This window comes from Phaseolus vulgaris, chromosome 3 (genome assembly GCF_000499845.2).
Source record: "Phaseolus vulgaris cultivar G19833 chromosome 3, P. vulgaris v2.0, whole genome shotgun sequence".
Classification (NCBI taxonomy): Eukaryota; Viridiplantae; Streptophyta; class Magnoliopsida; order Fabales; family Fabaceae; genus Phaseolus; species Phaseolus vulgaris.
In genome coordinates, this window is record NC_023757.2 from 52,047,344 (window position 1) to 52,175,486 (window position 128,143).

The window sequence follows — 128,143 nt, forward strand, 5'->3', positions numbered from 1 at the left end:
AACAACACTACTATACCATTGAATGCACCACATGAAGGAGCCAATACCAACACGCCACGTAATCCACGCTCAAAAATGTGTCAACTCCTAAGACCTCGAGTTCAGCGAAGCTGCGTGTCAGAACACTCCACTCACACCTTACCCTAAATCCCAGACGATGTCTCCCCCACCTAAACCCAACTCTCAAACGACATCTCTTCCACTTAACCTTAATACTCCATTGGCCCCTCCCATACTTAAACCTAATAACCAACCCAATATCATCACGACCGACGTAAACAACATACATCCATTTTCCCAATGTCACCCAACCATCTAAACCTAATACTCCAACGACCCCTCCTACACTTAAACTTAATAATTAGCCCATGTAAACAATACACCCCTTTTTCCTCCAACGTCACCCCCACCAACTAAACCTAGTACTCAAATCGCCCAACTCACACTCACACATGCGACCCAATTACCCAATATAACCCCTTTCCCCACCAATTAAACCACGCTAAACAAATCCACGACCCAACAAGTCTAGAGATCCAATTAACTCTAAGACTCCACTTTGAAGACAAAGTGTCTTTCGAGACGGATAGTATTGTTACACCGTAATCCAACATAAGACCCAAAACACAACCTAACTAGATGAAAAACCTTGTAGTGGGATAGACTCAAAGACATTTTAGTGTTTTGTCATGTTTTATTTTCCTTTTATTAATGTTTACTGTTATGTGATGATTTTGTCTTTTAAGTTTATAAGGCCCAACGACCTACTTATACCTTTTAAAGGAAACTATCAGTTATGAGAAAAACAAAGAAGAATTTAGTAATAATAGTCTTAGTATTAATTGTAGCAAAAGCCTAACATGCAACAAAGTCAACAACAAAACAACGAGATCACCTTTCACCAAGTGAGTACCTACAATACATCACTCAAGTATGGTACAAAGTCTATAATGAAGTTAACTCCAAGCCAATCAAACAAATGGAAAAACAACTGCATAATACCCTCACATATCACGTGATCCAACGCCACAGCCACCCTCAAATTTGTCTTCACCAACAAAACTCACCCCTGAAACAAACACGGCATAAATAATTACTTGTCAAAATAATTTTTATGAGGTCATGGAAGCTATTATTTTATGTAATAAAATATTTATTCTAAACTAGGGAAAATACATACACTTCCATGCGTGTATATTCACATTTTTATTTCATTAAAAGATATATATATATATATATATATAATTTTATTATTTTTGAGTAATTAATTAAAAATATAGAAAAACAATACAATTTAATATCTATGTGTATATATACACACACATAATTTTATAAAAACAATTTTATAAAAGTTATGTGCTGTTATTTGTAAAAAAAATAGAAATTATAATTATTTTGAAACAAAGAGAAGTTATTCAATTATTTATTTTATTAAATAAATAACTAAATTATTTTTTATTTGTTAAAGAATAAAATTGTTCAATTAAAAATGACACCAAAAGAAGTTAATGATGACTCTTTATATAATGATATAGATGACAAGTAATTACGTTGAGGAGTTTTCTTACAGTATGTTCAGTATAAAAATACCACTTTTCAGTAAACATGTAACTATAAAGTTGTTATTGAATTAATTCACTTATTATTTTAGATGAATAAGATAGACTTCAATACTTTTTTCTCAGAAAAATAACATTTTGATCAAGCAATAAATTTTCATTAATTTTTGAGAGTTTATTATAGTGACAAAAGTTAATGTAATGACTACATAATTGTAAGTAATTCAGTAAATGGTTCTGACTAAATAAACTCTATCACAAGGAAACAAAAAGCTAACTGTAGAAAACTGAAACAGATATGCCTTTCATGAGAAAAATAAAGAATGCCACCCACCACCAGAATGCCATCCACCACTTTCTCCCCAACCAACTCCTTTGTTAGAGCCATTTCCATCCCGTCCACCACCTCTAGTGCCATCTACACTCTGGTTATCACGTCGAGCTCTTGCTTTTTCAACTAACAAGGTATAACCTCCAATCTCAGTTTGATCCAGTTCTAGAGCTCTCTTCACACTGTCAAGATCCTTGAAATCTAGGACAGCAAACCTGCAAATTTTGATATTTGACTTGAGACTAGAACGCTATACACACTAATTCTTGCACTAATTATGTTTAAGAGATTTCATGAGTTCTACTCAAGGTTTATACAAGGGGATAACAGGAGAAATTTAAAAAAAGAGGTCATAACTCTTAAAATCCCACATCCATTAGAAATATGATTAAAATTATAATAATAAGTGTAAACTTCTCTTTACTGAAGATTGAATTAGGTTTAAAGTTTCCTTTCTAAGATGGTACCAGAGTATACCAGAGTCTATCCTAACAAGGTTTGTTGAGTCTATCCTAACAAGACTTGTTGAGTCTATCAAATCCTCTTTCTTTTCCCACACTCGATGATAAGACCAAAATTATAATATATAAGTGAATACAAACCTCTCCTTATTAGTTCAGATTTACAAGATTGAATTAGACTTAAAGTCTACTTTCTAATAATTCCTAAAGGAAATTTTTTGATACCATTGCCTTCTGTCTCTATGACCTGGCCTTCTACTCAGTGGGAAGTTTTATGCTCTAGGTGCCAAATGAGAGGGAGAGAGAGAAAAAAGTATTCAACAAAGAGCTAATTCTATTTGTGTAAATAAGATAGTTAAAAAAGTAAAGTAACAAATAAAAATAAAATAAGTATCACACTCTATGTGTGGAGATTACTGTATAATCTCTAGATAACTTCCAACAGTTGTGTAAACAAAGTGATTTTTATCCAGTTGATGAATGATGTTGAGATAAAAATTATTTCCAGCAAGCAGCATCCTAAACAAACAAGCAAATGAACCTTTTCCTATTCTATTTGTCTAAATTCATTGATTTCACTCTAGAGGTTGTGCTTAATTGTTGTGCGTATAAGCTGTTTATGAGCCAGAGTCTCAATCTTAATAAAAATGTTGCTCAAATAACTACTGCATTGAATATAACCATAGGGAAGTCTTGGTATATGCAAAAGCAGAAAAAATTAATGATAAGAAACGGACATAAATAAAAAAACATTAAAAGGAAGAAAAATAAGGATTATTCCTTAAGTGGTGATTGGTAAAAGCAGAAATGGCATTTGGAATAAATCAAAAAAATCATTTTGCTTTTGCAAGCTCGCAATAAAGTCTAGTATCTTTCATATTTTCACTAAACCACCATAGATTCTCTACTTATTTCATTAAGCAACATATGGACTGCTGAAAGATTTATGTGAATAAACGGAGAATTAATCTTTACAAATTAACAAAATCAAATTGCATACTACTGATATAGATACGAAAAGGCTCATAGGTAAATGCAGTGGCATGTCAAAACATTTAACAGTATATTATAACCTAACTTGCATCAGAACAAGAACACATACCCCTTAAATGCACCAGAATCATAAAATTTTGGAATTGATATCCTCGTAATCTCTCCACAAGAACCAAAATGCTCTTCCAGGTTAGCTTTTATCTGAAAGAAAAAAGTAGGCATTAAATACAGCTAAATACTCGTGTTAAACCAAGCAAAGAGTCAATAGAAAGAGATTCATACAATGAGTGCAGGAAGTGGTGTAAACAATAAAAAATGATAAGAGAAAAAAAGCTACCTCTTCTTCCATGAGGGAACAATCAAAACCCTTGACATATACTGCTAGAGATTGGAATGAGTTGCTCCAGTGGCTAAAATTATTAACATGGAAACATCAAAGGGAGATAATACAAGATAAAAGAAATCTAAAAATACAAGAGATTAAAGACTCATCTCTATTTGTTTTAAAAATACATTTTTAATTAATTTTTTTAAGATAGAACATAACTCATGAAAAAAAGATGAGTAAAAAACTATAATATGAAAGTGCTTTTTTTCCAAAGCTTATCCAAACACCCTGGACAAACGAGTATATAAATACATTACAAGGGACAGTAAACCATGCAAATGCACAGTGAAAAAATGTAAAATGTTCTCCAGTTCAAAATGGCCATGTTGAAATACACATTAGAACAATTAGGCAGGAATTTGTCCAAACACTAACTAATTTACTCAAGAGTCATGCACTTGCATGATTTTATTATGCATGTGTAGATATGTAGATTACCTTTTACTGTAGCTATAACTTTTTTCTCGAGCTAATTCAACTCTGATGGGACGTCCAAACAATTCTGTATGATCCAACACAAGAGCCTGTGATATAAAAGTAAATTGATTGTCAGCTCAATGTCTTCGATAAACATAAACAAACAGATGATGATGAGGCACAGCCAAACAGGCATAAGAAAGCCTAGAAATATAAATTCAAAACTAATTGGTATGCAAAGACAAAGGTTCAAACAATGAATGTAGCCAACAGCACCTAGTTAGTTGAGACTTGGTGGTTCTCGTTTCAGGAATGATAAAGGGGATGGCTTTATAGTAAATGACCATTGACCATGTTAAGAAGCAGTATAGAAGTTGCACCCTATGAGCTGGCTAGAACAATCTACAATGCATGAGTTAAAAATGTTTGGATGAGATTGTTAGAAAAACTGCTTATTTCCTATTGTAAAACCATCTTTGGTTGCATACCGATTATAACCATTCTGTTCAAAGTAATCAGTAGGTGTCCTAATCCTAGCTGAGAGATATAGTGTACTTTGTGTACTTTATTTCTCTACTTGATCTAATCCTCTCTTACCTTCATATATAAAGTACGTAAGTAAAAAACTATAGCCCTGTCAAATTTTCCCACCCGAATTATTGTGAACATACATGACTTGTTGTTATAAAATAAAATTCTTTTCACATGACTTTTAAAACATGGACATTGAAATCGCAGGTCTGCAGTTTTGGAATGCTTTGTTTGTTGTTACTGTAGAAGCATGAAATGGTTTAGATGGAATACTAATGCTATGGCCATTTTAATTAAAGAAGATAATAAATTCTCAATCTGTTCTACTTATTTAATTATTGATATAACTTTAACTCATAAACATCTCCAAATTTACTTCCATGAATTCAAACTCTCATTTAGAAGTGTTCTCTAAACTCACAATTTAGAAGATTTTTTTTCAAATTAAAAGAAATGAATGTGAAAAAAAAATATGTTTTTAATATTTAAAGATATGTCTTTAGAATTAATTCATTTTAAATTTTCTTCAATATTAGTTGTTAACAAATATAAAATTATGCACTTTCATGGCTATGAACATTAATCAGGAGGTAAAAGTATACTATTTTATGTTAAATGCAAACAATAAAAACCTCATGAGTTGACATAGTAGTTTGACATCACAGGTTCACACGATGTAAGGATGATCCATGTCGCAGGAATCGTATGATTGATCCGCTCCATGCACAAAAACTCGACGGACCAGCAACAATCCCACCACCCTAAGTGGGATTTGTATATGGCCTAGTGAGCTAAAAGAATGTATTAAAATTATAAAATAATAATATTATATTTTTAATAATGATATACATATATTAAATGATAAATTATGATAAAAATTTATACTAAAGTGAAACAAAATAATTAAATGATTGAATTTTTAAGACTATGACCAAGTACAGCACAATAGTAATGTTAGTAAATAACAAAAGTAATAGTTTAGTTGTATGTTACTCTTGTATGTATACAATTTATTAGCAAGTTAACACAAATAAAAAAATGTATGGTCGAAACTTATTTCTTGTAGGTGTTTACTTGCCAAGATAAGTTTTTACATATGAATAACTGTCTATCATAATTTCAAGAGTCAAATTTCAATACGGTTAAAAATTTTATATGTGTGTTGATGATATAATTAACCAAAAACTAATGATGGATATTAGGAAGTGAGTTTAAGTCTAACTCATTCTTACAAAACCGGCTTATAAGATGAGGATAGCCTCACTTATATAGTGTAGATTGACTTTATCTTTAGGCGACATGGGATCTTCAACATACACCTCTCACGTCAAGGCATGAACATCTTGTGCGTGAGACTAAATATTTGTGAGTGGTCCAATAGTGACCTGATAACGGGTGGCACAAGAGGCTCATCAAACCTTGCTAGGATAGTCTCTGAAACCATATTGAGAAGTGAGTTTAAGCCTAACTCATGCTCACAAAACCGACTTGTAAGATGAGGATTGCCCCTACTTATATATTGTAAATTAGCCTTATCTTTAGACAGTGTGAGATCTCCAACAACGGAAGATTCAAGCCATGCAGGCCAGTTCTAAGATTCTCTTGTTTTTTCCAAGTGTTTATTGGGATAAAGGTGGCAAGAGATAAAAATTAATTCAAATCATGCAATGCAACATAACACGCCCAAGGTAACCAAGCATAGGACAATGAGGCAGAGGAGTAACAGGAAAAATCAAGTCATAGAAAACATAATACAAGCATTGAGTGCTATTAAAAATCCCGCATCGACTAGAGATAAGGACATTTCATAGTATTATAAGTACGTGCAAACCTCACCTTAGAAGCTAGTTTTAAAAGGTTGAGTTACGCTTAAAGTCCACTTTTTAATAAGTGTCATAAATATAAAGGGCGCACACCTTAATCCAAATTGATTTGGTAGAGGGGTGGAGGGTAGACTTGATTACATTGCATAGTTAAGTGCCAATATTTTCCCATTTGGCACAAACAACCACTTATGTAGAAGTTGAGGAAGAAGTGAGATAATCTTGATATCTAAAGCTTGAGTGGGATAGTTGGAACCATTTAATTTCTCAGAAGCAAGTGTGAAATTTGAAAAATAGTTGTTGGGTCAAAAGAACCATTGAAAGACAGTTAGCCCAAGAAAAGACCAAACAGAAAATAAGGTATTGGAAATATCACTCAGAGAATGGGGTTGGGATTGCCTGAGTGTGCGAAGTTGACATCCAAAGGATGAATGGAACAATCCAATAACACAACACCATGTGGTATTGTTTGTATGTTATAAAAATTGTTCGTGAGAAAGTATTTGGACATGTTGAGTGGCAAAAAAATGTCACCAAAAAGAAAGGGTGACAACCAAAGATTGGAGCAAAAAACTAGATATGTACTAAGTTGAAAAAATTGTGGTTGTTGACAACAGGTCCTCAAGGTAGATCACGATTTTCAAGAGGTCACATTCAGGCACTAGATACCATGTTTAGAAAGAGAAAACAAAAATATTGGACACAAGTTTATATTGGTTACGTACTTAATTATACATATATAAAAAAATATTATGCTTCCTCAAATCATATATTATAAGCTTATAAACTAGCATTTTGATTATTAAAATACATTATATAACAAAAATGTAGCAAGTTGTGTCCTAAAGAGATTTTGAAAAAGATAATGGCAATAAAACAACATGAATCTTAATACATGTTTACAAAACTGATTTAAGAGGAACTTCTTTTCCATAGTATTCTCTTGCACCTCCCATCTATTATATCATGATATTCACACATTAAACTATATATGTGTGTGTGTGAGTTTGTATGAGTGGGTGTGAGTGCATAGATTTATGATGTCAATCCATCATTGTATTCCAAAGATAAGGTTATACACTTCATGAAGCAATCGTGAACTGATACCATGACCATCATCAAAATTGCACAATTTAACAAAACCAACAACAATCAAGACTGGAACACAACTAAGTACAAGGTATCAATTTACTTTAGCAATCAAATACAATAAATTTCATTGAAAATACTATATTGATAAACAATATTCAATAAATCAAATCGCAAAGAAAGTATATGGCTTTGTTGCTTCCAGAAGTACAACTATCATTCAATTACCTTTAGCAGTTCTAAATGATTTGCAACACAAGGTCTTAAAGCTTACCTTTTGTGCTGCTTCAGCCGTTGAAAACTCAACATGTAAAAAGCCTTTAGGCCTCCCTTCATGATCTGTATGTGGATGAACATAAACAATACCTCCACATTCTTTGAAAAGATTTTCCCTGAACAATCTTGAAATTAGAAAAAATGTACAGAACATAATTGATGAGCACCTTTATTAAAAATATACATACACATCAGCCTGTTCCACTCCACATGACAAGTTTCCAACATATATCGTATTTGATGAAGCATTTTGTTCTTTCAAAGTAGGTAGCATTTTAGGCTGCAAAATTCCAGGAAATAACACGTATATAAATGATTCAAAAATTTACATTACATTGGAAATTATGGTGCATACAACTGTATTGCCATTATCTAATGTATATTAGGTAAAACAGTGAGTTGTATACAATGTATTTTCTCCATCTCATTTATTCAAGTGGGACAAAGTGTATTCGAAGATTAGAGAGTAAACCAAAAACTAAGTACAAGGTTCTATGGGCCCTATGAGATCACAGAGAAGCTCAAAGACATACTTATAGCCTGTGATTACCAGAAGGAAGCCAACTCTACCTTGTTTTTCTATTCACTTTGCTCAAGAAATAACTAACTGCAACCACCCAGCCACTACCTTTGGTTCTTAGCAGATGATTAGGTACTTCAAGTCATCCCTTAAGAGATCTTAACTGTCAGGAAAATCAGTTTGGAATCAAAGAGGTCTTGGTGTGATGGCAACGACTACCACCATTTGAAGATCTCAGGGTAACAGTAGCTGAGTTGCAGGAGAGTTTCCTAATCGCCGCATTGAGGATAAGGTGTTAGTTGAACTAGGCAGAGATGATACAGGCCCATTATTTCTAAAGTATGTGTGAAAAGGGCCAAAATGTGTGATGCACCTGATCATGGCCAAAAACGCTAAAATGGGGGGATGAGTAGGGAAGAACACATAATCATAGAATAGTAGTACAACTGGAGAGAGTGTAGGAGCTGGGAGGCTGGAGCTTAGTGGAAAGTGAACCTTGGAGTTTAGACTTCTCCAAGTGCCTAAGGAGAGTTTCTTTTATTTCTTCTTCCTTGATTATATCTAAACAGTGCTATATTTCATGATCTGCTCCTTAATGCACAAAAAAATAATACAAATATTTTAAGTAATATTTCTCTCTTTAATTGATACCTAACACAATTTTACTCATATTTACTCAAAAGCTGCCTCATTTACATCCTTAACTTCTTTCACACAAGCCTATACACACACTCCAACAAGTCATATAACAGATAAACTTTCACCTAGCTTAAGTAAATGCATTTTGAAATGCTCACACTTTCATGAGGACTTTCGTGGGCTTTTTTCTCAATTTCTTCCTCACAGTCCTCTGAATACTCTGTAGTCTTCATGGGCTGAAATCTTTCATGCTTTTGGAAAGAGTTGCTACAACAAATAACATTATTAACAAAGAAATGGTGAGAAGAGGCAAGGAAAGAAAATTATATCATGACTGATTTTTTTTTACAAAGCTTATCCAAGCACCCTAAATAGAGAATTATTTGCATAACATGACAGAATTCCTGCAAACTCAGGAAAATTGGTTAAAAACAGCAATAGGAGGCATGCCTTTGAACGGTTTTATTATATACGAAGATTACCTTCTATTCCAGGTATGTTCACCCTTTCCTCGAGCTATTTCAACTCCAATGCAACGCCTCAACAACTCTGTATTATCCAACTCAAGAGCCTAACAATACAAAGGCAAAACCATTCGCATCTCAATGTCTTCACCCAGAATAGGTTTTCAACAAACTTAAGAGCACAAATTATGATGATGATGCACAACATAGACAAGCCTAGAAATACCAATCACAGCCCTCCATCACTTAAAAACTAATTGCTACACAAAGACATAGGCTCAAATCATGCATGTAATCAACAGAACCTGAAAAGTACAATCTGAGATAGCTTTTTTTCTATTCTCGAATCCTTGGATGCCTTTTAGCTGGTCTACTCCAGACAGTTACAACTGTCTAGATAGGTCTCTAGGCTTTTATATATTTGTTTGATGTATAACAAGACAATGCAGTGCTAATTTACAGATATTCAATAAAATTGCTTTTTCCCCCTCTCACTCTAATGGTCTGGTTGGTATTATAGAAAGGTGCAGGAAAGATTGAAGGAAAGAAAAACAGGAAAACTGTTCCCTTCCCTTGTTTGCAACACACCAAAAAAGTGAAGGAAAAGAAAGTACGGGCCGCACACTAAAACAAATAATCCCCTCCATATTGGGAAGAAAGGGATCAGATCTTGGGAGAAGAGTTTGAAGTTTGTGATTATTGTATGGAGTGCATTTGAGTTGCATACTGCAAAGGAGGGAGAACAGTTTAATTTTACGATGTTATACTTACAATATTTTTTATATACAAAATATAAATGATAAAAAAGAAAGGATTTGGCCAGTTAATAAATATAAATATTTTATATTATATTCCTCAGACACAGACAAGAGGAAAATATTTAATATTTTAAGAATATTGAACTAAAACAATAACGAAATTCTTTTTTCTTTAGAATTTATCTTCGATATATGTATATGAATAAAACAATGGTGAATAATATGATTTTTGGTGATAATATTATAATATTTAATAACGAAATATAATTAAAATATTATTTATCAACCTTTTATTATTTGAAAGTTTTTTTATTCAACATTTTTTATTTCATTTTCATTTTGTTTATTCTCATTCATAAATTTAAATAAAGAGAAATAACTTCTTTTATTTTACACTGTTTTATTTTATTTTATTCTACTCTGTAAAAAACCTTTCATATAAAAAGGTATTTTCTACAATTAAATTTTATGAAAAGATTCATTGTCATCTCTTTATTAATTAGGGGTGTTTCGCTCATATATCCATTTCCTTTCATATCAAACAACCTAAAATTTACTTAACTTTTACTTTTATTCTTCACCTTCACATTCCTCTCTACGCCAAACATACCCTAACACAGATACAACTATCTCAGAAATACTGTTGGCAGTGCTAACTAGTACAGACAACACATGGTCAAAAATCTTACTTTTAGTGCAGCTTCTGCTGTTGCAAACTCAATATGTCCGAAGCCTTTTAACCTCCCCTCATTATCTCTATGTAGCCGAACATCAATGATTTCTCCACACTCTTTGAAAAAAAATTCCCTGAACAATTTTGACATTGTATCATACATACAGAAAAGAATCAATAATCAATTACATGAAAAATAACACTTACACATCAGCCTGTTCCACTCTGTATGACAAGTTTTTGACATATATTGTCTTTGATGAAGCATTTTCTTCTTTCATAGTAGCCAACCAGCTAGACTGCAAATTCCAGGAAATAACATAATGCATAAATGTTTTGATCATTTAAACTATAGAGGGTGAGCATATTGTTCAATAACAGCATTCTTTTCAATGGAAGCAGCACCAAGCATCCGCATCCTTAGTCATTTCAAACAAGTCAACTATATACCTCCAATAACTCATAACAAATAAACATTCAACAATCATAAGCAATTTAATCCTGAAATGCATACACTTTTCCAAGGATCTTTTAAGACTTTTCCCTCAGTATCTTCCTCACAGTACTCTGAACTCCCGGTCCTTTTGAAGGGCTCGATTCTTTCGCACTTATTGAATGAATTGCTCCAGTTGCTAAAACTGTTAACAAGGAAATAGCAAGTGGAATGAATTGGTACAAGATATCTTATTACAGAAATGAACAAATACAAGTGATTTAAGGCTCATTTTAAAATAATGCTTGTATGATTAAAAATCTATTATAACTAGATAAACTTTCTGAAGAAAAAATGCCTCAGTCTATTTCATATAAGCTAAAAAAAGCAGCTTACGATGGAACAATATTTTAAAAAAAAAGATAACTATATATCATGAAAACACTTATTTTCATGGTTTATCCAAGCAGCATTAACAAAAATAATACATACATGACTAGACACAGTAACCCATTCAAATGCATGAGAAAAAACAAAAAATGTGCCCCAATTCCAAATGTTATGAAGAAATTTAGGCTAATGGTCTTAAGTGGGAAATTTTGTCAACAAACGACAACTGCACAATTTCATTATAAATGTACATTACCTTCTATTGGAAGCATATTCACCCTTTTCTTGAGCTAAAACAACACTAATCCATCGTCCAAACCATTTTGTATTATCCAACTCAAGAGCCTATGTTTATAAAAGAAAAATTCATTTCAGCTCAATGTCTTTGCATAGAACAAGGGTTCAGCAAACATAGACAACATATGATGAAATATAGCAAAACAGGCAATATATAAGAAAGCCTAGAAATATCAATGTCTGTCTAATAGGCCATGCTTGAAATGTAGCAGTAAGTTAATTTCCCATTAGTCTGTTCTATGTTATGGTTTAACTGTTAATGTTTTATAAGATGTGTGACAGACCTGTTGAAGAAATTGGAGAGTCAAATTATTACATAGAATTTGTACCAGACCAAGGAGAGTCGTATTCAAATCCTGGGAGATACAAATGGCTAGTTGGTAAGCTAAATCACCTTGTGTATGGTTTGGGCATTTTCGGACTATCATTCAGTTGATTGGAATGATACGAAGAGATTCTGATCATTCTCTACTCTATCGTCATTCTTCCCAAGGATGTATTTGTCTCACTGTTTATGTGGACGATATTGTTATCACACATAGTAATAAGAAGGGTATTGAATAACTAAAACAATATCTTGCTCAAACGTTCCAAAATAAAGATATGGGACACTTGAGGTTTTTCTTTGGTATAGAAGTGACACAATCCAAGGATGGTTTTGTGATGTCTCAGAAAATATGCTCGCACAATTCTAGAAGAAACAGGGAGACACACCAATGGATCGAAGTGTCAAACTTGTATTTGACCAAAGAGAACCTTATTATGATGCTGGGAGGGAGATACAGAAGGTTAGTTGGTATCTCACTGTGACTCGTCCTTGCAGTAAGTGTAGTAAGTCAATTTTTAAACTCAATTCAATGTTGTCGTACAGATCCTAAAGTGTATTAAGAAGACCCCGAGAAAAGAACTTACTTATGAAGAAGATAAGGGCAATACTGAAATTGTTGGGTACTCTGACACTGATTGAGAAGGATCACGAAACAATAGATGTTTCACTTCAGGATATTGTATTCTAGTTGGAGGTAATTTGATATCATGGAAAAGTAAGAACCAAAATTTTGTTTCAAGTTCAAGTGCAGAAACAAAATACATGACAATGACATTAGTCACTTGGGAGCTCATATGGGTAAAACAACTCCTCAGAGAACTTCGATTTAAAGAAAGTTGCCAAATGAAATGCACCTTGTATGTGACAACCACGCAGCATTAACATTGCCTCTACTCCCGTTTTTCATGAGAGAACAAAACAAATTCAGGTGGATTGTCATTTCATAAGAGAAAAACTAGATCATCACTAGATTTGTCAACTCTAATGAACAATCGGCTAACATATTCACCAAGTATCTAAGAGGACCAAAAATTGATTATATTTGCAATAATTTAGGCACATACAACCTATATGCTCCAACTTGAGAGAGAGTGATATAATTATAAAAATAAGGAATTGATCTTGTATAATCAAGAATATTGTTCCAATTATAGGAATAAGGAATTGATCCTATAATCAGAGATATCTAGATTATATATGTATTATTAGAAACATTTTTATTTATTTCCATATAATATCTTTTGTTATTAGAGGATATCAAATCTCCTTTATATATTGTATTAATTCCTTTTTCTCAATATAAATAAAGCACCCGTATTGTCTCAGAAACAAACAGTTTCAGCTTAATGTTTCTGTCTTCCCTAGAATCTAACATTTAGAAATATCACCAACAATAAAGCCCCAACCGCAAATAAGTACAAGTTAGCAACTTGCGTCAGGAATTAAATTAAAAAAAAAATATATAAAAATACAATGATTGAGAAAAATATTTCAACAAACCAAATTGTTAAAACTTCACCATTGAAATTTGTTTGGAATTGTTGCTTCCAAAGGTACAACTACTTTGAAATGATTTGGCAGTTCTAAAATTATTTGCACAGGCTACACAAGGTCACAAAGCTTACTTTTTGTGCAGCTTCTGTAGTTGCAAACTGAACATACCCAAAACCTCTAGACCTCCCTTCATGATCTGTTTGTAGACGGATATCAACAATTTCTCCACACTCTTTGAAAAGTATTTCGCTGAACAATTTTGCAATTAGAAAAACAATACAGAAAATAACCAATAACCACCAGAACAAAAAATAACACATACATATCATCGCTCTCCACACTGTAAGACAAATTTCTAGCACATATTGTCTTTGATGTAGCATTTTGTTGTTTCCAAGTATCTAGCACTTTGGGCTGAAAAATTTCAGGAAATACATTATATAACAAATTTGATAGGTTACATTGCAGGGAGCGCGGATATTGTTTAGTTACTGCTTTCTTTCTGGTGAAGGCACTACCAAAATGTCTATATCATTAACCTCATTCACACAATACAACCATATTCAACATCACGTTGAAATTATGATGTTTTCAGAATGGATGGAGAAACTGTAAAGAAAAAAGACTTTGAATAATATTGACAGATACATTGTGTTGTATTATAAGATATGTCATTATAAAACCTAAAACACTCACCTCTATTTGCTAATAATCATAACTAAATAAGGAAACAAATCGTTAAATATTAGAAAACATGGAAATTATGAAACTGCATAAACTAATTCCAAGATAATTTCTAAAATACTCTAAAAATTTCTACTATACTCTAAAATATTATAAAAATATTGATTATATGAGGTATCAAACAAGTCAAGTAACAAGTAAAGTTTGGGAAGGCTTTGCTATATGCATTATGTTATGAAATACTTCTGGTTGAGAATCAAAATAAGATTTATTATTATAGCCATGTAATCCTTATTTTAGTGCAGACAAAATACGTTATATTCATGCATAACAAATGTAATAAAGTTTAATAAAATCATATTTGCTGTGTATTCAAAAACATGATATTTAGTCCAATATCTTTGTGTCTGCACATTGGACCCACTATACCTGGAAAAAAAATCTTTGGTGAACCAAGAACATCTCTGATCAACCTATATGATCATTGCCCCTCTTCTGGTGACCATTTTCCCTTTTACAGATGATTTTACCAAAACTTTTTTGCCCACCATTGCTCTTGCGATCTTTTTGGTAAAAACAAAAACATTTTTCATGGCTTCCAAGAGCACTCAAGACCCACCAAAAACTGAACCATATTCTTTTCAAATTTCCCTCTATCCACTAAGGAGAGTATGGTTCCAACTACCCCCACTTGGGCTTCTAATATCACCCAATGGATTTGGTGCCAATTCCACTGATTCAGTGTGTTAAATTGGAGAAGATTGACGCTCAACCCTCTACCAGACGATTACACCAATTTTCGCCCTCATGTTACCTTAAAATTGATTAGACCATGGATTGTTGTTTTTAAAACATGACAAAGATGTATTAGTGAAGTATTTGGCTACAATGACTCAAATTGGTGTGGTTAAAAAATTGACTAAAAGAGTACAATAGGGTATGCATTTACGATGTGTAGAACAACTATTCATGGTGTTCAAAGAAGGAGTCAATGGTGACATTGTCTTCAAGTAATGCTGAATACATTGCAGCCTTAGTGGGTTGAGAACTTGATGTCAAAAATGGAAGACAATATTCTATGAAGATGCTAGTAGACAACAAGTATCTATAAGCTTGGATCTTGTGGCTCATGTAAGGAGCAACCATATTGAGACAAGATTTCACTTCCTAATAGATCAAATCAACAAAGTGAAACAAGAGTTCCAATACTACAATAATAATGAATAGGTGGTTGATATCTAGTTCAGCAATGATATTCTTCCTACAACTAGTCCTAAAGGTATGTGTTTCCCTTATCATGTTCTTTATGCATATAATATTTTCATTGCAGGGCTAACAGAAATAGTTTAACTTCCTTTATGCATTTTCTACATGAGTATAGTTTGGTTTCGGAGCAATAGCTCGGTGTTGATAAAAGTTACTTCTTCACTAACTCTGGTTCTAATTTCTTTAATAGGCAGATTCAGAGTATTTTGGGTTTCCAAAGTGGGGAGATACCTTTCACCTATCTTGGTGTTCCAACTTTTAAAGCTGCTAAGGCAAAGTTTCTTAGACCCATTGTAGCCAAGATTAAACGAAAACTTGTTTCCTAGAAAGGCAAGATGTTGAGCATGATGGGTAGTGTGCAATTGGCGATTGTAATTGTAGCTAGTATTGCTTATAGCTTTCAAAATGTATAGATGGCCTCTTTCTATTCTTAAAGAGATGAAAATATCGTAATATCTAGTCTAGTGATATTGCTAAACAACAACTTGTTACTTTAAAGAGGAACTTTGTGTGTCTTCCAAAATCTAAAGGGGGGCTTGGTTTGGTTAATATTTGGGAAGAAAACTCTATTTACATGCTTAGGCTTGCTTGGGATTTTATATATTATTCTATGAATTGATCGTATCTTATAGAGATAGATTTCTTAGTAAGAGTTTTCACAAATTTGTTATATACAAATCTTCTATTTGGCTTGGGATTAAAAATTGTTTTGACACTAATCGGGATAATTATTGGTGGTCAGAATGTAAACTTTTGAAATGATGCTTAGCTTGTGGACAAACCTCTTTCTAAGCTCCTATAGATTCTTTCTAATGTTTCTCTTTTATAAAAGTCCAAGGTTGTCAATGCTTGGAATGGTATTAGTTGGTCTATTCCTCCTTCTTTGCTTCATACTACGATTTTTCGACATATCCACAATATGATGATTTCTTATGTCGAAATACATGTTTTTTGGACTATAGATGATTCTGGTTTAGTTGGTGATCCAATTATTGAACTTCCCTTGCCAAGACCATTGGGATGTAGTGATTCGGATATTGAAATACAATCAGGGAGTGTTTAAAGAAAAGGTCTTTAGGAAGATAGAGGACATGCTCGATTAGTTGGATACTCAAATGTTGACGGGGATGGTTCACATAGTGATGGTGGTGATTCACTTCTGGGTATTGTATGTTAATTGGAGAAAATTTAATATCTTGGAAAAGTAAGTACTAAAATGTTGTAGAAAGATTAGGTGTTGAAGCATAGTATAAGATTGTGGCTTTAGTAACTTGTGAACTCATATGGCCAAAACAACTGCTTAAAGAACTCAAGTTTGAAAAAGGCTACACCAATGACTTTGATCTATGATAATCGAGCAACCTTACATATTGCCTCCAATCCAATATTTCATAAGAGAACCAAACATTGAGTTTGAATGTCATTTCATCAAAAAGAAGATTGAGTGAGAAATGTTGGCACAAGTTTGGTCAACACAAGTGACCAAGTGACAGACGTCTTAACCAAATCTATTAGGGGGGCAAGAATTGGGTACACTTGTACCAAGCTTGGTGTGCATATGATTTATATGCTCCAACTTGAGGGGGAATTTTCGAGAATTAGAAGAAACAAAATATCCTCCATTTAAGCCTAATAATTGTAATGAATCTATAAACTCATTCATTGTGTATTCAAATACACTGTATTTGGTAATATGTCTTTGTATTCTCTATTTTAACACTTACAATTTTCTGAACAGCTTTGGAGTCTTTTTCCTCAGTTTCTTGTTCACAATCCTCTGAAATCTTTGAGCATCTCACCGGCTGAATTCTTTCACTACCTTGATATTTGTTGCTAAAATAATTAACATGGAAACTGCAAAGGGAAGAGAGCATAAATGCAAAATGAGACATCATAAGACATTATAGGCTCCTTTGTTTGTGATTTAAAAGTAGTATATTTTTAATTAAAAACATTTTGAATTTTTTTTCTAATAATTATATCACCTTATGATAAACAAATCTTTTCAAGTTTCTTTCTCATGAAGTTGAAAAGGTAGCAGATGAAACAAAGTTAAAAAAATGTCATGAGCATGCCTTGTTTTTTTAAAGATTGTCCAAGCACCTTGAACAAGTATGTTCATAGTAGACATAGCAACATATGCAAATGCAGCAGGAATAAACAGAAATGTTCTCCAATTCAAATTGACATGTTTTGTAAGAAATTTAGATCAATGCTATTGGATAGGAAAGTTGTCATGAGGACAGCAACAATAGGCAAGTTCTCGGTCAGTTTTATTATATGTATAAATTACCTTCTATTGGGGGTGCATTTACGCCTTGCTGGAGCTACACCAATTCTGATGCGACACCTCAACAATTCTGTATTATTTAACTTAAGTGCCTATGATTACAAAAGCAAAAATTGACTCTTAGGTGAATCAATGTATTCACTCAGAAACAAGGGTTCAACAAACATAAAAGCAGAAATGATGACAATGCATTGCAACAAAGGCCATGCATACATATATATGTATGTGTATGTGTGTACACATAAACCCACACACACATACATGTACAAGAAATCTTCTATATGATAATGACAATCAGACAACTTGGATCTTTACCATTGAACATAATGATGCAAGAAAATGAAAAAAAAATTTGAAGAAAATTGAGAAATTGTAACAGAAACTTAATAATGATTGTGATACAACTTAATATATATATATATATATATATATGTTACAACTGAAGAATTTACAGAAGTTCATATATAGGAGAGGAAGCTTCTGTCAGATGCGTACCAACAACTACCTAATAGAAGTAATAAGAGACTTGCACTGCAAGCTTTAAGTTACAGATCAAGGCACACAAATGCCAATATCTGATCTCAATCAAACATTTACTATTAGAGGTGCTATACATTCTTAAAAACTGATGGGAGGAACTTCTTTCCACTGCATAGTCATAAACCTACCGTCCACAATACAATTCTATTCACACATTAACCAAATATAGCACAATTATGATGTCGATCAATCATTAGATTTCAATGACAAGGCCAATCTATCACTGTATTCACACATTAACGAAAATACATCTTGAAGACAACCCCAATCCGAAACCATGTCTGCCAAAATTGCAGGTTTTAGCAATATCAACCACAGCAGTACATCGTGGCAATTTGCTTGAGGATTCAAATTCATTGAAAACACTAGCAATGAGACAAATATTTCAATAAATCAAATTGATCTTTTTTTATCCCTGAAAAGTAGAAGTAACTGTTACTTGCAAAGGTACAACCATCTGTCAAAACCTTCCAGCAGTTATAAAATTATTTGCACAGACCACACAAGGTGACAGCTTACTTTTAGCACTGCTTCTTCTGTTGCAAACTCAACATGACCAAAGCCTCTAAACCTCCCTTCATAATCCGTATGTAGACGAACATCAACAATCTCTCCACAATCTTTGAAAAGAATTTCCCTGAAAAATTAAAAATTAGAAAAATAAAACAAAAAATAATTGACATGCACCTATGATAAATAATACATACAGATCAGCTCGTTCCACACTATATGATAAGTTTTTAGTATATATTGTCTTTGATCCAGCATTTCGTTCTTTCAGAGTAGCTAGCATTTCAGGCTGCAAAATTCCAGGAAATAACATTGTTAGGACTGATTTCATATTGTTCACTTATGGCGGCGCACCAACCATTCTCCGCGTCCTTAACATCTTTCACACTACTGCAATAATTCATAACCTTTAAAATTTTAGCAGGTCTATGGAAATGCATTACGAAATTATACATTTACTTGACCAGTTTTAGAGGCGTTTTCCTCAATTTCTTCCTCACTGTTCTCTGAACTTTTCACAGGCTGCAATGAACAGAAAGGTGCTTAAGTATTAACTTTTGCAAAATAAACAATTGCATGTACAATGTCCAAGATTCTCACATTTGTAGCCATATGTGGCTTGTCAATAAAATCAGAGTTATTGTCATCATGGTTGCTGTCATATGAACTATGACTAGAAGAATCATTTTCAGCATTTTTTGAGTCACATTCTTGAGCATTTGATGTGGTGTCCATCTTCAGAACAGAAAATTTGATTGATAAACAATTAAAAGATATGAACATATAACAAAACGCAATTACAAATATAGTGGGTAAAAGTTGATTGACTGAACAGTTTATATACCAAAACTTCCATCTTTTTCTCTTGTGTTTCTTCATGTCTTTCTTCAGAGTTATCACCCTCATCGATATTGATATTCTCCTGAAACTAACACGTGATAGAACTTTTTCAAACTCAACATAATCAGTCCATACTCTTCTACTACATATAGTCATTCTAGTTATATATTGCAAAACAAGGCATCAAATAGATCAGCTGTTATCCTGTAAGGAATCCCCACTACCAATGACCTATTCTTGGTAATATTACATTTGATCAGTCTTCATTTCAATATTAATACCTTACAAACAAAATTAAATCTATTATTCTCTAATGATGAATTACAAATGAACTAAGTTTGCTAGTGAGTATGGGCCCATAAGCCCATTAGCGTATTTTGTACAAATCTATATCTACCTACTCTTAATTTTCACAAAGTGAATAATAATTCAGTTTCACCGCTGATTGGAATGGAATTTATTTATTTTTGCAGCACTAATTGCATTGAATAATAGGTTTTGTTCATTTGCACATAAACTGTTGGTTATAAAACCCAGATGTTCATTTGTGGCTTTTGTTACTTGTTTGATATGAAATTAAACACAGCTACCATCATGTTAGACTATTTTTAGTCATCAAATTCTCATCTCCAGCCTATCTCTCATCAATTCAAACCATATTCTTCTTGCTTATCATTGAAATTGAGAAATAGGTACATGGAATTGATGCACCCTGCAACAATCTCCACCTCAGCAATTGTCCTACTAGGAATCAAATTCTTGAATTGTGACTCAGCCCACTTGGCCTACACCATAGGACAATTGTGCAACCTCCAACAATCTCCCCCTCATTCCACTAGGAATCGAACTTGTGACCTTGACTCTAATAACAATTGTTGGATAGAGCGTTTACCACTAGGCCAAAAGCTATAGCTTATAGTCAGAGCACAACTCTTTCTACCTAAGAGCATAATAGCCTAAGTGCCACAATTTGATTGTAACTTGACCCACCTGGCCTACGCCACGGGACAATCGATGCATCCTACAACAAAATAAGGAGTAACGTAACATCAATTACGTAGTTTCGTGAAACCAATTGAGCATGCGGGAGAACAATTTTTTTATTAGGCTTGGGTTTTAACCCAAAACTCATTGACGTAAGAAGTGTTATGTATGACATGGAACCCAAAACCTTAGATCGCAATAAAACACAAAAACACAACAATTCCACCATTTTCACGATCTTGGACGATGATCCCACTCTAGCAATCTTGCATGGGCTATAAATTGGACATGGTGAGTGGAATCATGAAATTGTGTGATTCCACATTTTATATCGCAATTTTGACTACATTGATCCACACATCACCTCCTAGTCACCAAAGCAACATTGTGTCACCTCCATTATTTCACCAGTCTCTCAAGTCCTTATTTCAACCTTACTTTCAATCATCTACTGTTGGTTGAAGTGCATCCCCTTGTGAACACCTTGTGGGTTTCCACTTTTACCCTTTACTCCAAAAATGTCTTTTGGACCTACCTTATCTTTTTTTGGGACTTCCACGATCACTTAAGAAAAGTTTAATGGCAAAAATGACCTATCTAGGATTGCATGTGTTTAATTTTGGTTTCTTAGAATCTTAACCAAGATTTTCATGATCATTTGGAAAAGGCTAGCAGGGGAATGTCATCAAAAACTGTTCTGTAATGGAAGAAGTTGAATTTTCAACATTGCTCTATTGTGATAATTTGTGAAACCCTATATAATGGGAACTCTCAAAACATGTAAATCTATTTGGAAGAAGACTCGGAGTATTTTTGCAAACATACACAACATCTTTATGATTCTACCCATAAACTGACATCTCTTAAACAACCAGGTCATGACATGACAAATGATAAGATAATCTTTGGATCTCCTAACATATTTTTTGCTATTTACAACAGTGAATAACATGTCCTGCATGTGCTATGCGCTACAGTGGTGGCAACAATGTGCTTCTGTTAGGACTTAAGATAGAAAGGAAGGCAGAGGTATTTAGGTGGCAACATTGTTCCTAACAACTTCTGCCATGTATTCTCTGTTAATGCTGTTTCTGGGTAGTTGGAGATTGTATTTCTAACCATTGAAAATTGGTAACAGCATCTATATATACCATAAACTATACCAGCATCTTTATATAGGTTCTGAATAACATTTCGGATATCACTCTCACTCCCTCCAAATTTCATCTTAAATTTTCTGTCATATCATCATGGATGGCATTGATTGACAAATAATTCCTCACTCATTAGAAAACATATAAGTAGTATTTAATAGGTACTCATTAAAAACATACATTTGTATGTAATGCATGCACGAAGTTGTTATAAAGTTGTCAAATTTTTTAAGTCATTCAATTGTAGTAAAAAGTTCATACATTTCGAAGCTATGCATGAACTAAATTGAAATTTCTTGAGCTATGCAAATATGATATACCTCATTCTTGAACTCCTCAGCAACCTCATCTCTCTTCTGTCTTTTTGGACTTCCTTGCTTCTCTTGTTCATCCCTGTCCTCACTCCTGCCTATATAAACTTCACATTTTAAGAGATTGAAATTTATAAAACAAGCAAAGAAAGTGGAAACATATATATAAAAAAGAAAGGAACACTGAAAAAAAAAATACCTTTTGGGGGAAGTGAAAATGCAGCAGTACCAACCTACAATCCAAGGAAAAGGGGTTTAGTCGAATTACAAATGGGCCAAAGAGAAAGAATTCACAATAAAGCATGCATGCATACATGGAGTGTGGGATTAGATTCATTGTCCATTTCTGTTTGACTTCAGAAAGGAAAGTGTTGAAGATGATAAGAACTGGTTTTCAGGATTGGGTAAGCAACTAGGGTTTTGGCCTTCAATCGGAACTGTTTCCTATTGATTCTGCATTCTGCTAATATACTGCTATTTGGATATATGCAGCGGTTTTTATAGTTTCGAACATCTTTTGTCTAATTGTTCTGAAATTTGATGACGCACGAGTACTTATCACCGCACGTGTTGAATAATTTTAATTGAAAAAATAATAATTTACTTTTAGCTGATATTTTTTATAAATATTAATTTTTATATGATTTTACTTAAATATTTCGTCACTCAATCTTTTAAAACTAAATTTTTTAATTTAATGGTGGTTATATGTACATATTCTCATAGTGTGTGTGTATATGTACATATATAACATTTTTTTTTATAAATTAAAATTTGAATATTAATTTAAATCTTGATTATTTTTCTATATGATGAAACTTAATAATAAATAACCGGAGATTACTCATACTTTTACCATATGTAGGAAAAAAAATAATTAAATTTAATTAAAGATACAGAGTTTAAAGAAGTAATGACAAAAACAATAATAATAAATAATGGGAATCACCAAATTAAAATCATCTTTACATATGATAGAAACATCATTTAGAAAAGGTTAATTAATTTTATAAATATGCCTAAGGTAGGATATAAGAATAAAACATAAACAGATCAACATTGTAAGAGAAAAATAAAAGAATAATATTTAAGAAAAATAAAGACAAAAATAAAATAAATTATAATTTTTCTCTAGGCAAAGAATATAATATACTAAATGATAATAAAATATATATAATTATGTTTACACTTTTATTTAAAATTACATATAAATTTTGAAATTTACTTTTAAGTTTTTTAAACCTACGGAAATTATATTTTTGTTATAGAGCTACTTTTATATTATAAAGTATAATATTTGTAACTTAAATAATTATTAATTATTAATTAATTTTGAAATTAGTAAATAGTATAATCTTAAATTATGTGTTACAATAATTTATAAACTTTTAATATGAGTTTTTATAAATTAATTTTATTATTCAAATATTTTAAAAATATATTTAAATAACAAATTTTTATATTTTAATTATCATTGTAATTTAAATTTATATATTTAGAACAAAAATTAGAGGTATGTACAACAACCAAGTGCATAACTCATATAGAAATATTTGACTCATAAGTATTTAGGTCTAAAGAACCTAACTTTTATAGGTCAATGTAATTTTACTAGACAAAATTGGGTGATCATAGATTAAATTTGTAAAGATCCAATTCAAATTCATATTTTTTTATGAAAACAACTTGAATTTTTAAAAAAACAAATATTTGGATTGAATGTTAAAACTAAACTCATATTTTTATAAAGGTAATTTATACTTCTATAAATTTAAATTCAAATATTTAAATCAAATTTTAATTTCAATTTTATATTTCATAAAATAATTATAATTTTTATAAATTTAATTTTAAATTTTAATCTATGTTTTCTACCGTATAAACATGCGTGCATAACTAATTAAAGTGAGTTAGTAATTTAAATAAAAGTAAGTTAGCAACAATACTTACATTAATTATTAAATACATGTTCATTTAAAAAATTAAAAAATAAACTTATATATCAAATTGAGAGTTATGCTATTTGGTTTAACATTAAATGTCGTCCAACAGACTTTTTCCTATTCCAATAAAAATAATTATTACATTTAGATGTTATATAATTAATATAAAATTATTAATAATCAATGCTTATTTACTCGACTAGCAATATTATCTTGTTACTTTATTCATGGCATAGAAAGCCAAATAGAGTAATAAATATAAAAGTTGTAGTAGAAATGTATCTTTTAATTACGAAAGAATAGGTCTTTTTTTTTCATATAAGGTTTTGTAAATTATTAATAATGTATGTAATATTTTAAATAGTAAATTTATTTTATCATCACATAATTTAAATTGGATTTATTACAAGATATTTAATTCTTCATGTGAACTATTATTTCTTTTTTTACTTTTAATAAATTAACTCATAAGAAAATTATTAAATAAAACTAATTTTAGAATGTAGTTATTATATTGATTAAATTATAAACTATTTTATAAATTAAAAAATTATTAAATTTATTATAAGACATTTAATTCTTCATTTGAACTATTAAAATTGTTCGGTCCGGTTGACCTGGGACGTCTTCGTGCGCGACCTCAACCGTCAGCTAGGGACTCCTTCTCACGGGTTACCTGTGGATTCCTGCAAAGAAGGACAAAGGGGCGCCCTAGCGGCCGTTTGCACTCCGACGCTCAAGTCAGCCAGCAAGAAACACCAAAAACTCTACACCTCCGTATTGGAGCACCGTGTGTGGCACTTTGAAGGTGGTCAAAGGAAAAACTCTCTCTCTCTCTCGTGTCTATTTCTCCTTCTGGCCAAAATCTTCCTCTAGTCCCTTGCGCGTAACCTCAAGGCTCGAGCAAACAACTAGAGTGTTTCTGGAAAATTTGCCCAAAAGTTCGAACCCCGTTCCCAACATTCGAGGCGCTATTTAAACTACTCCAGCATTCAAAGCGCCTTAAAGCGCATTTAATTATAAAACGTAGCGTATTTAAGACGTTTAAACCGTTTGGGAGCATTTATAGTACCTTAAATGCTTGAAACGGAAACTGTATTAAATAACTTTAATTACCTTGTACCTGACAAAACGGCGTTTCGATTCTGACTTGGTTGTTGTACACGTGGAGGGCCTCACAGTGCCGTGACCCACACTGAGGGTATTTCCTCGTGTGGGCCCTCCTATCTGGGAGTGCATCTGCGCAAGAGTGACCCTTCGGGTGCCAACTCATGCCCCCAAACCTCCAGTCACTCACTTTGAGAGCGTATCTACCTTCCTCTCGTACCCTGCACCCGGCTACCCTGGGCGTGACCCTCCTCATGAGTCGTATCTATCCCAAGGGCGTTTCTGGGGCGGCAGGGGCACTTCACGAGTCAGGTTGCTCTACACTGGCGCTATTACTTATGGCCTTGAAGCCACCTTTCTCTTCTCTTCATTACTGCCCCGGATTATCGAGATTTGAGGCCTTCCCATGGCGTCGCTCCCTCCATGGTCTTCCCTACCCATGGGTATCGAGGAGCGATATTGTGATTGCCCTGCTTTTGTGACAGTTGGCCTTGGCGACGCCCTACCTTGGCGACGTCTTATCTTGGCGACACTCCCTCTTGGCGACGCCTTACGTTGACTTTGACCTCGACGTTGACTTTGACATTGACTTTGTCAACGCCCGGGTACGGGACGATACAAAAATTATGTTTTTTTTTTACTTTCAATAAAATAACTCATAAAAAATTATTAAATAAAACTAATTTTAGATACGAGTAGTTATTATATTGACTAAATTATAAATTATTTTATAAATTAAAAAATTATTAAATTTATTATAATAAATTTTCTTCATTTGAACTATTAAAAATATATTTTTTTTTTTACTTTAAATAAATTAACTCATAAGAAAAATCATTAAATATAACTAATTTTAGACACCAGAATAAGTAGTTACTATATTAAATAAATTAGAAACTATTTTATAAATTACAAAATTATTGGTGTCTAAATAGTTTTTATTATTAATATAAATTTATAAAATAGTTTTTAAATGGTTATTTAACCATTATTTACCAAAGTTTTGGGTACTAACTACTTTATATTCTAAATTAATTTTTATTAGTCTTTTTAAGACTAATTTAAAATTTAAAATATTAATAACTAAACCCTTGGTAGCTAATTTAAATATCAGTTTAAAAACTATTTTATAATTTTTTATTAATAATGGAAATCACTTTAGTCAATATAGTGACTAATTATTTTTTGTCCTTAAAAATAATTGTAATTTAATGTTTTTCTTGTAGTGTTAATCGAATTTCATATACTAATGCAATAGCCAATAAGAAAGTTATGAATGTGATTATTATGTCATACAACAGATGTGGATTATATCTCGTGCAACATTATTTTTTATTGGAACAAATATTAAAAAACTTAAATATTCTTAAAAAATAGATTGAATGTTTCATTGGGCATACACACAATTAAAAAGATTCGTTATAGGCAAGATATTTTCTATACTATTAAAAAATATTGTTAGTTAGGGTTTAAAATTATGTTTGGTATTTAGGCATTGGATTTTCATATTGCTACTTTAGTTTTTTATTAATAATTGTGGTTAGTCCAATTATGTTTTAATGTTTTTTACATTGAAATGTTCACATAGTTTAATTGGACAAGTTTTCAGAATCATAAGTCAGAATTAACCGTGAAACTTCTTCTATTAACAAATCTTATATGTTTATATTTACAATTAAAAATAGAAAGACACAAAACTAACAAATTACTTTAAAAAAATTAACACATATTACATCGGTTAAAAATCATAATTAATCTAAAAATACATGTATTATATTGTCCCGATATAATACATGTAAAAAAAAAAAATTCTTTTGCACCAACATCCCTTTGAGACCATAACTAATGCAATTTGTTTCTTCATATTTGTTTGGATTCATCTCCTTTACACTTAATTACACTAAATGTTACATTAGTTAGTATTTTTAGTTGATGTAATTTATAATTCACGTAAATGTCTTACTTTTTTTTTTATCGATAACATCTATGTACCTTGATTGATATAATATTTAACAAATAATCGATGTAAAATATTTTTTTAATCATAATGTTTTTGTGTAGTAATTGGTATTTAGTACACGTTACATGTTAAAATAATAGCTCGTTGTAAATATTATTCATTTTGAGATATTTTGTGTTTTAAATCCTTTCTTGAATTTTGTGTGATGGTTTTATTATGTGAATCAATATGGTCTAAGGGGTACAGTTATATAACTTGGGATTGGGACCTTACAAATGTAATGTTTTTTTTAACTTGACATGATAATATCTATTAATATTATTAAAGAATAATTTATGTTAATATATATATATATATATATATATATATATTTAGAATATTAAAAAACTGTGAAAAGAATAAATAAGATGGAATCTAAAATAAGATAAAGTTAGATATATTTTAAATAATTTATATAAAAATTAAATAATTAATTAGTTTATGATTTATGCCAAGGGGTACCTTGAACTAAATATATGAACTTTTTAATTATGTTATTACAAATGCTTAAGCTTTTAAACCTTTAAAACCATGTCATATTTATTAAAATTCTATTTGTGGTTATGAGTAAAGTATAATTTTTAGAAATGTTTTAATGATATTAATGTATTTATTGATTTATATTTATATTAATGTCAATTATATTATTATATTTATTAAAAAATTACCTTGATATATTAGAAGACACGGTGAGGACTAGGATAAGATTTTAGTTTTATTAAAAAATTTCCTTGATATTATTAATGTATAATTTTAGTTTTAGAAGGATGAGATTATAATATTGTTAGGACTAGGATAAAATTTTAACAACTGTCTAACTAATTTTAATATTATTACACCATGCCAAAGTAGATGATGTGAAAAAACAGAAAATAAAAACACCATTACAATTTGTTCATTATTATTAATTCTGAAAAATATAAATGTTTTCTTAAAGCTTGTATACGTTTGTAGATTTGATTGTGATAAAACCAAAATCGATAAAGTTTTTTTTTTTTTACATGGCATGTCAATTCCATAATACTACTTAATGTAATTGAATTGAATTAGATTCATACTACTATTTAATGTAATTGAATGGAATTAGGTTAAAATTAACCACACAAAAAAATTGACTGGGTTGATTAGCAAGTTATGCAACTTGCTTACACCCACATCTAAAATTTTGAACCTAACAACTTTAGTTGACAAATTTTTCACAAACACCATTAAGGTAAAAGTTTCATATTGTCCATAAAGTATTTTATTACAAAATGAACAAGTTCGTGTCTCTCAATGATATTATGAATAAATAACATTAGATTTATGCATAAATGTGTCCAAATTAAGGGGAGGAGAAATTACAATAGAGATAATTTTTTTTATCAAAAACAAAATTAAAAGGAGTACTTGGAGTGTTCCAAATCCATATGAAAAAAAAAACCAGTAAGATTATCAAACAAAAGAATTTGCATAAAGACATTACAAAACAATAGATTGTCTGCAATAAAATAGAAATTAAATAATTGTTCCTTGCAAATCACAATCTTATGTAATCTTATGTAGTCATCAAATGTGCATATTCCAATTTTAGAATCCTTTAGATTATAGAGTTGATTGTGTATTACATTAAAAATTTCGATTCATCTATTACCGTTGTTCCAAACCTGACATATGATTTTGTAGTTAAAAATAATATGATTGATTGACTCAATGTGAGATGTGCACAAGGACCACTTCGTATCAGCCTATATAATGACACAAATTATCTTTTGTTGATATTTTCCATCAAGTAAAAAAATAACATTAGTTAGAGACTTAATATTTTATAAATCTCTAAAATAAAGAGAATAATCTTAAAATAATATATACATATCCTCATCAATAAAGTACATCACTCATCATGTGTGGCCATGATAGCACAATGGTAAAAAGTGTAGTACTTTTGTAACACAAATCCTCAAACATTTGCTCAATTTACAAGAAAACGTTTGTGTAACTAATTAAAAGTACCCCTCCAATGAGTTTAGCACAAAATAGGAGTAGCTAAAGATTCTTTAATTTATTTCAAATTATAAAAAAAATAAAAAAATTCTTTAATTTATAATAATAACCCATCCACCCATTTCAAGTTATATATAGTACAAAATTCGCCTTAATATGTGTTACTAAGACCACTCTTTTATAATTCGCTTCTTATAAAAAAAATCTGATAAATGAAATAAAAATAATAAAAATAAATAAGAAATAAAGTAGAAATTTAAAATATGTAGATGGAGAAAAATAAAAATATAAAAAAGTAACTGAAAAATAAAAATTTACCCACTCTATTGTCATCTTAGTTTTCACTAATTTTTTTTTTCTAAATTAGTTTTATTATTGTTAAATAGAATACCTTAGTCGATGTGAGATCTCCAACCCACCCCTCACGTCGAGAGTGACAGCAGTTCGTGCGTGGGATAACATATTATGGGTGGTCCGATAACGACCCGATAGCGGGTGCCCTGATAAACTCAACAAATAATTGCTAGGATAGGCTCAAAATGACTCTGATACCATATTACAAAGTGGACTTTAAGTCTAACTCAACCTCATAAAACCAACTCATGAGGTTAAGGTTTGCACTCACTTGTATACAATGAATTGTTCTCATCTCTAGTCGATGTGGGATTCCAACCAATTTAGAAACCAAAATTTGTTTATTCTCTAAAATAATTTTTAATTTAATCACTATAATAATTAATTATTTTTTGTCTCTAAAATTAATTTTTATTTTATAATTTTCTTGTAATGTGTGCGACATGTTAATAAAAATAAAAACAAGACTTAGTATTACACAATGCAATAAAGTTTTGACAAAGTTACCTATAATACTTGAAATAGTCATTGGACGTACAATTAATAATGCCAAATTAATCATTATTGCGGACTTTGTTGCACCTCGAGAAACAATGAAGGGCATAGAATTACCATGTCTTGTAGAACAATTAGTCAACTTTTAGTAATTAGTCAACTAAAACAATTAATTTAGTTTAGGTTTAGTTGATTTAAGAAAATTAGGGAAATGGAAAGACAATATTGAGATTAGGTACAGAAACCAAATGATTTTCCCATGATTTGCAATTTCCTAGGAAATGCCAAATTATCTTCAAATGATGAGAATAATTTTCTTTTAGCTTTTCTTTTATAAGATATCACCTTATTATTGTCTTGTTTGAACCTTTACTATATTCGTATTCTTTTTGTCACTTTATTCCAATTTTTTAGCCTTTTCCCAATGTTCATATTTTCTTGATAAAGTATAAAGTGTGTTTGTGACTGTGCCCAGATTAAATATATGAAAAAAAATTATATTTAAGAACCACTTATAATAATATAACAATATTTTGAATTAAAAATAAAACAAAAATAAATAAAATATTAATTTATTGAAGTATGAAACATATCATCACTTTCACAACTCCATTGGAAAAAATATTAAAATATTGATAATGTAAAGTCCTGTGATGCAATTATCAAGAATCATTTCATACTTTAAGATATCTAAAGCTCTCTTTTCTGCACATTCTTTTGTCAGATTGCAAATATACAATAATAAATTAGATTTAATATAGTTACTGAGAAATTAATAAATGTTGATTTGAATATGACAAAGAGCTTTGATTGGAAGGACATGCTTTTGTTTCCCACACCCTCTTCTTTGTTGCTTTCTGGCTTTCTTGTCTCCTTGTCTTTCTTTAGCTCCTTTTACTTTTTTTAATCCTTTCTTTTCTATTCTTTTCAGCTTTCTTTTTCTGTGATTTTCTTTGCAGGTACCATATTCTTATTCCTGCTATCTATAGCTCTTGTGATTCTACACACATAATTTCACAATGAATGCCTCAAAGTGATCGACCTAAGGTGAACTCCAAATCCAAATTTGGCTTCTTGGCACTTGTTTCTGGAGTGTTTGAAGATGAGTTTCCATCTGATATTTCATTGCTTTGGCCCTTTGGATCCATTCCCTTCCATAGAACAAAAAATGAAGATCAGAACTATAATATGCATGTTTGGCTTGGATAATTACAGAACAACATCAACTAGGGTTCACTTAGAGTCTCTTAGAATTATAATAGATTTGACCCAACTATTTTGCATACATAGTGGTGGTAGCTAGCATAGGAATAAGAAGATTTTTAAAAGTGTTAGGATAAATAATATTAAAATTTTTACCATGGTGCAAGTGAAGGTATGGTTATGGGTGAATCCTAAAGTTTGCAAGGTAAGTTTTTCATATTTTGACCGGTGTTAAATCTTTAGTATGTATGAGATATGTTAGAAAATGTTAGGAGTTTATGTTGAATTGTGTGATTGTTTACGTTTGTCAGCTATCCTTTGTTTTATGTGCTATAGTCTGTGTAAGAATTTTGGAAGATTAATTTTGGTTGGCTTTCTATAAGGTTGAGGTATCCCTAAAATACCTCAAATTCATTTATTCGTTTATTGTCGATAAAAAAAATTATGTAACAATTAATTTGAGTCAAATGGGGTAGGTTTAGGTTTCTATGGTGTTTTTAAATAAAGATATATTGCCATTAATTAAAGCTTAAGTTTTCTTTTCCATATCACAAATCAATTTATTACCCTTGTAATTAGCATCTATGAAAAAGATAGGTCTACCAGGTTGAATATGTGAGCAACAAACAAAGCAACTTTTTGAAAAGCCTCTAATTATTCCTTTCCTTGTCTCCATAATGTACATGGCCAAATGAAAAAGATAGAATATGTGTTCTCTTTTATTCTCAACATACTATTCCATGCATTCCAAGCTCAACAACATGCATGTGTTAGTACAAAACACTAGTTAATCCAAACCAAAAGGACACATTTGGAGAGAGATAAAGGGGTGTTAAGAGTAACATTACACAAACCTCAACAGAAGGCACGTTCCCAATAGAATCAACCTTTGGCTTGCCATGCAACCAAGCTTCCCTGCTGCAACAAACAAACACATGGAAAGAATATTTCCCATTACTGAATGGCATGAAGAAGAAAAGCATTCTGAGGAAAGAAAGCAATCTTTTAGTATCTTATTTATAGCTATTCTGCTCTCTGAAATAAAGTTGAAGCCACCCCATGTGATAGCATCTCTCTCTCAAAGGGCAAAATCACTTTGTTTGGCACCAACATTTCTAAGTATGGTCTACCAAGGGAGTGGCTTTAGGACTAAGTTTCCTATAGTTGTAGGACCCCATCAACCCCACCAAATCATAAGGAAAGAGATATCTCTCTTTCTGAGGTGGATTTGTGCAATCATGAAAATCCAATGTCTTGAGTGTGGGATTGTTTTCACCAACTTGCTAGCAGAGAGTGTATTATTACCCCATCATGGAGTCTTGGAGATCATGCTTTGAGAACAGACACAAACAAAAGCAAACTGAAATGATTTATACCTTTTCTGATTTTTCGCGCCTTAGTTTGTTTGTATGAATGGCCAAAGCTAAGAGAGAGAATCAAAGTGAAAGAGAGATTCTCGTCTGAATAAGACGTGCATGATACATGAATTGCGGTGACTACCTTACAATTAATTGTTTTACACACCACGGCAAATACAAATTAATATATTATATAATTATAAATTATATAAACTGATAATAAAGATTTATGTTTCAGGTTTTTTTAGTAAAAAAATGTTTTTCATGACTGGTTCAAAATGATTTGTTCCTTATTTTTATAATTATAATAAAAATTTGTACAATAAATTTGAATTTTAAAAAATTAATATAATTTTTTAAAAATTATGTTAGAACCGTGTTATAATTTTCAGAAATTCAACAAATATTTTTTGAATTGAACATTTCATATATATGTGTTTTACAAGTGTTGGTGTTTAATACGTGTGTCCGACACGGACACGTCATTTAAGAAAGTTGTCCGAACCTTACTACCAACCAAATAAATGCAAAGAACAAAAATATTACTTAAAATTTTGGTCATGATAATAGAAGTCCCCAATTGTAGAGTTTTTTTTCTCCCTAATATTCAAAATAACATGTTATGCGCTGTGTTTGGAGGAATAGGTAATACTAAATTATGAATATCTTTGGAAAAACATTTTTACAAATACTTGAGAAAAAAACACTTTAGAAAAACTATATATCACATATTCATTATAAGTTCACATTGTGTTACGTATTAGTTAACTAATTATGAAACTTACTTTTTATTAAATTTTCCGATTTTTAACTTGCATCACAAAGAAGACCAGCAAAATTTATGGATTGACATTCAATTCAAGTGACTTTTAAATGAATAAACAAACATAAATTACTGTTTGTATTCACAATTTTAGCTGCAAAATCTTGGTTTTATACAACTTGGCATTTGGTAACCTGAACGTATTTTGAATCCAAAAACCGTCTATTTGCATATAAGCATACGATCTACAACCTAATTTTAGAGATAAAAAATAACTAGTTTGATATATTTACAAAATTATATACTTTTTTAAAAATTAAAAAACTATTGATATCTAATTAGATACAAAAGTTTTAGATTCATATTTTTCTTATAGAATTTGTCGTATATTTGCATAGAGAAAAAAGTTTGCAGGTAAATATGCTGCATTTTGTCCAAAATCTGAATCTAAATCTTGTAAGTGTTATATAGAAGGGTTGAACCATCCTTAAGTAGTTCCTGTTATTCAATCTCCATTGCTGATAAAAAAAAGTGTTATATAAAAGGATAAAGCTGAGAAGAAAAAGTTCTGAAAACTCGAAGGGTTTGTGATATAGAAGTTTCTAAGTATTTGAACACATTATTCATGGTAATTATCATAACGCCATTACCTTGAAGAGTTGTCCCAAAGGCCACCATTTTCATTATCTTCATTAACACTTGTTCTTGCCTGCTTAATCCTTGGAGACTCTTCAGAAGTATCTCCAGAAGACCCATTATCATAAGCATCACATTGCCCTAATTAATTCATTTAAGTTTAAAGAACAAAATCAAAACAAAATTAGGAAGAACAAGTTTAGTGTAAAATTTCTGAGTCTTCAAACTAAATAAAGTTCAGTATATGGTCACTAACCTGATGATGCTGCAGCTCTATCAGTAGTTTTCACTGTTCGGTACATCTGGTTTTGAATTTTTGAATCATTAGCACAAGAAACAAGCTACTATGTAATTTATTTACTGCATGCATGCATGCATGTTTAGGAAATGTTTTTGCATTAATTCATATTTTAAAACAGAAAATATATAAAACAAAACTTATACAACATAGTATAAGTCATGTTTATTTAATTTTCTAATTACTACTACAAGAAAATCATTAAATAAAAATCAATTTTAGAAACAAAAATTAACTAGTTGCTATATTGACTAAACTAGATACCATTTTAGAGACTAATTTTTTTATTTATTTTTAAATTAATTTTTATTATTGATAAATAATTTATAAATTGGTATCTAATTAGCTACTAAGATTTTAATTACAAATTATTTAGATTCTAAATTTAGTAACAAAAACATGTATAACTAATTAGATATCAATTTAAAAACTATTTATCAATAAAAACTAATTTAAAAATCAATATTTTTTTTAGTCTGTAAAATAATATTTAATTTCGTCAATATAACAACTAATTATTTTTTATCTCTAAAATTACATTTTCTTGGAATGATAAATCACATAAAAAAACATTAATTTATAGGCACCGGAAAACCTTCCTGCATGATATCAGACTTTGTATATCTCATTGAAGAAATGAGAGATAAGAAGGTAAAAATGTATGACTTAAAAGAAAGAAAGAAAAATCAGAGATAAGAATAATGAAAACCTGTGTCAGAATATCAAACTTGTTTCAATAATGAATCTGATATACAGTAACCACAAGTTCTAGTATAGAAGAACAGAAGCATTGAAACCTACAAGGTGTGATATGTGTAAAGCATACAGAAATTTGGTTTCTAACTATAGATAAAGCAAGATTATATATAATCTTTAATGGGTATTTTGCTTTTTGAAAAGATTAATCTCGTGACTTTTATCTGTGAGATATCTTATTTGAAAGAGAAAAAAAGAAGAACTGAGTTGAGGTACATGGTAAGTTGGGAAGGGAATGCATGGAAACATGTGACTAACCATGGTTAAAAGTGGTGTGGTTAAAAAAGCAACTGAGGAAGGGATGATTGAGAAATGATGGTGTTTTGTACTTGCTGTTATTTTTTTTCCCATTTTTTGTTTGGCAGTTTATATAATAATACTGATAAGTTTGTATATAGCTATGGACTGAAGTCTCGGATTCGCTGCAACTCATTTTGAATTGCAGGGTTTTGTCTTACTCGTTTATAGAAACCTCTCTCTGACTCTCTTTTTCTCTCTCTCAACATCCATGGTTCATTCTTCTAAGCAAAAAGCTGTTTATTAGTAGCTTGCAGAAGCAGAGGCAACAGATCAAATAGTAAATGATATCTGCAAGGAAACCATTGGAATTTGCAACATATATTGTAGGCTTTTATGTATGCAAGTAATAATTACCAAACTCAACTAATTTAAACCCCAATAATCCAACTTTAACTAAAAGATTAACAGTAAAAAGAAGTCAAGATTAATTAAGATTAATGATGAAAGTATAGTGCAATGACCCAGTTTGAGATTACCTGCAGGTGAGACTTAACATGTGCTAAAGTGAGATCCTTTACATCCATTAGCTCAAGAACTGATTTGGGTGTAGCCCCTATGGTCAATTAGAAAGAAAAAAAATGCAATTTTTAGAAGAAATGAAGATCCATTTGTTTCTTTCTTTTGTCTATTTCCAGAATAAAAACAAAGTGAAAAGCAAAGTTGGAGGTAAAGAGGAGAGGAAAAAAAAGAGAAAGTGATTAAGGGAAATGATGAAAGCATGATTACTTTCATGGCCACCCAAAAGTTGAACGACATGGACGAAGCGAGCATGGAGTGTGGTGGTCCAACGCATCCTGGGAGCCCTCATGTGACGCTTGGGAGGAAAGCGTGAGAGGAACCTTGAGTTGATGAGAGGTTGGGAAAGGAAAGGGTTTGAAGGTGTTGGTGTGTTGGATGGAGCATGTGGATGAGGAAATGAGAGAGAAGGGTTTTGGTACACAGGGATTCCTCTTATGGGTCTCAGAAAACCTAGGTCTTGCTGAAAGAAATGGTTTTGTTGGATGGGGTTGTTGCCATTATTATTGTTAATGTTGTTTTGGAAGTGGTGGATAAGGTTGGTGTTGGTGTTGGGGATGTTGGTGTTTGAAGAAGAAGGCCTTGGATTGGAGAGGGAGAGGTCTGTTTTGACTAAGGATGTGTTTGTTTTGACTAAGGATGTGGTTGTTTTGGATTCCAAAGCTCTCTTCCAGAACCCCAAATCCATCTCCTCTTCTGTGCTTCTCTTCCAATTACTTGATGTGGATTTACTGTTTGGAGGAGTGATTTGCAAGGACAAATCTGGCTGTGCTGGGAATAGCTCCATGCCTGTCTATATATCTATCTATGTATCTATCTATCTATATTTGTACTGTGGTAAATACTTCTTCTTCTTCTTCTCCTTCTCTTCTTGTGTTTCTTCTTTTCTTCTTCTTCTTCTTCTAAGTTCTTGTTTCCCTAGCTCAATTTCCTTTTGTTGTGCAATATTGCACAACTAAGAAAATTTCCAAGGATGAGAGAGACATGAATTGGAGGGTGTTTGTGGGTGGTGATTTGCAGGAGAAAGGTAAGGAAATGGATATTTGTGAAGGTGTTTGAGTAGAGATTTGAGATTTAAAAGAGAAATGTAAAGAGAGAAAGAGAGAGAGGAAATGAATGAGAAGGTATGGGAAGTGAATTGTTGTTTGTGTTGTGTGAAGTATGTGAGAAAATGACACTTGAGGGAGAGAGATTGAGTGTGTGTACGTGGGGGTAGGGTAAGAAAGGAAGAAAAGGGTGACAAAAGGAAACCAGAGAAAACAAAATAAGTTTATAACTTTTATTTCTTTTTTATAAATATTGGATTTTAAAAACATCAAAAAGTCAAGAATTTACCATATCTTCTTTTATGTCTCCAACACATACTTCCATGAAAGTTAACTCAATAACTCTTAAATTTAAACACACATAATTTGCTTAAAGATTTTAGGAGTTTTTTTTTTTTAAATATTAATTTTACAACTATCAACAATAAAAAAATATATAAAAAAAAACTATGAGTGATCCAACTCTTATAAAAAAAATCAAAACTATCTTACATTACAAAACCTTTCAAACTATTGGATACCATATCTCCCCAAACTAACCCGGACAGAAACAAGTTAAATCGAGAATATACAAACTAAATGATCAAGATACTAATCAAAATCATAGAAGTAGAGAAAATTTAAAAGTAATTCAAGACAAAACCTTCAACTGAATTGAAGAGAAAATCTCTCAGTAATCCAACACTCCACATTTAAAAATAATCTTATTCATGTGACACTAACTACTTAATTATAATCTTTTAAAAATCTTTTAAAGAAAGTATCTTTATATTAGTCCTTATATTTATAATTTCATGATACATTTTTGTGTACAATTTATGTATATAATATATTTAAAGTGTTTATTTATTTTTAAGAGAAAACACAAATAAAAAATTCAAATTATACGGTGACTAAACTATTTTAAGATACAGTCCCAATTTTCAATATAATATATATTTAAAGATAAAAACTGATTTGTCCTGAAGTCATATGTAATTAATTATGTGAACTTGGCATTGTATTATTGTTGTATTGTGAATTTTAAAATAATTATTTCTAAATATGTATTATTAATTGATGTAGGATATTTTTATCTTTGACCATGATTTACCTACACCAATACAAATGACATAAATTACTTTTAAGAAAATTGTAATGATTTCTATCTTAAATTGGCTGAGATAACATCATTACAATCAATTATTGAGATATTGTCCGTTTTTAATGTTGATGTTTTTGTTACGGTTTTATTTTTAAAAGATGTCTCATAGAATTGGAAAAAAAAATAATATATAATCTATTATTAACCTTGACTAACTATATTCTCATCATACCAGAAGAAAAATATTCTAAAAAATGTCAAAAATCTATCCAACATATTTCAAAATGTTACTAAATATCACACACTTGATAAAAATATTTATCTGGAAAAATGTTTCCAAGAAATGTGATTCCTGAAATATGCAATACCTAATTTTTGACAAATCACTTCATGCATTCTTTTATGTTCTTGTCACTTTCTCTATTATAATGAACTAACAAATCAAAGGTTCATGACTATGATACATACAAATAAAAAGTCAAATGTACCCTCTGTCTTGTGTACAACAAAATCAGAATAATTATTTCTAAAAGGTTAAAATTGTCTTTCCCTTATATTTTACTTGCCCCGAACTAGGGGTAGAAAAATAGACGAAAAACAAGTTGAAACAATATTTTAAATATGATGATTAATTTTTATTTTTTTTTAAGAAATGAATGTCTTATTGGTGGGTTGGGAAATCTATGGAAAATTTAATTTTGAGGTCACCCTTTAAAATTAACGAGAAGAATTTATATTTATTTATAATTCTTACTGCCATTATTGTAAAATGCGGATAATAAGATGTCTTTAACTTCTCATAATTAATCTTATTCTACTTTTTATTATGATTGTCCCTAGTTTATTATTATTGTCCTTGCATATATATATATATATATATATATATATATATATATATGATATTAAAATATATATTGTCCTTGCATAAATCAGACATTTATGATATGAAAATCAACAAATAAATATAGAATGGAACATCACTATTTTTTTTATGATGATATGAATAATATTAAATTAAAAATATAGTAGATTAAGTATGTTAATTAACTTATATTTTGAACGATTTCGTGTAAATAATATTTGAAATCACAATATGCAGTTGTTTTTGCTCTTCAGTTATTTCTGTTTTCAAACTACTAGATAAGTTAATATATATAAAATGAGGAAAATTTCATCGTTACTTGAAAGAATTGAATTTAAAATATTATAAAATAACTCATTATAACATAAAATGATGAAAAGAATACCAATTCATAATTTCTATATTATACTAACTTTGTTTTCAATTTTATTTTCTAAAATTATAAAGTGAATGTCATAATTATGGTATTCAATCAAGATTATCATAATTCTATTAGAGGGCAACAAAATATGGGATATTTAATTGAGATTTTTAAAAATTGGAAAATAATAATCTATTATTCAAAATTATACAAGCTTCAAGACATTATTGTTGATAGAATTTTCATGGATTTTTCACGAATTTTTATATGTATGTGCGAATAATATTATTTTATGAAACAATATCATCGTTTAATGACCCACTAGCACTATTTCTATAATTTTTGGCAATTGATATTTAATGACTAATTTTAGTAACATAAAACTTAGTAATGTATATTAACGACGGATTTAGTAAAGAAAATTAGTGATGGACTTAGTGACTAAAAGTAAAAAATTTAGTGATCGAGAGGAATTGATTTTAAAATCCAAAAGTAATGATTAATATATTTGTTATTAAATTGATTACTAGTGATATTATTATTTTTATTTTCTATTTTAAAAATAATATGCTTAATAAATATGTTAAAAAATATAAATATAAGGTATCTTCTATAAAAATCACCAAAATAGGACAAATTTATGAACGTTAACATATAATAAGTATAAACAATCATTTAGATAATATTAAAATAATTACATACATAGAAAGGTTCAAATTAAATGTTTAGAAAACTAATAACAAAGTATAATCTAGATAACTAAACTTGTAATTCAACTAGTGGAGACTCTTCTACAATAAATATTGATTGAGAGATTTCTTATCATGTTCAAACAAATTCTGCTTGTAAACACTCAAATAAGAGTAATAATAAAAAGCATAAAAAAGACATCAATGTACCACAAATTAACATAGCATATTTATTACTTTGATTAACATGTATTGATGTTTGATTCACCATGAGATATTCACCTACATCCATTAGTGTATAACAAAACAACTCTAATATTATTAGAAGGTTACAATTTTAAGAATATCTACACAATAAAAAAAGACGCTCTTCGACATGACTTGTAAATATAAGTAATTTTAAATATGCATTACTAAGATAGCATTTCAAAATTAAATTAATTAAATTTTTTTAAACTTTCTAATTTAATACATTCAATAAACTAGAGAAGACCTCTAGAAGACTACAAAAAGACTGAAACTCAACTCTGCAGAGTCATTATCATTTTGAGTTAGACTTAGTTTAAAATAAATGTATAAAGTAGTTTAGGATTTCCTGAGTCATGTATTATAGAATAAGACAAATTCTTCCTACATTTGAAATACAAAATTTGTATTCAAAATTGTACAATTCATAATATATTATATTATGAATTTTACAATTTGAAATAAAAAAAATTGTATTTCGGATTCTAAAATTCATAATATAAGTTTTGTATTTTGAATTTTATAATTCAAAATATAATTTTTTGTACTTAAACGGTGAAGGTAAATGACTACTATGGTGGTGACGCTGGAAGTGGGAGGTGTTTGTGGTGGTGGTATTGGAGGTAGGGCTACTACAACGATGGTGCTAGAGGTGGAGAGTTGCGACGGTGAAAGTTGGATGTGGAAGTTGTTGCGAGGATGGAAGTTGGAGGTGGAGTGCTCAATGGAGAAGATGCTAAAATTGTAATTTCACTTCTTTTATGAAGGTACGGGAAGAAATTGCCTAGAATAATTGGGCCAAGTAGAGTAAAATAATGTTTCTCTTATATTTAGGTCAATGATAAAATAGGATGACATAAACCATCTAAAGTTACATTTGAACTTTTTAAGCCCAATGTAAATCCTAAGACGTCCAAAGGGAGAGAATGGTACACCAAGAAGCTCTACACACAAGGAGGACACATTCTTCACACAGGAGAGACATGGAGATTGTGACTAACCACATGACATTCTCTCATTGCCTATTCTAGATCCAGGATTTTATTTTGAATATGAATTTTGTGAATTTGGCTCTCTTTTGGGTTGACCATAACACTATAAATAAGTGTGTCCAACTCAATTTTGGATATATATCTTGTTCTTGAACTCTCTCTATGATAATTTCCTTTGTAGCTAACCCTAGACTCTTTCTTAGTGAGTTGACATCACCTCTCACTTTACATCTTCACCCAATTCCACTTCAAAGCATCGAAAATACCTCCTCATCTACTTGCTTCCGCATCATCACTTATCCATTTTAAAATAAATAAAAATAAAAAATAATTCTAGAAATAAATTTTATCATATGATATCCAGAGCCATGATTTTGTTGAGTTGAGTGCTTTTTTTTCTACTTTCTTTCATTAATTCCGTTAAGGATGATGATGAATCCAATCCAAATCTAAATATTTAGATTAGATTTTAAATCAAAATCTATATTCTTTATAAAAAAATTTGGTTTTTTATAAATTCAAATCCATATTTTTATAAAAAAAAATTGAATTGGATTTTAAATCTAAATCTATATTTTCTAAAAAAAATCAACATAATATTAATATAATAATATGTAATTTTTTTAACATTATATAAATATTAAATAAATATAATAAAATTATAATTTAATAATATAAAAAATAAAGATAACATAATATATAAATTCTTAACATTCAAAATACACCTTCCTATAATACTTTAACTATAATTTAATTAAACTTGAATTTATTTATTAAGAAAAAATTAGAACCATTTAAATATCTATCAAGAAAAAAAATACATTTTACAATTTTATTTATAATTAATTGTACAATGTGTTATTGTCCAACACTTGAATACACTTTTCTTCTATTTGTGTTGCAAATTCATTTTACAAGCAGATAATTGCGTTGGGTGTCCTGCATTTATTTGTATTTTCATTTTCTCTAATAAAATAGGATTCGTAATCAGTTAACTAAAAGTCAAAAAATAATTTTACATAATCCTATAATATTCTCACACTAATTATTTCTTTAATTTTTATGGCTAAAACCGAAATCAAAATCAGGCTGAGACCGATGAACTATTTGTGAAACACAAATACTAAATTAATATTTGTACAATAAATAGGATTTTCACAAATACATTTCATGTTATTAGTGCTTAAGTCATGTATATTAAATTACACTTTTCTAATCTAAATCCTCCAAAAATGTTATCCCATTAGTCTTCTTTTAGATGATAATAAATATGGAACTCATTTTATATATTTATTTATTATTTTCATTCTAGTTTTTATTATATTATTTTTAGTTAAGTGGAGGGATAACTGTATGCCAAAGCTTAAAATCACTGGAGCAAATGAAATTCAGAAGAGACTGAGAGAGAGAGAATATTTTAAAATTGGATATTCAGATTTTTTTTTTAATTTTTAAAATCTGTTTAAATAAATGAAAATCTGATCTGAAAATATTATAAAATATGAATCAAAATAAAAACTAAATTTAAATAAATAGATTTTTAAGAGATGAGTACAAAAATGGATCAGTTTGTCCAATTGAATTTTTTGCTTGGTTCAAAACATTTGTTCTTACTTGAACAGTCCATATGATGCTTTTATGTGTTATAACTTGTTGAAACTGTATTCTTTTATTTTCCTGTGTCATCTTGTTTTTTAAATGTACTGTGTTGATAATGTCATGTTGAATCCATAAATGTGATAATAGCTTATTAGTTATAGTTGGAGTTGCAATTGAAAATATTGGAAATTACTATACCAAATCACTATGTTTTCTTTACATTTCCTCCTATTTTCAAGTATGACAAATGTCATGTAACAAATGATACAGAACGAAAATGAAATTTACATAATGAGAAATTCTAGCATAATCAATAATTATGACGATTTCTTCTCATTAACATAACAAAAACTAACATTAAAAATATCCTAATTGTCGACAACGATGCAAATTGAAGAAACCATAAAAAAGAAAAGAACGGGAATTAGAAGAAATGAGGAATTTCTCTGAACTTTATTCCAGTAGTCCTAGGTAGATGGCTACAAAAAGAATGAATGAACGTCACAAAATCAACAAGAGGCTGATGCACTGAATTGAGAAAACAATAGGGGGATCAGAGTCCCTAAATTGACCTAAACGACTTATCAGAAAAAAAATAAAAATCATTTACACTTAAATCACAAACACAATTCTATGCTCTAGATCGCTGAAAAGGATCACCTTGTCATGCAGATTGCCAAATGTGAGGCCTGCACAAAGAATATGTATTCTTATCTATTTGGTTAACTGTTTGGCATTGCTTCCAGGATTTTGGCTGTTGTTAGAAAGCCCATTTAGCTTTTAAAGAAGTTAGAAAAGTCAGAGTGTTGATTGAAAGCCCATTTAGCTTTTAAAGAAGTTAGAAAAGTCAGAGTGTTGATTGTCTCAGCACTAATTCTCCCTGCACCAGATCAATTGTGATCTGCATTCTTCATTTTCTTTAGAACCCGAACTTGTCCTTGTCATCTTTTCTGGATTTTTGCATCCATAATGAAAAAAAGCTTCTAGATTTTAGCATCCGGAAGACATTCCTGTGTTGCGGATGGTCAAATCCAGAAAGCACATCTCAGTTCTGGATTTGCATATCCAGAATTACCTAATCTATGTTGCGGATATAGATATCCAGAAAATTAAGGGTAAAATAGACATTTTTTGTGCAGGTGTTTGCGGATCACAATTGATCTGGTGCGGGAGAATTAGCCTGGTCTCAGTTCAATTCAATCTGCTCTCTGAGCTTTAAAGCGCTTTGGAGCAACCTCTATGGAATGCAGCAACCTATCTGTGTGGCAATGATGTCGTCGTCTACTAACTTCCTCATTACTTCCCTTCTTATATCTTACGGATACGTGAATGTTATTTCCCCTAGCAAATTTGTCCCTCGAGGATATTTCACCATTAACCTTGCCGCCACTAAATTTGTAACTCGTTTCCTTTCTTTTGCTCATATCTACTGCTGGCACACTCCTTCCATCGCGAAGGTCTTTCTTCAACTGTTTGAGTTCCTGCTCATATACGCACAATAATATTATATGTCATCATGGCTAATGCATTCGTGCAGAAAAAAACTAGATGGTGACAGAGAATGCTGAAACAAGTACACCTGAAAGGCTAAATTCTTGGCTAGACCTTATCTGCACAAGATATTTCGACTAGACCAATCAATGTTTAGCATATTATCATTTTTATACTAAAAAAATAACACAAATCCTTGTGCCACAATTATTTTACATTAAAGTAATGATGTACTCAATTGGTGACTAGTTTAGTCTGCACAATTATTAGAATAAACAACAGATCGTTCACTTACGAAATACCGATGATGATTTTTTATTGGTTGACATTGTTAAAACTTTTAGACTGACTTACATATCTAAAAGTCATTTTTAAAAATAGTAGTTCAAATTATGTAACAATACCTGCTGTACAGAATTTGTTGAAAACGTAGCACCGCTTATATTTCTCCTCTCCGCCGCCTTAAGAGAAGAACGGCGCTTAACCCAAAAAACATCTGAATCTGAATCATCACTCTTGTTATCCACAATGAGCTTCTTCTTCTCCAATCTATGCACATTGCCCATAGATTTATCAGGGCATTCATACCGAGCAGGGGATTGATAAGAGTCAGAAGCATTATTGGATATTCCACAATTCTCTTCAGAATCAGGACTACCTAATTTAAAGTTAGCATGCACCTCATCCTGCAATAAGAATAAGGAGAAAAAATATGACTCCTGATGCAGGAATATGCAAATCATAATATCACCCATAGACAATGACTTACGATAGGAGGTTTGGAAAGAGAACATAGCGTAGATGCAGCAGAAGATACTTCAGGTCTAGAAACAAATTGACTTCGTATACGCTCTTGATTATTTGTTGACAGCTTTGGGTTGGTACAAAAATTAGTAACAGAATCAAATTTCACCTCACAATAAGGTGTATATCCATTAGCCTCAGCCATCTGGAACATGTTTGACAAAGGGCATGAATAGATGTTTTTTTCACTTTTCATTTGCTCAAGTATCTCTTTCAAAATTCCATCTTCCTGCTCAAATCTCTTGGCCGCAGCTTCCATGTCTGAAGTATCTTCCCTAAGATAAAGTGTGCGTTTGGTCCCACAGGTGAAGTCAAGAGATTCTATATCCAGATTATCACATTTAAAAACATAAAACTGCATCACTAAACAGGAGTGCATGATTTAATCAAATTGAAAAGTCACCTCATTACATATTTAATCTGAGGAAGAGAAAAATGTAATGCTTATCTTGTTATTATGCACAATATATGGAATGAAGAAATTGACTATTTATGTAACAACCAAAAAATAAATACAACGAAGCTTTTCCACCTACATAGGGTCGGCTAAATAAATTAAACACAATAGATTTTTATCATATTGTGGTTTTTAGAAAAAATCTTTGACAGTCTAACCTATAAATTTTCCCAGTTGTTTGCCTCTAGTAATTCGGCTACCTTCATGTGATCTACTCCCTGACTAAGGCCTTCTAAGGTCTTCTCCACACGTGTTTAAACTAGCTAAAATTGTACTATTTTTTAACAGTAGGTGTAGGTTATTAGGTTGCAGCCCAACTTTCTCTCTAAGCACTCGTTTCTAAACCTATCTTGGGAACAGAAAATGATAATATCAAATAAGCACTTCATTACCTAACTTGAGCAAACTCAAACTGTCTATATTAGTAAAAAGCATTGACAAAAGCTTACCATGGCGAAGGCATACTGGATGCTCGTGACATTTACAGTCAACATAAGCTATATAGCAGTCCCGTTTGCAGAGGCTACAGAGAATTGTACCTTGGGAATGTGAAGAAACACTTCTACATGCCCTTGATTTCATCAAGAGCCAACGAGCACAATGTTGAAAGCGCATCAAATTAACAAAAGAAATCTTAACACAATTACGAGATAACAAATCTTCAGGGGAAATGTCTGAATCTTCAAGTGTTAATGTTGCATACAAAAGCATTGCTTCTTTGCATAAAAGTTCTTCGTGGGGCAGCAAAGGAACCCTGTGAAGAAGTGCATATCTTTGACTAGCAATAGCCCCTAAAGGAAACCAATCACCAATTGCAAAATTCACTGCTTCTCCACAGTTGAAACCTAAAATTTGATGGAAATATATAAATTATGTATTTGATACAATAAGTGGGTTGGACTGTGGGAACACCAAGTTTTACATATGCTTTGGAACTAAAATGTACTGAATATATGCAAATAAATCTTACCATGACTAAAGCCAGCATGATATGCTCTGGGGAAAGTTATTACGTAATCCCCTGGATTTTGAACAGCCTTGTAGACAGGGACTTCATGCTCCAACAAAATATTTGGTGGGAACATAGTTGTTTTCCCCAGGAGAACATCAAAGGCTCCGTCTTCCCCACCAGTTGACAAAATATCATTAGTATACACGTGTTGTCTCACCACCCTTTCAAAATCCAATGCTGCATGACCTGGAATGCCATACCAAGTTTTTGATGCTCCACAGTGATGATAATTAACGCTGTCATAACAATATAAATATGATTAAAAAAACATGTGGCAAATGCTAACCAGTGCCCAAAGTTATAAAAACTTGAAAGCTTTTATTAAAAATGCTATTGATGCACCATTACCATGATTTCCAAATGCCTGTTTGTAATTAATAGAATTTAATATTAGCATTAGATTCTTAACTCTTGAGAATTGTAAGTTTTTTGGTCTCTTGACATTCCTGAATTAAAAGTAATAAAGGCTATATATAGGAGTGATTTCATCCGTTTTGTATTCTTCAGATTAATAAATCATTTTCAGATTTTTCCTTCACATCTTTCTACTTTCATGTTGCCCAATTTTTATTTTATTTTTTAATGTCTACCTATTACTCTCTTATCTGATGCCCTTCAAGACACTGGTTAGCAAGACCCTTAGCATCATTAAGCCTATGATGATGTTATGTAGAAAATAAGCAACATTTACCTGTATAAATAATGATCTTCAACGTGCCAAGCAAACATGCTAAACAGCATTCCAATGTATAGCATGGGTTCTGTTACTCCCTGCAATAAAACCCCAAAATACGTCATTAACAAACATAAACATGAGTTTTGGTCATTCAGAGAAAAATAACTGTTATACCGGAATTGATGTTTCCAAGAGCCGCAAAATAGACTTGGGCAACCATGAAAATTTCTGAGATCATAAAAAAAAGGTACTTCACCAAGTTAAACAACAATACACTATTAGATCACATTCACAAAAAAGAAAACAACGAAACAAAAATCATATCATGTTCCAACAAATGAAACGAAAAATCTCATCAAAAGTGCAAAAAAAGAATATATCAACATGGACAAAATTGAAAACGAGTTACAATAGTAAACAAGGGAACTGCATTGCTTGGATGTTCAGCAGCCAAGCAACCCAAGATGAGAGCTCAAAAGAAGGAGTGGATCCAACCTCTTTGAAGGTTGTTGATAAGAGGTCTAGGCCCAAAATTCGTAAGGTGTACGAAAGAAAAAAAGAGATTCAGGAATCATAGACCTGATATAGATAGTTAAAACAACATTATAAGTAGGGGATTGGAAGAGAGCAAGGGAACATATGTATTTTTAGAGTACTCACGGAACCACCTTACAGGAGGGTGTAGGGCTCTTGAAATCCCTATAAAGCTTGCCGAATTGGCCAGGAGGATCACCAATCAATTCTTAATAAAAAAAATTCCTTATTTTCATTCTTATTTCTTCTTTTCTGGTCTAGGACCTATCAACTGGTATTAGAGCTCCCAATTCAGGGAGCACAATTACAACAACAGAGACAAGAACAAAAGCACGACAAAATTCCCCACAAAAAGCTATCACAGCTTCTAGGGAAGAGCAAGAAACTCAAAAAAATTGCAAAATGGAAGGTTCAAGAAGATGGATGGAATGCTTGAAGATATAATGTAGATAGAGAAAGATAAATTAGGGGAAGTGCATCCATGATAAAGGTCGTTGTTTGGGAGGACTATTCTGAAGCAGAGGGGGTTGGGTCAAAAGACCCATCTGATAATGGAGCACAAGTGAAAGAAACACGAGATTCCAATGTGTCACCCCTAAAGAAAGGATGCAGGCAATATTATTCGCTATGGGGGAAAGACAATAAGTCGGCTCCATTGGTGGGAGTCTTGTAACTCAAATCCTTCTTGGGAAGGGTTCAAGACAGTGATTATTCAAAGATTTCAACCCACTATGATGCAGAATCCTTTTGAACTCTTGTTGAGCCTGAAACAAACATGTTTTGTTGAAGAATTCATCAAGCAATTTGAAGGATATGCATGCTGACTCATTGAAGTGACTTGATCAAGAATACCTTATGGGTGTTTTCTTGAATGGATTTTCTTAAATGGATTGTGAGAAGATATTAGGGCTGAGGTAAAATTACACGAACTAGTGGAATTGGGAACCATGATGAATAAAACTTGGATGATCATAGAAAATATTCAAGCTTATGTTATGTGAGAATAGAACCGCATCAATTATTAAGTCAAGGTTGAATTCAAAAGCCTCCATGCAAGAAGGAAGGTCCCTTGCATTTTGGAGTAGGGCCTTGTCAAAAAGAGCCCAATTTAAATCAATTTATGAATGTGAGTTGATGCCTATTGTACTTCCTGTCCAAAGGAGGAGACATTATCTTTCTAGCATCACTTTATTCTTATTGATCAAAGGAGCCTTAAATTTCTCATATGAGATGGAAAAGCAACACAAGTGGGCTACCACGCTAATAGGGTGTGATTTTGAAATTCATTATACTTGAATTTGGACGTGATTAAAGAATAAGTGAAAGTTGTTTCTCAGCTTATGTATATTATATATATATGAAAAAAGGAAGATTAGATTATAAGGGAAAGTTATATCCTATATACATACACCCAAAATTTATAAGGTGTATAAAAGAGAAAAAAAAGCGGGATGCAGGGAATCATAACCCTGATTAAAAGAGAGGAGAGTGACATAAATGTCGGGAGGGTGCAAGGCTCTCGGAATCCTTGTAAAGTTTGGTTTCCTTTATTGTTTTCCGAACCTTAGGCTGCTGCCAAATTGACCAGCAAGATCAGGATCCTCATTTTAATTCTTAATTCTTCTTTTTCTGGTCCGGTACCTATGAGTCCCACATGCACTCCTCTGGCTCGGATTACCTATAGTACATTGTTTCCAGGATAGGCAACTAACTGAAAACTAGTAAATAATACATAATGACTTAATGGCATATAAAGTCAATAAATGCATGCTATTCATTCCCATTTCATCAACCTGAAACAGTGGCCAATTAACTGATACAAACTTTCTAAGAACAGAATTTTGCAGAAATAGATTACAGTCAAATGTACAAGGAAAACCAGAAACATTTTTTTTCTTAAAATACTAAATTTTATTATTGGAAAATGTTTTGTTTGATTGTGATTCAATGAGGAAAGAGCAATTAAGAGCTATCACAAGGCAGTCGAGTTAAAGCAATAGCAAGAAGCATCTTTTATTAGTAATAATTACTTTTCTGTTAAAAAAGTAAATGAGAGAAGTAAACAAGGAAAGGAACATAAAATTTAAAGAAAAACAAAGAGACTAGTTGAATTAAAACCTTCAAATTCCATTTGCTTTTCGCAAGTTGATCAGTGGGCAAAGATGAAAAGGCACTACCATCAACGTCACATGCATATTCAACCGTTTCCATCTTCCCACAACCAATTTCACTCCAAAATTCTTTCTCCAAGTATGTGGCAGGAAGACATCCAGCACTGCAATATCTTTGTGCAAAAGACTTGTTCGCCATCTTTTCAAAATCACGAAATGTATAATTTCTGAATTATTTACAACCATATCAAAATCCAAAAGTGATAAAGATAACAGAAATTACAACAATGACATACACAGAAAGAAAACTGACATCCCACTCATGAAAAAAACCACTTTGTCTTCGGTATCCCATTCAGCAAGACGAAGGGGCTGCACTCTAGTTGTAAACTTGAACCCTGCTTGTTCCCTCATTAAAACAACCCCAGCAGGAACAGAAGCACTCAAAGGTGAAATAATCTTGCATATACCTAATGGATTCAAATGGAGTTAAGCTTTAATTCAATCACTCAATAGGTTCCTCATAAATCAAATGTCCGATTTCCAAAGATACATGGCTCATGTAAAAGATTTAACCACATCTAAACAATAGTGAAATGAAAAACTTGAAATAATGGTTAGAGATCAAGACCAACAACTTCATAAAGAGAATTAGAATTAAGAACTTGTAACCTTTCTAAGAAAAATAGCAACCGTATGAACTTATAGTTGAATCCCAAAAGAAATAAAGCCCAAATATAAGTGTATTTTGAGCTAAAATTAACATATTGAAAGCATGTATTCAAGTAAACAACTTCGGTACTCAAGGGATACATCAAAGAATTCAATTATTTGGGCTATAGAGAGCTTTTGAATTTTGAAAGAGCCTTTATTCCACCTCATAATATTCAAGTATTTGGTTTCCAAAAGCCTAGATAAGGCTAACACTTAAATATATTATATTTGAGTACCATCCTCAAAACACGGGTCTGAGGAAAACCAGATCACTGTTTAAATACAAGGCTTCAAACACTCCAATTTGTAAGGCAGACAAGAAAGTATTTGAATCACACTGTAATATTCAAACACAACCTTCTAGCTTGCAAAAGCAAAGGCTCTAATTTTCAGGATTGAATGAAACCCAACCACATCAAATATCCTCTTTGGACTATAAATGCAGGCAAGTATAAATTCCTGAACCTCTAGATTACATTCATTAAATGTAATTACTCTTTACCTTATATTATCAACTATAAGATAAGTGAATGAAATGAAGAAAAGAAAAAGAATTGAGTTAGAAATAAAAGTAAAACATCATGACTGGTGCGCCTTAGGCTATTTAACAATTTGTGTCTTTCTATATTTACACTAATGCAAAGAACATAAGATACTATTGAATTAACTTAGGAGGTATCAGTGCAGTGAACAAGGGAAAATTAACATGCTCACTTAAAATGAAATGTTTATTAAAGGTAAGCATACAAAACAGATAAAAACATGGCACTCACTTTTAATAATTTTAAAGGCGTTAGCAGCACAAGTTTTAGCATGTAAAATTAACATGCTCACTCAAATGAGAAGTGTTCTAGCAAACTAATGAAGTGCTTAATAGTAGTTGAAAGCTCAAAGGCACAGAAGAAACCAAAGTCATCCCTGTTACAGATAACGTGTTACAACCAAAGTGAATAGCTGGATAAGAAAAGGAATAGCATAGCTTCCAAACAAAAAATATGGTGATGAAGGAAATAGAGACTCATTCAACACCATTGAGGAAATCACTAACGCTAAAGTATTGAATACTCAACCAAGAAATTTATGTTATTTCTCACACAAAACATGGGAAAAAAGAATCCCACCACCACCAAAGGGAAACTTACCAAAATGGAAAGGTCAACACAAGGGAAACCAAAATGATACATACCGGGATATAAAAAATGAAGTACCCACCCAAGACAAGAATGAAAAGAAAGCTATCGTTAGACAATACAATCGCATTAATTCTTCCATGGAATCCAACCTAGAATCTAGATTCTCAACCAAGAAAAGGTGAATCACAAATGCATTTAAATTGCATTGGGTTCAATGGGATTAGATTAGACAGTAGGTTTTCAGGTATCATAATTAATGAAAGAAAAACAAATTTGGAAAATGATGTTACTCTTTTGAAAAGGAGAATGATAATTAGAAAATCAAAAATTAAAATCTTGGCATAATTGATGTAAATTCAGCAAATGTCAGTTGTACTTCTCATAGGTGGATTTTCATCACTTCGCTCAACTTGCCATATATGAGAAACTGTTTCAAATTTGAAACCTCCATAAAAACACCCTAGTCAAATCTATGATTGAATGATACAACTAATATGCTATTTATATAAAAAAAGAATTTATTACAAAATAAGAGAAGAACATGTGTGAGAGGAAAAGGAAACAAAAAGCTAAGAAGAGTTCGCTAACCTTAATATATTAATAAAGAAACAAAGATGAAAATTTGCGAATACAGTCCCAATATTCAACCATGTTCTACACCTTTGTCCTTTCATGATGATATTGTTGTCACAAAATCACAATGCATTATCTTTCACTCTTAAGATTAAACTATGGTGCTGAGATAGGGTGTTTAAGGACTTCTACAAGAAAAAAGCTTAATATTTTTTATTATCACATCTCAATGAGAGTTAGATACATAGCATGCAAGAAAAACTTTCATTTCTAAGATGTAATTTTAACTTTCTTTTTCCTAATTACTAAATTCTTCTTCTCGTTTATGTGCCAATAAAAGTGAAGGATGCAGCAAGCAAACTTGGAGAATGGGCCCAATATTAACAGCAGGAAGAAAACAAAATTCTAAGAAAGGGTCTTGATACCCACGTTCGTGAAGGTACATCCAGTTTCTACTTTCATTTTTAAACAGAAAGTGTTTTATGATTACTGACAACTAAAAACAGCTTTAAAATTTCAGCAGGTTAAAACTTTTTCTTAATTATCAAGTACAAACAGATCAGAATTCATTATTCTTTTGGTGTAAAATATAGTTACACTAAAATAAATGGTAGAATATCGAATTCAAGAATGAAGACATCTAAGGCCATAAAATGGCTAGTTTGGAATAGCAAACTACCCTATCACTTATGTTTTTCGCTATTACACAGGAGCTTCTCATCAGCTTATGAAGTGAGGTAGTGCAATGCCAGTCTTATACATCTAAGAAACCCAAGTTAACCATATCAACTCAAAATCTTAAATTGAATACAAAGTAAATCATAGATTCAATAGGGCACACTCATACCATATTTAGAAGCTTCGGGAGCTATTCTTTGTAAATAAAGCAAGGGATCATCAAATTCCTCCTTCGTTGGATGATATACAGGACACTCTGGAATTTTCTCAGTCCATGCCAGATCACTTGTGTCAAACTTATCCACCTTCCGCTGGGAAAAACTACCTGCATCAGCGTGCAACCTCATACTATATGATGCAGAACCTCTAAGAGCATCTCCTCCACTTCTGTTCATCATGTTAGCAATATTTGTTGCAGTGGCACTGGCAGTAGCAGATTTTGCTCGCTGAAGCCTTTTATGTTTCAAATATTCTAACCCATTTCTAGCTTCCATGGATGAACGTACTCTTCCTCCCACCTATTAGTTGTTTCATCATTTAACACCCAAATCAGCAAGTAAGTAAATAGGACATACGGTATGCACAAAACCACAAGTATATGAACCAAGTGAAACTCATGAGTTCCATCTACTCACAATAAACTGAAAAAAGAAATACAATAAAAGCATCATTGGAAGTCTGAATTATGGTGAAATAAGAAAGCATTGCACTCTAATTCATTATCAATAAAAAAAAAGAGGTGTCAATGCATAAACTACTTATGATGCATCAACTCTCTACTTGGACAAATAGAGAGAGAAAGGAATGTTCTTCAAAACATAAACAAGTTAGGATTTTAACCCTCCCTAAAGTGAAAAGATGAATAAAATGAGAAAACACGAGTACATCCACAATTAATTTAAAGTGATTACTACTGAGGTACTTACTTTAATTCAAATCAATACATTCTGAGTTTCTTACTTTGCATACTTCCCTACTTCAAAAGAGTCCAAATCCAACATGTTAAAATAACCCGTCCCCACACAAAAAAGAATGTAATTTAAAAGAAAAAGGAAAAAAAAATCTATGGCCCACAGAGTGCTATCTCACTTTGGCAAATTACCATTGAGGAGTCAAAAACTAGATGCCTAAGGTGTTAGTTGCGGGGCACTGAAAGTCAAAAACAGTATGAAAGTTACGTCAGGACTCCACCCTGGGCCAAACAGAAGTCCACAACTTTAAGTACGAACCGCTAAGACAACAAAAATTGACCCACCGACTGAATGACCGCACCGCCGACTTGGAGATTTTGTCAAACAGAAGCATGAGAATTATATCGGAATTTAGCGAACCGAAACCCCAAATATGGTTAACAGAAAACTACTTTTCAATAAACATAAACAAATAAGAAAATTCAACGAATGCACGCGCTGAAATTTGAACAGTGTCCTCTTCTAAACATCATCATTCCCCCAACCTTAAAATAAGCAAATAAACAAAAGGAGGTATCGAACATCTACACGGAATGCAATGAACCAAAGCAGAAAGAAGTTCTAGTCAAAAACATTATTAATCCTTGACGGAACATAATCCTTTAAAATCCTACTATAGAAAGACGGGGAGAAATAACACACGAGTCCCTTTCTCTTATTTTCATTTTCCTTAAAATTTTCAGAGACGAGTTCCGAATCTCTAACCAAATAGAGAAACTAAAAGACAAGAATTGTACAGTATATATAAAGAAACACGGGAAAAATCAAATTACAAAGTGATACTGGAAAATTCATATTCACCGTAACATAAAAAAAAAAAAAGCACGACCAATGGAGTCCGAACCGCCGGAGATGGAACAATGCCCGGGATCTGAACGACAAACCAGAACAAAACGCACTTCACAGAGTTTGAATAAATGTAATTGATCAAAACACCAAAATTACACGGAAAGATATTTCCAGAAAGCACGATCGACCTACCACTTCATTACGAAATCGCTCCCTATAGGGCTCCGTCTTCGTTCACTTGGAAGAAAAACTTCACACAAAAAAAAAGAGAGGAATGAAACAATCACGAATGCAATTCGCCAAGCCAAACCCTAGATCACAGACTACAAATTAAGAGCGAGTCGTGAAGGACATTAAGCCTCGCCACATTCTCCCAACACGACGAGTACAAGGTGGAAACCAGGTTTCCGAGAGATCCAAAGCTTTGTACAACCAAACTCAGAAAATTGTGAGAAAATGTAACCAGTTGAATCAGTAGGCAACAATAATCTTCCTCCGTAACGGCGACAAATCGCCGGAAATAAAATCAGTTTTCCGGTCGGTGAACAGATTTTTCAGGCGAATGAGAGAAAACAGTGGGTATGAGAGAGAGAAGGGGTAAAAGGGAATGCTTAAAAAACCAAAAAAAAAAGGTAAAAGAGAGGGACACTATTTTATAGTTTTATTATATTATTATTATAATATATGTTTCAAATTACCTAGCAGATACACTCATACACGATATATAACCTCTTAAAATTTAAATACGGAAATATACATTTATATATTATATAATTTTAAATTATATAAATTACAATAAAAATATATACATAACTATATTTTAATTTTTTTAATAAAAAAATTATTTTTTATTATAGTTTAAAATAATTTGCTTTTATTTTTTTATAATAATAATAAAAAATTATATAATAAGTTTAAATTTTTAAAAAAATAATATATTTTTTGCTTTTAAAATTATGTTAAAACCGTGTTAGAATATATTTCTGATACGCACATACCATTTAAGAGACCTGTACGAATTTTATAGGTTCCAAATATTAATAAATTCTCTAAAATTGTCAAAAATTCAACAAATATCTTTTGGATTTAACACTTCACCGATGTGTTTTACAAGTATCCTACGAATATATGTTCGATATAGACTTATGAAGTTCAGACACTCCTCTTAAATGGCGTGTCCATGTCCAATATCGGACACCGACACTCGTATGATGACACCTATAGGACACGTATCCGTGAAGTGTTCAATTCAAAAAGTATAATTGTTAGATTTATGACAATTCTAGTAAGGTTCTAACACAATTTTAAAAAGGAAAAATATATTAATTTTTTAAAAATTCAAACTTTATTATATAAATTATTATTATGATTATAAAAATAAGAAACAAATCCTTGTGAATCAGTCATGAAAAACATCTTTCTGCTCCAAAAAAATAATATGAAACATACTTGTGCATGTAAATATTTATTGTCAATTTATATAATTCATAATTATATAATATAAAGATCTGTGTCCCCGTGTCCTATATTTTAGAAATTTTACGTATCTTCGTGTTTATGTCAGCATATAAGTGTGTCAGTGTCAGTGTCTGTACTACATAGATATAGACACATCATTTAAGATGCGTGTGTACGAGCTTTATAGTTTGCAAATATTAATAAGCTATATGAAAACGAAATATTGAGTAATGAGTGTTTGGCTTAATTTAAATAAATTCCGACGAGAAACGTGAGGACGTAGCGGTAGTTGGAAGGTGGGTACGGTTCAAAACAAAAAAGTTGTTTTTGTTGTCCAAAACGCGCTTCTGATACGCGTTGGCGTTTCGTATCATGATGGCACTACCGTTATAATTCGTGGCATTTATTGGCGCGCGAGTAATAGCAATGTTAGCTTAAAGGGTATTTTGGTAAATGTGGAGGTTGAGTTATGAGATGGAAAATACGATTTGGTTTTTACACGAGACTAGCGTGGAACCATTCAAGGACTCCGCGTCCCAAACAGAGTATCACATCCTTTTTTGGTGTTTGTTACTTTTTAGTATTTTACTCTTAATAATTAATTAGATCAATATTTATTTTATATGATTAAAATTTATGATTGTACTTTCCATTACTAAAATAATTTAAGAAGATTATATTATTTCTGAGATCGTATGTAAGAATCGGATAAAATCATATATAAGTTTGAATAATTGAGATTAATTTAAAAATTATCTTAGAATAAACTAGACAACCTAATATCTAGTAATATAATAGACTTAATAGTTTATAAATATAGTTTTATTATATAAGAATTACTATTCATTCTTAATTATTAAATATTTTTTATATATTTCTCTAAGATTTTACTAATTTAAACGCCATAAAATCTTTCGATAATGATTCTCTACTCATGGCTTCATCAACAAAGTTTGACAATCATTTTGAATAAAAATTAACTCGACTAAAGCTCGGTCTTCTTAAGGCCACTTCCAATTCATCTTTGACGGTTGCATCTCAGCTTTGGTAAAAACATTTAGTATTCAACGTACGACCTAGGTAAAACTATTCTCAAATTACAACTCTTATGATATTGACTAGAAGTCAAATTATGACGTCAAAATTATCATATTGCGATATGGATCCATCTTCCGTTGATGCTTTCAAAGCTCACTTAGGCTTTGTTTGTTTTCCACGACGGAAATGTGTGGATTCTTGCAAGCGCAGAATGTCGCAAAATACACAAATTTCAATGAATAAAATATTATTTAAAAGCAAAAAAGGAGAAAAAAAAATTGACAACTTTTCTTTCTACATTTGTGAAGATTTGTGAAGAAACTGATTATATGTAATTAAATATATATTTATAAGATTTTGAATTATATTTTTTAATATATATAAGTTTATATTTTCATATTATTAATTTATTAATATTTTATTATGATAAAATAAATACAATTAATTATATAATATAATATAAAAATAATTAGTATTATTAAAATAATAAAAAATATTAATAAATATAAAAAATAATAATTATAATAAATAATTATAAAGAATAAATATAACTAAATAATAATACTAATAATAAAATTAAAATTATTAATTAATTAAAATTATTATTTTTTATTTAGTTAAAATTAATTTATAATAAATAAATTATTATATATTATTTTATAATTTATTATATCTATCAAGTCAAAATATATATTATCATAATTATATATTTTATAATTATTAAAAATTTACATAATACATTAAAAAGTCAAAATTATTCTTAATTTTATTTGTATCAAATATATAATAATATTAATAATAAAAATAAATAATAATAATAATAATTAATAATACTACAAAAATATAGTTATTTATATAATAATAGTATTAATTAAAATAAATAATTATATAAAATAATTATTTATTTTATTATTATTTATATATTTTTTAAAATAAAAATAAATTTATAAATTTACATTTTATACCTTTAAAAAAAATAAAAAAATTTCACACAACATTTACAAAATTCAATAAACTTTCCTCATAAATCTACTCTTACATACTCCAATCCAAACAACCTTACTTTATTATCAACAAATCTTCTCTCCAATCCAAACACAACCTTAGAGACTATTCTCAATAGGAATGAAGTCAACGTCCAACACGCCATCGTAGGCAAGCAAGATAAGTTTAATAAGAACTTGTAACTCCTATGAAATTAGCATCATAATGTGATGCAAGTCCACCATGACAATATGCAGGCTCTCCACGAGCATATCGCCATTTTGCACCAAGATAGTCCCAACAAATTTACCACCACAACATACAGAGCAAGTCACTGATCTTGCCTCCTTATTCCAATAGGTCGTATCCAAGGGTCCAACTATTCGGGTGAAGTTGACTGAGATCCACATTCATGGCAGTAAGCATTCTATTCTCAAAAGGAGATAAAGGAAACAACATGTCGAATTCTTTGAAGAATAACTCATACACGGAGGTAAAGTCCTCATGGTTAGGAAAAAGACTACATATAAACTCAATAGACTAGACAACTTAATACCTTAATGACTTGTATTTGAATATCAATTCAGGCTCAATAGCCTACAAATATATCTTTATTCTCTAGAGAGTACTAACTTAACTCATTCCCACTCACTAAATATTTTTGACATATTTATCTAAACTCTTACTAACTTGAGCTTGAATAATCTTTTGTAAATGAATTTCCACTTGAAACTTTATCAACAAAGCTTGAAAACCTTTATAAAAAAATATTAACTCGACCAAATCTTGGTCTTATCAAGATCACTCTCAATTTCCCTCGAATAGTCAATCTCGGAAAATTAAGAACAATGAAAACAAAATTATTTTAAATTGATAACTTTATGTTTTCATAAATGATACATGAAGGCTAATATATGATGAATTTTTCTATTACCAGAAAAATTTCCTTTACTTAAATAGATGTATGGATAGGTAGAAAGTGGATGTTTCAAATAAAATTAGTTATCTTCATTTACCTTCGTTCCATATGAAAAAGGAAGAAAATATATAAAATTAGAAATTAGAAAGTGTTGTAGCAATAAGTATGTAAAATTAGAAATTTGATCCTTAAATAAAAAAGTGTGTTAAAGGATTAAGTAAAGTAGTCATATTAGTTCGTAATAATTTATCTGATAAAAGAAAACTGCAAAACCAAGTATATGACTCAAAAAATAGAAGGTGAAAAGGGTTAATTTCACTTGTTTAGGTTTGTCTGGTATTATCTGTAAAAAATTGTTAGATCATACTGTTTGCCATAATTAGCTTATCTACCCTGTAGAAAATAGAATGAAGAAAAAAAAAATTAAGGTGGTTAACACTACAATAAAAAAAAAAACATAAACTTCCCAAATCAATAAAATAATACTTTAATTATATTTAATTTATTTTTTAATTTTAAATATTATAATATTATTATAATGTGGTGTCAAAGTATATGTCTTTAATGTATGTGTGATGTAACATTTTTTTTTCCAAAAACTTAAATAGAATCTCTAGGAAGTCTACAAGTGGTACCCATTAATTACTTTTGTTTGTGCTCTTGACTTTACTTTTTTTTGCTAAGTGTCTAGCAAGTTTCTCGGAACTAATTTAAATTTACACTTTTTTTGTATCATTAAAAAATGTACTAACTTTTCACTTACCTCTCATTGTTATAATAATTTACTTTCATTATTAGTTTAGGATTTTGTCTCATCGTCATATTTACTACCTTAAGTATAATTTTCTATACTTAGACTCTAGCTTTCCTTCCTTTTATACTTAAATATATGTAGAAAAGGTAAAGTCTAATGTCACTAGTACTAATGGTCTTAAAACTCATTTTAAATTACAATATTATATTTCTTTCATTAAAATGACATTTTGGGAATGGCTAATTCTCCATATTAACTAACTATGATCTGCATATCTTTTTTAAAACTCCAAATTATCCTTATATTTTTTCTGGATTTTTGCATCTGGAATGAAAAAAAGCTTATGGATTTTAACGTACGAAAGACATTCTTGTACTGGTCATATTGGGAAGACACGTCTCAGTTCTAGATTTGCATATCCAAAACTGTTTTTTTTTATTACGGTATAAATATTAGGAATATTAAGGGTAAAATAGACATTTTATGTGCAATGTCCTGTCACAATTAAGGCTTCTTCTTCCTGCACCCCTACATTTTTCTTCCTGCACCCCTAAAATTTTCTAAATCCCGAAATTGGCCTTAATATTTTATTTGAAAAAGGACACCGTGGTTACCGGAAATAAGAATCTGGGAGTGTGCTACGGATTCAACAATCCGGAACTGAATATTTTTTTTTCCGGATGAGGGGGTGTTCTAGAAGCAATTTTTGCATAAATTATTGATTTTTGGATTGCTGAATCCGGAAGTCTAATTCTATTACGGATTCATGGATCTGGAATGCTTTTTTTTTTTAAATTACAGATTTTTGAATCTGGAATGCATATTTCTGTTACAGATTGGTGGATCCAGAATGCTTTTTTTGAATGATGCATATTTTGAATTACGGATTGGTGGATCCAAAATTTTACCGAAAGTGTCAATCCGAATTTTTTCCGGATTTCATAATCCATAATGCAAAAAATAAATATAGTTCAAGTGCATTTTAGGGTTTTTAAAGAATAATAGGGACAATTTGGTCTTTGCATAACATTGTGGGGTGCAGGAAGAAAAATGTAGGGGTGCAGGAAGAAACTGCCCACAATTAATTTGGTGCATAGAGAATTAGCCTTTTTGAATTCGGTGGACTAACCCAATTTGATAGTGTGGGCATTGTTTTGTTTGACATTTAGCAGTTCTTCCTGCACCTCTATTATTTCTTCATGTACCTTCACACTTTAGGTGAAAACTCTACATTTCTTTATCTACCTTCACACTTTAGGGGAAAAGTCTATTTGAAAGTCATTATCACTTTTAAATTCTAGAATTTGGAACATAAAGTTAGTTTCCAAATTTTGAAAGTCATTTTCTGAATTGTAAAATTTAAAAGTCTCTTTGTATTTAAAAATTTAAAAATTATTTCCTCAACTCCTACCATGTCTATAAAAACTAAACACAATGTTCCAGTGATTCCAAACTAACGTCCAAATTAACAATTTTTTATGACCACCACTATGCCTACTTCAATCAATATCCAATTTCAAAATATTCTACCCAGAAATAACTGTATGTAAATCTAGCTAAACCTTTTTTCCCTTTTTCACACATAAAAGATAAGTCATAAAATACAATCAAATACATAATTCATCAATTAATAACAACTAAAATGTTTCACGATCTCATGACCTATCCAAATGAATTAAAACACAATCTTCAAAGTTAAAAATTCTTGAAGTTGAGTACTAGTGACCAATTCACTTTAAATCACATTTGAACTTAAACTGTATGTATTGCTTGAGAAATTTGGTTGATTTTAGCAATATGGACAGATATGGAAAGAAATGTTGAATCTTCTCTTGGTGTTAGTGGCTTAGGCAAAGTGCTTAGGAACTAAAATTCAGTACATGTGGTTATGTGTCAACTTCTTAGGCCATTTTGAGACAAATGGAATTTCTATTGCAGCCTTCTGTTAGCCAAAACTACATCAATTCAATAGACCCACAGAGAAAACAAATCATTTTGCCACTTTCTTAAGAGCTCACCAATTTTTGATTTTGTTAGAAAAACAATGTGTGAAAATCAATAAGATACATTTTCCTTTATAATAACTAATAATCATTCGTTTAGTCCTCAGTTTCCTCTGGTTTCACAAAGAATTCAATATGGGCTATTCTACCTGGTTGCTGATAGCCAACTGCATCCACATATGTGTGTGACACAGATGGTTTTGATATTGAAACCAAATGCTGAACTTTTAACATTCCACCTCTCCCAATGCTTAACTTACTTCCTCTGTTTTCTTTAATAACAGTGCTAGGCATGTTGGAAGTTGTTGCTCTGAGGAACTTATATTTGTACCTGTTGATAAAATGCAGAGCAATGACAGATTAATTGACTGCAAGAAAAGGATAACTGACACAAACAATAGTTATAAAAAAAGGGGAAAAGAAGTAGTACTTGAAAGAAGTTCGATGATCACACTGAAATGCTACCAAGAGTTCTGAATTGACATAATACATGAAGTCTATCTGGAAAAAAGAAGAAAAAAAAGTGTGTATATGATCAACAATACAAACATTTTATAATTCCAGTTGAAAACAATACAAACCTGTAAGTCTCCATGTCCTTCGGCTCTTAATGTAACAGAAGGAGGATCTGGCTCTAGAATAATCTCGATGCTTGATCCGGGCCATTCAAGATCCTCAATAGCTTCCTTTAGTGCCGCAGACTGGGTTTTTGGATTAATAATCAGAATATCAGTTAACAATATACAAAAGAAATATGTTTTTTTTCACAAGTGTGGACTTTAGAAAATCATGTATTTTCCATAGAGTATATATTCAGAGTTGACAGAAGCATAAACCATGCTCATCATATCAAAGGGTTCATTGAAAGCAACTTATTGGACTTCATAGTCCAGAATTCATAAGCAACAACTTTTATTTTATGAATGCAGTGTAAAAAATGAGTCAGATTTAGAAGATAATAAATCATGGAAGCAGAATTTGAATTTGATATGTGAAATTGATGGCATACTTTAACAGTAAAGGTTAAAGGGTTGGCTCCTGCAGGTTCAAAATTATAGTTCCATGCAATAGTATCTGGAATCCTTGTTCTGATCTCTGCACAAATACTGGCATCCAGCGAATCTACAGATCTAAAGAAGTGGAGAAAGCATATTTAAGAAAAAGACAAGAAAATTCTACAAAATGTTTCATTGAGCTATCAAGAATCTTATGGAATAAATCATCATCATGGCTATCACATAATGGAATAACAGATTGAACCAGAAGTGCATACTTGACAGAGAATATTAAAAAATGAAGAAAGGTAGAAGTTATCCTTTGATTATGTGAATGGAAGGACATTAGATTTGGGATTATATGCACTAGTTTTTTCCTTATACTGTTCCTCCGTTCTCAGTAATAATAATTTTATCCCCTGGACGGGGATTTGCATGCAATATACAGATTCCTTTCCGTCCAAGATTTGTCACTATTACAGATTTTAGAATAAAAACCCTAATTGGCAAGACAATTGTTTACTTACACATCCCATTGAAGCATCTTCACTAGCACTTAAAACAGAGTTTGCTAAGACAAATTTGGTATGATTTTTTGGAAAGATATAGGGTGAAAATGAAACAAAAATATCTGCTTGATTGTTTTCTATTTCCAAATGTTTGAGTATGAATGGTGTGAACAGAACTTTGTTGTTTTCACCAAGTTATTTTTATCTTGTAAAGACATGATCCAATGTACTACCTTAGTGGCCATAGACTACAACATGACCTGGTACCTCTCCGATGCCACTACAGTCCCCAACAAACTATCATCACTCCCATCATTTGTTTCGATTCAAACCTGTTAAATTACACTCGTTCCTTGACTATTATCTTCAAAATTATGCAGGGTTAAACTTATATTTAATAGCTAATGGCCATGACCCACGAGTGTCTCGTTTGTTGCAAACAAAAATTTGCAACAAACATACCATGATTCCATTCATGATGCTTTTGAAAGTTAAAATTTGGCTAAGAGTTAGTAAAACGTGGATTGAGTTCCTAATAAGACATGGTAGAATTCAAGTCAAGAAGGAGATTTATAGGAAATAGAACTAATGGGCTGTATCATCATCTTGCATGAATGCACTGACATGATTTGATAGTAATATTCCTCAAGTTGAAGAGTCATTAAGGTCATTTAACACAGCAACCACAGTCCACAAGTAGAAGTTTGTTCAGATGCCATTTAACATTCTACCCATTGAAGTAGTGCTAACAACAATGTTCATAGTTTCAAGAATTGATTCCAAATTATAAATGAAAAAAAAAACAGGGAAGGGAATAGTTAGTTACAGACTTGAGAAGAAGCTGCATGTCAGGACCAGGATATTGAATCTGAATAACGCTAGATTGACCAGGAAGCGAGAAGGCGTTCAAGCAATCAACGAAATACCCCAAACTCAGTCCAAAACGAGGTCGTCCCCTTGCCTTGTAGTCGTACCGAATGAAAAGCTGCAAATAAACACCACAAAATACTCAAATGGCGAGTTATATAAAATAGATACTGACACGGAGATACTGACACGGACACTGATACGACACGAACACGAAGACATGTATAATCTCTAAAATATAAGACAAGGGTCTATATATTACATAATTATAAATTATATAAATTAATAATAAAAATTTATGTCCACAAGCATGTTTCAGTTTTCTTTCTTAGTAGAAAGATATTTTTTATGGCTGGTTCAAAAAAAATTGTTCCTTATTTCTATAGTCATAATAAAAATTTATACAATAAATTTGAGTTTTCAGAAAATTAATGTATTTTTCCTTTTTAAAATTATGTTAGAACTTGTCAGAAATCCAACAAATAATTTTTAAACTGAAAACTTTACCGATATGTGTCCTATAAGGGTCGTACGAGTGTCATATGAGTGTCCTACAAGTGTCGTACGAGTGTCCTACCAGTGTCATACGAGTATCCTACCAAGTGTCGTACGTACAAGTGTCCTAAGTGTCGTACGAGTGTCCTATAAATGTCGTACAATGTCCTACAAGTGTCGTACGAGTGTTCTACAAGTGTCCTACCAAGTGTCGTACGAGTGTCCTACCAAGTGTCGTACGTACAAGTGTCCTATAAATGTCGTACAAGTGTTGTACGAGTGTCTTATAAGTTGTACAGTGTCTTATAAGTGTCATATAAGTCTAGGTGTCTTATAGGTGTCGTAGGAGTGCCTATAAATGTCGTAAGAGTGTCGTACAAGTTTCGTATGAATGTAGGTGTGTCGGAGCCCTCATAGATGGCCAGAGGAAAAAAAGAACCAATAAATAATAGTGGAATGAATTGAAGAAATTGGTACCTCTCGTTTAAGATAAACCTTGGCTTGGAGGCAACCGCTTTCTTCGACGATCAAAACGATGCCGTGTTCCGACAACTCCAGCACAGCGTCCTAGGAAGGTAGTTAAGGAGTGAGTTGTGAAAGATGAAGGAGTGGGAGAGGAGGGGGTTATTATCACCTGCTGCCGCTTCCACCGAACGGCCGTGAGCGCGTCCACTAAGCCATTAACGTTCTCGAGCTCACAGATAAGGTCTGGTGCTTCTTCCTCCTCCATGCCCGAATCGCTCATTCTTCTTCCCAAAACCCTTCTTTACCAAACTCCACTCACTACTACTCAATCAAGGTTACAACCTAACATATGAACTACACACTTTCACTGTACAAATTTGCTACACTGCTAAACGACGTCGTCGAGAAGATTTTGTTCTTCACCTTCCCTCATTTTGGTGGCTTCGTTGTTCGAAGAAAGCTGAGTAAAATTCATAATTTCTCAGACTTTTTTACTGATTTTAAAAAATTATCCAAATACTTTATTTAAAAATTATTGTTTTGCTCTTAAAATATTTACTTGTTAGATACATTTTCATTATTGCTAAATTGAACCTAAATTAAAAAATTATACTCAAACCAAAACTTATGTCTTTAAAGACTATTATTGCATAATTGAATAAATTATATAAAATCTAAAAATCACTATTAAAAAAAAACAAATTATCCTGTTTAATATCTAATATAAATTCACCACAAAATATTTATTATTAATGTCAATAAAATCAAATCCTCTCGCAGGGTTTCCATGACCCTTTAATTTATCCTTTTTATAAAAAAATTGATATTATTATAAAATTTAATATCTAGACTAAAATTTATATATTAACAAAATTTACAAATATTTATTAATAAATAACTTTAAAAAAAATAGATGAAAGTTTATTATATTAATAAAATTATTTTTTATAAATAAATTCTAAATTATTTTTAGCAAGATTATCAGTTATGACGCTTTAAAATTTTAACCCATTGCAAAATACCTAGTTTCATATTTTTCATGATTGATGGAGTATTATTTCATGAAAACTTAATGGTTCAATAGACGCTAAAAAAATATATTTAATTGGATTTACTTTTTACATTTTCAATTATTTTAATCCCCCTAAATGCATTATTCATGTTTTTTTTCATAATAATATTGTGGCTATCAGATTTCCCAACAAACTCGAAAAAACTGAAAAACTTGACATTTTAAAATCCTACTAAATCATTGTGGTTTGGTAACCCCTATAAATGTACATAGGGTTACAAAACCCTATTATTACACATTTTATTTGATCATTTTTAATTTATTTTCAACCATATTAATTTCGTATTTTATTTTTTTCTTTACTCCTCTTAATTTATGTAAATGTTTGACGATTATGAATACACTAAAAAAATTACTATGTATAATTATGGATAATAAAAGCTAAAAAATCAATTGGAAAATATTAGCGATTTAAATATATTCAGGAGTCATATTTGAAGTAAATATATTTAAACTTAGCTTTTACTTTTATTTTAATTATATTTTTAGTCCTTAAAATTGAAATAAATCTCACTTTAATTTTTAAATTAAAAAAATAGTCCAGTTCTTTAGATTTAAAAATGTTTGAGATTGTTTTAATGGTTGCTTTGTAAAACATTATAGCACCAGACGCTACAATGAGCTCACAGTTAAACTTCCATAAAATATAAGGAAAAATCAATATCAGCTACAAAAAGGAGAATTAGTTTTGGTCTCATATGCACAAACTATACCAGACTAAACAAAATGCATGTTAGTTCTGAGTGAGCAATTGCAGGTGTAATTAGTACCAAAAGAACATCACTCACTCTTGGGGATAAGGCTACCTTGAACAATATGAATTATTAATGTACACTTTCATAGCGCTAATTCTCCCTTCACCATATCAATTGTGACCCGCACCCAAAAAATTGTCTATCAAGAACTGAGATGTGTCTTTGGGATAAGAACATTTTCGGATATGACCATCTACAACACATGAATGTCTTCTGGAAGACAAGATCCATAAGCTTTTTTTCATTCCAAATATGAAAATCCGGAAAGGTAACAAGGGCAATTTGGAGTTTCAAAAAAATATGGGTGCATATCAGAATTGATCTGGTGCAGGGAGAATTAGCCTTTCATAGAACACTCAACTTTTCTCTACATCAGAAGAAAGTAGGCCCATCTGCTCAGTAAGCAGGTCCATATGTTGAGATTTTTCCCATCCATTTTCACTTGGCTGCAGCTCATTCTCCATGAATAATTCACCACCATTCGTTTCAATATCCTCTGACACTGGAGTTCGCACAATATCATCCCAAAAGTTAGGATTGTTCAACAAATCATCGATATCTGGTTCAGGTGAAATACTATTAAAATCAAGGGGCAGTGACATATCTACTCCAAATGAAGCAGGATCCATGTATCCGTCACCACCCGTCTCTGGTGCCATGTAATTTTCTTGAGGAATATCCAGAATATTTCCTGCCACTATATCTGGTATTGTAGAAAGGTCTGGCATGATTTCGTCTGTTTGAGTAGGAGAAGATATTGAAGGACCATGCCCTTGAGTCCTTGTTGCAGATGGAACATAAGAAGACATCACTTTAGTTGGAGGGACCTCTTGAAGTGTTACTCCAGAAGATCGAGTCAAAGAGTTTCCCCGGTCCATTTCACTGGATGGTGATGAATGATCATCACCAATCAAGTAATTATCGGGGTTATTACTGAAAGATTCTAGTCGAGAAGCATCCAATTTCATTATTTGCCTAACCATTGCTTTTGCTGCTTCATTTATCAGGGGTTGATATTTAACAATTTGCCCATCAGAAGTAGCCGTATGTTCCATTTCACCAATACCTTCCTGCTTCAGTCGACGTTTTTTGTTTGCCTCTGTTATGCGTCTATTACTCTCATTTTGCTGTTGTACAAATTGAGCTAAGAAACCAGGGCTCTGAACAGCCTTTGCAAGGAATGACATCATTTGTTGCTGTCGTTGCTCCATTCCCTGAAGGCGCTGAACCATAGTCTGCAGCTGGTTATCAGTAGATTGTTGCTGCTGCCTCAATCTCACAAGCTCTTGCATGAGCACATTCTTATCTCTCTTGAGAATCTCAACCTCTTCCTCAAGTCCAAACTTCCCAACTTCTACACAAGCTCCAACGGATGAACTCTGTCCATGTACTTGTTGTGCTTGTTGATGACTATGACCGTGGGCAGGTTTCCGCCGAGATATAGTCTTAAGCAGGTGCTTTTGACCCCTTAAAAATCCCTCATTTGCAAATTCCCAGCGATCTGGGTCTACCTTCCTAAAACCCTGCTTAATGATGAATTGTTGTAAGAAACGAAAAGGTCACAAGGAGGCCAAATGCAAAACTTTTTATTTGATATACACAACATAATAGTTGGCATGGACAAACAGTCGAAAATGGGGAAAGATGAAATGACAAATGGTAACATATGGATAAGATGCAACAATATAACAAAAAGGTTGAGTGGGTAACAAAACAAAGTAATTCATTTAACCCACATCTATATCACATAGGTTCCTCCATAGCCCGAGACTGGTTCATGGGAAATACATTCTAAGCAAAGTTGTTAATCCCATATACCAGAGAAAAGCAGCCTACCTCAAGACTATGCATCCAAGATAAATTATTTATGATTTGTATATTGCAAACTAGCAGAAACACATGCACTACTGAACTTGTGTGTGTGCATTTCTATTACATTAAATTTGATATATATTATAATAATTCAATCGTACTTGTTTCTTAAACCCAGACTCCGATGGAAAAATAATGAATCTACACTCAATTTGAGAAAAAGACTACAATTCTAGTGAATGACAAAATAATTTAAAAACAATATTTTCAATAATAAAATAAAAAAATAAAAAAAACAGAGGTCTTTGTACACTGCACAGACAAGAAAAAACCTTGAGAACAGAGGTGGGACAGAACAGGACAGGAGTTGCTACAAACAAGAGCAAAGAATGCCCTGCAGTAGAGTGACAAGAAAATGACAATAAACCCATGTGAATGGTGAAATTCAGACCATAAGTGGATGCACAACGACAACTATGCTTTCCTAACAAATAGTGAGGCGCAAACTAGAGGGAGAAGCACAGCCAAAACAGAGGGGGCCACAATGGTCGTGAATAATCAGTAGTGACTGTGATGGCACAATAACTCCATGATTTGCCACAACTAGTTAATGAAAAACTAAATCACTACCCTTGAAGCTACAATTAGTCCAACCCCCAAATATGCCACAACTAGAGTTGCCTAGGGTTGATCACAATTAAGGAGGCATTTCAACGCTACCCTCTATGCCTAAGGCTACCAGCTTCGAGCATGGCAAAAGCAAGTGATCCAACAATAGATCTAGGATAACTTTTTATGTCTTCTTAAAAGTTGATTTTAAATCTAACTTAACTCCATAAATTCGATGAAAGAAGTCATAACTAACTCAGGCTAGGGGTATCCGCAATGCACAAAACGTGGTTGCAAAGATTGTTAATTCCATTTTCCTAACAAATGGTCATTGCTTCGGCTGAGCCACCAGGTCATTTTCTACAAAATCCTAATCCTCAACTTTCCACAGTAAGAAAATAGACAAACTCAACCTAAATCAAATAATTTTCCATACTCAAAATGAAGTTACACATTCAACCTAGTAAAACCAGCCTAGAATCAAATTTTAAAGTATCATAACATATCATCGGATCTAATCACTCTCTAGTTTTTTTGCACCGAACATTGACGCATCCCCTCAAAATAGAGGATAGATCAATCAACGAACATGCCTGGAGTATCACACAAATAAACAAGCAATCAAGTAACTTATCTGGCAAATATACGTTTAATCACATTCCCCTCACGTGCTCCATCCCAATAAACAAGAGACGCAAACCATTCATTCTTCATAATCATCAAAGCAAAACAACCCATAAATTATCCGAGACATACATAATCACACTCTTTTCTAACTTCTGAAACATGTTTTGAAACCTTCCGAGAGAGCAGTTGAAGTAAATTCAACAACAGTTACTTCCTCAATTTTAATTCCAATTTCAACGACCACGGACGATAAAAACAAAGAACAATTCAAGGAAAACCCACCATTTCCCAATCGGAAACAGCCAATCGAACGGACAATTACTGGGAAATCATGGCACATGCGTTGAAAACGAAACTCGGAAGGGGTTTACTTACGTAGGTGTTTAACTGGCGAACGAAACTGGAGAAGTTATTGTGCTTGAAGTGTTTGGGCAAAAGGTCTCTGGCGAACTCCGGAGGGTTCCAAACAATGAAGCTGTTGTTCGCCGGACTCCACGACACAATCGAGTCCGTCGAAGGGTCGTCCACCATGTCGTACGTCTTGCTCAGGAAAGGCGGCGGCGCGTTCGCGTTCGGAATCGGTGTCGGCGCCGCCGTCGACACTTCTCCGCCGCCACTGCCCGCTCCCTCCATTTCACAATTTCAATAATACAAAATCTGTAGCGAAAATTAAAGAAAAAAAAAATCTGGGTTGGGTTTTGGGTAATCTTGTATTCTATGGAAGTGAGAGAGAAGAAAAAACATAAACCCTAGTTGGAGTGAGGGATGCAAATATATATATATTATAGTGTTGGAAAAGGAACAAGTGGGAAAATTTTTACAGACAGAGAGAAGATCTAGACGATGATGGGGTCAGGAATCAAAATGGCCATTAATTTATATCTGTGTGAGAATTGAGACCGTACGATCTACATTTTCTAGAAAAGAAAAATATCTGTGGGAAAGGGAACACGAAGTTATGGTACTTTGATTTGTAACTCTATAGGTAATAAAATGGATGATGTGTGTTCAACATTAAAAACATACACTTTAGATTTTAATAAATAATTTTTTATTTATTTAAGAATATTGTTATATTATTATAATTAATATCAAATATATGTTATTTATCTATAACTATATATTTTGGACATCCCACATATTTCATTGTATATAAATTAGGTATAAACTTTGTCTCATAAGTTAGTTTTATAGGATTGAGTTCTTAAAGTCCACTTCTTATAATATATAAAGGGGATTTTTCATTATAAACGTTTTTTTTATGTAGTCACTTTTTTCCGATTTTACCCTTATTTAATATATCTCATTTTATTAATACAATGAAATATTTTGTCATTTCATATGAATTACTTAAAACATAAAATTATTTTTTAATTTAATATTAATGTTCTAAGTTACTTAGTATATTGTTAAATTTATTAAAAATTATTTTGTTGTAATAATTATATCTTAGTTTCATATAATTAATAATTATTCATATAAAAAAATTAAAACTAAATGACAATAATAATAATAAATATAACTATTTATATTTTTAAAAGTATAAAAGTATGTGTTAAATTGATTTAATTTATGTAAACAATACTTCAAATAATTTTAGATTAACATAAAATTTCATATATATATATATATATATGTGTGATTTAAATGAAAGACACTTTAAATTTAATAATAAGTTATAGCTTAATTGAAAATTATTAATTTAGGTAATATTTAATAAAAATCATACTGATATAATTTTGATTTCTTTTAGACATATAAATATAAATATTATATATATATATATGTGCATTATTGTACTTGCTTTATATTTAGTTAATGATGAACATTAAAATTGTCTTTTAAACAAGCTTTAGCCAATAATTGTGTTTGTCTTTTTTTGTTTATTTAGGGAAAGCTTGACACTGATGGAAGACCTCCTTTTGACAATTGGTGAAAATGACATGAGGAAAAGATAAAAACACTTAGGAAGAAAATAAATTTTGGACTGTTGTGTTTAAGTTTGCAACTTTTATAGGAAAAAGTCTAGCTAATCATAAATATTTATTCAACTACTCTTTTCCCAAAAAAAGTAACTAAATATTATTCTTTTGTATATAGAAGAAAAAATGGCTTTTTTTAAGTAAATCCTAAATTTTGTTACCAAGTTGGGAGATTTGGTTTGCTGATTTTTTTAAATCAATAACCATGGGATCTAGAATTGTGAGTTTTATGTTTACAAGTATTAGGATTTATTAGGAGGAATGGAATTAGATCAAATTAACTTCTCGTAGTAATAAGGAGAGGAGAAAAAAATTATTGGCAATTTTCTTATTAAGAAGTTTCATCCTCCAATTAGGAACACCAAGCAAATCAAAGAGCATCTTACAAATATCCGGAGAAAGATACTAACCAGAGTTGTTCCAACCATCAACAAGAGTAGATATAAGACTAATTCTACATCCTTTTGCAAATATCTTGAGCAAAAAGTCAATGCTTCTTCTACCAAATAGCCCTCAACAATAGAACCTTTTGGATAAACTTTGTTTTGAACATAACTTTTAAGTTTATGTAAGTATCTTTCAATGGGATATATCCACCAAAACTGAAGATGACCAATTAATCTCATTGCATCTGGTAGATGAATAGGTAAGTGCATAATTATGTCAAAAACCTAAATGGGAAGATCATTTCCAATTGACAAAGTGTTTTTATGATATCCACTTCAAGCTAATCCAAATCTTGTACTTGGATAACTTTTTGACATATAGAGCGAAATAATGATCCAAAATGAATTAGAAGTTCAACCACAACATATACATAATACTTCTTGTTGGTACTTGTTATAAGTAATGTAACATAAAATATGTATGATGACTTTTGTAACCAAATATTTTCTTGTTACCAACTTGCTTCAAACATCATTTCTAGTGAATTGATTAAGCTTTTCTTCCATGATAATAATTTAGTCATCCTCTGTTAATAGTTATTTTATTAAGTTGGACTAAATCTAATAGACAAATGCATATGATGTTTATTCTCTTAAAAATTAAGGAAGACAAAACGGGTTAGTCAAGCCCATTTTAGTTCGGCATGTTTTTAGCCCGCTAAAAATAGGATGGGACGAACTGGCCTGACATAGTAAAACGGATTATAAATCTTATTCTGCCACACAGAAAGCAGGATAACGGACTAGTGGGTTGGCCCACCATTTTTTTAAATTATATATTTTTATTGATTATATATTAAAATAGTATTAATCATATAAATATTTTTTAAGTTTTTAATTAATTAATTATGTCTTTAATTGGATAAATTAAAATAATGATTGTCTTACATCCTAAATTACTTTATTGTAATTGATAATAATAACTTAATTTGTAAGTGTTAATGATTTATATTGCAATATTGTTGCATAGTTACATCATTAAAATAAATGCAAAAAAGTTAATCTTTTAAACTATTTTTATTTTTAATTTTAAAAAAAGTGGGTTTGCGAACATATCTTGTTGGAGGGTTCATAATCTCTTGGAGGAGGAGTTTCACCTATCTTAGCATAGTTTGGTGTTCCAATTTGCATATTTGAAAAGTCATCTTCAAGAAGATATTATGCTTTATGGGGAATCATTAAGCTTAATAGTTATGGTTTCTTAAATGACCAATGTCTTAATTGTAAGTTTTGGATATATCAAGATAACTTTAAGACATATATTTTACCATCTTAGAATCAAACTTACTCCAATTCATTATTGGTATTAAGGATAAAACATTCAAAAACTGGAAAGATGATGGAAGTATGATATAATTTAAATTTTTCAAAAATGTCTTTCCTTTCAAAAAATAAAATCAAGAATTAGAAATAATACATTTCGAAAAAGTAGATTGGAAAAAATTATTATGTTTTAGAAATAAAAATCTGAAAATCAAAATCAAAATCTTATTAAGAATAAAAAAATCACGAAAAAAATCAAAAATTTATTCTAAATAAAAAAAATCACCATCTAGAAAAAAATTCAGATGTATTTTTATATGTATCCCATTTTATTTAAGGTCATTTTCGTCTTTTTGATAGATAGTGTTCATAATCTCAACGTACAAATGCTTAATTCCAAATTTTCACAGTGTATGATTTTATCCCTTTTTTTATAGATTTTATATTTTTTCCAACCACCTCATTTTATTGAAATGTTCTTATAAAAAGAAAGTGTGATATATGTCTAATATAGCCCTAATAGAAGTTATGAGAACATTTTTATTCTTCTGAAGTCATTCACAACACTTTTTTACACTTAATCATAATTTTGTTTCAACTCAATTAAAATCATATATAAACCATTATTTACCATAAAACCTCATTTTGATCACCTTACGTATAAAAAAATGGCTCATGTTACCTTCTTAAAATAAAACTGATCTGAATCTCCATAATTTTGGTTCATTCTCTTAGTCTATGTTCAATCATCTTTTTCATAAATTTGTATATTTGTAGACAGTACAATTTTTAATATCTTATTTGTTCTTAACATAGAACCAAAGTATTTTTATTTTACTCATAATCTCAAAATCCTATTGAAAAGCGTAGTGAACCAAATGAAAGTTTTTTTTCCAACACACTTCCAAACTTCAATAAGAATAGTATCATGATCTGCAACCAAAACTTTCTCCATTTATTCATTCTTGATCCAAATCTCTTGTATTCGTTTCTCTATTTTTGACAATCTCATATACCTTACTTTCGACTGTTTCTTCAGCATCTCATATATTCTTCTTCCATCTCCATAAATTTTCATATTTCTAAAAATATCCCTATGTAATATTCTAGATTACATAATTCGAAAATTATTTTTCAAATTCATAATTAATTTCTAGATTACATAATCCAGAAGTTTTTTTCAGATGCATAATTAGTTTTCAGATTACATAATCTGAAAGTTTTTTTTAACTTCTGAATTATGTAATCTGGAAGCTTTTTTTCAAATGCGTGTCCAGATTACATAATCCAGAAGCTACTATCAAATCCATATGTGACACAATAAGGATAAAAAAATATTTCTAGAAGCTACTATCAAATCCATATGTGACACAATAAGGATAAAAAAATATTTTCATGTTTTGTATCAAGGTGTCAAAATAACATATGGATATGGAGGTGCATGAAGAAAGAGTCCTTACTTTCTCTTTTCTTTGTCCTAAGGATTTGTAAAACTCTTCAAGGACTTTAGATTGTGTGCTTCATTCACAACTTGTCTTAACCCAGTTATGATATTTTGTCTAGTTTCCAACATTGTCATGATACCTTGTCTAGTTTCCAATATTGTTATGATACTTTGTCCAGTTTTCAATATTATTACACTTATACAAGAATTTAAATCATTTTATTTTTTTACCTTGTCTTAAACATTTTTATTCCACCACCTCGATTCTTTATCCCTCCATCCAAAACATTTTGACTCACTTAACATCTTCCACAATTTTCCTTATCTTCTTAGACTTATAATTCCAAATAGACGACGTTACTTTGAGATTCCCAGCACCTAAAACTTTCTGCTTAAAATCAAAAGTTTGATCCACATAGTTACAGAAAAAAAAGATTAAAAAAATTGTGATAGTATCTACTCACATTTTGACCCACATTTTTAATTGGTCCGATATAAACAATAGAGTACACAACAAAGACGAAGTGGGTAAAATGCTGCAAGGAAACAAATGATCCATGATAACTTTTCAACTACGGTTGGATGTATATGCATTATACTACAAACTCCACCAGAGACAAGACAGGATGTACTTAAATTACAAAGAGCACATTACATAACACTAATTAGTTCAAAGGTCGCTTTCAGAGCTTAGAAGAAATTGCCAGGAAGCTCCATATATTTTTTTAATCTTTTTTACCTTTTTATAGGGATTGGCCAATCTTAGAAGGATGAATTTTACCTTCCAATGAAAAAGGTTTTCCATTAGCTAAAATAAATACTAAAAAGTATAGCAATTTTCCACACCTTTCCTGCTTTTGGGGCTTTCAGAATAGAACAGACGAGCAAGTTCCCCCACACGAATAAATAGATGTCATTCACAGACAAAACTCATCAAATATATCCACATTTTTTCTTCATACACATTATAGTTCCAATTTGGGAAAGAAAAGCACTAAAACAGAAACATATTACCATATACGAAGGTTTTACTGAAGAGTCAGTACAACCAGCCAGTTTTAGTGTTGCATTTACAAGGGAAATGAAAGAATTAATACTTTTTTAATTAAAGAAACAAGGAGAGGACTTACAACATAATTCGTGACATATTTGAAAACCCCAAACACTAACATATAGAGAGAACATAACACCCCACAACAAAATTATGGGAATTCCCACATCATGTACTGAAATCAGATGCAACAAACTCCAGTCAATCACCAGACCCGACAAAACACAAATCAAGTTATATCTTCAGCAAGGAAGATGATATCTGCTGCTCTGTATATATGCATGTACTCCATAATGGAATTGAGACAATATTTGTCTAAGCAGCAAGAACTATGATCACGATCAGAAGCACAATCCCAAAAATCACCAAAAGCAAGCATGTCTATAGAGAAAATAAAAGAACAAAAGGTTAACAAGGGAAATAGACCAAGATTTCAAAAGGGTGAAAAAAAGACCAAAGGTTTGACCAACGTTGCAAAAACAAAGCTTTCAAGGTGGTAGACAGTCTATGGTAACTCCTTTAAGTAGGAAACTACATAAGGTATTACTTATTCCATCAACCACTTCTTCCCTTCCATATTATTATGACAACGATGCAATAATCCTACTTTCAAATGGAAAACAAATAATATGCCATGCAAACTTATAATACTAAAGAAAATTATAAGCTAAAACGCCTACAAAGATTTAAGCTGCATGCATAGTATGTTTAGAATATTTTCTCTGTAAGTATTTCTAGAAGAAGAAAATAATATAAAATGAAAATAAACTTTTCTCCATAGTATAAAATTAGTTCATGCATAAGTTAGAAATGTTCTTGAGAAATTCTACATATTAGCTTATCCATTAGGTAATTTTAATTTATAGATAAGTTCATTTAATTTTTCCTTCATATTTTTTCTTGTAAAAGTACTTACGGAGGAGTTTATTCAAATAAATCCCTAGTCATCAATAAATTAATTTTGCAAGTCAATACAATATCAGCACAACAAGCCCATACTGAGTCATTTTTAAGTCAAAACCTCTTTAGAAGATATCTCCTCTGGAGATTCCACACATAAAAAGCCATTTCATAGAAGGAGTTTTAGTGTAACAAACAGTAATTTAATTGCAATTAGAAAATTGATACATTACCAAAGAGGAATTTGATCTTTGGGTCTTTGAAGCTTTTAAAAGTTGAGATTTTGCTTGTGCAGTTGCTGCATGGGAATTCTCAATGTTGGAGCCAATATCATCTATAAAATGAAATTTAGTGGCATTAAGGAACATGAACAAGTATGGAAAAATAATTTCGTACAGAAATACAAAGATATGCGTAATCTGGAAAAGAAAAGGGAATGAAAAAAATTACCAATCATGGTTCCTTGCTCATGGACAAGCACAGCAAGATCTTTGAAGATCTCGTTAACTTCACCAATTTGCTGCTGTATTTCTTGAATGCCTTGGTCCCTTTCTTCAATGATGGCCTCATTAAAGGCAATCTCATTATCTAAGAACAAAACCTCCTGCCTGCAGCATGAATAAAACAAGAGCTAAGGTACTGAAATAAAGCAATGTGGAGAATCTGAAAATTCTGATAACACACAAATTCAGTTGTTCTTCTACTTTAGTGACACAACGGATAATTCTAACAGTGATTATGCCACCAATTCCATTGCACCACAGAAAATTATAAAAGAAAAAAAAGCGGGAAGAAGGGAGCTTTGGGTAGTTGGTATCAAATCTATGTATGTTGCAGATGAATATGTCAGGCTGTGATACTAAATGCAACAGCTAAATTGGAAAGAGCCTTTTTCCTGATAAATAATTGGCATTCAGTTGTCCTATGATCCTATCAAACTTAACAGCGTAGACATGATCAATTCATGATTCCAGCTCCTCTGAATCACCAAGAAAGAAAAATAAATAAAAGCATCCTCTTTTTCACCTATTCAAAATTTTCAAATGATTAATCCAGATCATTGACTCGAAATTACATTTCAAAAATTGCTTTGTCACATCATAAATATTGGAAATAGAGCAATAAAACATAAAAATAATCTGCAAATCACTGATATACTACTAATCATAAATGAGAAAATACCTCCTTGATTCCACAAGTAAAGCACGCTCTTCCGGTGATTTATCAGAACCAACATTTAATTCACCAGCAGTATAGCTGCAAGCCAAAAGGAAAATCCCATGTCATAACCTTGTAGGCAAAGGTAAACTAAACACTTATAGTGACTACAGAAGAACAATCGATCACCTAGAAACCAATTGCATAAAATTAAACTGCAAAAATTCTAAAAGTAGCCTAATCTAGTCTTCATCATTCAGAAACAGGTCCCATTCGGCATAAGCCACACTCTTCAAAACAAAGGAGAAACACAGTCTTGCCCCTAAATTTGTATAGGCTCTAATTATAATTGATAAATCACCTGGAAGGAAGGATTGCTTGGGGAACAAAAGGAGTGTACGCTGTTTCCCTTTCAACTGCAAGGCGCTGTGCCTTCTGAAACTCTTTCAACACTGCTTGAAAATCTTTCGCAAGTTTAGCATCTGCGATCTTCTTGCTTGCCTGCAAAATTAAGAAAACTTTTTAGGTAAAAGGCATTGAAGGTCGTTCACCCTGTACAAAAGGATTTTGCCTGTAACAAACTTTCACAGTATTCTTTAAAAAAATGATGCAGATTGATTATAAAATTAACAATTCAGTGAAAACGACAGTTAGAATTTAAGCAATAACAGTATTCGGAGGAGTTAATAAATTTTGGAAGAAAACCACAAATTACCGAGACGGAGACCAAATAAACAAACGGCTTTGCACGTGCAGATGCAGTAAAACACAAGATAAAGGTTCAAACTTACATTAACTTCAGCATGGTGATCAATGTCACTGGCTTGCTTAAGTTTAGCAGATGTATCCTTCACCAATTGCCCAATATGTAGTCTTGTCTTGTGGCTGTAAATTTTAAGATAGGTTAAAATATTAGTCAACCACAGTAAGAGCCAAAGAGGTTCTTGTTCCACCAAATCAAAACTTAATACACAAGAGGGATAGTATCCACTTTGCAAGCTAAAAAAAAAGAGTTCAGTTTCCCAACATCCCTCGGCTTCATTTTTTAACTACTTTGAATCACAGAGCCACCTTTTACAATAGCATAACCATAATCATCAAATGCTCCATTACATAGAATGTCATGTTCCTGATTTGAAAAATTAGCATATCACTAGAGAAACAAAACCTCGATCAAAGCTACAGAGATAGCAATCATGATTCTTCCTCCCATCCACTTTTCAACAATTAACGAAGGTAACCTCATATCATCCACACAAAAAAAAGCCCACTGCAATTCAATCGACAACACGCCCAAACTAAGCCCATCTACACGAAAACGATCCCCAAAACACCAAGCGACATGCAAATATCGTAATTCGAGCGGCAATTCAGCTGATTCGGCAATTTTGATGTTGAAAGGGGAAAGGAGGGAGGGAACGTTTTTTTTTTTTTTCGTTTTCTTCGGAAAATAAAAAGTCAATTACGATGAGTTGGCCGAAACGAAAAAAATTGAGTGTGTGATGATGAAGAACTAACAGCTTCTCGCGGAGGTCGGGGGTGTCTTTGGGGGTTCCGAGGGTGTTGACAAGTCTCTGGAAGGTGGAGACGGCGGTGTTGATCTGGAATATTCCGGCAGCCACGGCCTGCGTGGGGTCCTGCTTGCCGTTGGCCAAGCCACGCCGGGAACCGAAGGGCCGGCCAGCCTCGATGTCCTGAAAGCTCATAATTCCGTTTCACTTTCTCGAGAAAATCGGAGGAATTTTCCGGAGAAAGGGAGGGAAAAGGCGAAGGTGGCGTTTACCGGGATCTGGGAAAATGCAGAGAGGGGAATTTGAGGAATTAGGGCAATGCAAGAAAAGGGAAAAAACGAAGGGAAGATTTTGATTCGGTGAGGTAGTTTCTTCGGTGGGTCTCTATGGTTGTAATTCCCTGCCGCTACGTTGACGTGGACCCGCTCTTCGAGACACGTGGCGGGCTTCCATAGGATGGAGTGAAGCTTCTATTTTGGTGGCGTCGTGGTGAATTAACAACTCCTAATTATTGGTGTTGTGTTTGTTTAGTTTTAAATTGTGGTGAGAGGGAGCCACCGTGGACGGTGTTCATTTACTTCTAATCATTTTAATTAAGTTTAATATTAAAATATTAAAATTTATTTTTATAAATACAAACTTATAAGATTATATTTTTTTTCTTTTCATGAAATAATGGATTTTATTTTCGTAACATGTGTATATTCTTTAACTTTTTTTAATGTCAATAGTAACCATTTGTAACTGAATATCACTATAATTAAATACCAAATATATACTTTATAATTTAAAAAAAACGTGTGTTGTGACTTTGAGAAGGAAAGTTCAGAATGACTTTTCCTTATTATTTCATTAAGTTAATTAGCATCTTATACGAGTTGATATTCACTTATATAAATTATCGTTTAAGTTGCTTGTCATTAAAAAAAATGTTAATAAATCTGTTAGAGGAAATTTGTTTTTGATAATCATCTTTAAAGAATAAGGTCGCTATTATGAATAAGAATGTTGGATTAGATTCAATTATTTTATAATTGACTTTGTTATGTTGAAAGTTAATTTAATTATTATATATTTTATTTTATTTTTTTGACATTGTAATTGTATACATAAAGTGGGTATAGATAGTATTTGAGATTGACCGTAACTCTTATCGTTGGTATTGGTCGTCGCTCAATTGTACTCCCTTGTACTCAAGTTCTTTCACTCCTTCAAATTTAAACACTACACTCCTTAGCTCATTAGAACTCGATCGAAAATAAACTTGCGAAGGTTCTTGTCACCCGAATTTGTAAGAAGGTATATCTGGAGCATATCTTCAATAAATCAATATTGGTTGATTTTTCAATGTGTCGCCTGGATTTGATGGAGTATGGCTTGGATTTATAGGATGTTTTCTTAATTGTTTATTGTCAATAAGTTCTTTAATGTAGTTGATCACCCGGTCGGTCGATCAATGAGGCCAAGTAATGTGGCTCGCTCGATCCCGATCGGTATAGGCGCAATTTTTAGAATGAGAATATATTGTTCAAATATATTATTAAATTATTTTTCTACACCTAACTTTTTTTTATAAGAACTTTATCACTATGTAACTTGACATCTCAGTTATGCTATGCTGACACCTCAAGTAACAACTATCATTTGTCATTACATGAAAAAAATATTATTAAAAAAAGAAAAAAAATACAAAAAATATGGGGGACTAAACCAAAACACATATGTTCACAAAAACGATACATAGGTAGCTATACCTATTAGAACATACTAGATGGAAGCCTATTGTACCAATGAAATAATTATTTATGAATAAATCATAAATTAGTCAATTTATCAGCATACACATCCCCTAAACTTGATTTTTCCACAATAATTAAGACAAATATTTCATCGCTTATGAAACATTAACAAAACATTAGTCATAGCCGTAAACGCAACACAAACCAAGGCAGAATCACATTAAAGTCGTCAGACATTAGTAAGCCCCATCTTTTGAGCTTCTTTCATAGCATGTATAACTCCATAAAACTCAACAACTATAACAGTATGAACTTCAAGAAACACAAAGAAAACACCAATAAACTCTCTTATACTCTCACAAAAAATACCTTCACAAGTATAAAGACTAGGATACGCCTAACCGTTCCATTAGTGCTAATTTTAACCCAACTTAGCGAAAGAAACTCCTATCTAAGAGGAAGATGACGAAAAACTTATCATTACGAGTATTAATATAAAAAAACTTAATCACGTTGAAATCCAGCATTTAATTTTAACATTTTAATCAAATATTTCTTTAATTAGCCAAACTAGCGTGTGAAACATTACATTTACTTATTATATTTGTAGATAGTGACGTATATGACATGTTTAAAAGTGCTACAAAGTAAACAAAAAAAATGGGGTTCTTTTATGGTGAAAGTGAAGCATCATACATCTACTTTAGGTTTTTTCATGACTATACACGTTCTTATGGGAAGGTACAGTGTCCTTCGAGTTATGAAACCAATAAAATCTCTTCGATGAACTAATGGATTTTCGAAAGATAAGTTTTGGTTTAACATTGAACGAAAATTTAAGACTTATAGTAAAAAAATTATTAGAATATGTCAGTTTTTTTTTTTTTTTTTTTACATCACTAACATATTTTTAATATGAATAAGAATATTAAAATATTTTACAGCAATTTTTCACTTACATATATATTGTCATATTATATTTTAGTCCACTCATTTCAATAGTTAATTTTTACAAATATTAAAAGAATTTAAAATTTGGACTAAAATAAAAAATTATTTTATGTAAAAGTTTTACAAGTCCTTTTGAGATACATTACGAAAGAGATTATTATTAAGAGCCTCTTGAAAAGTTTGTTTGGAATTATATATTTTAGATACTCATTCTAAATATTAGAATAGTTGTTTGGATAGACTGATAAAAAGTAAAACATTAAAAAAAAGAGTTAAAGTGAATTTTTTTTTAATACTTAGAACATGAATAGAAATAAATAGAAAGTTTATAGGTGCAAATGATTAATTTCAAGAAAGATATTTTTTTAATAGTCCAAATAAACTTTTTATCCTACTTTTATTAATTCAAACATGTAATAAAAAAATTACCCTATGATGGAAAATAATATATCATTTATAGAAAAATAATTTACATGATCTATTATCTTATATAATTTACCTAATCCATTATGTTATTATAAGTGAACACTAATTTAGTTAATTTCAATGAATAACCAAATACACTTTACATATTTATTTCATTTTAATTTACTGCTTTGTCTGGATATAGGAAATAAAAAGTGAACCAAAATTTACAACAAATATACTTTATCAAGGTATTTTATAGGAATTTGAATTTAGATATATTAAATGAAATATATGTATTGTTTTTATTTTAGTTTATGTGACTTTGTTTATTATATTTATAACAAAAAAAAAAAATATATATATATATATAATTAAATAAATAATGAGATATTGTTTAGTACATTACTTTAATCTATAATAATGTATAACAAAATATTATAATTTAGTTGCAGTATTCAATAAATAAAGTATATATATATATATATAATTCATTGTTTTTCCCTGAAAGTTGTTTTATTTGAAGATCGTTGTTATAAAAGAATTATGTATTGTACTTTATATTTAGTGTGGTTAAAATAGTTTTGGCTCAGGTCTAAAATATCTGAAGAAAAACACAAAATAAATTAAATGTCACAAAATAATTTAATGTCTTTTATGTTATAATTTTACTTTCAACATTTTCCTTTGCATAATCTAAATAAAAAAAATGATTTTAAAAATGATTACATATAAAATATGATTAATTATTAAATAGTTTATTTATCACACTTAAAATAATTTAAGCTCCATTTGGTTACATATACAGCACAATCATATAAATCACAAGTTTATTTTTTTTAAAATGTAAAATTTACCTTTATATATTTTTAATTTACCAGAAAAAAATATACAAGCAAGAGTCCAATACTATAAATATATAAATAACATAAAAACTTTATTTCGCAGTAGAAAATATATAATTTACATAAGTTGTTTGAAATTGTTATTGTGACACTAACAATTATGTTAATATATAATTTTTTTTAAATAAAAGTTTTCAGTATCATTATGCAACTTCACATCTCAGTTATGTTGATGCCTCAAGTAACAATAATCATTTGTCATCATATGAAAAAAATATTAAAAAAAAAAATACAAAAATATAGAAGAACTAAACCAAAACCCATATGTTGAAAAAAATGATACATATATTAATATCTACTTATGTTAAGAGTACCAACAATTTGACAACCCTTCTCCAAATTACACCTCTTCAAGTGACAAAAATACTCTTTTCATGTCATGACCTCGATCATGTGAAAGTTATAATGTGGACCAATACAAAAAGTGGTTGTCAAATAATATTTTTTCTTATGTTAATTGACATAAAAAAAAACAATGTAAACAACAAATAACAATGAGTAGATAAATATTTTTGTAATAGGTGGAACACTTGTCTTAACTACCATCAATAAATCAGGTTTAAGGTTTCTAATATATTTTGTGGAGTGAATACAGGTGCTGATAAACTTGCTAACTTATGTTTTATTAATAGTGAGTATTTTTATTGGTATAATAAACTTCTATCTAGTTTTTTTATGAGTTATTTATTAATAGTATAAATTACCTATGTACCGTTTTTGTTAATATATGAGTTTCATGTATTTTTTTTCTTTTTTATTTTAATAATATTTTTTTTCATGTGGTGGCAATCTAGTGAAATGTCAAGTTTATTGATGTGTTTTGTCCAAACTTGATGTTAGTTGATGTGTCAATAGTGAAATGTCAAATTTCGTAATGATATTTAAGATGAGAGTTTTTATATAAAACAAAAAATATATTTAGGATTTTTTTCTCATAATAAACCTAATTTTTTTTTTCTAAATAGACTTTTCACACTTTATTTTCTAAATTATACTTATAAAAGATCGAATTCTTAATTGTGCAGAGTAGTTTCAGTGCTGAAAAATTGATCAGAATTTGGTTACTCAGAGACTGCTAAAAAGTTGTTGTTCCTGTTGCTCTCTGAGTAAGCACCTCCAATTGGTCTGCATTTGATCGCAGAAGCGAACTCAGCTCCAACTGCGTGAGATTCCCGTCGTTGTTCCGATCGAAGAAGGTATGGAATATCTCTCGCAACTCCGCGATTTGTTCTTCGTTCAATTTCACCACCTGCTTCCTGCTCATCTTTTCAATCGATGTTTTAACCAATTCAAATATTTATTTGTTCAATTAACATGCATGCTCAAGGAAGGCAGTGTTAATTTGATTCTAGATCTACGCCACTTGTGTGTGTTTTGTGTTTAAAGTATTGAATGTGGTTAAGCTTCCTTTTCCAAGGAGTTTGCCCTAATGTAGGATCTGCTTTAAATGTTCCAAAGAAGAACAATTCAGAGGTTAGTGGATTTTTTTATAAATAAAATAAACAAAGATGAAGAAGCTGAATTTGTATGATTGGTGTGAATTTCTTCACGCTATGGATGAAGGTAAAGACACGGAGGCAAATAAAGAACACTACAACAATAGGGAAATTCTAAAGAAAATAGATAGTTTTCATTTCATGTAATATACCCTTTGTTTGGGCACAAGGTTAGCTAGGAAGGAGGGGATAACAATTCTTTGTGCTTGGTTACATGTACAAGACGAGGGGGAGTTTTTTACCTCCTTTCCTTCCCAAACATCTCCTATATAAGAGGTGGTTTTGATCATTTTGAAGACACTTTTACTTTATAAAGAAAAGTCATTTGTTTGCAAAAGCCTTGAGTACTTCTGAGAAGTTCGGAGCTTCTCTCTTTTAGGTTCTTATCTTGAGTGTTAGGTCTCAAGTGACAGATCACCTTGCTTATCTCATGGAGTTGGAGTGGTGTTGGATTCTTTCTAATTCCTAGCTTCTCCGAGTCATAATCTCGATCTTTCTCCTAGTTTCTTTCTTTCTTCGCTTTGTTTTTCCTTCTTGGTTGCACATACTTTCATGGCTTTGTCCATCCAAACTTCCACATCACCTAAACTTTATGTTATTTGATTTATGTTCGAGATGCTCTTAAGTTACTGTTCTGTAGTGTGTGGTATGATTTTCATTCAAGAGTTTGTAATAATGGTCTCGAATTGATATGATTGCAGATTCCGGAGAGGTTTATCTTGAATGTTTTAATTGAAATCTCTATGTTTCGTCTGCCCTGCACTAATGTTCCCCTTAAAATGGATTGAACAGCATCGCTAATGTTAAATGGGAGGATTGAATAGCGGGATTAGATAAGATGCTATGTTTTTCTTTAAACTTGTTTAATAATTATTCAGATACATTTATCTGATGGGTAAAGAATGAAGCAATATATTAGTAATCCTTGTGAAGTGGTGACGCAAATGTATAATTTTAACAATACGCATATATCTCTTTACCTGGCTGATTAAGCTGTGTGTAGGTTATGTATGGGTGATAGGGGTTGGTTCACGTGACTAAGATTTCTGGATTTCTTCCTCATTTGTTTTTAACCTTTTTTAAACCAGACTTCTCCGTTTACCAAATTAAGTTTGTTAACTTTTGAACTCTCCCACATAAGTTATGCCCCCGTTCTGACTTTTTATAAGGTCGGGTTAATATGTGAATGGTAGTTATAAGGGGCAATTTTTCAACATTTGAAAAATGTACGAGTGAATTGGTCTGTAAAACAATAGAAGGATACCACAACATCCAATTATACAAGGTTTGAATTTTTCTAACTCATTATTGAGACTGCAATACTTACGTGTGCAAAGAAGCGCTAACAATATTTTGTTGATGGTTAGTTACTGTTGAGTTTGTGGAGTACTTTTAATGTGTGGTTCTATTATCTAATACTGGGAATGGGAGCAGTTATTTATTTATCTTTCGTTGTCAACAGGGAGTGAGAACAGTCAACAGCAAAATGGAATTAGCAGACAGGGCAGTTGGATTTGTGTTATCCATTACAAGCTTGTCGATATTTACCTACTATACATTTTGGGTTATCATCCTGGTTAGTGACACTATTTTAAATGAATGATGGCTTCCCCTTTTTAACTTCCTAATTACAATTTTTATTTATTGATATTGTGTGGTCTTTCAGCCATTTGTGGATGATGATCATTTCGTTCACAAGTACTTTTTACCCCAAGAGTATGCCATTCTTTTACCAGTTTCTGCTGGCGTTGCACTGGTTTGCTTCTTCAGTATATTTGTTGGATTGGTGATGCTCAAATCCAAAAGAAAGAAGGCGTGATTTTTATTTCCGTTTTGTTGCACCACTTTTTCTAAGTTTTCAAACTGAGAATGTATTAAATGTATTTTCGAACATTTCATACCAGTTAGCAAAACAACAGTTACGTAGATTGTGTTTATTGTTTGTCTGCCCATGGAACTACATGGATGGATTTAGGCAATGAGAGGCATGCTAAAGAATTTTGTTACATATATTGTAAAAAAATTATACACAGAAAGGAGTGTGTACTCTTTTTGATTGCTAGAAATTACATCCGACATCAATGCTGAACTAGAGAGAAGAATGAACTTACAAAAAATTAAATCAATCAATTATGAAAGTATCGCTATACTTAACTATAAAAGGGGATGTTTAAACTGTTATTTAGGGGAGAAAGTAATTCTAAACTGTACAATAATAATATTGATGTGGACAATTGTTTTATCACTTAACTACGCATTACTTCACCTGTGACTGGACTCAGCATTGCAAGTTGAAGAAGTTCGCCGGAGTAAAGACAACAGCTTGTCGGAGTGAAGATAGGTATTTATCTAAATTTCATGGATCACAAGATATAAAGCATGATTTGAGCATGGTTTGACAAGTCTTATTTTGTGCATCATGTAGATTGAGATTATTTGTTTCTTATTTGAAACTTTCTCAATGAATATGTGGTTGTTTTGCTTGAACACGAACATGAGTGCTTCTTCCTACACCTCCATCCCTATACTAAATTATGTGTCATCCCTATATTAAATGTGAAAAATACTTTTTTATCCTTTTTGTGTCACCTCCATATATAATCCAGAAGATATTTTTGGATTGGAAAGTGTTTTTTAGATTTATAAAAATTTGAGATAATCCTATGAATTATACAATCCAAAAGTTAATCTCATATCCAGAAAAGACTTTTGAATTATGTAATTCAGAAACATATTACAAAAGACTTTTGAATTACATAATAGAGTAGCTTATTACAAATCTAGAAAAAAACTTCTGAATTGTATAATTTGAAATATTAAATAAGAATACTTTTGGAATAAAAACTAAAAAAGTGATACAAGAACTTATGGAGGTGTAGGAAGAAGCCGTCCAGGAACTTGGATAAAGGCATACCAAATCACCAACCTTTACACCTTGATTCTATTAATGTCATTATTTTTTCTTTTAAAAGGTGAACCAAGTAATGTTTTCATCACACGACCAACTACCAAGAAGGAAAAAAGAACCCAATTAATAAAATGGAGAATTGAACTTGAAATAATAAAAAAGGAGATATATTTCTCCATGGGGGCTTAGATGGTTGTTTAAACATCACTGATTTGATGCATACAATTGATTAAGTTGATATAGTTTTAGTAAGAAAATATAAAAGTTGACGTTTGTGAACCTAGTGTTCTATACAACCCTAATCGAACACGTGGTTTTAACTTGTCGAAAAAATATATACAATATTATTTTCGTTCTTTTTAAACTTAACACATATATCTTTACAATTTTTTTTATCATTTTTTCTCTCTTCCACTATTTTACTTCAACCTAAAGGGTAAACTAATCAGAGACTAGCCAAATAATTGTAGGGGATCAACTTGCTTATATTACATGGTTATGTATTATATAACATCCTATTTCTTTTCTAAAATTAAATAATTTAGTATACCATGCTGTTTGATTTAATTAAATTATTTAATTGGATGTTGAGAATAAATAAAATATATTTTATAAGTAAAGTTGGGTTGTTGAAGAGAGAATGTTAGGAGTGGGTTGAGTTGAACCAAAATTCAGGTCCTAATTGGTAATTAGGAGTTATGTTTGTTGGATTAAGTGTTTATTATTATATCAAAAGTTATAACTCATTATATCGATTGAAGCTAAAAATCTCTAAAAAAAACAATGGAAAGAAAATTAGAATCATTATGAGATAAAAAAAAATAATCAAATATTTACCTATCATTAGTGTATTTGTATTGACAAAGTGAGTCTAGATAGTACCTGAAATTGATTGTAACAATTGTTGTGGTGTCAAACACTCAATTGTTCCTCAATACTTCACTCCTTTAGACTTCAAGACTTATTCTCCTTAATTTCGTAGTGCTCGGTCGGAAGTTGACTTGCAAAAGGTACTCTGACAATGTACCCTACTCTACAGTAGAGAGCATATTTATAACATCGAGTTATGAGCCATATGTTTTATGGACTGAATTTAGCATGTATCAGAGTTAGTTGATTTTTAGGGAGGTTACTTTGATTTCTCGAAACATTACCCAAATTTGATGGAAGGTGATTCTGATTTGTATGGAGTTTCTATAAGTGTCTTAACTGTCATTTATTATAACTATACTTTAAATATACTTTCAACCGGTCGGTCGATCCCCAAGATCAAATGACATGACACCAACCGGTATAATTAACATGCATTTTTTCTTGATGATATGGAACATTGGTTTAGTTTTGAATACATTTTCCTTTTGTTTCCAAATCTGTATTTTTCATTTTTTTTTGTGTTCTTATTTTGCTTTCATTTTGAGTTGATCTTTTATAACATTTTTTAATGATAGATGTTTAAATATGTATGTATTTATGCCAATCTTTCTAAATATACATACACACATATATATTTTAATAATCATTTCAAATATTTTTACCTTATCAACGAATTCCTTCCAAATTATTTTAACATTCAAAAAAATAATTATCATCATATATAATTACAATAATTATTAAATTAATTAAGTTTACATTTATTTGCACAACCCAAAATAATATTTTTTTTTTGTTTTCAAAAAGTGCACAATTAGAATTAATATTTTTTTTCGTTCTCCTTTTAAAAAAAATACAAAAAAGAAAGGAAAACAGGTCATTCTTAGAGTTGAAAACCATGGTACAAAATCTGGAATTCGATTATCCAAAAGTGAAATTCTGAATTTATACATTAAACATATATGTTTTTGGAAAATAAAGTGTGAGATATATTTGAGTAATTTTATTTTAATTTAGTTTATTCAAGGAAAAAATTCTGCTTTTTAGTAGTTAAAAATTTATTAATTAAATGTATTCTTAGAGATTCTAAACCTTTTAGTAGTGAGTCGTGGAAAGTCAAAGTCTTACATATCAATGACGCTCACGCGGTTTGCATGCCTTGCTGCCTAGGACCGGCACGTGCGAATCAAATCCGGCACGTGTTTCCAAGTCTTCTCACTGAGACAGATAAAATAGAATACTGTAACTTCTACCGTTTTTTTCTCTTCGCTGAACTCTTCTCTCTCTCTTTCTCTCTCTCTCTCTGCGGCGGTTTCTGGTCACCGGAGATCTCTACGATGTCGGTGAGTTGCAATCGCATCCTTATTTTCTCGTATTGTTATTTGACGAATCATTTCCCGTATTTTTAAATTTCTCTCTCTCTTTGAATTTGCGTACTGTATGAAACATTGCCACTACCGTATGATTTTTTGTATGTGGAGCAGATTCCGTACTTTTCGCAAAGCTTGTTCAGTTACTGAGAACGTGGAAGAGTAGATCCGTCTTAGTTTTATTTTCTTTGAAACCGTGCTGTCTGGGTAGTTCATGTGAATTTATTATGAGTTATTAATGTTTGGCATTTCGATTTGGAAATTTCTGTTTTGGTGCGGAGGTTTGGTTTATTGTATATTGACTTTAGAGAGAAATTGCAATCTATCGGACCAATAAACTTTATGTTATTTGATTTATGTTCGAGATGCTCTTAAGTTACTGTTCTGTAGTGTGTGGTATGATTTTCATTTAAGAGTTTGTAAGAATGGTGTCGAATTGATATGATTGCAGATTCTGGAGAGGTTTATCTTGAATTTTTAATTGAAATCTCCATGTTTCGTCTGCCCTGCACTAATGTTCCCCTTAAAATGGATTGAACAGCATCGCTGATGTTAAATGGGAGGATTGAATAGCGGGATTAGATAAGATGCTATGTTTTTCTTTAAACTTGTTTAATAATTATTCAGATACATTTATCTGATGGGTAAAGAGTGAAGAAATATATTAGTAATCCTTGTGAAGTGGTGACGCAAATGTATAATTTTAACAATACGCATATAACTCTTTACATGGCTGATTAAGCTGTGTGTAGGTTATGTATGGGTGGTAGGGGTTGGTTCAGGTGACTAAGATTTCTGGATTTCTTCCTCATTTGTTTTTAACCTTTTTTAAACCAGACTTCTCCGTTTACCAAATTAAGTTTGTTAAATTTTGAACTCTCCTACATAAGTTATGCCCCCGTTCTGACTTTTTATACAAGGCCGGGTTAATATGTGAATGGTAGTTATAAGGGGCAATTATCAACATTTGAAAAATGTAAGAGTGAATTGACAGCTTGATAATAGTTATATCATTTATATGTATGTTTCTTTTTATCGTTACTGATGGTCTGAGGTAACATCACCACGGAAGTTTCCATTTTTAGGAAATGTACTTCAGTATTGAGTACTAGTATATGCTTTGATTTTGTCCAAAAGCATGAGATTTGAGAACATGTGTGCATATAAGGTGGTGGGTTCTCTGCACTGTTTTAACCTTTTAGAATTACATTATTTTCTTTGCAGATAAAAACTATTAAAGTCAGTAATGTTTCCTTGGGAGCAACTGTGCAAGATATCAAGGAATTTTTTTCCTTTTCTGGTGATATTGAATATGTTGAAATGCAGAGGTCAGTAAGTTGCTCTGTTTGGTGTTTTACTCCTTTTTTTGAGTTATTACTCTTAAGTTTTATTATACAAATTGTAAGTTTATATATTAATGCAGTTATGATGAACGGACTCAAACTGCCTTTGTTACCTTCAAGGATTCACAAGGTGCCGAGACTGCAGTATTATTATCGGTAATCTGCCTGGCATTTGTTACCAGTTAGTATATTTTTGTGTCAATTATCAAACATGATTCTTTATAGAATTATTGAGTGTGCCAAACAATTAATAAAGTTGTCCTGTATTGACAACCAAAACATATATTCTTTGTTGAAAGTTCAAGATTCAGGATTGCATGTCATTATGCAACGTTGACCGCCACAGTTGGCTTTAAAGCAAGACAATGCAGTACCAGCAACTTACTCAAAAGAGTAGATTATATTTAATAATTTCAGAACCATGTTGTGTCACATGTTTCAAAACTTTTTACTTTAAAGGCTTTTGAAGGTTCTCTTTTCTTGAATTTCTTTAACATATGTTGGTTAATCTTCAATCTTCCTGAATCTTTCTATTTCATTGTTTTACTGTGTTCTAAAATTCAAAAGCATCTGTGATTTTTTCTGTCTGCAACATATGCATGTTTATCTTCAACACACGTGAATATTTCCATGTCATTGTGTTTCTATGTCCCAAAAGAAGTTTGTTCATTTTATATTTTCCAGTATCTTGGATATTTTGCTGTCTGCAAACATATGCGTGCTAATTTTGAAGCTTCATATGCGACATCCTTCCCATTCATTTCCCAATACAAAGTTAAATGTTTTGAAAGAAGTTGGTTCTGATACTGATACTGATGCCAATGTTAGTTTATATTAATTTTCCATTGTTTCATTTTGTTAACAAGAAATGTTTCATAGTAAACCTCTTTTTTATGTAAATAATTTTTCTTATCCTGAAAGTTTGGCCTTCCTTTTACTATGATTTTCAATAATCCTATTGGATATGTATGCTACATTAAATTATTGATTCATGTGAATGTTGGATACTGGAAACATTTCCTTCTCTGCTTAGATAGAAAAATCCTTTTACTAGGAACTATTTTGGAAATTTCCATCATCTTTCAATATTATTGATGCCAATGGTATAAGTTGTTTTCCATGTGGTCCTAGCCACTAAGCTGTCTTATTTATGAGTGATTTTGTCTAGCAATTGAAAAGGAAATAGTACGTGGAACTTGGAGGTGGTATGATTTTGCCTCTGTATGGAATGTGTTTAATTTTTATATTTATTAGTTGGATACCACAATAATGTTATGATATACTCAGAGTTCACAACATTGTTCATCACTTGCTACATTGGTAAATGCTTATTTTTTCCCTAAGATTATGTGTTGTTGGTCCTTGAAACATGTATGCAAAATCAAATGGTTGTTACACCGCCACCTTTTTTTTCTCTTAGTAAGTAGGTTTATGCCTAACTCAACCTCACAAAACGATGATGATTGCACCTCACTTTGATTGATTTGCGATCTCCAACACAACCCTCATGTTGAGGAATGAATATCTTGAGCGTGGGATTAGATATTTATAGGTAGTCTAACAAGAGTCCCACAACAAATTAAGATAGTCCCTGATAGCCCCAAAAAACTTTATTAGGATAGGCTTTGATACCATATTAGCAAGTGAGTTTATACCTAACTCAATCTCACAAAACTGACTTGTAAGATAATGATTGCATCCCCATTTATATATTATAATTTGACCTTATTCCTAGTCAATGCGAGATCTCTAACACACTCTATATATTAACCCCTAAAATGACGTCAAATTGATCCACGAAGAATGATAGGCTCTGATACCATCTTAGCAAGTGAGTTTATACCTAACTCAATCTCACAAAACTGACTTGTAAGATAATGATTGCATCCGATTTATATATTATAATATGACCTTATTCCTAGTCAATGCGAGATCTCTAACACACTCTCTATATATTAACCCCTAAAATGATGTCAAATTGATCCACGAAGAATGAAACTAGTGGCATTAAATTTCATTTATATATGGAGAGGCAATGTGATGCCAAATGTTACCTTGTATGTCTATGAAAAACTAAAATGGGTGTATACTTGTTCCTTTAAAGTAGAATTCTTTATAGCTTGAGGTCATACTAAAATTTGACTATGTTTCAATATTTCAGGGAGCAACGATTGTTGATTTGTCAGTTAAAATAGCACTGGATCCAGATTACAAGATTCCACCTGCTGCCTTGACATCATCTGTAAGCTTTGTAAAGATCCTCTACTTATATTGTACTTAATTACCTAATGTTTTTGCATAACAGCTATGTAATATTTTTCAGGCAACAGAGGGTAAAACTCCTGGTGGTGCTGAATCTGCTTTACGGAAGGCAGAGGATGTGGTAACCAGCATGCTTGCCAAGGGTTTTATCTTAGGGAAGGATGCTGTTAACAAAGCAAAGACTTTGGATGATAAACATCAGTTAACTTCAACAGCTTCAGCAAAAGTTACTTCTTTTGACCAAAAACTTGGGCTTAGTGAGAAAATAAGTGCCGGTGCTTCTGTTGTAAGTGATAGAGTTCGCGAAGTGGATCAAAAGTTTCAGGTTTCAGAGAAGACCAAATCAGCATTTGCAGTTGCAGAACAGAAAGTCAGTACTGCAGGATCTGCTATAATGAAGAACCGATATGTGCTCACTGGGACTTCTTGGGTAACTGGTGCTTTTAATAGGGTTGCCAAGGCAGCTGAGGATGTTGGACAGAAGACAAAAGAGAAAGTAGTAAATGCAGAAGAGGAACAGAAGCGAAAAGTAGAAGACCAGTATGCAGAGGTCCTTTCTGACTCCCCAAAAGCAGCTGCAACTAGCGATCTGCACTCTTCCAAGCCTGCTCCTGCTCAGGGTTTGATCCTCTGATTTGCTTCTTGTACATACTTTCTTTGAAACTCTTGAAAATTGTTTCCATACGAACCCCACCCTTTTATCTGATTGGAAATGAATGTAACACTGGTTTTACTAGTTAGATGCACTAAGTTTGCAGTTGTTTCTTACTTCCATAAGCTAGATAAAATGAATTTTCCCTTGTTTGAAATGGTTTGTTTCTATGGTCTTGTCTGGTCCCCCCATCCGTTTGGTAGCATAATAACCTTTGCCGTTGAGGCGCATCTTGTGCAAGAAAAGGTATATTTGCTTTAATCAAACGTGGACTTTTATACTGCCATTTGCATTCTGCAACCCATGCTTGAAGTTTGAAGTGGCACCCGGATGTTCAGATTTATAAAACAACCCCACTTCATCCTCCTCCTCCGCAGTGCACCTCTATTTGTTGCACTGTTCGTGTGTTTGTGTGTGAGAGGTTCTGTTAGAACAATGTTGCTCTTGGAAGAAGTGATGGAGGTGCAGGAAAAAGCAGTCTAGTGGAAATGATAAACAAGGACCAGGCTCTGGAAGATTTTGTGATACGGGAAGATATGGGCTAAAATTATACTAAAAAAATTGCAAAAACTTCTTTTTTTATTACCAAACCTTGGTCTTATAATGACTTTGGTAGAACCGTCCTTTTATCGAGGTCGAACAATTGACTACATTATTTAGAAAACAAGATTTTAAGTTAGGCAAAAAAATAGCTTAGATATCATCTTTTAAGCATGTGGGCCTAATGATATTGGAAAGATGAGGAGCTAGATGGGGAAAATGAAAGCATGAGAAAAAGTGAAGAACTAGTTGGGGAAAATGAAAGTATATGGTGGAGGAATATTGGAGTGTTGGCTTAATGAGACTGTGCATAGATGTAAATTGGGATAAGGGGATAATATTGTGAGTGGATAAATTATATGGTGTAGGTTAAAAAAATCAAGTGTAGGAAGAATTTGCCTCAGCTAGAACTATTGGTTTTCCCTGTGGATTGTAAAGACTGGTAGAAGACTGATTCTTCCTCATCTACATCGGTGGAAAAATCATTTTATTCTTAACAAATACATTTTAGATTTTATATTATAGAAATATTTTTATTTTATTTATACTTCGTGAATTACAAAATTTGAAGTTTTCTTGAATTACACTGAAATGTCAATTTTTTTTTAAAGTTCTACACAAACGTCCCATTTGTATTAGAAGCATTAGATTGTCCATCCTTTTTTATTATACATGCATCTCCTTAAGATTAAAAATATTACATAAACACCTTTTTTAAGTTTTTAAATGCTACACTCCAGTTTTACATTAAGAAGGTTATTATAATAATAAAAAAAAGCAACAGGTGTAAACAAAATGGTATACGCAATTAGTGAATTCTATGAAAATTAAAAAATTGTAACATTTGCGAAAATTTGGATTAAAATTGTAGTACTTTGATAAAAAGAACCAAGAAAATGAAAAAAAGAAAAAGAAAAGAAAGAGAGAATTTCATACTTATATCTATGGGAGGTGAAAGCCCACAGATTTTTCAGCAGTTGGAATAAAACAAAAGCGAAATCCAACGGTCACGATGAGACAAGTAAAAACCAATGGCGGAAAGACGTCACTGTGATGCGATCGCAAAGTGAACAAAATCTTGGGCAACAAGCAAATCGTGCAACTTTTGAGAAGTATGCATCAAATAAAATGTTGATGAAGAAAAGTTATAAACCCTAGAACACACAGTCACTGAGCAATCTGGGTCAGAAAAGAAATGGTGTTATGGGAGATTACCCTCGCCGCTGCCTATGTTTTGGGCCTCAAGCGAACCTACAGGCTCGCCCTCAGGACTCAGCGTAGGATCCTAGCCCCTAAGATCCGTCAATTTCTTCACCGGTATTTTTCTCTCCTCTTTCATCTTCCTCATTTCATGCCAATGCTGTGTCGATTCGTGTTCCTCATAAATAAGTAATGAAATAGGTAAATTGGGCGATTCAGATTACATATAGTAGTGATAATGTTGCTTTGGTTTTGTTATGCATGTTAGGATTGTCTTATTAAGTATTGGATTTGAAATGTTTGGATTTTATAGCTCAGAGTTGGAGAATTTTCCTTTACTATCATCCCTTTGAAATTCGATTTTTTTATTCCTTTCATGTGAATTTGTGGATGCTGGACGTCTGAATCGACTTTGGACCTGTCTGGATACAGGGAAAACGAGTTATTGAGAACTTTTTTGCTGTAAATATAAAACTTTTTCTCGAAAGCTCTTTTAGTTTTGTATCCAAACGTGCTTTTAGTTATATGAGAATATCCCTTTTTGCCCCCATTTTTTAGTTTTAAGTTTTTGCACATGAGGTCAAGTTTCTGCGTATGGAAATGGTATGTCCTTTTAAAAGTGACAAGTTGCCAGTGCTGTTAGTGAAAGCATTTGTGTGTTTTACAATGTTTAAAACTTGGTGTCGTTTTCATGGAAATCCTGGGAGGAACACCAAGAAAGTGTTTAATGTTTTTTTTAATAAATATTGTATCCAATCATTCTAGTTTGCTTCACCTAGGATGATCAAGTTTAGTTATTGTACATTCCAGAGGGCAGAAAGTTAAATGATGGAAGTTGATTTGTTTGGGTGATACTTGGTAATGATCTTAGATAATAGATATTGTACAAGGTGTGTTTTGTAATAATTTGTGTGATTTACAATAGCTGAAAGAAAAAGAATTGTAATTTCCAATAAATTTCAACCAATACCAAGAGTGTGTTCAAAAGAATATATTAGTTAGTCTTTGGGTAGCAGGCGATTTTTTCTTGCTGCTAAGCATTCAAAGCATAAGCAGTCAGATTTGAGATGTAATAGTTGCGTGATATTTACCTTTCTCCCTGTTTTCCTGTGCTTTGCCATGAACATGTTAAAATGATTTATTAATGTTAGTAGCCTAAATCTAAATCTTAAATCCTAAATTTAACAGACGAACACGAGCTGTATTCAATGTAGCACTCAAAGTTAATCAGACCATTCAAGAAAGAGACATGACATTTGGTAGGAATGTGGGAAACTACATTTTGCAGCGGCTAAATAGAATGAAACCATTGGCTCAAATTCAGGGGGGTTCACTCTCCAATAGTGCTCCTCACCCGAGTTCAAGATTGACAAAGCTTGCAGCAAAATTTTCTAACAGCAAAACTTCTAGTTACTATCAATTATTCAAGAGAAAATCAGGTAAACAAAACACTTGGTTCCAACAAAAAGTCATATGGTCAAAGCCTTTCCCCTCCATTGTAAAGATGATGCGGCCTCCAAGTCTTGCTGGGACTACCACCCAGTGCAGGCACCTCAACAGCAATGCTTCTGATGCTTTTAGCCCAAACTATAGAGTAAATTGGCCAGGTGATGTTATTAGGAAGGACATCATGCAATGGATGTTGCGAAACTAGCATCTTATTTTCTGGTGTAGGGTAAAAGCACTTATGATTCATCAGTATGGTAAATGCTGTAAACCAGTGGTGATGGAAGCTGCTTTGTATTTTCTTTCCCTAACTATTGTTTTTTTTTTCTTATTTCAGTAGTCTTTGTACACTGTATAGTCTGTTGATCTTCCTTTTGGAGAATGAACTTTGTGGCATTTGTCTGTTAGAGAACTGCAGAACTGATTGCAGTACCTAGGAAATGGAATAAACAAGAATGATTTCAATTAGAATATTCAGGAGATAGAGGTATATCATGAAATATAAACTTAAAACCATGTATAACATAGTTGTAGTATAGACACGAACACTCTTACGGATATACGAATAGAGATACGAATAATTTCTAAAATATGAAAATATGGATTTACTATTATATAATTTATGTAAGTATTTTTAGAAAAATGTTTTTTCATGATTTGTTCATTATTTTTATAATCATATTAAAAATTTAAATTATATTAGAACTGCACTATAATTACATATTTTTTAAATTGAACATTATACTTGTCTTTGAGTGTTTTAATTATTTGCATTTCAAGGAATGTGGTGCCAGAACCTAATGTGGGTTATTGCATATGATAAGTCAACAATTTTACATGTCATTTTCAATTTTGTTGTCTCCCAAGTTAATGAATATTTCTTGAATGACAACATTTTGAACTAATATTTATTTTCCTTTGCAGCACTTTATTATCAAACCACCATCCAAATTTTCAAACTTGAATTTTTGCTATTGTTAATAATCTACGCCATCAACTCGCATCGACAAGAAGAAATAACATAAAAATATTATTTAAATTAGCATGGAGTTGGGTGACGAAGCAAAGTAAGGAAAACATTATACAAAAAATAACTTAGAAAATTAATGTGTAAGAAAAAGAGTTCGATGACAGCGTTTACATGAAAAATAACTTAAAAAATTTAACTGAATAGAAAAATTTATCCCACAAAACTGAAATCTAAATTAAATCATATCATTATTTTACTAAAATTATATGAATAATGTTCTACCAGAAATTGCTTATCAAAAGAGATATTTTTTCTTTTCTTTTTATAAGCTACTAGTGGAAACACATGCAAGCACATGCGTGTCCAATTTTTTTTTTTTTATGATAGAAAATATTTTTTTATCATAATTATTAAAATAAAAAGTATTATTAAATTTATAAAAAATTATATTCATAAAAAATAATTACAAAATAAATATTTTTTATGATAAATTTTAATTATAATAGTTAATTGAGTTTAATAAATATTTACAAAACCTAAAAGATTAAAAAAATTATATTGATAAATGTAAAATTAATAATGAATAATGTATGAACAGAATTTTCTTTATTCAAGTCATAAACGAAATCCTCTTTATTAATACTAATATATATTCAAAGATAATATGATTGAAACTCTCTAGTTGAAAAAAAAATTGTAATATAATGAAACACAGCAAAAATGAATTAAAATGTGCAGTTGTTTTGAGTGATGAAACTAATTATCGCACCACATTGACCATAAAATTTAAAGGGTAGAAGTAGTCATTTTAAAAATTCTGATGTGTATGAAATAAAATTCTTTATGTTATTTCATGTTATTGGATTATTCATTTGGGCTTGAAGTTAAGTACCCTTGTGTTTTCGGCCGGAAGATGTGTGCTTTGTTTATAACTATGAAACATAGATACTTACACGATATGAATACGGACACCGAGATACTTATTATATCTAAATTGTAGATAGATTACACAAATCTATATATTATATAATTATAAATTATATACATTGACGACACATAATTATCAAATGACTTGTTATTTATTTTTATAATCATAATAAAGATTTATAGATAAGTTAAAGTTTTTAGAAAATTAATGTATTTTTCTCTTTTAAAATTTTGTTAGAACCGTGTTATAATTGTCAGAAATCTAACAAATATTGTTTGAATTGAACACTTCATCGATACATGTCCTACAGGTGTCATACGAGTGTCAATGTTCGATACGTGTGTCTAACACAAACACACCATTGGAGAGAAACCAGAGAGTAATTGTTTTTTTTTTTTTTTGAATAAAGATTCTTTGATTTAATAGTTTTCTAAAATCACAATGTTTTTGGTTTATTTTTTTGAATTTTATGACTGTCTTATATTCCAACCCATTCCCAATTTTAGAGACTCGAAATCCTCACTGGAGATTAAACAATCCTATTATTTTACTTTTTTTAATGAAATATATTTGTGATTTTTATTTTCCGTTTTGTTGCACCACTTATTCTAAGTTTTGAAACTGTGAATGTATTAAATGTATTTTCGAACATTTCATACCAGTTAGCAAAACAACAGTTACGTAGATTATTATCTGTCTGCCCATGGAACTACATTAAATGTATTGTATAACATCCTTTTTTATATATAAATTAAATAATGTAGTATACCTTGTTGGATTCAATTAAATTATTTAATTGGGCGTTGAGAATAAATAAAAAATATTTTATAAATAAAGTTGGGTTGTAGGAGTGAGTTGAACCAAAAGTCATTTCTAGGTTACTAATAGGTAAATTAGAGTTATAACAATCTTTTATGAAATTATTGTCTAAAATAAATTGAATTTTTTTATTGTGACGAAGTACATTTAATCTATGTCATTCGATAGTTGTGTAACGTATAACAATTTTTTTTTAACAATTATTTAATTGAGAATTGAACTTGTGATATTAATTTTGATATCAATTGTTGATAAAATATTTACTAGATAAAAAATTATAGTAAATATTTATGTCACACTTTTTCTCCTTAAGAGTGTAACAATCTAAATCTAATTGTGATTTGACTCATGACATTTTTCATGAGACAATTAATACACCATGTAATAATGTTTTATCACCTTTGTACAATACTTGTTTAAGTTTTAGCACTTGAGCAAAATTCTCTCAAAAAGACAAAAAAAAAATGAAAAGTTTAGAAAGCAACTCTTCAATAATTTTTTTTTTGCTTTGCTTCTCAACTAATGCCTCATAGTATGAATGTTTTTGTAAGAATTGTGCGTAGAGGTAACCTCTAAATTTAGAATTTTGTTGAATATAAATGAAGGATTTTGATTGGTAATTTAATTACTAATTTATTATTATGTTCTTTAGGACCATCATATCTTATTTATGTAAATTTTACTCATTGTTTAAAAGTGAAATTCTTGATAAACCAATTAATCTTTTGATGATTTGATTGTTCCATCCTATTACTATTTCAAATTTTAAGTTGATGATTTTGAAGTTCTAATTGATGAATTAAGATTTCATATCTAATTTATATAAATTGAGTTTTTAAATATTTAAATTTATCTAATTTGTCTGTAATCAAGTAAGCTCTAATCATGAATTTACCATTGTACACTACAAGAAAATCACGAAATAGAAACCAATTTGTAGAAACCAAAATAATTAGTTGCAATAGTAACTAAATTAGATACTATTTTAGAAACTAAAAAGAAATTTGGTTTCTAAATTAGTTTCTATTATTGTTAAATAGTTTATAAATTGGTATCTAATTAGCAACCAAAGTTTTTGCTACCAAATTTACAAACTAAATAATTGGTAGTTAAAACCTTAGTTGCTAATTAGATACCAATTTAGAAACTATTTAACAATAATAGAAACTAATTTAGAAACCATTTTTTTTAGTTTCTAGAATGGTCTCTATTTTAGTTCCTATTGTAACTAATTATTTTGATATCTAAAAATTGGTTTCTATTTCATGATTTTCTTGGGTGGTAAATTAAAAAATCTGTAATGATAATTTTAATGCACGTCAAACGGTATAATTACACTTAAAAAGGTGAAAAAATGTGTTGGTGTAGAAATTACATAAGAAATATGTGATATTAGTGTACATGGTTGTAATTGTGCCTACAAGTTGTGAGAAATCACATTAAAAGTTATTTCCAAGGTTGTGGAAAACGCATTTGAGAAGTTATTTCACTTTAAGAGATTATTATCTCATTCAAACACATTTTTGTATCGAGTTATGAAATGGTAACATTCTTAAAAGACAAAATAAAAAATCTAATCAAATTTTGAGGTAAAATCTAAGAAGTGACTTAACAATGAAAATACAAGCTATGTTTACCATTTGGATATACAATGAGTTATGCATTTAGGTTTTGTGAATTATGTTTGAGATCATGCATAGTTTGTTGGAATGGATACAAGTATTTATCTATGAGTGAGATAAGGAAGAACCATGATCAATTATACTACCTAAATAATTCTTGGTAGATTATTTCTAACAGTTATTTCTTAAAAGAGTTTTTAAAGATATATTTTTAAATTTGTTTTACAGATTTTTTTTTTTTTAAATATCATTTTAATTCATCCATACAATATAGAGAAGTATTTCTATTTATTTTAGATTATATAATCATTTTAAGTTCTATTATAAAAAAAATTTAAAGGTCAGTTCAGTGCATAAAATTTATTCTAAATTCTTTATTTATTCGCATGAATTTTTTTTATTAATAGAGTCAATGAATTAAGTGATTGGTATGAGAATGGTCGAAGTCATAATTCGTTCTCTGTTTGATGATCATATGAAATATATAATGATGATATTTGTTTAAAAATGTGTGTTATAGTTTTTTATTGGTATAAAGATTTGGACTATAAGTAATTCTATTTTTTTTTACAGATAAAAAAATATAATGATGATATTTCTTAGAATAACATATTGATAATCTTACATCAGATTATAATGATTCTTTTTGCTGAAATGCAGATTCTACTGAAGAATTTTGAAAATGTATTATGTGATATCACATCATATCATAATGGTAAAATGATGCCTTTCATTGTATAGTTGTCAAAGTCCACAATTCATAAAAAATTATTTTTGTTTCCATTTCAGTTGTCAAAGTCCACATTTCAACAAAAAATTAACTTTGTTTTTAGTTATATTATGTGGAAATTGTCAATATATCAACATTTTTAATAACTTTAATAACTTGTTTCTTTTGGTATCGTTTTTATAATTTGCAACTGTGTGCCATTTAGCACTTTGTTTGTCTACCCTAATAAAAAGATTTAACAATAATAACTTGGAATAAATTCTTCAAACATACCTATCTTGGATTTTTCTTGTGCTTCTGTTGTGGTAAACATCATGAAATACTCAATTGCAGTTTTTTGTGTGAAGAGCAATGAACTTTCAACCTCACCACACAAATTAAAAAACTATGCCTCTTGGAATAGGAAAAGAATGCTGAATAGCTTACAAAATTTTGTTACTTAAACCTAAACCTAAGCACTACCTTGATCTCAACTTATATCTGTCTACTAAAAAATGACCAAGTTCCTTGAATGAATCTAAGTTTCACTATCTATTTTGCAAGAAAAGCTATCTTCACGATCAATAAGATTTTACTATCTTTTATGGTTAGAAATTTCTTTTTTTTTTATCACAAGAAATAATAAATAAATAGAATCACTTTTGGGATGGTTCAACCCTTACCCATATCATGAAAATAAGGCACCCCATCTCTAACTATCCACCCCAACGGAGGAAAAAAAAAGACATCACCTAACAAAAGAAACTAGAGCGCTAACATATGCAACCTCAACTTCAAACAACGGAATTAAGAATCCAAAAAGACAAAACAAAACAATAAAGCACATAAAAGAGACACCCAATCCAATAAAACAAACAACCAGCACTCAACCCACACAACCAGAGACTAACATAAGCAAACAACTTAAATCATATTCAGACAAATCAAAGAAACAAAACACTAATCAGAGAAAGAGAAACGAGTAGAGTGAATTAACTAATAACGTTATATTTTAGTTATAACATAATTAACTAGTAACGTTAGATTCATTGCTAATAATTAGAAAATGTTGTATATATAATTAATTAACCCTATATAATTAATTGACACAATTTCAATAAACAAATAATTATACGTAGCTCTATACTGTACAAATTAATAGGTTAATTTTTATTGTATGCAAGTATTCTTTACCCTATTAATTTGTTTCCTACATTGTATACTGAAATGAGGAAAGAATCAAATGCACACACGAAGATAAAGAACACATTTTTTATCCAAAATTATAACTATTAATTTGAAATTTATGAATTTAACTTCATCCCAAAACTACTGTTAATACCAAATCAATTTAATTGGCAGACATTAACATCACGAACTAAATTAATTTTCTGTTTCCAAAATAACAATTTTTTTTTTCATTTCGAAAGACAATAACCTTTTCTTTATCACACTTCTTAATTACTGTATTCTTTCCTCATATAAATTAGAATTTATTAAAAAGTAGTTAAATAAGATGTAGATTCATAATTTTTTATTAACATATAGTTGATCAGAAGGTTACTCCACTTGAGCTCCTTGAATAATTCAACTTCAAATCTCAGTATTTTTCTTTATCAGTAATAAAATATAAACAAATATGATCCAATTCATGCATACAAAATTGTATAAAAATGAATAATTTTTCTTTACAAAGCTTATAATTAACTTTCTATTAGCACAAATACACTCTAAATCTAAGTATTGAAGATGTTGTTAGAACCAATACGAGTGACGATGAGTTGAAAGATGTTTTTGATTTTGAATCAATCTCAATTAATGTTTTACAAATGTAGAAAGTAACATGACAGAAAGTTAGATTCAGATTCTGCATATAATCCAAGGAGCAAAGATTGATGAAAGAGGTGAAAAAGGAAAAGGACAAAAACGTTTTATATATTTTTGATGGAGAAACAGAATAACACAGACACAGTTTGTTTTTTGATTCTAAAAAAAATTGAAACGTAGTTTACCTAGAGACAAAACTGTTAAGGCCAGGAATTATCAAAAGCCGCAGAAGTAATGGCGTGGCAGAACTCCTGAAAGTTTATCATCCCATCGCCGTCGGTGTCAGCCTCTTTGATCATCCCGGTCAGCTCCTCCGCCGTCAGGGCGTGCCCCAGCCTCGCCATGGAGTGAGCCAGCTCCGCCGCCGTGATGAAGCCGTTCCCGTCGCGGTCGAACATCCGGAAAAGCTGCCGCAGCTGCTCGTCCGTGTAGGGCGATTTCGCCGGAAGCAGCTCCGGCGCCACCAGCGCGACGAACTCGGAGAACTCCACCAGGCCGTTGTTGTTGGTGTCCGCTCTCTGGATGAACACCTCCAATTGGTCCGCACTCGGCTTCAGACCTAACGATCGCAGAAGCGAGCTCAGCTCCAACTGCGTGAGACTCCCGTCGTTGTTCCGATCGAAGGTGCGGAAAATCTCTCGCAACTCCGCGATTTGTTCCTCGTCCAATTTCACCACGTGCTTCTTGCTCATCTTTTCGATCGATGTTTTGAGCAATTAAAATATATTTGTTTGTTCAATTAAGATGCATGCTGAAGAAATGCAGTGTTAATTTGATTGTAGATCTAGGGCACTTGTGTGTGTGTTTTGTGTTTGTGTTTGTGTTTTGTCCAGGGTATTGAATGCGGTTGAGCTTCCTTTTCCAAGGAGTTTGCCCAAATAACGGATCTGCTTTGAATGTTCCAAAGAAGAACAGTTCAAAGGTTAGTGAATTTTTTTATAAATAAAATAAAGAAAGATGAAGAAGCTCAATTTCTATGATTGGTGTGGATTTTACATCTCAAAGTCAAACTATATAGAAAAGGTGGTATGTGATTAATGATGGTTAATAATTAATTGCATTGCTTTGTTGGTTCACAATTCATTATTTTTCCATGAACTTCTCCAACTTTTCATTATTTTAACTTTTGGAACTTCAAGAAAATTATCTTTGTACATGAAATCTTGTTTTTGTTTATCTTTATTCTTATAATGTCAGTTTAATATATTTTTTTAAGTATATTTTAATATCTAAAACTATTTAAATATGAGCAGCTATGATTTTTAATGGAAACATTTTTAATAAAATAATGTTATGAAGTTTAGAAAGTTTGAGGGCGAAATTGGAGGCAGAATGGCGGGAATTGCGTGAGCAGTTCCCACGTTATGCTTGCTGGAACGCCGTCCGTCAGCGTTGGAATGAATAACTGTAGCACTCTTTTGACCTTATGGGTCTGTTTCAATAGTGGGGCACTTGTCATTGTGATCCATCAAATTTTCCAAACTTTCTTTACTGGATTATTTTTATTATTTTTTATTGTTTCTAGTTGAATTGGATCTTACAGAATTTATGGGTTTTGAATTTTTTTTATTTTTTATGATTTTAAAAGTTAACTATTCCTAACCATATGAATTGGGTTGTAAGTTAATATCTATATTGAAAAGTCATACAAGTAAAATGTGCATGTAATGGTAACTACCCTATATGAGAGTTCTAATAATTAACCTCTCTATATAGTTTAATGCATAGGAATATGCATCATTCTATTTTGTCCAATATGTGCAACTTCATAGCGGACAGTTTAGAGCATATGAACTATTTAAATATGTAGAGATTCTAAATGATAATTCAATATCTGTATATTGTCTGCTAATAGATGAGGGAAATATGGACATGATGTTACAGTACAAGCAACTGCAGTGGTAGTATGCATGTAATCCCATCTCTCTTTTGTTTTCAGGAGAGGTTTTTAGAAAAGAAAACATGTAGTAACAAATGATTCATGGTGTTACTTTTCTATTTTTTTTACCTATAACTAATATGTAGTAGGGTGTTACTTTGGTACTTTAATTTGACCAAAGTGAAATAAGTTTTAGATTTAACTTCATTTCTCATGAATTTTTAGTTGTGTTTTCAACTAATTCATTATCTATTAGGAACAATTAACCACCCCACTAATTAACAATGTCAAATAAATGGCTAATGACTGATTAATGTGTAACCATTAACAGAACTGACCATGTAGTTAATTATTCCAAAAACATGAAATACCAAATCAAGAATTTGATTGTTTTGTTTCCCAATTATTTTTATCTGAAACAGATAGCGAGGACATGTTTTTAGTGTTGTATTCAAGCAGGGCATAACTCTGAACACTGATGGCCCTTTCTCTACCTCAGCTAGCCTGTTTAAGGCAAGTTAATTGCAAATAACTAACCACTTAAGCAACTAGTTATGGACTTAATCAGCCATTTGCAACCTTAACCACCGTGTTAATGGAAAATACTGCTACAAAGAACTCCTTTTTCTATGTTTTTCCAACTAAATTTTACCCAAAGGAAATCTAGGACATGCTTTTACTGAAGGGTTGGAGCAGTTGAGGTCACAATTTACTCAGTCAATTGAAGCAAAGGCAACTGTGTTCTTGCTATCAGACTTTGCTATTGTAATTATTTTACAGGAAAGCTATAATTCCCATATAATTCCAATACCAGTACTTATTTAATACATATGCAAGCATACACAATAATCTTGTCACTCATGTAAAACTAAGTCCACACAATATATATTTTGGCACCCATCAACTGCATGATGATGCAGTTAAGCATAGGATGGATTTGCTTTTGACTGAAGCAAGGAATTGGATAATTAATTGAAGTGTCTATAAAAACAATGGAACTAAAATTATTCCAGATTAGCTTTTAGCAGAATAAAACTTAAAGTACATTTGTCCTATTTTCCTAATTGTTTTGAAAACTAGTCATCATCATCCTCCCCCTCGTCCTCGTCATCCTCATCATCATCAACTTCTTCTTCATTTTTATCATCAACATCCCACCCAAATTGAAATATCTTTACTGTCACCTGAGCATAACTTTAAATGTTCCAACTCCATCAACACCAACCCACAGCCACCCCTAGACGGTCCATATCAAATAATCCCATAGACCGTCTACATTATATAAGCATCTCTCTTCCATCTATTCATCACACACTACCACCCATTGATGAAACCATATCTACCCTCCCTACATTTGTCATTCTGACCCATTCCAATCTCACCTTGTTGTATAGGGGTTCATAAAAGCAGATGTTCTCCATGTTTCACCGTCTACACCAAGGTTTGGTGTGCCTTGGCTACATTTCCTGCAAACATAATCTTTGTGCCCCATTATATGAAGGCCTTTGGCTTATATTGCCAAGAAAATGATTGAAGAGATTAGCTGCAGTTCTTCCTATTCTTCAAGTTTGACAAGGGAGTTCTTTTTCTTTTCCCACTTTTATCACACATGTTTATTGATTGCTTTTCCAATGAGGATAATGTGTGATTTAAATGTGGAGGAGGGGAATCATAGTTTATGATTTATCTTTTATTGATTTTTTTAGATTCTATTTGCTTTTGTTAAAATAAAAAAACAAATCAGTTTTATAAGATTGTTTAATGGCTGACATGTTTCATAATTCTTGCGAATTTCAATTTCTTGATATTTGTTAATTAGATTTCCTTAAAATTGATAAATAAGTTGGTTATGAGAAATTTTGGGTTGAATCTTTTGTGATACGACTGTCCCTAGTGAGGTTTTGAGCTTTATTGACCTGTTTAATGGATAGTGATCTAGCATCTACTATGTAGAAGGTGATGAATAATGCAAGTTTTTGGAATGTTCAGGTACACTCATCAAAGCTTCAACGTTCATATTTCAAAGAAACTTTTTGAAAATGAAAATACATAGTTAAGCGCACATATTTCATCAAAACAGAAGTTACCATATAAAGCGTTTAATGACAGAAAGAGACAAAGTTCAGAATGTGATTCATGCAGTTTCAGAAATACACTTAAACTTTCAAATAAACATAAGAAAAGAAGGAATTTGAAATGAAATAATTGATAAGGACGCACAAGATACTATCAAAGCTGAAGTTATTTCATAAAGCATCAAAATTATAATGTTGAAACGCAAGATTCATAGAGATAGTGATTAAAGCATAAGCTACAATATTCAAGTCATTTTCACATTCACCTCACCCTCTACACCTAAAAAATACTATGTTCATTACCTCCTCACTCAACATCAAGCAAAGAAAACTAAAGGGGACAACGAGAGAGCTTATCTCAAACTCCAAGGATATAACTTTGTCTCCACACAACAATGACCTCATTTCTTTTCCCTTTCATAAACTTGCTCCCTTCCAAGACATACACAACATGCTGCATAATCATGTGAACTTAATATTTATTCAGAAAAATTATAGAGGAATCTCCTCACTTTACCTATTCATGCAACACCTATAGGTTGAAGCCTTTACCTAAGTACACCTATCCCATATAATATACATATACACATTTCAAAAACTTAAGCACATCCAACAATTATTCTACACCTTCCTCATATAACTTCGGTATTAAAATAATAAAGAAAATAAAACAACGTTAATATTTCTTTATTTAAAAAATGCTTAACTCTTTTGCTTAATGTAAGCAATGAAATTGAGAGATAATCCGTATATTAACAAGAAAAGAACGTCGCAACAACAACAGTACGTTATTTCATTTGTCTTTCTCACAATTACACGGAAAATTTAGTACGTAATTTCAACATTAGCGTGTTTTTACGACAAAAATGAAACAACAAGGGAAAAACACATGCTAGCTGGTCACATTGTCCCATGCAGAACAAAGAAACACCAAATTTGCCATCATTGACGTAAAGAAACCACCAATTAATTATATATCTTTCATTCATTCTCCAAATCAAATATATGGACATGGCTACATGATACAGCTGAATAAAAGAATTATCAAATTAGGGTTCATGGCTGAGTGAGAATTGAGTACATATAATTCTGTTTGTTTGAAGTTATGGATATTAATTTAAAAATGGGTTAAATACGTATATTATAACTTCAAAATTTATTTTTGTCTCTAATTCAAATTTTAAACTTTATAGATCTTGTACTAAAAAAATTATTAGTATTTTTTTACGTAACAATATTTTTTTTAACGTATTATAATATTTATATAAATAATAAGTTAATATAAAACATTTTAACATCCTAATAAATACTAAAAATCTGTTTCTCAAGCAAAAAAAATTAATAATGACCTATTATAATAATTTTCTTATCACAAGTATTTAGAAAGTATTAAGTTTAAACTAAGGATGTATACAATTTTTAAAAAATATATTTAATTCTTTAAAAATCACTTTTGTAACTTGTTCGTAAATTACTTAAAAAACATGAATGTATATTTTATGTTGCAGGAGCTGGAATTTAGAAAAATGTTTATGTAAATCCACATTGAGTAACAGACAATTAGTACAATACTTGTTTTTTTTTTTTTTTATATGAAGCACATGGTAGTTTATTAATAATAGTTTGTGGAGTATGTGTTTGTACAAAATGCTGTTTTAATCACTTAAAAACTTAAACATAGTTATTTGCATAACGCGGTTACTTAATAAAAATAACCTAAAATGTTAACAAAGTTGTTTACAGAATAAAAGAAAAAAATAATAATATTAAAGCATGTAACTCATTTATATGAGTAATAGTTATGTTTAGTACGTAGAATTAGGTTTTGTCTCCACCCAAATGGAAAACCACACAAGTCACATTACTTATTTAATTTCTTAGCAGTTAAGTTAAAACGCATAAACCAACAACAATGCCACCATTATCAAAACATATTTATTATTTATAGAGAAACTTAAACTTAGTAAATTTAAATATTTCTATCTAAATAAAATATTTAAAAATAATATAAAGTTCAATTTAATATATTTAAATACTTTAGAAATTGTATAATTTCCTATTTAAAAACAAACTACATACACACGATATCATCTTTACTTGTCACTACCAAATTTTTTTGCTGCTATCGCAACCTATTCAAACCCAAAATATTTTCATGTTATTGTTATTGTACTCACATGTTATTATCTAGCAACACAAAATTACTTTATAAAATTGATTCCATGATCCGTGAAAAAAAAAACAAATTATAATAAAAAATAATTTTTTCGAACATTCCAAAACGTAGTAATTTCTATGTAGAGAGTAAAAACAATTGAATGTGTATAAAAAAGAGGAATTAATCATATGAAACATTTTTTTTCCCTCTTTCAACGTGTCTAGATTTTTAGGGGTCCCTTAACTGTGTAGGTCATAGCCGGACCTGTCCTTCTAAATTAGATCCACCCGTTGGCAACAAGAATTTTTTTTTCTTTTCTTTCTCCTTAAGTTACTACGATAACCTAATCATTAAATTTTTTAGGCTTCTTTTCTATTACAACTTTTTAAAATTAAATATTAAAATGTACTCTTTTATTTTGTATCTTTTACTTATAATATTGGTTTTAAAAAATAATTACAATTTTTTAATTACAAATTTCAAACACAAAAATGTATTGTTCTCGGGTTGGAACCAAGAAAACGATTTGAACACTTCTCGGTAGGTCGGTCGATCTACACCTCACAACTTCCACTCAGACGAACCTCTTTTACTCTTTGTCTCCCACTCCTTCTCATCCTTGTTAGCTCTGAACTCGGATTATACCTGCAAAAGATACTCTAACGCTCAAGTTAGACTTCGACACTCAACACTCAGTATTTAGGATTAGATGATTGTGTACCCGATCCTTTGGGATCTGTGCTTATTTATATAATTATTGTGGGCTCATTGTTATTAATGGGCCTAATAAAAGGAGAGCAACAAACATTTGGTCATTAATCAGTTTTGCTATCGTCATGTCGATCAATCTAGATTGAGTACCAAGTTAGAGTCTCGATCATATAAACCCTACCGATACATGTATAAACCTTTACATAAAAATATTTATCTTTATTTTAATTTAAACTTTCATAATTTCAACACACAAGTATTTTAGTAAATGAATTAATTATACAATATTTTTTATGTTTTAATCATATCAATTATATCATCTCCAAATTTTTCACTCAAATCTACTCACTTTTAATTCACTTTTCCAATATTTAATTAACCTAATCTTCCACTTTCTTTTCCTTTCTACTCCTTTCTTTCCCTTTCTAATTCCAACCACATTCAAGCTAAGCCTTAATATTTTTAAAACTCAATGAGTATATATGTGTAAGTTAAAAGAGAAGATACATATGCTTTTAAAATAAATAAATAAATAAATTGTATAGAATTTTTTTTAAAGTTGGAGTGTTGAGAAATTTGGATAAATGTTTATGTAATTCATTCTTAATTTTTTTTTAATATTAGCTTACCGACACATCTCTAAACATATGCTGCTATTAAGTTTTGTTGCATAAACACTTTCTGGTTTAATTGTTTATAACTTCTCTATACAAGTCAACAGTTATTATACTAATTATTACAAGTTCTATCACCAAAAGTCATATTAGTTTTGGATTATGCATAAACTATATCAATAATACTTAATCGTTTAGATAATTTTTTATAATTTATTTTAGTAAAAATTTATTTAACTTATTAGATCATATGATATGACATGAACCATCTCGTATTACATCACGATGGAAACAAATTTATAAGGTTGAATTAGCTTAAAAGTTATTATAATTTAAATATAAAATTATTGTATGTTGAAAAGTATATTTTATTTGAATAAAGTAAAAGATATAAAAATAAATGATGAAATTTTGATTAGTAAAGAGTTATGGTTACGTTAAAAGTAAGTTGTTTTATTAAAATAATCAGTGTGGCTAATATATTTGACAGCAGTTCACGATAAAAATATTTTATATACAAACATTGTATTATTATATAACGTATGTATGTCATAATAAATAAGAAATGGTATTAACATTCATTAAAATATAATAAATGTGTCTTCATTTTGACCTTATATATAAATCTACGACTCATCCACCACCAAAACCTATAGTTCTTGCTTTCCCTCTTCTTCTTCATCATCAAGTTTTCAACACATTCCTTCTTTCAAGCACAACTCATCATCATCATCAAGCATATATATGTTTGTTCTGCAAGAACCTTGCAGTTGGTGAAGCTTACATTGTAGTGTTTGGTTGTGTTTGAGGGGAAGAAGAATATGTCAGATGGGAGAGAGAAGGAACGAAAGGTTCCTCTTCTGAAGCTGTTCTCCTTTGCTGATTGGTACGACTGCGTTTTGATGGGTGTTGGATCTGTTGGGGCGTGTGTTCATGGTGCCTCTGTGCCTGTTTTCTTTGTCTTCTTCGGAAAGATTATCAATGTTATAGGCTTCGCTTACCTTTCTCCTAAAGAAGCTTCCCACGAAGTTGCTAAGGTTTGTTTCTCTTTGTTTCATAATATCAGCTTCATGTCTTGTCCACTTCTCATGCATAAATGGCTATGTTTCATCTTCTTCCTCTTTAAAATCACCTCACTGCCAAATCACCTCCCTTATCCACAAGGTTAAACTTTCATCGTCACATTAAAATATTTTAGGAATATCTCAATCTTTAAACAAGTAAGTCACCGTAAAGCTTCAAACATTCAAGTCTTTCACTATTTTTTATTTAATACTTTTGAAAATTTTTATGTAAATCAAATTTCAAGACACTAGTCAGAATACGAAAAATTAGTTAAAAAAAAATTACAATCATACCTTACACTATCGTAAAGATTTCAATATAATCTATCTTCTCATCCCTAAAAATCTTATGATTTATGTCTTCACATAACGTAACATGTACCTTTTAATATAATTATTAGAAAAATCAAATAACTTGTCCTAATATATCAGTTTCTAAGTAAACAACATTAAATTACCTTATTTGTGTATTATTTTAATATTGCTTCTCCATCTTTTGCAGTACGCATTGGATTTTGTGTATCTAAGCATAGTAATATTGTTTTCATCTTGGACAGGTATGGATTAGTTATTATATGTGTTTGTGTAGTGATTTAGCTCTATTTAATCAGTGTAAAATTCGGTATTATCAAAATGGAATAATGTTTTCTTTTTTCATTAAAATGAAATGTTTTTAAAAAAAATTACAGTTATTAAGAAGTAAAACTTTATTGATACCATATTAAAAAGTGAACTTTAAACATAACTCAATCTTATAAAACCGACTCATGAGAATAGGATTTACACCCATTTATATACAATGAAATGTCTTCATTTCTAGTCGACGTAGGATTTCCAAAAACAATATTTTTAATCGATGTAGGATCTCCAACAACAACAACATTTTTAACGATTTTTTCATATTTACAATTTTTGAACGTTGATTGATTTGACAGAGGTGGCTTGTTGGATGCATACTGGGGAACGTCAAGCTGCAAAGATGAGAATGGCATACTTAAGGTCAATGATGAATCAAGATATAACTCTTTTTGATACTCAAGCTTCAACTGGAGAGGTTATTTCTTCTATTACCACTGACATCATCGTTGTTCAAGATGCACTCTCTGAGAAGGTATATATATTCTTGCTTTTTCATTTTTAATTCTAAAAATTCTTATCAACAACTGCTTTATATATTTTAGAAAATATAATCAGACTTAAAAACTATATAATCCAATCAACTTTAAGATTAATTATTCCACTATTATTAAAGAATATATAGCATAGGTACATATCCTACAGTACGAAAGACACTAACAAATATGAAGTTTCTTAAGTACCTACGAAAAACTAATATCAAGTGTAAAAACTTACTGTACTATAACGCAATAAATCTAGGTGTGAAAAGTAATTTAATAAATTAAAAAATAATTAGAAAAAGAATCTTAAAGAAATCTGAAAAACTTGTTCACAAAAGTTTGATCTTCTTTTTCTTTTTATCTCTCCAACTTTCATTTAAAAATAAACTTATATATTCTTTGAAATTTTTTATTAAACTAAAATTGGGTTTTAAAATAACCCGTTAAAATGTTGGTTTGATTTTGGGTCAGATCAAATATAAATAGGCAATTGCTTCCTGCACCATATCATTACACTCAATCAAGGGGAAATATCGAAAATACCCTTAAGAAAATGGGGCACATATAAAATTATATTTCGGACCCTCTTTTTTGGAACACAATAATCTCTTTCGGATAATTTTTTCCGGAATATATTATTTTCAGTTCCGGATTTTTTTTATCCGGAATGAAATTTTGTTTTTTTTTTCTGGATTTTTATATCCGAAACACAAAAACCTCTTTTGGATTTTTTTTTGGGAATGCATTATTTTTAATTCTGGATTTTTATTTCCAGAACAAAGGGTATTTTCGGAATTTTTGAAATTATGTTGGGTGCAGGTTCAAAAGTGTTGGGTGCAGGGAGCATTTGCCATATAAATATCACATTTTGTTTTAAATTCAAAACAATGCAAAACATACACAATTTTATAACTTATAAGAGTTATGTTTTAGATATGTAAGTATAATATGATAATTTATGGTTACTATACAGTTTTCTAATTTATATTTTAGTTTTTAGTTTCTTTTAAAAAATAATTAAAATATCATGTTTTACTTGAATTGATCATATTTTGAAATGTTTGTATATAAAAAAATTAGTGTAAGTCTCACAATAAAGTCAAATAATTTTAATAAGAACTCTTATTATAATAAAAAAATAAAAAAATAAAAAAAATGTTTCATTATTAATATCAAACACAATCAACAAAATAATTAAACTCCAAAAATATTTAAATCATGATTAAAGAATATAATAAAGTTATATACTTGATGTAATTACAGGTTGGGAATTTCATGCACTACATAAGCCGTTTCATAGGTGGTTTTGTCATTGGTTTTGTGAGAGTGTGGCAGATAAGTTTAGTGACACTTGCCATTGTGCCCTTAATTGCTATTGCTGGTGGCCTTTACGCTTATGTCACCATTGGCCTTATTGGAAAAGTTCGAAAAGCATATGTCAGAGCTGGTGAAATTGCTGAGGAGGTAACAATTTTTTATTTATTTCCATAACTTTTTTATGAAAAAGATCATCTAAACATATAATTTATACATAATTTAAGTCATTTTACTTAACACACGTAAATAAATAAATAAATAAAAATAGGAGATGTTATATTTTACTTGATTGAAAGATAAAAAAATTGGTTGCGAATTAATTGAAAAAAATAGACATTTATGTATAAATTCTGATATAACTAACACAACTATAAATTCTAATAATATCAAATATGTTCAATATTTTTTTCTTTGTTAGGATAAATTCACTTCACATGTTTCCAAAACGTATCGGTTTAAAAACAATTGCTTTCATAAATGGTTTGTTTAGATTTCCACTCAAACTTAGATGGCTAATGAAAAATCAGTACAACTTTGTGCTTTGAATAGTTTTGTGGAAAAGTTTATGGTGGAGAAACGTGGCAAAACTTGTGTTATTTTAATTGTATATATGATAGATTATAGATTTGTATTGATATATGTGTAACAAATTATTATGCTGAACCGTAAGTTATCCTTGTTTTTGGATAATTTTGTTTTAAAATTACCCTCCAAATGCTTGTAAAAAAGACATTATGTGTAGGATGACTATGTTTTACTCTTTGTGGATTTAAGGTGATAGGCAATGTGAGAACGGTACAAGCATTTGCAGGAGAAGAAAGAGCAGTGAGATCATACAAAGCAGCTCTGATGAAGACATATAGAAATGGTCGAAAAGCAGGTTTAGCTAAGGGTCTGGGATTAGGCTCCATGCATTGTGTTCTTTTCCTTTCATGGGCTCTCCTTGTTTGGTTCAATAGCATAGTTGTTCACAAGAATATCGCCAATGGTGGCGATGCTTTCACTACAATGCTCAATGTGGTCATTTCTGGCCTGTAAGTAACCTTTTCTCATGATAAAATGATTTGCAATTTTCTTTGAAATTTTACTTAGCAATCAATGATGCATTAAAATTCTGTGGTAGTATTTAACTCTACTGCATGATCCAAACTACATGAAGTGTCATTCGTTAGACTAATACATGGTATTACCCTGCAAACTGTAAATTCACCACGATTTTGTTTAATGCATTAGTTGTAGCATAAGAAAGCCAAGGAGTAAGGAATATCCTACTAACAATTATTTTAATTGTTGAGATTATTTTTCAAAAGTTTATGATGTATGATGTTTTGAATCTCAGGTCACTTGGTCAGGCAGCACCTGATATTTCTGCATTTATCAGGGCAAAGGCTTCAGCTTATCCCATTTTTGAGATGATAGAGAGGGACACCATGAACAAAGTCAGCTCAGAAAATGGTCAAAAGTTAAGCAAATTGGAAGGTCACATCCAATTTAAGGATGTCTGTTTTAGTTATCCATCTCGTCCTGATGTGGTTATCTTCAACAACTTTTGTCTTGAGATTCCTCCAGGGAAAATTGTAGCTCTTGTGGGAGGAAGTGGTTCTGGAAAAAGCACAGTTATATCATTGATTGAGCGCTTCTATGAACCAGTTTCTGGTCAAATACTATTAGATGGGAACACCATCAGGGAACTTGATCTCAAATGGCTAAGGCAACGAATTGGGCTGGTTAATCAAGAGCCTGCACTTTTTGCTACAAGCATCAGGGAGAACATACTGTACGGAAAAGATGATGCCACTCTTGAAGAAATAAATCAAGCTGTGATGCTCTCTGATGCTCAGTCTTTCATTAACAATCTTCCTGATGGTTTAGATACTCAGGTGAGAATGCACCTTTAGCTTTTTAACATAAAATAAAGATCCAAAACTTACCTTTTTCTAAATCGTGTTCAACCATGTATCTAGAAATTTTATTCATTGTCTCAAGTAGAATATGATGGATAATTTTTTCCTGGGAGATGATATTCATTTTCTTTTGCAGGTTGGTGAGAGAGGGATACAACTATCTGGGGGACAGAAACAGAGGATTGCAATATCTCGTGCCATTGTTAAGAATCCATCAATCCTCTTATTAGATGAAGCAACCAGTGCTCTGGATGCAGAGTCTGAGAAAAGTGTACAGGAGGCTCTTGATCGTGTCATGGTTGGTAGAACAACCGTGATAGTTGCACACAGACTTTCTACCATTAGGAATGCAGATATGATCGTTGTTATTGAGGGAGGGAAGGTGGTGGAAATTGGCAATCACGAGGAACTCATTTCCAACCCAAATAATGTATATGCATCTCTTGTTCAAATCCAAGAAACAGCCTTTTCTCAAGGCCATCTTTCTGTTGATCCTTTCTTGGGAGGCTCATCAAGGTACTTACTTCACTCTCAACCTTTTGTAGATGAGTTAATCTTATCAATTTATGGCATTGGCATTCATCTATTAGAGAAAGTTGCTGCAAATGATTCTATTAAGCTGTTACTTTCTGTAACCTTTATACCTATGTTCTACTAGGATAACATACCATTAGCATGTTACTTATATTTATGTTTATTCTGATTGTAACATAAGGCGCCTAGGAGAGTCATCATCTTGCACAACAAGCTTTCGTGGTAGTTTTCGCTCAGACAAAGAATCTACTAGTCGGGCTTTTGGTGATAGAGTAGAAAGTGTTGGAACTTCAAGGCATGTATCAGTAAAAAGACTATATTCCATGATTGGTCCTGATTGGCCTTATGGTGTTTTTGGAACCTTGGGTGCGTTTATTGCTGGAGCACAAATGCCACTCTTTGCTCTTGGAATCTCTCATGCTCTTGTATCTTATTACATGGATTGGGACACAACACGTCATGAAGTGAAAAAAGTTGCTTTCCTCTTCTGTGGGGCAGCAGTTCTAACCATCACTGCCCATGCCATTGAACATCTTTCCTTTGGAATCATGGGGGAACGACTTACCCTTCGGGCAAGAGAAAAAATGTTTTCAGGTAATGAGTATAATCTGATTGAGTTTATGACTTGACCTTCCACTTATGTGCTTGTCTTTCTAAGGAGTGTTTCCTTTTAATCTTCTCATTTTAAAATTTATGTGTTGGTTCTTTTTATTAGTTGACAGAGTAAAAATCTTTACACTGAATGTAACAAAATCAAACTGTTTTGTTATTAAGATGCATTATTTACTTTTTAAGTGTTCACACTTGTGCTACTGATTCTAAAATATGAACAGCTAAACAAAAATATAGCTATTATAGGTTATGATTTGATGATCTTTCTTTTACTAACTTCCCTTGTATATGTGGGTGCAGCTATTTTAAAGAGTGAAATTAGTTGGTTTGATGACATAAACAACACAAGTTCTATGCTTTCATCACGCTTAGAGACCGATGCAACATTTTTAAGAACTATAATTGTTGATCGTTCAACGATTCTTCTGCAAAATGTTGGTCTGGTTGTTACTTCATTTATTGTTGCCTTCATGTTGAACTGGAGGATAACGCTTGTTGTACTGGCCACGTACCCTTTGATCATTAGCGGTCACATAAGCGAGGTTTTCTCTGGCTCCATACTTCTACACTGCTAAATTAGTACATTTATTTGTGTTTTAACAACTGGGTGCCAAAATTTCAGAAACTATTCATGCAAGGCTTTGGTGGCAACTTGAGCAAAGCATATCTAAAAGCCAACATGTTGGCTGGGGAGGCTGTGAGTAATATCCGCACTGTGGCTGCATTTTGTGCTGAACAAAAGGTCCTTGACCTTTATGCTAATGAGCTTGTGGAGCCTTCAAAGCGTTCATTCAATCGAGGTCAAATTGCTGGCATATTCTATGGCATTTCCCAGTTCTTTATTTTCTCATCTTATGGCCTTGCCTTGTGGTAGGTTCTCTTGCTTCTGTTTTGGTTTAATAGCATATATATGTCTTACTCATAGGGGAGAACCAAAAAGTAAACAAACTCTAACTTATTAATAAATTACAAGACTGCAAGATTGCCTTTGTGCTGAGAGTGAAACTTGTATATCTTTTGCAGGTATGGGTCTGTGTTGATGGAAAAAGAGATTTCTAGCTTCAAATCAATTATGAAGTCGTTTATGGTTTTAATTGTAACAGCACTAGCTATGGGGGAGACATTGGCTCTGGCACCTGACCTTTTGAAAGGAAATCAAATGGTTGCATCCATTTTTGAAGTGATGGATAGAAAGACAGGAATATTGGGTGATATTGGAGAAGAGTTGAAGACAGTGGAAGGAACAATTGAATTAAAAGGAATCCGTTTCAACTATCCTTCAAGGCCAGAAGTGGTTATTTTCAATAATTTCAATCTTAAAGTGCCTGCAGGAAAGAATATTGCCTTGGTGGGGCACAGTGGATGTGGTAAAAGTTCAGTCATCTCCCTTATACTCAGATTTTATGATCCAACATTTGGGAAGGTGATGATTGATGGTAAGGTGTTTCAACAACTTTTCTTTAACCACTCACTCTTATTCCATAGTTAGTACAAAACAAAACAAGAAATATAAAAAATATTCTTTTCACTGAGTAAACTGTCTAATGCACACAATGGAATGCATTCTTTTTTATCAACAAGAAACAATTAAATTACACAAACTCACTTGAGGGGTGGTCCAATCTTGAACAAGAGAGACAAAGAACACTTTTTCCCAAACACAACAAACACTTTTTCCCATACACAACAAAAATCAAAATGAAATCACCTACTGCCTACCTCAACACTACTAACTAAAGAGAAACAGAAAGATCAAGAACCAACCACACCGCCCTTATATTAACATTAAATCGAATGCATATTTAACAGGGGTTTTAAGCATCAGTCAGAGAACGAGAAACTCATTAACGGTACCTTTGAAGAGATCAAAAAACAAACATTAAGATGTACCAGGAAAAAATTTTCTGTGATCAACCATTCTTTCTTTAAATAAACAATTATTCCTGATGCATAATAAAAAGACTCCATGGCTACATGATTATCAATGTCTAAATGACAAAACATTCTTCTAACTGTGATTCGTTCAATTCTTACAGGAAAAGACATCAAGAAACTCAACTTGAAATCCCTGAGGAAACATATTGGTTTAGTGCAACAAGAACCGGCTCTTTTTGCAACATCGATATATGAAAACATTCTTTATGGAAAGGAAGGAGCTTCAGAAGCTGAAGTGATTGAAGCAGCTAAACTTGCCAATGCTCATAGCTTTATCAGTGGACTTCCTGAGGGCTACTCCACCAAAGTAGGTGAGAGAGGAGTTCAACTATCTGGTGGCCAGAAACAAAGGGTAGCTATTGCAAGGGCTGTTTTGAAAAACCCTGAAATTTTGCTGCTAGATGAAGCCACAAGTGCACTGGATTTGGAGTCAGAGCGTGTGGTGCAACAAGCTCTAGACCAATTGATGCAGAACAGAACAACAGTTATAGTGGCACATAGGCTATCCACAATAAAAAATGCAGACCAAATAGCAGTTTTAGAGGATGGAAAGATAATTCAGAGAGGGATTCATGCAAGACTTGTAGAAATCACAGATGGAGCATACTACAAATTAGTCAGCCTTCAACAACAAGAACAACATGTACAACAGCATTTTGATTAACAACAAAAAAGACCATTGAATTCTTTTATCTGGACTACCTTTTTTATGTTACAAGGTTTGTTTGTATTTTTATTTTCCTCACACTTACAAAGAATGATGTGGATTCTGGGGCCAGTGTTTGCCCAGAAAATATCACACATATTGGAAACTGTTGTAAAAATATAAAATGGCTTTAAATAATTTGGTTTAATTACATTTTTTCCTCTGTTTCCTGGTATATACAATTTTAGTTTCTCCATTTATTTTAGCAAATTATCTTTTAAATTAAAAATATGCAGTCCTAGGCTCACTGGTTCAATCTCCTGTGTCAGTGCTGACATGTATTATTTTAATTTAAAACACATATTAGACACATAATTAAGATTGATAAGTTGAATTCAATTGATGTGTGTGATATTTAAGGAGACTTTGATTTGAGATGTGTGAATTTGATTTTATTTATACAATTTAATAGTGATTTTGATTTTGTTTTGATAATTTAAAACAGGTTTGATGAATAGAAGTGTAGAAGGAAAATATAAAAATAGTTTAGAGATGAAATTGATTCCTAAGATAATATATAACCACAATTTTAGTAGAAAGTATTAATTTATTAGTAATGAAATTCTTACCGAACACATTAGTGATCATTACAATCAACAATAGTAAATCAAAACAAACAAACAAACTAATGCTTTCAAACTTATAATCATAATTATTTGGTTTATCAAAACAATTCTATAGCATTGTTAAAATTATGATTATCATCACTTTTCATCTCATAGTATACTTACTATAATCTCTTCACGGGGCAAAGATATTCCCTTGTACAATAAGTAAAAATCCTAATTTCTCTTCATAGCGTTCCAACATTCTCATTCAGGCCAAATTACTTGAGTGAAAGTGCAATCATACCACATGGGACATATTCATTCCCTCTATAACATGTATATACCAAACAACTTGCTAACAACTTTGTCAGTGCTTCTTCCTGCACCTCTTGTGTCACTCCCATAAATTTTTTATTTTTTATGAATTTAAAAAATATTCTTATGTAAAAAAGTTAATTTTATATTCTGGACTATATAATCTGAAAATATCTCCTAAATTATGTATAGAGATGATAAAAAAATAAAAAAAAATATTTTTACATTTAATATGGGACCGATAAACACTACGAGAAAATAATGAAATATAAATCAATTTTATAGACTAAAAATAATTAGTTGCTATAGCGACTAAAATAGAGATCATTTTATAAATTAAGAAAACTTTTGGTTTCTAAATTAGTTTCTATTATTATTAAATGGTTTCGAAATTGATATCTAATTAGTTACGAATGTTTTTGTTACCTAATTTAGAATCTAAACAATTGGTAGTTAAAACCTTGGTAGCTAATTAGATACCAATTTAAAAATTATTTAATAATAATAATAATTAATTTAAAAATAAATTTTTTTTGTTAGTTTTTAAAATGGTTTCTAATTTAGTCATTATAGTAATTAATTATTTTTTGTTTTTAAAATTAGTTTTTATTTAATGATTTTCTTGTATAAAAGTTAGAGGAAGAAGCAGTCCAACTTTGTTGACCTAGGTGAGAGAAATTTGAATGAATTTTAGGTGAAAAGGTAATAAATTTGTTAGTGAGGACATTGTTGTGGCTGCTGCATTGAATTATATAAATATAGCTGACATTTGAGAGACTTTCAAATTCTTACAAAATATTAGACTAACACTCTTCTCACAAAACTAATAGTCAATCTCAGAATTACAAACTTTATAATATTCTATTGTCAAAAACTGCAACTTCCCAACATAGGTTACAGTTTCTTAATAACATATATTCAGATACATGCAAACTGCTGAACTTAATAACTTGTGGGAATCACATTGACATTCACCTAAATTCAAAAAGCAATAAACCCTAGAATGTGCATTGCTTCATAATTTTATTTGGGTTATAACTTACGTGCCCAACACTTTTCCTATTAAATTATTATTTATTTCTATATTTCGTCAAATGTCAACTCATTCATTTGGAAACTTAAAAACCTACTGCACAGAGTTGGTCTTTTATGTCACATTTCATCTAACCTCTACTAAGAGGACAAAAATTTAATACAAAGCAAAAAAAAGTTGCATGTACTTTTAATTTAGTTGTAATTTTTATATTCTATTCTTTTATTAATAAAAAAATAAAAAAATAAAAATGAAACATTGAAGTAATGTTGGAGATCTCGAGATTAGGACATTTTATTGTATATAAGTGGTGCAAACCTCAATCTAATGAGCCGATTTTATGGGATTAAGTTAGTTTACTTCGTAATATGATATCAGAGTCATTTCGAGTCTATCATAACAAGTATTTGTTGGCCTTATCAGGTCATCCTTATCGGGCCGTTATCGGAATCTCACTCACGAGTTTTTACTCTCGGTGTGAGGGAATGTGTTGGAAATCTCACATCGACTATAGATAAGAACATTTCATTGTATATAAATGGATGCAAACCTCAACCTCATGAGCTGGTTTTATGAAGTTGAATTAAACTTAAAAGTATATTACGAAATAAGTGATGTTTGAATCTTATTAAAAAAAAAATTCAAGAACTTCCAATCTTAGAAAACCGAAAAGAATTACTTTTTACATACTCTTGTATATCATATTACAAAACCAAAATTGAAGATGTTCCTTCAAAACTCTGTTCAATCAATATAACTAGATAAAAAAAAACCTGCTGTTAACTAGACATATTCCTAATATTCATCACAATTCCTTCTACAACATATTTATTTTAAAGAACAAAAAATACATTCTAAAAAAACAATATATATATATATATATGCATATCATCTTATGACCACTATTTTGTTTAATCCTCTCAAAATTCTTCCTCTGAGCAGCTGTATGTATATATTCGTGTATGTATCTATTTTATACTATTATGTGTATTTGTAAATTTTATATTATTGTTAAATTATATTATGCTATATATTTTGTTTAATTAAAAAAGAATGAGCGAAAATGCATGTGTGATTATTATTGTACAATACAACCATATATATATATATATCATCTGTTGTGATCATACTATATAATATATATATTATTAGTCACCACTTTGAAACATAAGGTGATGAATTTGACAAAGAAAATGATATTAAGATACTAAAGATTCACAAGTCAAACAGATAGAAGTCAATTCAAATAAAAGTGGTTAATCCCAACATTCATTGTTAATTGCCTAAAAGGACTTTTATGAAGAATAATATTAAATATTTAAATTAATTGAGAGGCACTCCTTTTTGAAATTTCCTAGAAACCAATCTTAATTAATATCAGCAGGTTAATTAGGTGGACTGAATAAAGTAGGTTGATATTCTAGGATACTGTCCAACACAATATTTTTCTTTCCAACAATTTTTAAATAATTCTTTCAATAACGTTCTACTACTATTATTATATAATATAACTAGTATTATTCAGTTTTATTTAATAACGATTTTATAACATTAAATAGACTTTGGCAAAAAAATTTACAGTACGATATCAATGCCAGATTTTATTGTAAAAATATATAAAGTTCTTTAGCACGTTAAATGACATTTATAACTAATTTTGAGTCTGTAAAAAAGGATAATTAATTTTGCTTTTATATAAAAAAAAATTACTAATTATTCTTAAAAAATATTAGCTCCGTCCCAATTTTCAAGGTTTCTAACCATATATATTAAGAAAAACAATAAATATATGTATTTTTTACACTAAAAACACAATGAATTTACTTTTAAATAGAAGCTTTGGTATAAAATTAGATGTCATCAGAATGGGTTTAACTGACTTTAAGAACACAAAAGTAATTTAAAATTATTTTTATTAAGTTAAAAAACATAAAGTTATTACAAAATTTATTCTTTTATTATGTAAATATTTTATGTCGATTTAACTATGTTATTTATTTTAGAAAAATAAAAAAAAGGTTAGAGTTAAATTAATACACTCTAATTTAAGATTAGAATACAAAAATTAATATTTATATTTTTTCAAGTATGAAATTATATTACTATATTATTTTAATATTTATTTATGTGAGAGTAAATTTTTATTTAAGCTAACATTGATTTAATACATTAATAAAATATATTATTTAAATTAAATAGTTATTTTAACTTGGGTCAGCTTAGTTGAAGTTATTACCTTATAATTGATGTGTCTTATAAATTAAAATATGGATCATAAATAATATTTACTCAAAGATAAAAAAAAATATTGATTATGACATTGGTACTTCAAATTGGAGTTTTTTTGCTTTGGCTATATATTATAATAATTATCCTATGTCAAAAAAAATTATAAGAATAAATCTATTTTTAGTTATCTCATAAGAGATTTTGGTCTTTAATCTTTAGAGATGATCCTATTGTCATCGATGACATTAGAAGGTTTTCGATTTTAAGTTAGGTTAGTTCTCTTGTGTTTTTATCTTCTCAATTTTCGGTGGTGGTGAAAAATTATTGTCGTTGTTGCATGTTTTTGACACGAGAGACACTTTCTCATACTCCAATGTTTTTTTATGAATGGACAACCAATATACATTGTTGTTCCATGACATAACTTACCTGGTTTTAAAAACTTTGATGGCAAAACTACATAGTGTCAACTTGATCAACACTACATAGAGTCGGCATAGTGTTGACTAAGTCAATACTACATAAAGTTTGACGCTACATAGAATTGGTATAAGTCGATACTATATAGTCAACCTTAAAAAACGAACACCGATGAATTAGCATTCATACTTTTAGAGTCAATCATGTGTGTTATGCAAATCTAAAACAATTTACTAATTAGTTTCTACTTTTAGTTGTTAGGGTCGATAAAAAAACGATGTTAAATGTAACTTTTCTTTTAGTTACTAGTTTAAATAATCTCATTCTCTACATTCACTTTAACAATTTTATCTTCTCAAAATTTATCAAAATTAAGGTAATTAATGCGAAGACAAATTAAAAATGTAATTTATAGTAAATATTTTAAAATGAAAACATAAATCATATTGGAACTAATTAGCAATGTTAAAAGTGTTGAAATAATATGATAACAAAGGAATGCATAATTGTAAATAGTTAATGCAAAATTGATATAATGAATTTGAATTCTTATACTTGGCCTCTTCTAACTCAATTTGGTTTCCTTTGACATTGGTAGGGGTTCATTTACTAAAGCAATTTGAATGAATTTTAGGTGAAAAGGTGATAAATTTGATAATGAGGACACTGAGATGCAGTTGTGGCTGCTGCATACAATTATATAAATATAGCTCACATTGCCAGAATTTCAAAAGATGAGAACATGACAAACTACATTATCACTCTCCTCACAAAATTAATAAGCAACTTGAGAAATACGCATCATTGGTATGTGGAAACATCGAGGTTAGAAACAAAAAAGGGTTAATGTTTTCTTCTTTTTCATATTTTTATCACAGATACATCGCGAAACCATTTAATAGAAACTAATTTTATATATTAAAAATAATTAATTGTTAATTGATAAAATTATATACTATTTTAAAAATTAATAAAATAATTGGTATCTAAATTAGTTTATATTATTAATAAATAATTTTTAAATGGATATCTAATTAGATATTAAGGTTTTAAATGCCAACTTTAGAATCTAAATAATTGGTTGATAAAATTTAAGTAGCTAATTAGATACCAATTTAGAAACTATTTATCAATAATAGAAATTAATTTAGATATCAATATTTTTTTTAATCTTTAAAATAGTATCTAATTTAGTCAGTATAGAAACTAATAATTTTTTTTCTCTAGAATTAGTTTCTATTTAATGATTTTCTAGTAGTGATTGTTCTAGTATGAGGATTTGAGCCTTGAGAACTATTGAGAGGATTCTCCTATCTCCTTCTATCGGTCGGTCGTCTGCCCTTCAGCTCCCTTCTTTCCTAGCTTTGGCTCTCAGTCTTCTCATAATCTAGACTCAGAGGGTACCTGCAGAAGGCACTTTGATGCTCAAGTCAGTAAAGACATTTGGTACTCGGTTCTCAAAGCACGGTGTATGACACTACAAGAAAATCATCAAATAGAAACCAATTTTTAGAAACCAAAATAATTAGTTGCAATATTAACTAAATTAGAGACCATTTTAGAAACTAAAACAAAAATTGGTTTCTAAATTAGTTTCTATTATTGTTAAATAGTTTCTAAATTGGTATCTAATTAGCAACTAATGTTTTATCTACCAATTATTTAGTTTCTAAATTTAGTCTCTAAAACCTTGGTTGCTAATTAGAGACTAATTTAGAAACTATTTAACAATAATAGAAAATAATATAAACTAATTTAGAAACCAATTTTTGTTTTAGTTTCCAAGATGGTCTCTAATTTAGTTACTATTGCAACTAATTATTTTGGTCTCTAAAAATTGGTTTCTATTTCATCATTTTCTTGTAGTGTGATGACGAACCTAATTCTTAGAATATGTGCTATTTATATTACCTTTG

The 128,143-nt window shown here is 30.9% G+C and overlaps 11 protein-coding genes across 22 annotated transcripts; 4 read left to right on the forward strand and 7 right to left on the reverse strand.

Annotated features, from left to right (window-relative positions):
* Nucleotides 1-816: 816 nt before the first annotated feature.
* Nucleotides 817-22,925, reverse strand: LOC137808656 (nucleolin 2-like). 10 transcript variants are annotated; one of them, XM_068609889.1, is made up of 25 exons: nucleotides 22,758-22,925; nucleotides 22,643-22,676; nucleotides 22,453-22,541; nucleotides 19,999-20,082; nucleotides 19,755-19,889; nucleotides 19,614-19,676; nucleotides 19,352-19,443; nucleotides 19,164-19,281; nucleotides 18,108-18,196; nucleotides 17,539-17,668; nucleotides 14,187-14,278; nucleotides 13,996-14,113; nucleotides 12,002-12,090; nucleotides 11,437-11,560; nucleotides 11,130-11,221; nucleotides 10,939-11,056; nucleotides 9,510-9,598; nucleotides 9,186-9,294; nucleotides 8,057-8,148; nucleotides 7,867-7,984; nucleotides 4,171-4,256; nucleotides 3,682-3,754; nucleotides 3,454-3,545; nucleotides 1,894-2,105; nucleotides 817-1,069 (listed from the first exon to the last, which is right to left on the reverse strand). In XM_068609889.1, the coding sequence occupies exons 1-25, from the start codon at nucleotides 22,785-22,787 to the stop codon at nucleotides 1,005-1,007; spliced, it is 2,433 nt and encodes an 810-aa protein (XP_068465990.1). In that variant the 5' UTR covers nucleotides 22,788-22,925; the 3' UTR covers nucleotides 817-1,004. The 10 variants fall into 10 exon arrangements, with proteins under 10 accessions (XP_068465990.1, XP_068465989.1, XP_068465988.1 ...); XM_068609888.1 differs by having other exon boundaries at nucleotides 19,608-19,676; nucleotides 19,999-20,076; nucleotides 22,758-22,924; XM_068609887.1 differs by having other exon boundaries at nucleotides 19,608-19,676; nucleotides 22,758-22,924.
* Nucleotides 22,926-30,880: 7,955 nt separating this feature from the next.
* LOC137808658 (probable transcription factor KAN2) lies at nucleotides 30,881-37,395 on the reverse strand. Of its 2 annotated transcripts, none has more exons than XM_068609899.1 (6): nucleotides 36,365-37,395; nucleotides 36,115-36,191; nucleotides 34,541-34,586; nucleotides 34,299-34,425; nucleotides 32,382-32,442; nucleotides 30,881-31,475 (listed from the first exon to the last, which is right to left on the reverse strand). In XM_068609899.1, exons 1-6 carry the CDS (start codon nucleotides 36,939-36,941, stop codon nucleotides 31,353-31,355), a joined length of 1,011 nt encoding a protein of 336 aa, XP_068466000.1. In that variant the 5' UTR covers nucleotides 36,942-37,395; the 3' UTR covers nucleotides 30,881-31,352. The 2 variants fall into 2 exon arrangements, with proteins under 2 accessions (XP_068466000.1, XP_068465999.1); XM_068609898.1 differs by having other exon boundaries at nucleotides 32,382-32,445.
* Nucleotides 37,396-43,457: 6,062 nt separating this feature from the next.
* On the reverse strand, nucleotides 43,458-55,623 carry LOC137808659 (lysine-specific demethylase JMJ13-like). 2 transcript variants are annotated; one of them, XM_068609901.1, is made up of 11 exons: nucleotides 55,169-55,623; nucleotides 53,386-53,734; nucleotides 50,432-50,588; nucleotides 50,126-50,345; nucleotides 47,648-47,701; nucleotides 47,489-47,568; nucleotides 46,756-47,033; nucleotides 46,235-46,630; nucleotides 45,294-45,649; nucleotides 44,929-45,210; nucleotides 43,458-44,514 (listed from the first exon to the last, which is right to left on the reverse strand). In XM_068609901.1, exons 2-11 carry the CDS (start codon nucleotides 53,708-53,710, stop codon nucleotides 44,230-44,232), a joined length of 2,433 nt encoding a protein of 810 aa, XP_068466002.1. In that variant the 5' UTR covers nucleotides 53,711-53,734; nucleotides 55,169-55,623; the 3' UTR covers nucleotides 43,458-44,229. The 2 variants fall into 2 exon arrangements, with proteins under 2 accessions (XP_068466002.1, XP_068466001.1); XM_068609900.1 differs by lacking the exon at nucleotides 55,169-55,623 and adding an exon at nucleotides 53,852-54,002.
* Nucleotides 55,624-62,110: 6,487 nt separating this feature from the next.
* Nucleotides 62,111-65,965, reverse strand: LOC137808660 (uncharacterized). Its single transcript, XM_068609902.1, has 7 exons — nucleotides 65,633-65,965; nucleotides 65,476-65,565; nucleotides 64,467-64,621; nucleotides 63,142-63,262; nucleotides 62,714-62,833; nucleotides 62,563-62,633; nucleotides 62,111-62,463 (listed from the first exon to the last, which is right to left on the reverse strand). The coding sequence occupies exons 1-7, from the start codon at nucleotides 65,741-65,743 to the stop codon at nucleotides 62,229-62,231; spliced, it is 903 nt and encodes a 300-aa protein (XP_068466003.1). The 5' UTR covers nucleotides 65,744-65,965; the 3' UTR covers nucleotides 62,111-62,228.
* Nucleotides 65,966-67,153: 1,188 nt separating this feature from the next.
* On the reverse strand, nucleotides 67,154-71,301 carry LOC137808662 (heat shock factor protein HSF8-like). The gene is made up of 2 exons (XM_068609903.1): nucleotides 70,714-71,301; nucleotides 67,154-68,813 (listed from the first exon to the last, which is right to left on the reverse strand). The coding sequence occupies exons 1-2, from the start codon at nucleotides 70,969-70,971 to the stop codon at nucleotides 67,647-67,649; spliced, it is 1,425 nt and encodes a 474-aa protein (XP_068466004.1). The 5' UTR covers nucleotides 70,972-71,301; the 3' UTR covers nucleotides 67,154-67,646.
* Nucleotides 71,302-76,468: 5,167 nt separating this feature from the next.
* Nucleotides 76,469-80,471, reverse strand: LOC137808663 (syntaxin-22-like). The gene is made up of 7 exons (XM_068609904.1): nucleotides 80,101-80,471; nucleotides 79,374-79,467; nucleotides 78,944-79,083; nucleotides 78,607-78,681; nucleotides 77,875-78,032; nucleotides 77,658-77,758; nucleotides 76,469-76,905 (listed from the first exon to the last, which is right to left on the reverse strand). Exons 1-7 carry the CDS (start codon nucleotides 80,286-80,288, stop codon nucleotides 76,840-76,842), a joined length of 822 nt encoding a protein of 273 aa, XP_068466005.1. The 5' UTR covers nucleotides 80,289-80,471; the 3' UTR covers nucleotides 76,469-76,839.
* A 4,648-nt stretch (nucleotides 80,472-85,119) lies between these two features.
* On the forward strand, nucleotides 85,120-87,655 carry LOC137808664 (dolichol-phosphate mannose synthase subunit 2). Its single transcript, XM_068609905.1, has 3 exons — nucleotides 85,120-85,289; nucleotides 87,052-87,165; nucleotides 87,256-87,655. The coding sequence occupies exons 2-3, from the start codon at nucleotides 87,076-87,078 to the stop codon at nucleotides 87,406-87,408; spliced, it is 243 nt and encodes an 80-aa protein (XP_068466006.1). The 5' UTR covers nucleotides 85,120-85,289; nucleotides 87,052-87,075; the 3' UTR covers nucleotides 87,409-87,655.
* Nucleotides 87,656-90,562: 2,907 nt separating this feature from the next.
* Nucleotides 90,563-95,151, forward strand: LOC137808665 (binding partner of ACD11 1). Its single transcript, XM_068609907.1, has 5 exons — nucleotides 90,563-90,710; nucleotides 91,962-92,065; nucleotides 92,161-92,236; nucleotides 94,242-94,322; nucleotides 94,404-95,151. Exons 1-5 carry the CDS (start codon nucleotides 90,705-90,707, stop codon nucleotides 94,974-94,976), a joined length of 840 nt encoding a protein of 279 aa, XP_068466008.1. The 5' UTR covers nucleotides 90,563-90,704; the 3' UTR covers nucleotides 94,977-95,151.
* A 1,445-nt stretch (nucleotides 95,152-96,596) lies between these two features.
* On the forward strand, nucleotides 96,597-98,651 carry LOC137808666 (uncharacterized). The gene is made up of 2 exons (XM_068609908.1): nucleotides 96,597-96,851; nucleotides 97,923-98,651. Exons 1-2 carry the CDS (start codon nucleotides 96,730-96,732, stop codon nucleotides 98,386-98,388), a joined length of 588 nt encoding a protein of 195 aa, XP_068466009.1. The 5' UTR covers nucleotides 96,597-96,729; the 3' UTR covers nucleotides 98,389-98,651.
* Nucleotides 98,652-105,133: 6,482 nt separating this feature from the next.
* LOC137808668 (probable calcium-binding protein CML18) lies at nucleotides 105,134-106,723 on the reverse strand. The gene has a single exon (XM_068609910.1). The coding sequence runs from the start codon at nucleotides 105,745-105,747 to the stop codon at nucleotides 105,256-105,258; it is 492 nt and encodes a 163-aa protein (XP_068466011.1). The 5' UTR covers nucleotides 105,748-106,723; the 3' UTR covers nucleotides 105,134-105,255.
* A 6,414-nt stretch (nucleotides 106,724-113,137) lies between these two features.
* LOC137808667 (ABC transporter B family member 2-like) lies at nucleotides 113,138-121,845 on the forward strand. The gene is made up of 12 exons (XM_068609909.1): nucleotides 113,138-113,529; nucleotides 114,059-114,113; nucleotides 114,492-114,667; nucleotides 115,938-116,138; nucleotides 116,766-117,025; nucleotides 117,331-117,871; nucleotides 118,032-118,411; nucleotides 118,611-119,023; nucleotides 119,342-119,583; nucleotides 119,664-119,911; nucleotides 120,065-120,477; nucleotides 121,078-121,845. Exons 1-12 carry the CDS (start codon nucleotides 113,314-113,316, stop codon nucleotides 121,638-121,640), a joined length of 3,708 nt encoding a protein of 1,235 aa, XP_068466010.1. The 5' UTR covers nucleotides 113,138-113,313; the 3' UTR covers nucleotides 121,641-121,845.
* Nucleotides 121,846-128,143: the final 6,298 nt, after the last annotated feature.

What these genes read in the sequence shown, in the direction of transcription:
- LOC137808656 (XM_068609887.1), bottom strand. Translation starts at nt 22,787, where the DNA reads ATGGACAATGAATCTAATCCCACACTCCAT. An exon ending in CCAAAGCTGTTCAGAAAATT is followed by an intron (nt 14,279 to 17,538) that starts GTAAGTGTTAAA and finishes GAAATTTTTCAG; the next exon opens with CCCAAAGTGCTAGATACTTG. An exon ending in CGGCTGAAGCAGCACAAAAG is followed by an intron (nt 4,257 to 7,866) that starts GTAAGCTTTAAG and finishes TTTATATCACAG; the next exon opens with GCTCTTGTGTTGGATCATAC.
- LOC137808658 (XM_068609898.1), bottom strand. Translation starts at nt 36,941, where the DNA reads ATGGAGCTATTCCCAGCACAGCCAGATTTGTCCTTGCAAATCACTCCT. An exon ending in ATGTTAAGTCTCACCTGCAG is followed by an intron (nt 34,587 to 36,114) that starts GTAATCTCAAAC and finishes ATTCAAAACCAG; the next exon opens with ATGTACCGAACAGTGAAAAC. An exon ending in GGAACGTGCCTTCTGTTGAG is followed by an intron (nt 31,476 to 32,381) that starts GTTTGTGTAATG and finishes GTTCTATGGAAG; the next exon opens with GGAATGGATCCAAAGGGCCA.
- LOC137808659 (XM_068609900.1), bottom strand. Translation starts at nt 53,887, where the DNA reads ATGATGCTTTTATTGTATTTCTTTTTTCAGTTTATT. An exon ending in TCCCGAAGCTTCTAAATATG is followed by an intron (nt 50,589 to 53,385) that starts GTATGAGTGTGC and finishes TGAATCCATTAG; the next exon opens with GTATATGCAAGATTATTTCA. An exon ending in TCCAGTATGCCTTCGCCATG is followed by an intron (nt 45,650 to 46,234) that starts GTAAGCTTTTGT and finishes ATCTGGATATAG; the next exon opens with AATCTCTTGACTTCACCTGT.
- LOC137808660 (XM_068609902.1), bottom strand. Translation starts at nt 65,743, where the DNA reads ATGAGCGATTCGGGCATGGAGGAGGAAGAAGCACCAGACCTTATCTGT. An exon ending in AGGTTTATCTTAAACGAGAG is followed by an intron (nt 64,622 to 65,475) that starts GTACCAATTTCT and finishes GTTTATTTGCAG; the next exon opens with CTTTTCATTCGGTACGACTA. An exon ending in GATCATCGAACTTCTTTCAA is followed by an intron (nt 62,464 to 62,562) that starts GTACTACTTCTT and finishes TTTTATCAACAG; the next exon opens with GTACAAATATAAGTTCCTCA.
- LOC137808662 (XM_068609903.1), bottom strand. Translation starts at nt 70,971, where the DNA reads ATGGAGGGAGCGGGCAGTGGCGGCGGAGAAGTGTCGACGGCGGCGCCG. An exon ending in TTCGCCAGTTAAACACCTAC is followed by an intron (nt 68,814 to 70,713) that starts GTAAGTAAACCC and finishes ATCATTAAGCAG; the next exon opens with GGTTTTAGGAAGGTAGACCC.
- LOC137808663 (XM_068609904.1), bottom strand. Translation starts at nt 80,288, where the DNA reads ATGAGCTTTCAGGACATCGAGGCTGGCCGGCCCTTCGGTTCCCGGCGT. An exon ending in ATCACCATGCTGAAGTTAAT is followed by an intron (nt 79,084 to 79,373) that starts GTAAGTTTGAAC and finishes TTAATTTTGCAG; the next exon opens with GCAAGCAAGAAGATCGCAGA. An exon ending in CAAGCAATCCTTCCTTCCAG is followed by an intron (nt 78,682 to 78,943) that starts GTGATTTATCAA and finishes TTTGGCTTGCAG; the next exon opens with CTATACTGCTGGTGAATTAA.
- LOC137808664 (XM_068609905.1), top strand. Translation starts at nt 87,076, where the DNA reads ATGGAATTAGCAGACAGGGCAGTTGGATTTGTGTTATCCATTACAAGC. An exon ending in CATTTTGGGTTATCATCCTG is followed by an intron (nt 87,166 to 87,255) that starts GTTAGTGACACT and finishes GTGGTCTTTCAG; the next exon opens with CCATTTGTGGATGATGATCA.
- LOC137808665 (XM_068609907.1), top strand. An exon ending in GAATATGTTGAAATGCAGAG is followed by an intron (nt 92,066 to 92,160) that starts GTCAGTAAGTTG and finishes ATATTAATGCAG; the next exon opens with TTATGATGAACGGACTCAAA. An exon ending in AGACTGCAGTATTATTATCG is followed by an intron (nt 92,237 to 94,241) that starts GTAATCTGCCTG and finishes TCAATATTTCAG; the next exon opens with GGAGCAACGATTGTTGATTT.
- LOC137808666 (XM_068609908.1), top strand. Translation starts at nt 96,730, where the DNA reads ATGGTGTTATGGGAGATTACCCTCGCCGCTGCCTATGTTTTGGGCCTC. An exon ending in ATCCGTCAATTTCTTCACCG is followed by an intron (nt 96,852 to 97,922) that starts GTATTTTTCTCT and finishes TAAATTTAACAG; the next exon opens with ACGAACACGAGCTGTATTCA.
- LOC137808668 (XM_068609910.1), bottom strand. Translation starts at nt 105,747, where the DNA reads ATGAGCAAGAAGCACGTGGTGAAATTGGACGAGGAACAAATCGCGGAG.
- LOC137808667 (XM_068609909.1), top strand. Translation starts at nt 113,314, where the DNA reads ATGTCAGATGGGAGAGAGAAGGAACGAAAGGTTCCTCTTCTGAAGCTG. An exon ending in CTTCCCACGAAGTTGCTAAG is followed by an intron (nt 113,530 to 114,058) that starts GTTTGTTTCTCT and finishes CATCTTTTGCAG; the next exon opens with TACGCATTGGATTTTGTGTA. An exon ending in CTGGTGAAATTGCTGAGGAG is followed by an intron (nt 116,139 to 116,765) that starts GTAACAATTTTT and finishes TGTGGATTTAAG; the next exon opens with GTGATAGGCAATGTGAGAAC.